This window comes from Eulemur rufifrons, chromosome 7, assembly GCF_041146395.1.
Source record: "Eulemur rufifrons isolate Redbay chromosome 7, OSU_ERuf_1, whole genome shotgun sequence".
In the NCBI taxonomy this organism is placed as follows: domain Eukaryota; kingdom Metazoa; phylum Chordata; class Mammalia; order Primates; family Lemuridae; genus Eulemur; species Eulemur rufifrons.
Window position 1 is genome coordinate 17,447,883 of NC_090989.1, and position 144,179 is coordinate 17,592,061.

General features: G+C 36.5%; 1 protein-coding gene and 1 non-coding gene across 3 annotated transcripts; both read left to right on the forward strand.

The window, feature by feature from the left end:
- The first annotated feature begins 13,912 nt into the window (after positions 1–13,912).
- On the forward strand, positions 13,913–118,101 carry CYYR1 (cysteine and tyrosine rich 1). 2 transcript variants are annotated; one of them, XM_069472413.1, is made up of 4 exons: positions 13,913–14,079; positions 19,058–19,160; positions 109,163–109,320; positions 117,944–118,101. In XM_069472413.1, exons 1-4 carry the CDS (start codon positions 14,007–14,009, stop codon positions 118,075–118,077), a joined length of 468 nt encoding a protein of 155 aa, XP_069328514.1. In that variant the 5' UTR covers positions 13,913–14,006; the 3' UTR covers positions 118,078–118,101. The 2 variants fall into 2 exon arrangements, with proteins under 2 accessions (XP_069328514.1, XP_069328515.1); XM_069472414.1 differs by having other exon boundaries at positions 117,947–118,101.
- Positions 76,619–76,726, forward strand: LOC138388633 (small nucleolar RNA U13). Its single transcript, XR_011234167.1, has one exon. It is a non-coding gene; the product is annotated as a small nucleolar RNA U13 (small nucleolar RNA).
- Positions 118,102–144,179: the final 26,078 nt, after the last annotated feature.

Genomic DNA, 144,179 nt, shown 5'->3' on the forward strand with positions numbered 1-144,179 from the left:
GGCATGTTATAGCTGCATGCTCTCTCCTCTCTCACACTTCTGCATTTTCAGCTCCCATTGTTACCTGCCTCATTATTTCAGTATTTCCTAATTTGAATTCCCAAGTATTGTAGTCGATGGACCAAACTCATCTTTTGGTTCCAAGTAGTGCTGTAAAATGCTTGTCAGTCTAAGGATTGACTACTCTAGCTTCAGATGCCCTTTCTTAATCTAATCAACAAGGCTACGAGAGGAAAGGGTCATTTGGTACCAAAATATCTGCCTGCAGTTCTGCTGAGTTTGACTGCAGTCAAGTCCATTTCCCTTTAAAGAGTGTGGGTAAGCAAGCTTCCTGACTGACATATCTCGTGAAATCACCAGCTGAATCATCCTTTGCTGCGTACTCAAGGTCACCCTACCCTTCAGCTCTGCTATCATTCATGTTTCATTTTTAATTTATCTTCCAGAGAAATCCCTGGAAGATATCAGACAAATAGACCTGCCAGTAGCAGAGGTTAAAAGCAAATAGATAAGTATATGTCTTCCTCACGACAGTGTAAGATTGAAACTAATTTTCCCCAGATGCTGAAACAAACATGTGTTTTATATTTCTTAGTTCACTTTCCCAAATTTAAATCATAAATGCATTTAATAAGCCAAAAATTATTGCACATCCATTCATGAGCCAAACTGTGTTTAAAGCTCCTGGTAAAACAGCCATGAACAGAATAGACCCAGTTCCCATCTTTGGGAGCTTCCATTGTAGTGGGCACATACAGTGGATACATGCCATGCTACCCAGCACTTTTTGAGTTTCTTTCTTGTGACTTGCAAATTTTCCGTCTATGGAGAACTGCCACCCCCAGAGAGATTCCAGAAACTCAACATCTCAGCCTTTCTTGCTATTATAGCTCAGGTATATGATTTTGGCTCTTCTTATCAAATGCATTGTTAAGACATTAAATACAGAAGAAAGAACCATCAAGATGAAAGCACATGTAGAATCTACTTTTCGAAAGGGTGGTATGGCATTGCAAAAAGCCATTCAGGCCAGAGAGGGAGCAGCAACAGGGATTCCCCTAATGGTACTTGGTGCCCAAGATGTGGAGTCCACTGTTACACAGCTTCATGGTATACTTTGGGTATTACCTGGATTTGTATTGTCCGGTGTGGTCACTACTAGTCATATGCATCTATTGGGCACTTAAAATGTGGCTAGTGCAACTGATAAGCTAAATTGTCCATTTTATTTCATTTTAAGTCATTTAAATTTTAATTAAAAATACATACTTCTTTTCAGTTACTGGAAAAATTTTAAGTTTGTTTGGAGCAACTTTGATATGTAAATTTATTCTTTCAACTGGACATTTTTTGAAATCTAAATATAGATCTGATATCTTTGATGAAAATTTAGTGCCCAAATTAAGAAAGGTTATAAGTGTAAAATGCACACACAGGATTTTGAAGACTTTGTATTAAAAATAATGTAAAGTCTGTCTTCTTGTTAGGGACCAGAGAGGTTGGGGGTGAAGATGGGATTGATGTGTGACCCAACTATTGTTGGTAAGGAGTGTGGCTGCTGAACGTTGGGCTGTGTTTCCTCATCCCACCTTCTCTTCTCATCTCTGAAACTCTTCCAGAGGGGGATTGGGTTGCTCAATATAGTAGGGGGAGGTGCAGAGAGTGTGGCTAATAGACAGCAGGGAATCCTACTGTGTCTGGCTCCTTTCTGTGTAATCTGACTATAAGACCTCAGTACTCTGGGTCTCAGGGTTGAAGGATTGGGGTGGGGGATGGTGTGAGAAGTCACTTTATTCTCTGTGGGTCTCAGTTTCCCCACATGTAAAATGAAAGAGTTTGGCCAGATGATCTCTGGTTCAACATGGGGACTCTATGAGTCTCATTTCAAGAAAAGTTCCTGGGCCTTGGTCAGTAGGCCCTAAGTCCCCTTTCTTTTTCTTGTAAAATGGGCAAGAATTATTCAATCTCAGAATGAGGGTACACATATCCATATAATATCATCCAAACCTTTCTTCCTGTCCTTTAATTATTTCTGACCTCATTAGCTCCCCCTTCCTAGTAGAGGATGGATACAGGTAGCAATGTTTGTGCTACTATTATATATTCATTAAAAATCAGGTTGGTCTCTGTTATGTACTCATTACTGTGTTAGGCTCTGGGGGATTCAACAGTACACAAGACACAGTCTTTGATCTTACAGAGAGGACCACTGAGTGCAGGGAGCAGGTAGTGTGGTCCAGGAAGCAGGACAGTCTTTGTAAGTTGGAAGAGGTGGCACCTACCAGCGAGATGGAATTCCACCAAATCACAGGAAGGCCCTGTTCCTTTTCTTTGTTGCTTTGTTTTTGAAATACCATTTTTTACTGATACCCATGATCATTTTAAAAATTGATTTCCTGGGAATAAATGTTGCCACAAGCAACATAATAAAAGTTGAATTTAACAGTCTTAATATTTCATTTGCTGACATTTTGTTGTCATTTAATGCTTTAACAGCTCCTGAAAAAAATTAAGTCAAATGATCAACTCATATTATTTTTTCATGCACATCAAAGTCACACATCTATTAAATCAGCATACAATTAATTACATTTCATTGGGAATTCATATCAACTTTATAGGTCTCGAGTAGACTATTTAAACAGCACTGCTAGCAAAGGTATTAACCCTTGCCCTTATTTAAAATATATCCAAAAAAAATTAAAAAATAAATAAAGTAAAATATATCCTGAGATAGGAAGGTAGGGAGGAGAAAGCATGTAAAATATTTCATTAATAATTATTTATATTAATTACATTTTGAAATAATATGTAATCAATTTTGGATAGATCAAAGTAAATAAAATGCATTAGTAAATTGATTGTATTTCTTTCATTTGACCTTTTTAACATGGCTATGGAAAATTTTAAATTACCTATGTGGCTCACATATTTTTATTGGACAGCAATTTTCTAGACCAATGGTTCTCAAATTTTAATATGCATCAAAATTACCTGGAAGGCATGATAAACCAGTATGATGTTTTGATTACTGAGAATAAAAAAGAATAATCAAGGAAGTGATCTCTGAGAAAGTGATAATTTAGGCGCGATCTGAAGGTGAAGATTTGGGAGAGGACTACAACAGAGAAATGGAATAGCAAGTGGCAAGGAAATGATCAGTACTTCTGAGAAACTCCAAAGAGGCTCTTTTGGTCAGATTTAGTAGGGAAAGAACTCAGAAAGGCAGATGGGGACCAAATCATGCATGACTCTTTAGGTCTTGGTAAAAAGGTTGAATTTTATTCAAAGTCCAAAGAGGATATATGAAAGAGTTTCAGTCACTGGAGGACTGGGATATGTTTTCATTTTTAAAAGATTACACAGTTAATATCTGCAAAACTATTTGGATGTGAGCAAGACAGGAAATTGAGAAAGAGGAAGGCTATTGCAACAAAAAAGAGAGTGCCAAGTAAAACATGCTAAGATAACCTTATGGAACACTTAGCACCTATTGAAAATAATAATTGTGAAGACTGTACAAATATGGAAAATACTTAGGATACAATATTAATTGTGAAAAAAGATAGAATTATATAGATATTATGCTTCAGTAATGTGAAGCTATGTATGAATACAGACAAAAACTAAATAAGAGTATAACGTACCTCCCTCAAAAAATATAGTGAGAGTATGGATGGTACTTTTCCTTTTTCACAATTTAAATTAATGTAGTATTATTTTACAACATAGAGTGGGAGCTTTGCTCTAATTAAATGGAAGATTTCTGTCATCATTCCTCTTTGGGTGAAACATTTTTTATCATCCACCAAGAAGATAAAATTGTCATAATATGAGCCACATTTATATTTGTGTTCATCACTTCATGAGTAAATCCGAGGGCTTTTTAGCATAAAGAGGCATTCCATTCATTTTTTATATCATCCTCTGTACTACAAGCACAAATAAGATATTATCCACTTGAAGAATTTCCAATTATATTAAAACTAATGCATCAGATCTCCAACTAGAAAACAATGGTAACCATCTGATTTCAAATCTCCCCACATAACTTCTCATCAACAAAACAAATATATCTTCTAAGTAGTTATGATTCATATAAGTTACACGCTACCCTACTGAATTTTGCACCTAACAACACAGAGATCTAAATGTATAAAATGAAACTATACAAGTATTATTATAGGGGGTAAATTCCTCTATAACCTGGGAGTATAAAAAGACTGTCTAACCATAACTTCAAAATCCAGATACCACAAAAAGAAAATTAATGAATTTGACCTCTTAAAAATTAAAATTATTTGCATGGAATAAACACCATAACAAAGACAAATGACAAACTGGGAGTGAGTAATCACAACATATATCTCTTTAAAAGATCTAATATCTCTAATATACAAATGTTATAATTTGTTTAATTGAGGGCAAAACATCAAAATCCTGAAGAACAATGGGCAAAGATTTGAGTAAGTAACTCACAAAAAGATCAGTAGTAATAGCCCAATGAAAAGATGTTCAGTTTCTCTCATAATAAGAGAAATGCGAGGAATGCCACCTCTCCCATCAAATTGGTGATACAGAAAAAAATCAAAGGCTTGGAAACATATTATATAGGCAAAGGTGTGGGAGATACATTATTGGTGGGAATGCAAATTGTCACAGTCCCCCTAGAGGAGAATTTGGCAATATCTAGCAAAACTACCTATGTATTACCACTTCTGAGAATTTATCCTCAAGATATAGCCCCAACAATAAGAAAATACGTAATTCTCAGAGTTATTCATTGCATCATTATTTGTATTTGCAAATACTGGAAACTATGTAAATATGGAAACATGAGAAAACAGTGGCACACATTCAATGTATCGATAAGTCTATGGAGCAATAGAAGATGACTGAGGACTTCTGGTTCCAAAATGGCAATGTAGTGACAAGCTGGCTTCATTCCTGCTCCACCACCACAGAAACCCAAAATCAAACATACAGCACAGAGATCTACACCAACAACAACCCAAAGCTCAAGTATGAGGATGAGATAGTTACCAGGGCTACAAAGAAGTAAACTCTGAGCAGACTAGGAGAATAGGAGAATGAGACTCCTGCATCGCAATGCCCTTTTCCCTCATTCTGTCAGGCACCAACAGGGGGAAATTTCTCCCTCCAACTCACAGTTTTTACACTGGAAAAGGTAAAATGGAGGTGGTCAAAAGCTCCCCCTCCTTCTTGGATTTCCTGGCAGGAGACCTGTCGTTGCCTTAACTCACACATAGCATCATGACTGTCTGAAGGGAGAAATAGCCCTGCAGACAGGCAGAGAAAAACGAGGCAGACAGGCCTTCCATCTGAAGCCCCGGAAACTCTGCTACGAAACTCAGACAAAGGAGACTGCAAATCAGAGTGGCTGCTCAGCAGCACCATGGCTATAGGAGGTAGGTTCCCCATGTGCCCTGGGCACAAACCCTTAGCCAGCCTTCCCACACTGCCAAGATGATCCTTTTGGGACCTCCCCGTTTTGGACAGGCAGCACTCCAACTTTACTAGAGCAGAAGCCAGCCTGGGCTTAAGACACCACCTAGACCCAAAAAGGAGGCAGAGACCTAGCAGTGAAGATTCACTAAGCAAATATATTAAAAAAAAAAAAAAAAAAAAAAAAAAAGCAGGACAGAGCAAACTGGAATAAATAAGATGAATGAGGATAATCTCTATGAACTGATACAGAATGATTTCTAACATGTATTGTTTAATTAAGAAAAAAAGAAAAAGAGAACCCACAGTGCCAAAGAGCATATACGTTACCCTTTGTGTAGGAAAGAAAGGGAAATAACAAAGTCTACGTGGTTAACTTTGTGCATCACCACAAGGCTCTTCCTTGCTGTTACCAATTCCACAATCCTATAATGCATCTAAAATAATTTCGGAATTGCTTGCCTATATCATTTTTAAAAACCTACCAAAAGTCTGCTTATCTTTGTTTAAAAAAGAAACACAGGAGAGAGAATCTGGACGATAATGACTCTGGTTACGTTCAGGAGTGGAGAGATGGATGGAGGCCTATGGAAAGAATCAACACTCCTCTGAATGTAGCCTTCTGTATGCTTTTGACTTTTAGAAGCTTTATAATGTATTACATATTCAAAAAACAAAATTAAATCAACAAGGATGGGAAGAGAAAACAAAGCAAACAACAACAGCAACAACAACAGCAACAACCTCAAAGAAGTAAAACTGAAAGCAAGTGGAAATAAATGAAGCCAACTGCATTTCAACTGAATTAAAGTTGGGGTTGTAGGTGTTGTGGGGAGGGGACTACTGATTTAAGTAGATTATGAACACAGTAATTGAGTACATAGCCTCAGTCTTGGGTGGAGTGGGATGAAAAAGGAAATAAAATGAAAGCACATCCTGAACTGTTTTCAGTGGTGTTTTTTTTTTTTTTTTTTTTTTTTGTATTGTTATTATCTTGGATGGCGGTATAGACAAAGCGATTTTGGAACTATTTTAGATGTATTATAGGAGTAAACATACACATAAATGTAAAAAAAAATTACAGATATGGAATGAGAAAAAGTCAGGAAGAGCCCTTATGGTGATGCGTTAGAATTGGAGGTATCTGTGTAGATTCATGGTTTCTAAGATATGCATTATATATGTATGCATATATATGTGCACACATGTGTGTGTTTGTGTGTGTACAAACATGCATATATTTCCTAGTTCTGTCCACTGGGGGGGACAAGAAACAAAGGGACTCCAATAGCAACAAGCACATCTAGTAATGAGATCTTGATTTTATCCATTAAAAGGAAAAAAGACTCCTTAGAGAAATGACTGATTTCAGGGCTGAGGCAGGGAAGATTCAATATGAACCTGGAACATCTTTTATGTCAGAAAGTTAGGAAATGACCAAAACAATTGTAGGGTTGTGTCACAAGGATGCATAGCTAGCTTAAAGGGGGTCCACTGGCCAAATATGGGACATTTTGAGATTAATGAATTAAAAACCTTTGAAAAAATAAGAATTCATAAGTCTATAATGATAATCAATCAATCAATGAGGGAGAGGACATTCTTATTTTGAATGCCAAACACTAATTAGTGAATAGAGAGAAGGAAGAAAGGGAGAAAGCTGTAATTCAAAAATTGATTATTTTGCAGCCATCACAGTATAGATTGCTTCAAGCAAAAATTATTAATACATGTGAAATCTAAAGGAGGATATTTTGCTGAAAAACAGGATATTTGCATGGCAATGTATCCCCATAGATCACATATTTTAGGAAAGGAAAAATTAGCAACCATACAGTGGAACTTTTCAACAGATTAACATGCACACTGAAGTATTTAGGGGGAAGGAGCTACAAAGTGTGCAACTTACTCTTGAATGGTTCAGAAAACCAGTAATATGGGCACATATGTAGAAAAAGGACTCATGATGAAACAAATAGGACAAAATGTTAACAATAAGTAAATCTGAGTAAAAGATACATGACTGTCTTTGTACTACTTTTGCAAATTTTCTTCTTGACATTTCCAAATAAACAGTAAAAAAAAAAAATGTATACAAATGCCATTGTTTCATCATTCTCTGAGTGAATGCAAGTGTCCTATCAGTGTCTGCTGACAAGGCTAACAGAAAAATATTCAAACAGTAAGCTTCCATGTTGTCCTTTGTCTTTGTTTGAATTAGGGACAGATTTTGGGGTGTTTGCCACAAACTTAGAAAAATGATGAAGTGTCTGATTAAAATAATTAAATAAAATAGGCTACATTACATACTTAGTAGTAATAGCTGGAGTGCAGTGGCATGATCATAGTTTGCTGCAGCCTCCAACTCCTGGGCTCAAGGGATTCTCCTGCCTCAGCCTCCCAAGTATCTAGGACTACAGGCATGTGCCACCAAGCCCAGCTCTTTTTTTTTTTTTTTTTGTAGAGATGAGAGTCTCCCTATGTTGCTGACGCTGGTCTCGAACTCCTGGCTTCAAGAGATCCTCCCATTTCAGCTTCCCAAAGTGCTGCAACTATAGGCATGAGCCACCATGACCAGCCTAAAAATGTGAAGTTCTTAAACTGCAGCCTTTAAGAGTATTTAATTCCACCAATATTAATTACAAAAAAAAATTAATTCCTTAGAGAGAGATTTTTTAATTAAATTAATATTTTAAGGCATATGGTTTGAACAAGAACTCTCTTCCAAATTTCTTTTGAAATGCTAATATGGCCATATTGGAGGGAAGAATACCCACAAACTCAAAGCCCATTTTTAATTTAGAGATGCTTATCCTAAATCCTTGTGAAGCATAAAAATGAGGACATGGAGAGGGTGATTTTGAGGGCTGCTAAGAGCCAAACCTTGGTGAAAAGACAAGGGCGAGAAACAGTTGTACACTAAAATAGACATGAAATCTAGAAAGAGAAAAATGGATTCAAAGCTTGCTTTTTCCAGTTGGAAGTAACTAGAGGCAAGGGGCAATATTCCCTAAGAATTTTCTACATCAATGGTTCTCATCACAGTACCTGGCCAGTAGCCTCTGTATTAACTGGGAACTTGTTAAAAATGCTGATTATCAGGTGCCACCCCAGACCAAATGAATCAGGATAGGGTCTAGTGGTCTCTATTTTAACACACCCTGCAGGTGAACCTGATGCACGCTAAAGCTTTCAAAACCATACTTCTAAACTATCCTGTAATAGCAACAGTAATATAACACATTTTAGAATTGTTAGGGTGATTAAATAAGATATTACACATGTGAAGATGATTTTCTAAACTATAATAAAAAATCATTGTTAATGGTAGATTATTGCATGACGTAAAATTGTAAGATGAAAACCCCTAAAATCAATAGTTACTTTGTGCTTTTATCAAACCGATCTCTGAAGAAACTTTAAATAAAATTTATTTCCTTTGCACAGAACAGGTGCTTCTGTAAAGCTTTATTGATGTTAACTGAAATAATTGCTGTTAGGAAAGGTCATTGGAAAGTATTTTATCTTCTCTTTTTGATATAGCCAGACTGAGATGTTAAATTTCACCAAAACCAAACAAGTTATTGGTCTTGAAAGACAGTTTAGATTTGCACACGCTCATGGTATCAACTGTGTGACCTTGGGCAAAGTTACTTACCCTCTCTCTGTCCTGATGCCTTTATTCATACAAATAGGGGTGATAATAATAGTATCTACCTCACTGGGATGCTGAGAATATTAATGAATGCTTCTAAGAACTTAGAAATGGTCTTGGTGTTTAAGAAGCACCAATGTTCTTTCTGCACTCTGAATGCTACACTGAAATCATGTCCCACGTTTTTTTCTACTTGTTTCTTTCTGGGTGTTTTTGCACGTGTCTGTCGAGGCACTTTCTTTTGTTGACATTCACACATCCTCTAATGGAGATGAAGAACAAACATAAGTAGAAGCCTTAAATGTACATAAAACGTTTTTGTATTTATTAATAGGTAAGCAATTGCAAGAAGTTATACTGATCTGTTTGACTACATGGTGAAATAAATTATTTGGAGATAGATGTGTGGGTCAGAAGAACTCAAAGGCACCCTTCACCGAACTCAGGCACACTCTGTCACATCATAGCAAAAGCTGATGTGTGATGTCTGAACATGGGATGTTGCCTGCCTCTAATGGACTTGGTAATTTGGCCTTAGTTTTCTCCTCTAAGAAACTGGGAAACTGACCTAGACAATTTGTGAAGTCTTATCTTATTCTAACTTTTTGGTCCTAAATAATACTATAAGTTAAAACTGTTCACCTTTCTTATTTCACCTATAGCTTTTAAATCACATTAAGCATTTAAAATGTAGGTATATACATCATCCAAAGGCAGGACTATAATGCAAATATAACACCAAATTATACATGATATACTAATAAATGCTTATTATTGAACATGTATCTTAAAATTTCAGAACTATGGCTAAAATTAAAATATCTCCAAAGGTGAAACTATTCCATCTTCAAAATGTAATAATATTTAGAGACTTTCATATAATATTAGCTATTAGAAAATATCTTCTCTAGTTGACATAATCAAGCTAAAATGGGTTTTACTTTCAAACCCATTTTTCTCATTCTAAAACAATACATGTTTATTATAAAATATTTGAAAAGCATACAAAAAGAATAAAAAATGAATATGTATTTATTCACTAAATGGGAATCTTAAAGTAAATACAGTTTTGTTTCCTCTTAGGGAGGCCATGAATATTTTCCTATACTATTTAATATTCTCCATAGACTTGGGTTGACTGATGGAATAATATTACAAAACATGGACCTATGTAAAATGCTATATTTTAAAATAGCATTAAACTGTATTACATTTTATTTTAAGAGATATGGAGCTATTGTGAAAATTTGGGACAATTGTGAATAACAATTAGGATTCTATAAGCTAAAAAAATAGCTATACAAAAATTTTTATGTGCACTCATCCCCCATGTATGTATTACCTGCCACTTTTAAAAATCAACTTCTGACATTTTTTTTACATATACAAAAACACACATATTTTCTATCAGCCCCCCAAATTTCCCTCTGCAATCAGTTTTCTAATCCCACCCCAGGCAATCACTAATCTGCTTTCTGTCACTATGGATTAATTTTACCTTTTCTAGAATTTCATATAAAGAAATTACATGGTATGAACTATTTGTGTCTAGCTTCTTTGCTCAGCATATTGTTGTAGAGATTTATCCATATCTTTGCCTATACTTCAAACTTTTATTGCAACATAGTATGTCATTGTATAGACATACTACAGTTTGTTTACCCATGGTTAATTTCCAGTTTGGGGTCATTATGATTAAAGCTGCTATGGGCATTCAGTACAACTGTGTGTGTAGGCATATGCTTTCATTTTCTTAAACACCTATGAGTGGAATGACAAATCTCTAGAATAAAAGAGGAGCCTGGGGCATCTTGAGGATGTCAACAGTTCCTTGATCTATGTATGGTCCAACCTCCTTCCATCCATGCAAAAGAGCTGATCAGTATTCAAATTTCCAAGAATGAGAATCTGATTGGCTTGGCTTGGATCACAAGACTGAAAGCCAATCAGTGGTGGGGCAGAATTTGACCAGGGGAAAAGAAATGAACCAAGGCTCATTTGGGACAGAACACACACGCACACACGCACACACACAAGGTCAGACAGTAAACAAAATCAATAAGTAAATTAAATGATAGGTTATAAGATGAAATATACTATGTAAAACTAAAAAAAAAGGAGAGCATGCATTGTGTGAGGGATCAGGTGTCGGGAGGAAGAAAGGGCTGGATGCAATATTAAAAGTGCAGTCGGAATGGCCTCCTCAAAGATGTGACATTTAAACAAAACCTTGAAGGCTGTGAATCTGTCCTGCCTACTTCGCTTTTTCCCAAGATGTTCTTTGTTCCTATAGTGTAACATCATTGGAATGATCAGATAAGATCTTGTTTGTTATACATTAATATTTTAAGATTGCAAATTAAAAATCAGCATTTATTTCTAAGGCATTTGTTTTTAAAAAAGAAAGAGGTCCCAGGAGGAAGTTTGGGAAAAAGAAATTTCAAAAAAAGAAAAAAGCATTATCAACATTTTTTCATTGTTGAGTTCATTTTGTATTCCATTTTTCTCTTTACACATTGTATCACTTTTTCCCATCATTTTAAAGTATTGGATGTTAATCCATAATATGCATGTATACTAGTTTACTTAACTTTTTTTTTTTTTTTACCTCTTTTGGATATGTAAGCTCTTTTTCATGTGTTAAAATTATAATAAACACTGTTCTAAACATCTTAATGAACTCAAACATTAATAGAATCTGATTTGGGAATAGGATTCTTGGAATGTAGCTTTTATCTTTCAGTGGTTTCGAAAAAATTTCACTCTCTTAAATTCCAGATTTGCAAATGAGAAGTCTGATGCCTATCTGATTCCCTTTTTTTTTGCAAGTAAACTTTTAAAAATTATACGTGAAAATTTATATGATTTTAAATTTACACTTTTCCAAATAGGTCTCTATGATATATGTGTGTGTGTGTCTCTTTTCAAAAAATTCTTCTTAGAATTCATTTACCATTTTAAGTCTGAAAATTCAAATTTTATTATAGCTCAGAATTTTTTAAAAAATGCTTTGATGTTTGCTTTTCACTTTTTGTTTATTCTGAAACTGCTTCTGGCCTGCATATTATTAGGCTATCTTCAGTGTGGCAAATATCTCCCTGGAGCCAGGGAGACCTGTTATAAGGGAGACTGCAAGAGTCTAGATTAGGGCAGAAATAGAGAATAAATTTGGAACACATTTGGGTAGTGCTTAGCTATACAATCAGTAGAGCTCAGTGATAGATTGGCTGTTGGGGGTGAGATAAAAAGAAGAATTGATCAGGCTTCTTTTGGACCAGGTGGATGGTTGAAACTTCATAGAGGTGTAAAGCACAGTAAGGAACTCAGGTTACGTTTATCTTGGAGGTGATGTATCCTCCTACCCTCTTACGTCCTTGCAGTGGTGCATTTATAGAAAATAACTCCTAGAGGAGGACTGACAAAATTAAGTACATATGTATTTGAATTTTGATACATATGGCCACATTGCTATCCTTAAAAGACAATTTGTTTTTTGTTTTTTCCGGGGGTGGATAGTTTGACACATAAATAGCAATACTTCACCATCAATTTTATTTCTACTTTTTTTCTTCTTTGGAAGTAAGGATGACTTGCTGTACATTTTTATGTCTACTTTTGGATTCCTTGTTCTCTTCCATTGAGCCTATCTACTGCAATGTTAACTGTTTAAATTATTGTAATGTTATATTTAATCTGTTGAGGCTAATCCCATTCATTACTCTTATTTTAAACAAATATTCTTACATGTTTATTTTTCACAGAAACTTTAGAATCAGATTGGCTTGGAAAATTTCATGGTGACGTTTTTGAGTTGAGGTTAGTTCCATTTCTAAATTTCTAAAATAATTTAGAGAACCTTGTTATATTTGTGATGCTGAATTTTCTTAGTCAAGAGCAGTATCTCCATTCACTTAGTCACATCTTTTTTTTTCCCTTCATGCATAACATTGAGAATTTTCTAACTGATTTTTATTTGCAGGAAAGAAAACTATTGTGTTTTCAGACAAGTACTTTATAGTTGATTCTCTTTGATTTTCCATCTGTACAAGAATTTCATTTGGTAATGACAATCTTGCATCTAATTTTTATAAATCTTTTTTCTTTCTCTTGTCTGATTGCTTAGGCCAGTAACTCCAAAACATTGCCAAGCAATAGTGATGACAGTGTGCATTCATGTTTTGTTTTGTTTTCCCTGACTTTACTGGAAATAATAATAAACATCTTACCGCCTTTCAGCAGAGACACCATACACTTTCTGTACTTCTCAGTTCTGCTGGATTTTTTTTTGCTGTCATTCTTTGTTCAATACCTTCAACCTTGAAAATTCTCTCCATTGGTTTAAATATAAAAAGCAAAGTTCTTCGTCATCCATTGCTTAGAAAGGAAAAATTGTAACGGAGGGCAAGGCGCTAAACTCCATAGCAATAGCCAAAGCAAAGGATTAGAAAAAGTTCCTTCAGCAGAAGGCCAAGCCCTCTAGTCCCTCTACAGAAGGAAGAACAGGAGCGTGGGGAGGAGTCAGAGCCACTCCCTCCCCCTACCCAGGGCCGATGCCACCCGCGGAGATGAAATGTGAGCCGGGTGGCCAAGGACGCTGGAGCAGCGGCCTCCCGCGCTAGAGCGCAGTGGGGCAAGACAAAGACACCTCCGTCCCCAGCGCAGCCCGGCCCGGGCCACGCGCGCCCCAGCTCCGCGGAGCTCCGCGTCCGCCACCTGGGCAATGGCCAGGGCTCCGCTCGACCCCTCTCTCTGCGGCGCTGCTCTCTCCATCTGACCACCCTGCATTCTCACCATCCCCTCCTGGTCCCGGCTCTCTCCATTCGCTCCCAGCCTCTCTCCAGTCTGTCCGTCTGTCTTGGTGCGCAACCTCCCGCCACCGGCTTGGATGGACGCGCCGACGCTGCCCGTGCATCCAAGGGTCTTGCTTTCGAAGTTGGTCCTGCTCTTTGTCTACGCAGGTCAGTGACAGAGCACGGCGGGAGAGGGTCAGGGGGCTTGGGGCTGGGCTCGGGTCACAGTCCGGGCTAAGGCGGGTTGGGCGAGATGGACCTGGACCTTCGTGGCAGGGCGGAGACTGCTTGGTCCCTGGGAAGCGACGGCAGAAACTCGCGCGCTTCAACCCTCCTGTCGACCTTCATTCATGCCGTTTTGTTTTGCTCCTTTTCCTTTGACTTTTCTTTTTTGCGTTTTTTTCTCTTTTCCTCTCTCTTGGCAATCGGCAGGTTTAGGGGATTGTACTCTCTGGGTAGGTGGCATCAAATGTATCCAATTGTATCCTCGACTCAAGAGGAATCTGAGGGTGCAGTCGGAGCTAAGGGGTGAGACTCAGGGAACATTTTAAAAAGCACCTGAAGTTTAGAGGTGTTGCTGAAATTTTAAAATAAACTAATCTGGTGACTTTTCCGTTTCTCTATAGGCTACCCAATGCCCCCTCCGCCTTTCATTTTCTGAATATTCCAGGTTTTCCCTTTTAGAAATAAAAAGACTTAGAACTTGATTTTGTTCTTTGGAAGATTCACAGTGTGGTAGACTGTCAGCTGGATGTGTTGAGTTCAAATACAAGCTATTTGAGAGACATGAATTCGCCCAGAGTCTAATCAGTTTTCATTGATTGGTTTGTTCATAGGTGGAGGGCATCTCATTTCCCTCCTTCTAATTATTGTTGGTGAGAATTGCTAATAATTAATGAAGCAAAGTGGGTTTTCTTGTTCCATGATTAATAGGGAGCCCTAAATGCCCTTTCATTGGCTTTTCAGGTATAAAGTTAATTACACATGTGTTCTTTGCAGCTGTTCATATTCACAAAACAGAGCAAGCTAAAAGCAAAGTTCTTTGTGAAATGTTTTCATGTCTTTAACTTCCTATGACAAAAATCACAGGCTTATCCGTGACCCTGCAATGATAAATGTATGTGTGGCACTGCAATTTACCTTTTGATATTCAAAAAAATACTGCAACCGGCAGGAAGATATTTTCCACATTGCTGCCTGAACATCAAAAGAATTGAATTTCTCATTCTACTTTTCCACAATGGAGTCACCATAACTCTTACAGAAATTTTCAGTCTGTTTATTGAAATGTAAATGTAAAGTAGTGCCTGTCTAGAAGTTACCATTTTAAAGATATTTTAATCTGACTTTCTAATGCAGAAATTCATAAAACTAGGATAAGTCCTTCCTATTTAGAGAGTCCACATTCTAATCTGTCTACATTTATTTATTTTACTGAAATCTGTAAGATTTTCAGTGTTTGAGGGATTAAAAGAATCAATTACATTAATATTAGTTTTACATTTAAAAAAATCTCTTTATTAGTTCTTTTAAAACAATGATGATTCTTTCCCCCACCTCTGATCATCAAAAGAAAATAAAAATAAGAAAATCGCAAAAAGCAAATGAAACTTTAATACCCTCATTCACACTTACTTAACCAGTCCATTGAACCACAACTTATTTTTGTTGTTCTTCTGTCTATTTTATTCCCTGTGGTAAACTGAAAGCTTCTACTTTACACACCTGTCCTTCTCTTCCTCCTGTTTCCCCAATGCTAGGCACCCAACACCCAGGGCTGGAGAAACTAGCAAAGCTAGCCAGCAGCAAAGGTGGTTAGTTTAAAAAGTTTTCACTCCATTCATTTCTGTGCTTCCAAATCCTTCCCTAGTAGGCTACAAAGTAGTTGCAAGCCAATACCAGGTTGACTTAGTATCTTTGATAAGAATCATGTAGCTAATAAGTTCTTTGCTGTTAATTACTGGAATTCTTATTTCAGAGGCCTTTTTTATGCTTTTCATATTCATTCAACTACTATTTATTGAGATATGTTGAGTGATACCTAGAACAGAGGTCCTGCTCTGAGTCTTCTCTGAGCAGTAAGGAGTGCCCATAAATATCTCTAACGTGTAAAAGGCTGTTTTAGAGGAGAGGTAAAATCATGTGCTGCGGGTGTTCAAAGGAGAGGACCTGATGGCTGGCTTAGGAAGGTAAGCTCTATGACAGCAACATCTACTTTGTTCAGCAAAATGGAGCTCAATAAATATTTGCCCAGGAAAACTACATTGAGGAGGACTTGAAGGAACTAGACCTTTGAAATACAGGGAAACCCTGAACAAAAGGAGATGGAGTAGGATATAGTGTGAACAAAGGCAAAAATCGTGAGATGTCCATATACAACAATGGATATTTCAGTTTGGTTGGAACTAAGAAATGTGACTGGAAGTGAGGGCTGGGGTTAGATGGTGGACTGCCACAGAAATAAAAATAGTTCAGATTCCTTGTTAAATGAATTGCTGGTTTTATGGGACAAAAACCTAAGTAGATGCACACTGTTCATAACCTGAATTATTTTCCCCACAACAAGTGCAATAAATTCACATTCCGTTTAGTTAGGCAAATGAGAGCAAGGTTTCTATACCTAAAGCATCATATTTTACTATATGATGGTTTTGGAAAGAGACCCAATGAAGTGTTGATATTATCATCCAACTCCTACTGCAGGTTACAAAGACAGGATTTGGTCAAGGTTTTACCTCCTGGGACTCGGCCAGTGACTTCTGTCCCCTCCCTTTCCTTCCTCTCTTATCTTAGCTATGGCTTGCAAGAGCCATTTCTAAGCAAGTGCTTCAAGCCAGATATTGCTTTTCCTGTTCTGCACATTCTTTAAAGGGGGGTGGGAGGGCAGCAGCAAGTTGGGAAACCTTAATCCAGACCGTGCCTTTCAGTAAAAAATCATTGAAGAAAATTTGAAGTGGCTAATTGTCAGGCTTATTAACTTGAATATTAGAAGTATCTTATGAGGACAAATTGGAATATTCTATTTTTTCTCAAGTGAGAAAAAGTTCCTGTGTGGCCCAAACACTGATCTTCATAGAATTATTCTCAAATAAGCCAGAGAAAGTAACTAACATAACAAAATAAGCATTGAGTTGTGGTGGAAACCTCAGTTTGGAAATGATGTGATTGTGAATGTATTTGCCATACTGTTAAATCTCCCCCTTTTTGGTAACTTAATTCTGGGAAGTAGACAAGAACACTGGAAAATATCCTAAAAATCATGACCAATGTGTGACATGATCTAGATATTTGCTGCAAGCGTAATCCAGCTTCTTGGTTACAAAATTTTGGGCTTGGTTTCCTGTAACATTGGCTCAAAATATTTTGATAACACCCTGTCCTTATAACAGTAGTCATTGGAATACAATAGTAGGTAACTGAATCTTTGATATTCGTGGAGAGTTTAATAAACTGTCATTGTCCTGGGCATCATTCAAAAGCCACCCATGAGGTGACTTACACATTGGCTGCCCTACTCTGACAGAATAATGGGGACATTAGCTCTCTCACAATCTAAATGGCTTTTAAGAACATGAAGCAAAACATCCCTGCTAAGCTATGAAGATAGTCTAAATGTTTGAATAAACAGCACTAAAAATGAGAGCTACAGAAATTCACTGAGAAAACTATAAAATAAGTAGCCTTAAAAAGTATGATGTATTCTTCAAAATGCATTTACTGTCAGTATATTAGTTTCTCCCTTGGATCTAAATCATTAGATTGTCTTTTTGTCTTCAAATGTTAAAAGTGGATTTAAGTAGAGTTACTAAATCTTCCAAAGTAATTATTTTCCCCTTCTTACCATGACCCAGAGGAAATCCTCAATGGTCGTGTTTATCAATCTATGATATAGAAATAAAATTGAGGCAGTAAAAATACGAACTTTGTCACTAGTTACACAAAAGCCATGCATTGTTGATAAAGGCAGATGAACTTTGCCACCTTTTAATCACCTCCCTCTGTAAAGAATCATCTTGGCAGGAAGGTGATTTAAAATCAATGTAAAATTTCCTTTCTAGATAAATCAATTACATGGACATGTTGACATAAATATCATACTTTGTACTTTTATTGTGATAATTTTGATAGGAAAGCAAAGTTTTTTATAGTTTATATAATAGTTGCTATTACCTTCAGGAATTGAGTTGGAAATAATTTATTTTGTGATTCTTAAACATGCAACTTAAATTATTAGGCTGTACTTAATATTTTCCTGATCATATCCCTAAAACTCACATATCCATAATAATTTATACTACTGATTATAGCTCGATGAGAAGCTCAACTTGTCAAACATAAATCATTTAGGTGGAATAAAGCATTTTTAAAAACTAGGGTAATTTTTTTAAACATTTTTGGTATAATTGTTCTTGCTGAAAAATATATAGAAAAAATTAGTAATTTAGTTGTTTGTTCCAACAAATCCTATAAATCAAAAAATACTCTCCTTCACATGGTGCTCTTTGATGGTTTGATTTTTCAGTCTAACATTAAACTCTTAGGTACTCACAAATTAATTACCTATGAGAACTTCTTCCTATAACTCACCCATCAACTTCCAACCCAAAAGGATGGACAGGAAGCAGACTCATTTGTGTTACTATATGTATGCCAACAGTAATTATGAAGGTAAAAAATGGTATCAAAGAAAAGCTTACAGTGCATTGTCATGGAAAGTATGCATTATCCTTATTTATTATCTATGCCAGTAACCCTTTCCATTAATTGAGGTTAATTGAAAATATAATACCTTAAAGTCAGAAGACTTTATAATTTAAAAATTATTATAAAAACTTTACTGACAAATGTAATGACTGATTATTGAATTATTCATTCATTCTCTCTTTCATTATGTCATTCAACCAACCCCAACTGCCAGTGATGGTTCTTGGTGCACAAGATTCAAGAACTGTCCTTGCCTTTACCAGCTTAAAGTGGGGAAGAGAGGCTAGTTTAGACCCTTATTTTAGAATTCTGAGTATGAAAATGAAGATCTAAATGTACTAAAGAGTGGTCATTGGCAGATTAAGATGCAAAATAGAATAATTTTTCCTGAAGCTGTGATTTTTACAGCATTAACTGCTTATGTGTGGTTTTTATTTTGTAGACAATTGCATTGCTCAATGTGGCAAAGACTGCAGATCTTACTGCTGTGATGGAACCACACCCTACTGTTGCTCCTACTATGCTTACATTGGGAACATCCTCTCGTGAGTATTAGTCAAACTTGGCAACATCGATGTTCTTTCCTTCATCCAGTTATACTTTCAAAGAGTACTAAGGCAAGAGATTTTAAGATTGGTTATTGACTTAAAACCTTTACAAGAGATATTAAACACTCATCACTATCTAATGTGCTATATTACTTGACAAAATGTGCAAATTAATATACAAAATAAATTGCCTTTATTAGAAGACAGTTAAAAAGAAGTATTCTTTTATTTAATTTTGCATATTATACTAATGTTTTAAGTAGACATCATTTGACAATATTTTAACAATGTCAATGATATTTTTTTCTGCTTTGTTGAAGGATTTGTAAGTCAAAATTTGTTATTTAATTACGGCCAGTTTATTTTGTTATTATGTATTAATTTAACGTATCCAGTGTATGTCAGGGAAAAGAGAGGTTATGAATAAAAAAAACAGTTGAGTTATGAAATGCCAGTTCTCATATAACACATATAAAACAACTTCAGGAAACAAGTTTGGAGCCTAAGAAAAGCTAGGTATGAATAATGTAAAGTGATAATAACAAAGCACATAAAGGCAATACGTACATTTAGAATGTGTTAAGCATTTCCCCATAACAAATTAAGAATGTTAGAGCTGCTTCTGGGCCAAGGGAAACGGAAAAGCAGGTCCTGCTTTCAGGGTTGTATGTCTGGAAAAGTGTTCACGTGTCAGTTCCTCCAGAGAGGAACACACAGTTGAGAAATAAAAGCTAGAGAATTAGGAACAGCAGAATTTAATGAGTCAAAAATCCCATGGCTTTCGGGTAGCAGCAGCAATCTAGCCTCTGTCCTCTTCAGTTTTTGTTTTTCAAGTGAGTATCAGGATGATTTGGGAAATGTTCTGTTCCTAAACAATTCTGTGTAACTCATGTCCTATGAAGGCTCCAGTGGAAACAGGAAATATTAGGCACTAAGTCATACGTGCCCAGCTATTTTAGGGATGTGTCCATTGAGATGGCTTATAACACATCCTCAGTTTCCTGAGAATAGAAAACTTGGCACCACATTAACTTTCTAGAATCAATGTTGAGCCTGATGTTAGAGAGTATGTCCCTCTGAATACAGACCAAAAAATCATACTTTGGGATGCTCTTGAGCACCATGATAGCCATGAAAGAAATGTCAGGCTGTACTAAAAATGATGTACGGATTTTAAGCATTCTTTGAAATGCAAATAAACTGTTCATAAAATGTTGAATTTTTCTTCATGGATGATTCAGTGGAAAAGAAATTAAGCCCACTTCCTATATTAGAAAACTGTCAGAATGATTTTTTACAGGAATTTATCAGCCCAAATATAAATATATAATGATGTTTACAGTTGTATATCCCCTTACAGTATTTAAAGTAATTTATAATAAAATACATTATTAATAAATTAAAATTTTATTTTCGAGTGGTCTCCACATACCAGATGCTGCTGTTCCAGGCAGAAGTGTGAGTGGCCCAGCAGGTGGTTTAGATTTGGGAACCATGAGGTCAAATTGATTCTGTAATTCTTTGGTCCTCTGGCTTCTGGCCCATTTCTCTGTGCACTAACTACACCATGGTGTGTGTTGTGCACCTATTTCTCACTTCATAGCTACCTCCACCCTGGTAAATGGATATAAAACACAGGATTATTTATCAGAATATTTAAAAATTTTTTGAATTTAGAGGTGTGTTTGATATGATTTGTATTTGCAATGAAGTTCACATTCTTATGTACATGTTCTAGATCTTTAATTTCACCATTGGTTAAAGTAAAGAATTAGTTGAGTTGATACATGTATCTGGGTTATTAGGAGCATGTACTTGTTATGTTTGGGAAAAAAAAGAATTGTTTTTTGGAGGGGAAAATAAACACAGATGGCATTATATTTCAGGCCATCAAAACTGAACTTTCTATTCAAAATCTAAAGCACTGAGTAAATCTCATGCTAACCAATTCTTAGCCAAAAAAAAAAGGGGACCTTAAAATATTTTCCTACTGGATAAAGGAGAATACATTTTCAGGATATCCAGTTATTGTTTAACATTTGAAAAGAATTCTTAACTCCACCCAAAGTTTTTTTTCTTTTTTTAAGTTGGAGGGGTGGTGCAGTAGGTATTAAAAAAAACTTATTCCAAGAATGCTTATAAGAGTTCTTTCATGCACATGTTTTCAAATACTGCTGTTTTGAAACTCATAAACTATGCTTCCTTTCTTTCAAGCATCCAGGCACATTCTTAGTGAAATCAATGTAAATTGTCTTAATAGAAAGTCAAATCTTTGTGGTTATCAGAAAATTAATAAGGGAGAAAGCAAATAAATACAAGGAAATGTTATGTAACATAAATGAGTAATTTTATAATTTGATTTATATTTTTCTGTTTGTGAAATAAAACTGTTGGCTCAATTTAAAATGAGCTAAAAAGAGCATAAAATGTCATTCAGGCCATTCAAGACTGTTTGTGTATTGGTAAGGTTTGGTCCACTTGACTCTTCTTAACCGAGGCCTCCCTAGTCACCCCCTAAAATAATCAGAGTTGAATAGAGATGTTTAATCCTTAATTCTGTTAACTTCAATTGCCCTTGCTGGTTTGCAAACCAACCATTAAGATTTGTTTATAAAGCAATCACAGGAGCTAATTTTCAATTTATCTCTTCATTGGAAAGTCTTATTTTACTTAGTCCCTTCCCTTTTTTGATATGTTTTCTACTCTAAATATGAGTTTTTGGCAAATAAATTCAAATTCCCTGTCTATCCTCACTTTGAATTTTTTTCTTGCTTGAATTAGGAACTGTAAGATTTATTTCTCTCTCACGAAAAACTTTAAAAATTAGTTAAAAATTATTATTAGTTAAATAATTAAATTAGTTAAATTAGTTAAAATTATTTAAAAATTAGTTAAAAATGGCATATCTATTTTGGGTCATTATGGTGACAGATACTGACTTCAATATAGGAGAACCATAGTGTTATCTTCCAGAATTTAAGAATAATTTTTACAGCATGTTCCGTTCAATCAATTAATTATTTATAAATGCACATTGAGTGCCTGTTACCGTGGCAGTGCTGGACTAGGACCTGGGATCCAAAGATGAATAACTGATATACTCTGACTTCTAAGACTTCAAAATCTGTTAAGAGAAAAGGGCACATGCAAGTGATTCAAATTGAATGAACTAATCTATGAAGTGTTATTAGAGGATTGGAAAGAGAGAATATAGCTAAGTCTTTGTGCGTGCACGTGTGTGTGTGTGTGTGTGTGTGTGTGTGGACATTCATCATAAACATGGAATTTGATCAGAATTTTAAAGGAAGAGTAGATATAAATAAATGGACAGTGAAGAAAGGGAAATGCTTCCAGACAGAGAGACTCTTGCATACAAAGGCAAAGATTTAAGAAAGGAAATGGTCCATTTGGGAAAACCCATATTCTTCATAATAGCTAGAGCAGGAAGGGTAAATTGTGGATATACTGTAGGAATAAGTAGGTAAAGCAAAACATACATCCTCTTATTGCAAAGCTAAAACAAAATAATTCAGTATTTTTCTGGAAATAAGATATCTGATTTTATATAGAAAGAACAGATTCCTAGACATCATTAAGACAGTGGACTAAGGTGAGAAGGCTCCAAATGAAGGTAGGTTTTTTTCATTCCATAGATGAAAGATTTGGAATGCACACTTTGATTTGGTTACACTCTTTGGAGCCATTTATGACAGACTATGTGACCTTGTAATTATTACTCCATTTAAGAGATTTTTGACCATGAAGGCAACTGCTTGAAGATTAGAAGCCTCAGGATGTTTAAAAATGAATATTGGGCCAATGTGAGAAATAAACAATTTACTACCAGATTGATTCTGGAACATTTCATTCAGCAACCCTGCTCCATGGAAGATAACTATTCTGTGATGAATATGGAAAGGAATATATAAATTTTGCTGCTGATGAAATTTTTTTACGTTCCCTAGAGAGTAGATCCAATGTGAAGATGTGGTTTCTTTAGAATTGGTGGAATTCAAGGGATTAGAAGGTGCAAGTGAGTGACTAATTACTTTTATCCAATGGAACAAAGCAAAAACAAGACTTTACTGAAAATGAAGGTCCTTGACTACATGAGACAGTAATTGTACAATATTGAATATGAACCAAATATTGACAAGTTTGGACATACTGAGCCAGATGACAAGATACAGAATCTAACCTCCTAACTTAGAAATAGAGTTTTGATTTTTCCACTTTGCTGTTATAAAATGCTGATCTGTCTAAGGATTCTTCAGAGCACCATCTGGCCAACATAAAATTTCCATAGGAAAAAAATTCAAGAGGAAGAACTAATAATGGAGATCCTGGTGGGATTAAATTTCTTTTCTTCTCAATGAAATGTGAAAGATGTATTACCCACAGTTTTGCAAAGACAGCTAATAAATATCACAACTGTGATTTTAGAGCCATGCTATGCATGAAAGCAAAACTGAGTTAAAAGATAAAGGTTTCATATTTTCAAATGGCATTTGAGGTCCTATGATCATTAAGTAGCTTAGTGTTCTGGATTAAACACGAGAGGCTATTCAAACACAGACAGAAATACAATGCATTTAAAAAGGCCTTTGACATTTAAAAAAACATCACTTAATTAATTAAATTAAAATAATCTCAGTATTTAGATATGAAAAAAACACCTCTAAAAAGTACATACTGAACTGTAAGGTTTGTGGGAGACTTATTTTTGTTTTAATAATGATGCAAAGATAAGTAACTAATTTGACATTAAAATCAATGTGAACCTGATTTAAAATGTAAAAACTGTAAGATATCAGGTAGGAAATCCAATAATAATATACGCATGGCATTTATGGAGTAATATAAATATATAACAATTTCAAGGGATAAAAGAGAGACCTAAAGACATTGAGATGTATCGAATTATGGATGGAAATAAGGTAAGGATGTTAATAATGGGATATGTCAGTTCTTCCTGAACTATCTGTAAATTCGATGCAATTCCAATCAAAATCCACAGAACCATTTTTTCTTAAATTTGACAGACTGGGCCTAAAATTTATGTGGGACAGTAAGGGGCCTAGAAAAGAGACGATAGTTATGAAAAAGAAAAGATGAGAAGACATGCCTTGTAGACATCAAGATTTATTATAAAGTAATAAAAAATAAATTATGTGACATTGGTTCACAGATAAACTGAAAGAATATGGAGCTTAGAAGCTGACCTATGTACTTAAGGGAACTTGATAAATAACTGACGTAGCGTTACAAACTACCGGAGGTGGATAGATTGGATAGATTATTTAATAAATGATGCTAAGACAATTAGTTATCTATATGAATGAACATGAAACTATATCAATCCATCACTCCAAAATCAAAAATCCACTCTTATCAGACTAAATACCTAAATACAAGAAGCAAAAGTTTTCAATTTTTTAAAAACAGGGAAGAATGACATTATGGCATCGGGACAGGAAAGATTTCTAAAATAAAAGATAAAAATTACAAACAGCAAAAGAAGAGATTAGTGAAGGCCAATGAACTGTACACTTTTAAATGGTGAGTTTTATGGTATGTGAATTATATCTCAATTTTTCCCAAATAACTTTTAAATCTATAGAGTAACAGGATTCCTAGATAAAAGTGTAAGGCAAATAAATCTGTCACTTGGAGACGATACTTGCAATTCATATGATTCACAAAAGATTAGTTTTCAGAACACCTCAGTAGAAAATTGGGCAATGTATGTGCACAAAAAATGTTATAAAGCAGAAAACTGGATGGACCACAAACGTGTGGAAGGTGCTTCACCTGACTAACTAAAGCAGGGGGGAAAAAATTTAAAACAATGAAATACCATCTCACACCCATCAGGCTGTCAATACTCTGTAAGTCTAATAGTACCAAGCAATGTGGGCAAAGATAAAAGGGTTCTCACATTGCCGATGGGAGAACATAAACTGTTATAAACACTTGGAGATCAATTGGATCCCATGTGGTAAAGCTGAAAATGAACATACTTTAGGGTTTAGCAATAATGCCTCTTCAAGATATCCCTAGAAAATTTACAAATATGAACAAGGAGACATTTATAATGTTGTCTGACATATAGTTAAAACAACAAAACATTGGAAACAACCAGAATTTCCATCACAAGAGAGTAGATGAATAGAGTATATTCACACCAAGGATACAGCAATTAAAATAACTCAATGCATATACCATTAGAGTAAATCTCCATACAGGAAATGCTGTGTGAAACAAAGCTAACTGAAGAAGACAGTTAGCATCTATACAACATGATACTACTTGCATAAACTTAAACACGTAAAATCTGTGTTTTATTACGAGAACATGCAAATGTGGTGAATATGTAAATATATGAGGGAAAGAAGGGTACACATGAATTTTAGGACTGCCCAGGACTGAGTGGTTTCCGGGGATGCAGGACGTTCAGTGCTGTAATCCGGATGGTCCCAGGAAAATTGGCACAATATGTCACCCTAAGGATAAGTGTGGCCTTCAACTCTAATATTTTACTACTTAACCACAGTGGTTTGCGCCTATAATCTCAGCTATTTAGGAGGCTGAAGCAGGTGGATCTCGAGCCCCAAGAATTAGAGACTAGCTTGGGCAACATAGCAAGGCTTCATCTCAAAATTTTTTTTAAAAAATTTAACATCTGAAGCAAATATTATAAATTATTAACATATAATAAATCTGGGTGGGGGTATGTGGGTGTTTTATATATCTGTAATCCTTATATGTTTGAAATCCTTAAAATTAAAAAAAAGCAATGGAAAAGTTTGATGATGGCGGGAATGGGATCCCCCAGACACCCTGTTAACGTGCAGATTCTGTTCAGTAGGTCTGGGGTAGAGCCTGAAATTCTGCACTTCTAACAAACTCTGAAGCCATGCTACCACTGCCCAGCCTTCAGCTGCACCTGGGAGTGAGTGCTGGTGCTATCTGGCAATGTCTGTGCTACAGGATGAAAGGGTAGAGGAGATTAGGATGTTAGGACTCGTGGGATGTGGGGCTAGGGACCAGGCTGAATGAGAGGAACAAGTCTGAATTAATTCTGAAGTTTCTGCTTTGGATAATTGGGTGGCTGGTGTTCTGGGAACTAATGGGGAATATTCAGGAAGGTTCACAGAGGGGAATGAACTTCATTTCTAATACCTCGAATAGGGAGAGACCTATAGGCTATGAACCAAATTCAATGATCTTTCAGTTGTGAAATATTCCAATCTGAAGCTCAGTGGAAAGCATGAAGCATCACACATAAATTTGGGAGTGAAAAACCTAGAGGTGCTGGTTGAAAAAGTGTGTTGGGATAAATGAGATGTTCTGCAGAGAGATACAAGAAAGAGAACAGCAAGCCAACAACAGAACCCCGAGCAAATGCAGGAATACATTGCTTTCTCCCTTCTCTACATTTTGGATGCTATTTCAGCCTCCTTCACCTCCATCAAAACTGTTCTGTCCTTCACTGATCAACCTCAATATACACCCTATGTTGGTGGGAACAATGAATGCCTTTATTTTCTTCTATTTGCTTTTTGTGTGTTATATTATACAAAATGTAGGATTGGTGACATTTCACTTTATTCTGAATTGAATGTTATGTAACAAAGCAGTTTATGTGAGGATCCATTTTTATTTACTTGAACTGTGCCCAAATCAGATCAACTCATTCCAGTTTCAAGAGCTACCTTAATTAGATAGAAATTGCAGTTGGGTATTATAAAAGAAAGTGTGTTAGGTGGTGGCAGAGATTGTAGAGTGACAAGAACTACCATTTAATGTGTTCTCTGTTACAAGTCCTTAAAATATGTTTGTTTATTAATCTTCAGACTAACCCTGTGACTCACAAGTGATTCTTGTCTGTCCAGATGAGGAGGTTGAGGCTCTGAGTTAAGTAATTCGTCCCAATTTCACACAACTCCTATGTAACAAGCTGGCATTTAAAATGAGATGTTCTTGACTTGTTTCTGCTACTCCCCACTGGCTCCTGAAGATCTGAGGGTTTCAATATGGGATGAATGGAAAGGATTCATTGCCATTCTTATGAAGACCTAAGCACCATATTTTGGGGAAAGCCTTTTATTACCCTTAATGTCCAGATTAAATTCCCTCCTGTATGCTGCTCTAACATTACCCTTTCCCTAACATATTATTATTTATCAGTTCATTGATGTTTCTAAATTATCTGTCTACCCTTCCACACTCTAGACTGTAGAGGACAAGAAGCTAGTTGGCCAACTCGCCATCGAAGCTACAGAGCCTAATGGATTCAATGATCCATAATGGATCACTTAAACCCAGGTCAATCTCCTGTTCAAACATGAAAAACCTGACATTTTGTGGGTCCTAAACTAATGTGCATCATCTGGATAAATATTTGCTTAGAAAAATCAGATCACCATTTGAATATGTTATTGGTTTCAGAGAATATCTTTTCATGGAATACAGATTAGGTAGCATTACAGCATAAAAGGAGTGATGGAATCAATCATCACTTTCTAATCACACTGTTTAAGATAAATTATAATCAGATGATAGGAACTATTAATAGAATTGAAATGCCAAAATGATTTAACCCCTTGTCATGTGCTCTATCAATGAGGCAATATGATCTGTTAAGACAACAGGCTCCTATGCAACTCTAGTCTCCATAATTTTTGGAAATAAAATGTTCTATTGATAAAATTGAGGAGGAAAGAATTACAGACACCCAGTGATTTTTTACTCCATTATAATGAAAGAATTCTGGTGGGCAGCTGCAGCCCCGAACACAGTATCTCCCAGCTGTCTCCCAACTACAAAATGTTGGCATGTATACACCCATAACTAATGAAAATTTCAGAGGGCATTGATCACCTCATAAAGTACAATAGGATTCCATCTGAAAATGCTATGGATGAAAGCCTTAGCTCTTTAGCCCATGATCACTCTCTGTGACTCAGAGACAGAATTTGTAGTATCTATGTTCACTGCTATAGAAAGGGAAGGAAGAAAGAAGACCTTACAAGTAATAAGAAGAATGTTCTCATGCTTTTGCACACATCTGACAAATACAGAGAAAAACATGTTGAATTGCCTTAAAAATATTTCTGTTTGAATTTGCCCTGTCCTAAAACATGAGTAGAACTGTATGCTGCATTTGCAAAAAATAAGAGCTACCTGTGGTTGCAAATAACCAACTCTATAGTGGTGATAGGATATTTTTCCTTTACAAACACTAGGAATAATGCCAAGATCAGCCTCCAAAATATCACACATAGGAAAATATTAGAATTTATCAAATAAATGCTCAAAACTCTTATTTTGAGGTTAATACCCATTCTTATATTAAGTAGCTAGACATTTTTGCCTTTGTCAGGTAGAATTAAACAGGAAACAATTCTTTGTAATTCCATTCTTAATTAACAGTAGTTTTAGTGTTAGGAAGTTGTAGAAGAAAGACCATGAATGTTTGGATTCAGAAAAATTGGGTTTGAATTCCTCGTTCTTTATGTTGTGTGAACTTAGTTCTCCTGATAGCACTGAGCCTCCATTTGTTAATGTATAAAAAGGGAATAGTGGTAACAACTTGCCTTTCTCTCATAATTGGGCCAAAGGATGTATTTGTGCATAAAAGCACTGTGAAGGACTTTACAGATTTTTCCTGTCATTAATGACAACGCTGGGCTTTGAAAACATCTGGATCTGGGGGAAAGGGGAAACTGATAGGGAGCAAAGGGACTTCTCCAAGGTCATTTGGAAAGCCCGTGACTGAGCTGCAGAGTGTGTACTTCTGGCGAGAGGCCCTCCCCCTAGCTCTCTGGACTTCATCAACAGGAGAGTACCACCTGCCTCTCCCCAGGAGCGCGCTCTCAGCCTTGAGTGAAATAAATGACCTTCTTGATCAAATGTGATTGCAGTCTGATAACTGCAAAGGCAGCTAATTAAGTACTGTGTCCTGCTGCCCAGTGGTTGCTAAAAGCATCATACAGCCTGAAAAGTCGTGTGCACTGGTATACAAACCTGCCATGTTGCCCTAGGCTGACCTGTGAGTTAGAGGGAGAAACCCACTCAGAAACCAGGAATTCAAATCTAAATGAAAATATATAAACCTGATGTATGAAAATAATCACACACATAATATCAAAAATCAGGTGGTGATGACTTACTTTACAAAGGGATTCATTATAGAGTTTCAATGAATTCCCCTTTCAAAATTTATTTTGTTCATGACTTTTCAGAAATATATATTGTGCATAAGCCTGGTTCATCTCTGTTGATAGTATGTCAGCAATGAATGCACACAACCTTGTTCTAACTGCTGGCTATTTCAGCCGAATGATCACAGTGCTCTACAGATTTGAGTGTGCCTTTGCATGTAACAGTTTAGAATTGTCCTGACTAAGCTCTTGAAAAATCTGTGTTAATCAGCTGTTCTCTCAACGTAAGTCAGTGCTTGTAAGAATTGTAAGAATAAAAAGGGCAACGACTTGTCCCTGATGATACTGTGCATAACCTACATTTACAACAACTGGCAGATTGAAAGTGTTTTCAGTGGTAGTAAATAAATGCCAGATGGCAGGCCAAATAAAAAGCCATTGATCATAGCAAGGATCAGCTGAGGTCTATCAATTCTAAAATGAGTTTCTTTTTACTCAGCCTATTGGCTTTACACAGCCAGATTATTATACATGTTATGTATTTTGCTTAGTGTTTGTGGTAAAATAGTTTTTGTCTCATTATCTTTAGTTGGAAGGGTTGGTTCCTTCTGGGTAAGATGGGGAAAGCACACTCCACCCTGTGCCTCCCACGGATGCAGCTATGGAACCAGGACAGAATGCCTGGTGCAGTTATTTCAGGACCATGGAAAGTAATAGCAGGTGGATTGGGGAACAAGACCAAAATTTGAAGCCCTGCCTAACTAGCCATGAGTTGACCAGTTTTCTTCTTCTGTTTACTCCTCTCTGCATTAAATATAGCCCAAAAGACTGAAGTGGGCTTCAGGACATGGACACAGCTGCAGGAGAAGCCATCTAGTCTTGGCAAAATAAGCAAGGTCTCTTCATGCTCAAAGACAGTGGGGAAAGTACCCTGATACTTTTTCTTTTCTCTCTTCTCTCATGCCCCAATTGCCAAGTGATCTTTTGATTGTTGCAGTAGCAGTAGTAACCATGACAGCAACAGGACCCCAAAACTCTGAAAATGGGGAATCTTCCTTTCTGACCAGAATGATGCAATACCAGGAAGATGGGGGAAATCCTCATTGTTTTTTTTTCTCTCTCTCTGTCTTCCCACTGTTCAACACTGAATATGAACCCATTTGTGGAATTAATCAAAGAGTAGGGAAAATAAAGCCCATCTTCCTGGAAAGAGAACCAAAAAGTACTAGGGAGATTGTCAAGAGGAGGAACTCAGGAAAGTGACCCCCATAGTTGCTTGTGAACTCCTAGGCTCATCTCAAGTTGCACACACATGGATCTGAAACTAAACAGCCTCCCACAGACCTTGATAACTGAATACAGAATCAACAACCACCCAAGTCCCAGACTGGCAACTGGGTAGTGTATAGTACACATAGGACAGATCAAAACATGACTACAAAGTCTCTGAAAATCGAATTTATATTGAAACCACAACCCAAAGAAGTCTTGCTGAAATTTATGGTCCAAACTGAACCTAATTGATTGCCTTCTAAAACAAGAATATCAAAATTAACCAGAGGTTTAAACAAAACCCAAAGTCTCATGATATAATATTCAAAAAGTCCAGGATACAATTCAGAATTACCCAGCATACAAAGAATCAAGGAAATCTCAACTCATATGTGAAAAGATCAACACACAACAGAGATGGTAGAATTATGTGACAGAGACTTTAAAGCAGCTATTCAAAAAAGTATCCAAAAAGTAAGGGTGAACACTATTTGAAATTAGTGAAAAGATCAAAGTTCTCAAAATATATATTTATATAAAAAAATAAAGAATGAAATGAAGATTTTAGAACAAAAAATATAGTAACTAAGGTTAAAAATTTCTCTGGATGAGATCAATAGCCAAATAGAAATATCACAGTAAAGAATAAGTGAACTTGGAGATAAATCAATGGAAATTATCCAGTCAGACAATTATGCAACAGAGGGAAAAATATTGAGGATTAAAACTAACAGAGCCTCAGTTATCTGTGGGACAATACTCAACATAAATATGGACAAGGTCTAGCATTCACATTATAAGAGGCCCAGAAGAGAGGAGAAAGAGTGTGATACTAAAAAATTTCCAGGTTTGGTGAGAGAAAGAATTTATAGATTCAAGAAGTTCAGCAAATTCCAAACAGGATAAACCCAAAGGAATCCACACTCAGACACATCATCATCAATTGCTGAAAACTAAAGAAAAAAATCTGGAAAGCAGCCAGATGAAAATAATGCATTACCTACACGGTAGGTATGATTTGAATGACTTCACATTTTTCATCAAAAACCACAGAGGTCAGACACGTAGCATCTTTTTTTAAGTTCCAAAAGATTAGAATAGTCAATATCAATTTCTATATCAAGTAAAAAATATTCTCCTGGAATAGAGATGGAATAAAGACATGCTCAGATTAAGAAAAACTGAGAAAATATTAAGCCAGCTAAATGGATTGCTAAATTTCTTCGGAAAGAAAGCAAATGATACCAAAAGAAAACTTGGAATAGCAGAAAGGAAAAGAGGGTAAGAAAATGGGTATATGTCCAGCTAAATAGTAGCCTATTTTTCTCCTCTTGAATTCATTAAAATGCATTTGACTGTTGAAGGCAAAAGCACATAACATTGCATGATAGCACTTTCAATGGTTGTAGATGTAATATTTAACATGACTATAACATAAGGGAGGAAAGGTTAAGGGGTCTATAAGATGATAAGGTTTCTATAACCCAACTAAAATGGTATAAAATTGATTTTAAGTGGTGATGAAAAGTTAAGTATATATTCTGTAATCCCTAGAGTATCCACTGAAAAACAATAATAAAAAAACTACAGAGCACCTTAATCAAAATTGCAATAAATCAATTAAAGTGAAATACTAAAAGTGTTCATATAATTGAAGAGAAGGCAGAAAAGGGGAATCAGAGGAATGAAAAACAGAGGGAACAAATAGAAGACAAATAATAAAATGATAGACCTAAATCCAAACATATCAATAATCACATTAAGAGATGTCGTATCACTGTTATTTCTTATAGCTGAGTAATACTCCATGGTATACATATACCATAATTTACTAATCCAATCATGAATTGATAGGCATTTGGGTTGTTTCCACATCTTTGCAATTGTGAATTGTGCTGCTATAAACATTCAGGTACAGGTGTCTTTGTCATAGCATGACACTATGTTTGCTAGCATTTTACCCACAGTGGGACTTCTTTCAAAATTGAAGTCAATCCTCTCAAGCCCTCCTACTGCTGTATCAACTATGTTTATGGAATATTCTAAATCCTTTGTTGTCATTTCAGTAATGTTCACAGCAGCTTCATCAGGAGTAGATTCCATCTCAAGAAACCACTCCCTTTGCTTATCCACAAGAAGCAACTCCCCATCCATTCAAATTTTATCATGAGATTGCAGAAATTTAGTCACATTTCTGGCTCCATTTACGATTCTAGTTCTCTTACTATTATCACTACTTCTGCAGTTACTTCCTCCACTGAAGTTTTGAACATCTCAAAGTCATCCATGAGGGTTGGAATCAACTTTTTCGAAACTCCTGTTAATGTTGATATTTTGACCTCCTTTCGTGAATCACGAATGTACTTAATGACATCTAGAATGGTGAATCCTTTCCAGAAAGTTTTTTATTTACCTAGTTTAGATCCATCAGAGGATTCCCTATGTATGGTAGTAATAGCTTTATGAAAATTTTTCTTAAATAATAAGACTTGAAAGTCTAAATTACTCTGTGATTCATGGGCTACAGAATGGATGTTGTGTTAGTGGGCAGGAAAACAACATTAATCTTTTTGTACATCTCCATCAGAGCTCTTGGGTGAACAAGTGCATTGTCAATGAGCAGTAATATTTTGAAGGGAATCTCTTCTGCTGAGCAGCAGGTCTCAACAGTGGGCTTCAAATATTCAGCAAACCATGCTGCAAATAGATGCACTATCATACCGGCTTTGCTGGTCCATTTATTGAGCCCAGAGTGGATTTACAATAATCCTGAAGGGCCCTAAAATTTTCAGACTGTTCAATGAGAATTGGCTTCAACTTAAAGACACCAGCTGCATTAACCCCTAATAAGAAAGCCTGTCCTTTGAAGCCAGACATTGACTCTTCCTCTCTACCTAGGAAAGTCCTAGGTGGCTCTTTCATCTATAATGAAAATCTGTTGTAAACAACAGATTAGCCACCTTCATCAATGATCTTAGTTGGATCTTCTGGAGAACTTGCTGTAGCTTCTCCATCAGCACTTGCTGCTTCATCTTGCACTTTTGTGTTCTGGAATTGGCCTAAACCTCATGAACCAACCTCTGCTAGCTTCAAAAATTTTTTGCAGCTTCTTCACCTCTCACCTCCATGGAATTAAAGACAGTTAGGGAGTTGAAGACAGTTGCTCTGGATTAGGCTTGGGCTTAAAGGAATACTGTGGCTGCTTTGATCTACCCAGACCACTAAAACAGTCTCCTATCAGCAATAGGGTGGATTCACTTTCTTATCATTTGGATGTTCACTGGAGTAGCACTTTTAATTTTCCTTAAGAGCTTTTCCTTTACATTCACAATTTGGCTGACTGGTGCAAGAGGACTAGCTTTCGGCCTATCTATCTCAGCTTTCAACATACCTTCCTCATTAGGCTTGATCATTTTTAGTTTTTGATTTAAAGTGAGAGATATGCACTATTCCTTTCACTTGAACACTAAGAGCTCATTGTAGAGTTATTACTTGACCTAATTTTAATATCATGGTATCTCAGGGAACAGGGAGGCCATGAGAGGGATAGAAACCAAGGAACGGCTGGCCCATGGAGCAGTCAAAACCCACACAGCATTTATTGATTAAGTTCACCATCATACTGGTGCAGTTGGAGGCACCCCAAAGCAATTACAATAGTAACATCAAAAATTACTGATCACAGATGACCATAAAAGATATAATAATAATGATAAAGTTTGAAATATTGTGAGAATTACCAAAATGTGATACAGAGACACAAAATAAGCACATGCTGTTGGAAAGATGGCATCAGTAGATTTGCCTGATGCAGTTGCCACAAACCTTCAATTTGTAAGTAACACAGTATCTGTGAAGCAAAATAAAATGAAGTGCTATAAAAGGAGGTATGCCTGTAATTTCTTGAAACTCACCTGACAAAGGAAAAGGAACAATACCAATATGTTGATTTACATACAGGGTTAAGTGACATTATTGACATTTTTCCTTTCTTTTTTTTTTTTAAATTTTATTTATGAGTTATGCCAGTGGATTGTAACTATTAATAATACCATGGAAGCTTAGATTTATGCTATTCTAATTCTAAACCATTTTAACACATAGCACTCCCCTACATTTTGTGTATATGTAAACACCTCAATTGGGAATTGAGATCTTTGAGGAAATAGCCCACACCATACACTTTTCAGTAGTGAACCAAAACCACTTTGCACCGGCGGTAGAAATATTAATTTAACATACTGTGTAGACAGTGTTTCCTGTAAGTGACCTGGGATAAAAACAAAGACATAAGAAACAGAAAATGAAGAACTTTGATACTTAAATTTTTGTGATGAAAATGACTAAAATAATTTTAGCTTAGGTTTATTGAGAGAAGTATACTGTTTCATGAAATGGGGGAGAGAATTTGGGAAGAGAAAAGAAAGTAATATTAAAACCAAGACTCTTTAATCACTGGCAGGCTTCCCAACTATGTTCATACATTTTTAAAAATTCATTAAATTTTTTAAAAGAATGATCCTGGCTTTTTTCTTCTAATCTAAATATTTATGAGAAGGGAGCACTCACATAGAATGGCAAGACCCCAAAATTCATTCCTTTCTGGGTTCAGGGAGAAAGTAGTACATAAGGGAAAAGACCTTATCCTGAAACGATTTATCCAAAGCCCGTAAAATCTGTTCTGCTTTTCAGATTATGCTATTAGGAAGACTAAGCCCTATATGTTTCAATTAATCAATGGTCTGATTTAAAGATCTGCAAACCCTTGTAAGGTGTTTTTTTTTTTTTTTCCTGGACTGTGTCATTTGTTTTAGGTAACACTTTTAAGCCTGTATTTGCATACAAGGAGCAAAAACATATTTATCATATTTGTTCATTTCTTAAATCACATTCAAGCTTTAAAATGTCTTTCATTTGTAAACACCAGACCTTAATTATATCTATTCAGTGGAAAGTAAAGGTAGAGATTTCACAGCATTTAAATTAGTTTAAATTAGAGGTTCTCAAACTTCAGTATGCATCAGAATCACCTGGGAGTGCTTGCTAGAAATACATTTTCCCAAGATCTAATCTAGAAATTCAGATTCAGTAGGTGCAAAATGTGGGTAGGAAATCTATATGTTTATTAACTATCCCTAACTAGGAGATTCTGGGAAAAAAATTGTCCTTGGACCACACTGGTCTAAATAAACCATACCAAAAAACATTTCATTTTGTACTCCTGTTATCAAATTATAAGATATAATCAACCATCATTTCATTAACTATAACTTCTTCACACTTGCACAGACCTACATAAAGATCTGCAAAACCTCATAGGGTTATTTTAAATTACAGTGGTAAATATATTCAGAGCTATTGAAAATAAAATGCTATGAAGATTAATTTTTGTTTGGTCATAGTAACTAAATAGAGAGGGGAAACCAATGCATTCTCAGCCCCTAAACAGTCAAATTTACAAAGCTTTTCCCTACCAAAAATAAGTGATACGAATGGTATAAATGTAATAGATGTAAAATAGTGGTAACATCAGAATCTGCCCCATAGGTTGCTCCAGGGTTTAAATGAGTTAATAATTATGAACTACTTAGAATAGCAGCTGGTGCTCAGTAATTCTTAGGTACCTTCTATTATTCTCTCATGTATGTTTCCATTACATCAATTAACTCCTCATACATGATAGGTCAATTGGGGAATGGCATTAGTATAACAGGGAAGTTGTCTTGTTTCAAACATGATTTTTCCTTGGCAAGGGGAGCCCAAAAAAAGTGGACATAGAATTACGACCTTCAGCAGGAAAGGGCAACACTCTTAGCCTAAATGCTGCTGTAGGGGCCAAGGGAAAGCTTCCCCTTTGCTCTGGGAAGGTTTGCTGAAAATCAACTGATAAAAGGCTGATTAATAGAAGAAATGGTATACAAATTTATTAATATGCACAAGGAAGAATCACAGAGTGATTACCCCACCACGCATTGGAGGTACAGATGGTTATATAACCAACGTTCTTTTTAGGGGCAAGAAAAATGGGCAAGTGTAGATAATTTTATAGGAATAGTAAATGATTTTGAGGAAAATTCAATGGGTTTCAAAAACATAGAACGGCATGGACAGAGTCTGAAGGGCCCACAGAGCAGAAAATGTTTTGTGGCAAAAGTCTGTCGAGATGTGTTGAGAGAGAGACAGAGAACTGAGAGACAGCAGTGTGGGAAGGTCAGAGAGACCTAGAGGTTTCTTGTTCAGTTCAGCATGTCAAAACGCCATATTTGGGGATATTAGTTTTTGAGCCCAAATGCTGCACAGGCTGGGCCCATTTCTGCTCTATTTTAAGAAAAATAAAAATGAATGCTTGAGCCCCATCCCAGCCCCTAACCAGAAAAATACGCCTTGCTCACTCTTGACTTCTGGCAGGTTGCATTTCCTCCTGTGCTCAAGGGCCACCTCCACCTTCATTGTCTGGATGCTGGGAAGCTGGCATTTCCACTAGATTGTCTTTGTGCCTTTTAATGTCCTCTGAAGCAGCCTGAGGCCACCTGAGCTTCTCCCTGAGCTAGGCAAGTTATTTCCTGAGGTATCTATCCCTTATTGTGGCTGTAGTACTCTAAGCAGAGTGGAGTCTATTGTGACACTAATGAAGCTTTCACTTCAGGGCTTTTGTCTTGCATGCTCCCCAACCTTGCATCTAAGAGGGTGCATTCACACAGTCCTGCATTTTTGTAGCACTTGCAAAAGTAAGATATTTTAATTGTCTTTATCAAGAGCTTTGTCTCTTTCCACTTCAATTTCCTCTCCCTCAGGGGCTTTGGATTGCCTGCACCATTTGGGGGATACAGCTGGGGGAAGCAGAACTGTGAATAAGTTTATTTTGAGTTTCATATATATTTATGTAAGTCATAGTCACTCCCGTGTATAGTTAAGTTATTGCTAGCCATTCCAATACAGGAATGATCACCCTAGTATGATCAACAGCCCACTGCACCAACTCATACCATAGTCCGATGGGAAGGGCAAAGCCAGAGGTCAAATGGCAACATGAATGTGTGATTGAAGTGTGTCCTACAACTAAGCAGAATGAAAGTTTATGAATAGTGATAAAGAAACAATATTTCAAATACAGGAGCCAAAAGAGACTCTGTAGCAAATTCTTCCAAATACAATATTACTCCTTGTATATGAAAGAAACCTAATGGAAGTTTTCTCAAATGTGATAAGAGTCCTAAATATTTACACATTACCGCTTACAAGTTGTGAGAATTTTTTAAACTAAGAATAGCCAAAACCCAATTACAATACATCATGCTAGAGGAAGTACTATATTATCTTTCTCTTCTCAGTTTTGAAAAAGATATTGCAAAGTTGTCCCATGAAGAGGAGCTCAAAAAATTTGCAACCAAAAATTGTAGTAAAACATGTAGTAATTTACTCTGCTGAGGTATGTCAGGCAGTTAATATAATGTAATATTTTCCTTAAAGAGGGTCCCCACAATTTTATAAGCCTCAGACTTCAAGAAATACAGATCCCTATTCTGTTCCATTGGTCCATGTCTCTACTTTATACCAGTACTATACTGTTTGGGCTACTATAGCCTTATAGTATAATTTGAAGTCAGGTAATGTGATGCTTCCAGATTTGTTCTTTTTCCTTAAGATTGCATTGGTTATTCAGGCTCTTTTTGGTTCCAATGAAGTGTAGAATTGTTTTTCTTAGATCTGCAAAATATGACATTGGTATTTTGATAGGGATTGTGTTGAATCTGTAAATCACTTTGGGCAGTATGGACATTTTAACAATGTTGATTCAACCAATCCATGAGCATGAGATGTTTTTTCATTTGATTGTGTCCTCTGCAATTTCTTTCATAAGTGTTTCATAGTTTTCCTTGTAGAGATCTTTCACCTTCTTGGTTAAATATATTCCTAGGTGTTTTATTTGCATGTAGCTATTGTGAATAGTATTGAGGCTTTGATTTGACTCTCAGTTTGACTGTTATTAGTATATAGAAATGCTACTGATTTGTGTACATTGATTTTGTAACCTGAGATTTTGCTGAACTTATTTATCAATTCTAGGAATCTTTTGGTGTAATGGGATTTTCTAGACATAAGATCATATCATCAGCAAAAAGTGATAGTTTGACCTCCTCTTTCCTTATTTGAGTACCCTTTATTTCTTTCTCTTGCCTGATTGTTTTGGCTGAGACTTTCAGTACTACGTTGAATAGAAGTGGTAACAGTGGGCACCCTTGTCTTGTTACAGTTCTTAGGAAGAATGCTTTCAACTTTTCCCCACTCAGTACAATGTTGTCTGTGGGAGCCCAGGAATAAAACTGTTTATCTACAACCCACTGATCTTCAACAAAGCAGACAATAACATACACTAGGAAAAGGAAGCCCTATTCAATAAATGGTGCTGGGGAAACTGGATAGATACATGCAGAAAAAAAAACAGAACCAATATCTATCACTATATACAAAAATTAATTAGAGATGATAAAAGACTTAAATGTAATGCTTGAAACCATAAAAATTCTAGAAGAAAATGGAGAAAAACTCTTCTAGACATTGGCTTAGGCAAAGAATTTATGACTAAGACCTCAAAGGCAAATATAATAAAAATATAAATAAATAAATGGGGCTTGATTAAATTAAAAGCTTCTGCACAGCTAAGGAAATAATCAACAGAGTAAACAGAAAACCTACAGAACAGGAGAAAATATTCACAAACTATACATCCAACCAAGGGCTAATATCCAGAATCTACAAAGAACTCAAATCAGCAAGAAAAGAACAAACAACCTGAAATATCACCTTACCCCAGTCCAAAGGGCATTTATTAAAAAGTCTAAAAACAATAGATTCTGGCATGCATGCAGAGAGAAAGGAATGCTTTTACACTCTTCGTGGGACTGCAAATCAGTACAACCTCTGTGGAAAACAGCATAGAGATTTCTCAAAGAATTATTAATAAAAGTAGACCTGCAATTCAATCCAGTAATCCCACTACTGAGTATCTACCCCAAAAAAAGAAGTCATTTTTTTTTTCAAAAAGACACCTGCAATTGAGTATGTATTACAGCACAAGTCATAATCACAAAATGTGGAATCAACATAAGTGCCCATCAGTTCATGAGTGAATTAGCAAAATGTGGTGCATATATACCATGGAGTACTATTCAGTCATATAAAGGAGTGAAATCATATCTTTTGGTGCAATTTGGGTGGAACTGTGGACAATTATCCTAAGTGAAATATTTCAGAAATGGAGAAACAAACACCATACCTACTCTCTAATAATTGGGAGCTAATCAGTGGACACACATGGGCACAAAAAGATGTAAAGTTCTTTGGAAATCAAGAAGGGGGCAAGAGGGGAGAATGTGAGGAGTAAAAACCTACCTCTTGGGTACAATGAACATTATTCAGGTGATGGGTACATTAAAAGCCCCGACTTAAGCATTATGAAAGGTATCCACATAACATAAACATTTGTATCCCCTTAATATTTTGAAATAAAAAAAAGAAATACAGATCCCTCACTGGCTGTGATTAGCAAGTTATATCAATTTTAACCACTCTGCCTTGAATTTGTTTTTCTCATAAGTGCTGTTAAATTTGTGAAATTGTAAAACTTGGGGGGGAGGGTTGGTTTTTATTTTGTTTTGGGGGGAATTCATGTATCATAGCAGAATCATCTATTATTATTATCATCACTACAACTATTGGATCTTGTGATGAAGAGGGAGGGATATATGTAACCAAACCAGTTTAATAATAAATTGTTTTATATAAAGGTACTACCATACTTTCCATTTTGATTTTTTAAAACTGCATTTTAAGAAAATATCAAGAGAATTAAAGCCTACAGAAATATTATCCCAATCTTTTCTGAAAATGTATAACTGAGCAGATCATAATTTTGCTGATGCATTTACTGAACTTGCATTTTGTTTTAAAAGTCACAAACTATTTCTTCCTAATTTATTTCGCTTTAGAAATCTCTGATATCTAGCCCAGATAACAAAATTTATGTCCCATCTAAGCAAACACTGAATTTATTTGCTTATTTAAATTAATTTAGATTACCTGTTTGATCTTCCCTTATTGAGAAGTGAATAATATAAGCCTGTGATCCTGAACCCCTGGGCCATGGACCAATACTGGGCCACACAGCAGGAGGTGAGCAGAAGGTGAGCAAGCGAAGCTTCATCTGTATTTACAGCCACTGCCTATCTCTCGCATCACCGCATAAGCTCCATCTCCTGTCAGATCAGCAGAGGCATTAGATTCTCTTAGGAGCATTTAACCTACTGCAAAGGATCTAGGGATGTGAGGGATCTAGGTTGTGAGCTCCTTATGAGAATCTAATGCCTGATATCTGTGGTGGAGCTGAGGCAGTGATGCTAGCACTGAGGAGTGTCTGCAAATACAGTTTATCATTAGCAGAGAGGTCTGACTGCACAATAAATGTAACACACTTGAATCATCCCAAAACCATCTCCCACCAAGTCTGTGGAAAAATCGTCTTCCATGAAACTGATCCCTGGTGCCAAAAAGGTTGCAGACCACTGATGCAAACCATCTTTAATTTTATTAAGAATAAATATCATATTAACCAAAGATAGAACTATTACACAATTCAACTGTTTGTCTGTGCCGTCACTCATTAACTTTGCCATCTTGGAATTGAAACTTTAAGTTGCTTATTAGTATCTTTCTATGAAAAAAGAAAATGAAGCTGCTTAAAAGATAGAGTAATGAGGTGCTTCTTCATGCTGGATGGTCGGGGATGAACATAGAAGAGGCCCTAGGGAGGTGACACTGAGTACAGAATAGAACGAAATGAGGAAGTCAGCCATGTGAATATTTAGGAGAATACCATTTTACCAAGTGGGAGCAAATCCTGATATTCTAAACAGAGTGTGATAAATTAGAAAATTGAACCCAAAAAATAAAATAGTACAAAGTAGCACAAAAAAATAAGTTTAACATAAAATCAAATATATTTGCCAAACTAGGAATTGAAAAGAGAACGGGATATATAGTAGAAAAATTTTGTCACTTAATGTGTTCTAAAACATTCAATATGCACAGAAATGGTTTGGGTGTTTAGGTAAATTACTCCTTATATAGGGAGCAAGGCCTCTGCCCCATAAACGTTTGCTGAAAAACCAGTGACATGAGTCAGATTGATTAACTGGAGAAAAACAATACAAACTTTACTTAACATGTATATACAGGAGCCTTCAGAATGAAGATTCAAAGATACAGGGAAAATTGTCCATTTTTATGCTTAGGTTCAACAAAGTGTGGACAGCCATGTAGAAATATATTTGGATAGAAAGGGTGTGATCTAATGCTAACAGACTGAGTGGGGAAACCTTGTAAAGAACAAGGTACCAGGCCATTATTTCTAAAGGGCTTTTTATTGGCTCTATAAAGTCAACCTTAATCCCTCAAAGCAGTTTGGACATATCTGAAAATATGCCATTCTAGTTAAAGCCCTGGTAAAATAACCAGTGTCTCTAATTGTGTCCTGTTATAAAAGAAAACAGATTCTTACTGAACTTATCAAATAACTATATTGTCATAAATTAAGTATACTCACAAATAGTTCCCAAAACCTGTAGAAATCATGTAGAGAGAAAAACAAACGCTTCAAATTTTGCTCATGTAAATATACTTTACCAATTTTTGGTAAGCTATAAATAGCTAAAAAGGGAAAAAACAGTTTTCTTGACACTGGAAAACAAAACACCAAAAAGAATTAGCAACGAAACAAGCAAAAAAATCATTAAAAAAGCAGTTCAGTTCCAAGTAATTAATTTTTGTTCTATTTGAGGTAGGGTTAGCGATCTTCATGAACACATAAGCTTTTTAATTAAAGTCTTATAAGTTTTCTCTGTCCAAATGGTATGATCTCTAAATTTATCAGAAACCTGTATTCAAGAGTACTTGTCAGTATTTTTTACAACTTTCCTTGAAGAAGCAAATTTTAGACTGTAGCCAGTTAAAAACCAATTTTCAGAAGAATCAAAGTCAAACAATAATTGTGGGCAATAAAAAAAGTGTTAGAATAGCCATAGTTAAAGAGACGATTGACACTGTTATTTTTGTGTCATACAACAATTTAACATAATATTCATAATTATTACTGATAACATATGTCAAGACATATCAGAATTTAGGAATCTCATATAATTTTGAAACACATATTAATAACACATACAAATATTAATATAACCCAAAGAAAGTTAAACACCATTTCATACTTGACAATGTTTTTAACATATCAAATAAGCCTAATATGTCTCTCTTGGGCTTTCAGTGTCTCTAATATTAATAAAGTTAGTTTGGGTCAGAAAGACTGAATTTAGAATTTTGATTTTAGAAAGCTTGTCAAATATTAGTATCAAAGATTTAAAACACTTGTCATCACAAAACAAAAACAGGATCACAGGTCAGTGTAAAATAAGTTATTTAACTACAGTGATAATTCAAAGATTTTAAAAGGCAAAAACTTTACCCTTTGATAGAGAGGAGACTCAGTTTCTCAAATAATTCTAAGACCGAATAAAGACAAACTGAAATATAAGCTAGTAAAGAGGTAAAATGCATCTCTCTTTTTCTCCCCTCTTTTTTTGTCAGTTTACTCAAAAGGTGAACAAAAGTCTTTCACTATCTTTATTACTATTACACAAAAATCTTGTTCAAAAGATAAAACCAAGTTCTACCTTTGTATTGGTGTATTATGAATGCATTTAATAATTAGTGTATTGTTAATGTTAAAGCTCATTTTAATAAAAACTTATAAATAAATAAATCCAATTTTTTTCATTTTTTTTTTGAAGTATTTCATTCACTTTTTTTTTTTTCAATTTAATTTTACAGAATCAAAGAGTCTAACAGTATATCTTGTTAGATACAGTATGTCCTCATAATGTATACATTATTTCTTGTACAATGATATGAAATAATATGGGAAATATTCATGATAAATTATTAAGTGAACAGTGCAAGTTAAAAACAATAGTTTCATATTTTTTCCCCACCCCCCCTTTCCCGAGTCAGCACCTTCAAGTGTTACCACTCCCCAAACGGTGCGCAATGCACTCATTGTGTAGGCATACCCCCATCCCCTCCCCCACCCCCCACCTCAGTCTGATGTCCAATTGGTGTCGTTTCCAGATTTGTATTTAGGTGATGATCAGGGAAACCAATTTTCTGGTGAGTATATGTGATGCTTGTTTTTCCATTCTTGGGATACTTCACTTAATATAATGGGTTCCAACTCTCTCCAGGAGAACCAAAGAGATGTCGTATCTTCATCATTCCTTATAGCTGAGTAATATTCCATGGTATACATATACCACAGTTTACTAATCCAATCATGTATTGATGGGCATTTGGGTTGTTTCCACATCTTTGCTATTGTGAATTGTGCTGCTATAAACATTTGGGTACACGTGCCTTTGTTACAGAATGACCTTTTTTCCTTTGGGTATATGCCCAGTAATGGGATTGCTGGGTCAAATGGCAGGTCTACTTGAATCTGTTTAAGATACCTCCATACTGCTTTCCACAGGGGTTGCACTAGTTTGCAGTCCCACCAGCAGTGTATTAGTGTTCCTGTCTCTCCACACCCACGCCAACATGTGTTGTTTTGGGTTTTTTTGATAAAGGCCATTCTCACTGGGGTTAAGTGATATCTCATTGTGGTTTTGATTTGCATTTCCCTGATGATTAGAGATGTTGAACACTTTTTCATATGTTTGTTAGCCATTTTTATATCTTCTTTTGAAAAATTTCTATTCATGTCCTTTGCCCACTTTTTGATAGGGTTGCTTGATTTTTTCTTGCTGATTTTCCTGAGTTCTAAATAGATTCTTGTTATCAGTCCTTTATCTGATGTGTAGTATGCAAAATAAATAAATCCAATTTTAATCAGCTTGACCACAAAGTTACAAACCTTTTATAATTTCCTTATTCTTTCTTTCCCAACTTTTTATATCCATTTAGTTTATCCATTATTTTTATGACATTAATTTAAAATAATCCTTCAAATGTCTAAACTAGGCAAAATTGCTTTTCCTTTAACAGAAACCATATTCCCATGCTTTCTTATAACCCTTTTTTAACCAAAATCCACGTCCTATTTTTCTTGTACACTTTGTATATACAGTTGTTTCTCTTATATTTAGTAGTTTTATTTATATATATTAATTACAATATATTGCAATTAATTATAACTCTTAGTAAACCTTATTTTTCAGTGAAAAACCAGGAAGTAAGCAATATTAATTATATATCAGATACAGAGCCCAGGACAAAAGACAATGTCTGGAGTATCTGATCTTTTTTAGTATGGCCAAGAGGCACAGCTGGGCCAGAAAGACAGGCCTGTGTTTTTTCCTGGACCTCAGTGTAGCCTAAAGGCTCAAATTAAAGGCATAAGCTTATAGACAAGTGAAGCATGTATTAAAAATATCACAGAAGCGACAGTTTTATGACCTGAAACCATTTAGTTGAAATAACATAAACCTGCCTACCCAGTATATTCCGGGAAAAAAAGGTCTAAATTAAATTTTGAAGATGTTTTTATTTTACCAATTTTAAAACTATCTTTGTTTACTAAAGATTACTAAAATCACATGAACTTGAAAAGCATTTCGGCTTACTTAATTTATGAGTACTCATATTTTTAAGTTAATTCGGTACCATGTGTAGACAATATATAAACATATGTATAGACATATACGTCTAAGTAGATACAGCATACGAAATTCACATATACACACAAAGACTTTGTAGTTTTGATTTTAGAATTTTAACTATGAGCTAAATAAAATTTGCTAGTATAAAAGGACAGTTGGATTCAAACTTTTTGTGATTGGAAAAGCTTCAAGCTTATCTGTCACATTTGGCCTGAAGCCCTCACTGGGTTTTAGAGAAAACAGGGTAGCAATTTACACATCAAAGCACAGAGAAAGAGAGAGTCTGAACTTTTGTTTTAAAGAAGAGGTTTAAGTATGTCAGTTAGAATAAGATTAAAAATGGATACCGAGGTAATATGAAAGAGAGCAGAGTTTTATACTTGAGAGGAATCTGTCCATGACTCTTTAGACGCCATAAGGAAAGCAGAAGACCCCAAAAGGCAGTGAGTGGCACCTTTTTCTGAGTTCCTTAAGGGGTCTGAGTCATAAGAAGTCCCCTCTAGGTTTTTTCCTGTAGTGCTGAAGAAAGCAAAGAGAAAGGAGAAGTAGGGAGAAGTAAAAGTAGATGGGGGCAGATTTTAGCCAGGACAAACAGCTGGTATTTCTGGCTTTCAAACTCTTTTCTTTTTTAAGGTACCCTTAAACCAACAAGTTTAACCAAGGTTATAACTTAACCAAGGACCTACAAGGTGTTTTGAAAGAGGTAGAAAGCAATTTTCACAAGATCCCAAAACACCACAAAAACAGCTCTGTGAAAGGAAGTTTTTGCTAGCCACAAACAGGATACAGCCCATTTTTCTGTCGGGCCATATTCTCTAGGGTCTTAGCTTCTCAGCTGACTGTCTACACAACAAAAGCTCAAAAGCCTCATGTGCCTGGCACAGGCGGAAGAAAACAGGGAACTAAGGCTGTCTCCAGAAAGGAAAAGGATCAATAAATAGCAAAAGTCACACAAATATCAAACCAAAACAGACTATTCCCTGCCTGAGACTCAAACCCAGGATGCTGGGGTAAAAGTACAAAATCTTAACCACTAGGCCACAAGGTGAACTGGCCTTTGCTATTTCCAAAGGGGCAGCCATTTCTGCAGGAGCAGCACACAAAGGATTTTTATCTTTATTTTATGCCAGACTTTCTAATTTTGTCAAGAGAATTTCTAAGGCCAGCCATGACACTATGATGTATCTTTCTTTTAATTTAATTTTTCTATCACTACAAATAAGGTAATTGTTTAGAATAAGAGAGCTCTAAAATCTTTTTTTTTTTTAATTTAGGAGTCTTTCTAATTTAAAGGTCTTCTAATTAAAAAGTCTTTCTAATTTAATCCACCTTTTGGCCATTAATTTTCAATAATGCACTTATTCCAAAGTGACTTAATCCAATAGCCACTTCAGAGAAGCAGCAATCCCAAACATCCCCTCATTCTACCAGAAATAGGCTAAGATAACAAAAGACTCTTGTGGCCACACATAGTTATGCATAGTGTCAAAGCAGGAGGCGGGGGTGCTGCCAGTCACAGACCAGTTAATCTGTGACACTGGGTAGGCCCTCCTGGGCTTGGACTTTCCCAGCACTAACCAGGGAACAAGCGTTGAGATTACAAAAGCCCATTATTGATGGGACTTCTTATGACAAACACTCCTAAGAACTTGACATGTTCTGAACAACAACAATAAAAAAATCAGGAGTTCTCAGCCATCTTCCTGCTGGCCACTTCACCCAAAAATTATGTCCCCCAGATGGTGGAGACCAAGAGAGAGTGCTCCCACGTGACAAGCCCTCAAGGACACAAAACAAGACAAGAGGGAACTTTATCCAGTACCCGTCTTTATGACAGACAACACAAAAAGACAGAACAAAGGCAAATAATATTTCTGGGAGGAAAGGGGTCAAACAGTATGAATTCTTATCACAAAATACCAAAAGTACACCAAAGATGCTGCATGAAGACTAGTCACACAAATCCTTTTTCTCTCATTAATCAAGACCCTACAAATAGTGATCTTTAAGTTCTGCTCAATCAGATTTTACAGAGAGAGAGGCCAGGAGCCAGGCTGGGGAGAAAGTCTTGCCCTTTTTGCCAGCAGATCAGGTAGGTTCCTGGGTTCTCTTCACTACAGCTTTCCAGAAAAACAGAGCGGCTTTGGAGATCCTGCCATGATTACGTCCAACTGTGGGAAGCAAGGCCCTTGGCCCCATAAAGGCTCGTTGAAAAACCACTGACAAGAGGCAGATTGATTAACTGGAGAAAAAGACATACACATTTTATTTGGTGTGTATACACAGGAGCCTTCAGAATGAAGACCCGAGGATATAGGGAAAATTGTCCATTTTTATGCATAGGTTCAAGAAAGTGTGGACAGCCGAGTAGAAACATGATTGGGTAAAAAGGATGTGATCTAATGCTAACAGACTGAGTGGGGAAACCCAGCAAGGCCTATCTAGACTCCTCTTGGCCTCTTAGCTCATACATTCCTTCCTTCTAGGTGTAAGGCAAAGTCCTCTCAGGAATGGGGGTTTTATGACCAACAGGCAAAGAAGGTAGTCACATAATCACTTTATGGCCAGTTTTTGCATAGATTAATTTTAGGTTTTATGGCTAGCTTTCAGGAAAAGGGGATCTGGCTTTTATGACCCACCCTGGGGAAGAGGGATTCTAGTGTCTATGGCTAGCCTCAGGGAAAAATGGGGCTGAGAGACAAGAGGACAGGAGAAGTTCAGGAAAAAACTTTCGCTTCTGAGGTCTTCATTTTGGGTTACTATTTGCTGAGCTCCATAATTTGTATGTCATTTTATACTCAAATAATAATTCATCTTATATTTTAAATATTTAAACCCATATCTCCATAATATAAAAATGTTATTTTTTAATTATAAGTTTATCCTTTAAAATTTATTTACATAATGTTAAATAAATTTAATAAAGTTATCTTTCCTCTGACGTTATCATTAATCAGTACCTCTGAAGTGTCACTAGGATGCATCAGTGTATACCTGGCAAAAGTATCATTAGAGATGGACCCTGACTGCAGAATTTATAAAATTTAGTTTTGTAAGCCAGAAGAGATTTATAAACATGGCATTCTTATAATAGACATTCAGCCAATAAATTCTAAATAAGTTTTGATTTATAAATCCTTTCATTGCTCTTGGGATTCAAGTGACTGATTTATGAGTCAGTATGCTAAAATCTATAATTTGATCAGGCATACATCTTATTCTCTGATTTCTGTTTTAACATAGGATTCATAAATCCTAGTCAGTGTAGGCTTTTAGTTTTCAAGTGCTCTGCCTTTAGCAGTGAGTCTCATAAATTCATATTGTAGCATTTTGATGATTAAAAGTGATTATTTACACATAATTCAGTTAAATAAAAACAGCAACTAAACAGAAATTTTTATGTATTCTGGTGGGTAGATTAGAGGCAAGTTTTAAACTCATTGATGATCTCAAAGTGTTTTCACTTTAAGAACTATAAAATGTTGCAATTAAAATTCTTCCTGGCTTTATCTGGCGGACAGTTGGAATTGGTGTGTTAGAGATGACTAATTGTTTCTGTTAGTAATATTCAATCTCTCTTATCCAATAGTAATATCAATTTAATAGAGTGTAATGGCTTTCCAGGATAAACACTACATTTCCCACCATCCATTGCAGCTGTATGTGACCATTTGACTAACTTTCAGCCAATGGTAGGTGAGCAGAGGTGATCATGTGCAACTTCAGTACATACTCTGGCTGGAATGCACAAGTAGTGCAGGGTTCAAGTACAGAAAGGAAAGAGCATAGGCCCTTGACATGAGGGTGCCATCCTTTGAGCCCTGTGCACTTAAGCCCTGATAGACAGATGAAGGAGAAAACGTCTAATTTGTAAAGACTTTAATGTAAATCTCTTTTATAGCAGACAAACATTCTTTAGCTTTTCAATAAAACTTATTAAATGTACTATTTGTCAGGCACTCTGCTAATCATTGTGGAAATAAAGATAAATGTGATTCAGTACTTGCCCTTGTTAAATTTATTTTTGAGTAGTAATTTGTTTCTTAACACTCTAATACAAAGAATTAGTATTAATTTTGTTTTCTGGTTGTTTGCTGCTGTAGTATTAAAATGTAATTGGTGTTTGTTTATTGATCATGTATACAACGTTGCTAAATTTGCTTAGTACTTCTAATAATTATTTTATACATAATGTTAGGATTTTCTATGTAAAAATGTCATTTGCAAATAGAGTTTTACTTCTTTCTAATCTGTATAACTTTTAATTCTTTTTCCATTTCCCTGGAAATAGTGAATAGAAGTTGTTAAAGTAGATATCTTTGCATTGTTCTGGAACTTAGGGGAAAATGCTCAATTAAGTATGATGCTAACTGTAATTTTTTTCATTGATCCTCTTTACCAAATTGAGGACATTTCTTTCTGTTCCTAATTTCCTGAGAGTTTTATAATGAATGAAAGTTGAATTTCATCAAATACTTTTTACATCTATTACTATGACTACATGTTTAGTTCTCTTGTAAGGTGAATTATCTTGATTGATTTTCAAATTTTAAGCCACCCTTGCATTCCTGGGGAATGCTCACACACACAGGCTCACTCCCACCTTCTTAGCTGCTTATGCTGCATGGTATTAATAGTATTAATATATCTTCCCAGCCTTTAAGTGAACCTTTGTACTCAGAGTGCATCTACTTGAATTTTTGTATTCAAAGTACTTCTCATATAGACAGCAAATAGTTCATGGTTTTTAAGTTATTCTGGCAATCTGCCTTTTAACTGGAGTACTTAATTTCCAATTAATGTAACTATTGATGTGGTAGGATTTAGGTCTATTGGTTTGCTATTTCTATTTGTCCCATTTGTTTTGTGTTCCCTTGTCATTCCTCTCCTACCATTTTTGAGTTAATTGAAATTGCTTTTAGAATTCCATTTTAATTTATCTATTGGCTTTTTATCTTACCTCTTCGTATTGTTATTTCAGAGGTACAATATATGCCCTTAATCTTCCAGTCTATTAAAAGTTAATGTTGTTCTACTTCTCATGAAATGAAATAACTTTGCAATCCTATAGGTCTTTTGCCCCCTATAATTGATGCTGTAGTTTTTATGTTTATTATATCATATACTGTACATGTCATCATTTTTATTTTTAACAGTCATAAGTATTTTAAATAAATTAATATCTGAATTTTTATCTGATGATATAATTTTTCTTTTACTTGAAGAACTTCTGTTAGCTTTTCTCATAGGGTAGGTTTCCTTGAGATGAATTATCATTGCTTTTGCTCTTCTGAAAATGCCTTTATTTCTGAAAGTTATTTTTGCTTCATATAGAATTCTACATTTGTAGATTATTGTCTTCATTTGGGCACTTTAAAGATGACATTAAACTGTATTCTGGCCCCTGTTGTTTCTGCTGAGAAGTCAGTGGTGATTTGTACTTTTGTTCCTGTATATGTCATCTGTCTTTTTTCTCTATGCTTTCAACATTCTCTTTATCTTTTGTTTTCCTCCACTTAGTTGTGATTTTTCCAAGTTTCTTTTCTCTATACTGCATAAGATATCTGAAGTTTTTGAGTCTATAAAATGTGGGAAATTTTTACCCATTCTTTCTTCAAATGTTGGGATTCTACCTGATCCTGTCTCTGATCTGCTTCTAAAACTCCACATGTATTTGACCTTTTGGTACCATCTTGCAATTACTGAGACTCATTTTTTTTCTATCTTTTTGTTCTCTCTGTTCTCCAGATTGTACAATTGAGATGTCTTCTAGTCACTGACTCTTCTTTCATCTCTAACATGCTATTAAGCCCACCCAATGAACGTTTTTTGTTCCAGATTTTTACTTCTCATTTCTACAATTTTCATTTGGTTCTTTTTTATAGTTACCATCTCTCTGCTGAGATTTCCTGTATATCCCTTCATCACAAACATATTTTCCTTTAAATTCTTGAGCATTGTTATAATAGCTGCATTAAAATCCTTATGTGCTAATTCTTAAATCTGGGTCATTTTAGGATTGGTTTCTTTAGTTGCCTTTCCTCTTGACTATGTATCTAGTAATTTGGGATTATATGCTGGACATTGCAAAAAAAAGTACATGGAAGAGATTGAATTCTGTTATGTCTCTAAGTATTGATTTCTTTGTTTGATATTTAATTGGTAGTTAAGTTGGCAGGATTCAAATCTAGTTTTTGTCATTCCTGCAGTGAGTAGCTCCTAAAAATTTCTGTTCAATTCTTTTAACCTAGGTGGGGGGCTGGGAGTTTGCCCCGTGCATGCATAGTTCAGATGCACCCTGAGATTTTCCCCAGAATTTATGTGCAAATTTTGATGCCCCACCCTCTGTAGTTTCTCCTTTCCCTGATTTCCCCTCCCATATTTTATCTGCTTCGGTAGATCTAAACTCTGTCCTCTGGTTCTTAAAACCAGTGCACTGCAGGTGTTTCTGTCCAAGATTTACCTAACTTGCTTACTCTGACTGGGGTATGCCCTTAGGAAAAAAGCCTTATCAATGGGACATTCACTCAATTCCATTTCCTCCTTCCCAGTTTTGATTCACTTTCAATTTATGCCTGCTTTTGGTTTCTCTCCAGTGATTTTAGGGAGTTGCTTTTAACTTTTGTCAAGAATTTATAGTTGTGACCTGTGGTATGGTAATACTAATAGGAGCTACTCCACTTCTAGCATTTTAGCAAAATAAAAGGAAACTCCTCACATCCTTGGTCATTGCCTTTGAAGAACTCATAGTCTAATATCCTAAACAAAAACGCTGAAAACATCTAGGGACAGTCTAAGATAAGTTCTTTTAAGAAACAATTCCTTGAAACACAAAATAGATGTCTTCCTTAATGTGGCAGTGAATATCAGCCTTGTTTTTCCACTTACTTTTATATTAAATCAGAGAGAAGGAGATATATTACTTTTATGAAGAGGAAAAAAGATGTGAATCCCAGACATAATAAAATGCTACTTATGAATGCATCAAAGCTTCTAGTTAAATAACATAGATTGAATACAAATGTCTATCTGTACTTTCTCCTGAATCTTCACAAAGCAATAACAGTAAAGGAGTTCTTTTAAAAAACTCACAAGGACAAAAGGAAGATAGCAGACAACAGAAGTAACATTTTGAAATCTGGGAAATAGTTTAACTGCTGGTCACTGCTTTAAACTAGAGAATACAGAGACCCAAATATGTTGAGGGAGAAAGCCAAATAGCTGGTCATTTCCACACAAAGCTACAGAAATCCTCAGGGATTGGAGACAATTGGTACTTTAAAGGTAGATGTACAAAAAATAGGACTGAAAACTGGAGTATGGATTAAGCATCTTTAAAAGAAAAGCTAGACTCTGAATATTCCCTTTCCAACTCTCTACATCAAGAGAAAGCCTAAGGTTTATTTTTGGAGAGGTTTTATCAGACAGACTCTGAATTTGAAGTCAGCAAGTACATTTGAGGTTGGAGGGTGAGTTACTGTGTCGAAATCAGGGGGATTATGGGAAAATCTTCCCACTGAAGAGAGATTTGTTCCCTACATGACTTATGAAAGGCTGGCAGCCAGGCTTACACACTCAAGGTTGGAGATTGTTGAACTGCTTTCTAGAGAAATCAATCTACCCAGAAGTAAAGACCTATAGCAGGAATTTTTAACCAGAGGTTCGGTGAACTTGAATGAGAGCAGTAATTCATTTTTATTTTCACTAACCTCTGAAAGTTCACATTTCTGTCATTTCTGAATATAGGCAACAAACCGTCATAGTATAATCAGTACCTGTGACTTTGTGACCAATAGAAATCACAGTTATTTTCTTATTACATTACTCATGGCAATATCTCAAAATAGCATTTATGCGCATCATTATTTCAAAATTATAGTAGTTATTAGATGCAACTCTAGAGTTTATTTTATAATACATTAATAAAAGGCATATATTACTATATTACAGATTTAATTTTTTAATATTTTGATAACCAGATTATGATATAACTGGTTTCATGCATTTAAAGACATAATTCTGAAACATGGTCCATGACTCCACCTGGTTGCCATGGCACCAAAAACATTTAAGAACATCTAAACTAAGGACTTAGGCATTTGGAGATTTCTCCAACCAAAAAAAAAAAAAAAAATGATCCCACAGTAGCAAACCTACAGTGAGATTCACAAATGGATAAGCCATGCTCATGCTTTCAAACCAGGTTCTTTGAGCCTCACTTTTAAAGATAATTTGAAAGCTAAGGAAGATTTGACCTTTGGGGAAAGCCTTTACTATGAAAGTTAGAGACAGAACAAAACAAAACCGAATCAAATAGGAAAAAAAGAGAGGAGAGAAACAAAGTGGTAGAAAAATAAACACATGAAAGAAATATCATAATTAACATCCTCAGAGAAATAAAAGACTATATTGCATCTATAAAACAAGACCAGTACACTACGTACAAAAGAACAAAGAACAAAAAGGAGCTCTTGGAAATTAAATTAAGGTAGCTTCAATAAAGAATTCAACAGATAATTAGAAAATAATATTAAGGACAACATTACTTTTTTCCTTCTTCCAGGAAGTAGAGGGCAAAGTCAAATATAACTATTTTCCACTTATAAAACTTTGTGCCTCTTAAGTAAACACCTTCTGACTTCCACTTTTGTACACTGTCACTCCACTACAATGGCCCTGCCCATGCCCATTCATCTGTGCAATGACAGATGGTTGGAAATAAGGAAAGGTTCAAAAACGTGTTGGTTGCAGGCAGAACATCAGCAATTTGCTTTTTCCATAGACTGTAATATTTGATAAAGGAAGATTTGTCTCTCTGGTGATCACTATTCTTGCTCACTGTCGTAGTCTGTTCAGGCTGTGTTAATCCATATTTGCGCCGCTATCAAAGAAATATGTGAGGCTGGGTAATCGATAAAGAAGATAAGTTTATTAGGCTCCCAGTTCTGCAGACGGTACACAAAGCATCATGCCAGCATCTGCTCCTGGTGAGGGCTTCAGGGAGCTTCCAATCCAAGCAGAAGGCAGAGCGGGAGCAGGTGTGTCACATGGCCAGAGAAGGAGCAAAGAGAGAAAGGAGGTGCTGCCAGGCTCTTTTAAACAACCAGCTCTCGCGAGAACTAGTAAAGTGAGAACTCACTCATAGGTATCAAGCCATTCATGACGGATCTTCCCTATGACACAAACACCTCCCACCAGGGCCCACATTCAACTCTGGGGACTGAATTTCAACATGGCATTTGGAGGGGCCAAACATCCAAACTATATCAACACCTCCCCTCCAGGCTGGTATATCAAAACACCATGGACTGGATAGCTTATAAACAATAGAAACTTATTTCTCATAGTTCTCTAAACTGGCAAGTCCAAGATCAAGGCATGGGCAGATTTGATCTAGGGAGGTCCTCCTTTCTCATGGATGACACCTTCTCACTTTTTCCTAACGTGGTGAAAGAGGGATAAGGAAGTTCCCTGGGGCTTACTTCATAAGGGCACTAATCCCATTCTAACATCTTCCCCAATGGCTGCCCTCCCAACACCATCACATTGGTGATTAGCTTTCAACATGTGAATTTTGGGAAGACACGAACATTCAGATTGTAGCACTCACCGAATATTTCTAGCTCCCTACTCACCAGCCTCATGGTAGGATTGTTCCACCCTGCTCTTTTCTGAGGTTAAGCATTGCCCTTGACTTGCTTTGGCCAGTAAAACATACAACACTTCTGGAGAGAAGTTTTCAGAGCTGGTTCACTATTTGGCACATGCTCATCTCTGTCACAAATAAAGCCTCTGTCAGCCTGAATTGCTGAGTGCCCGTACAGGAAAAAGTTCCCTTTCTGCTAGCACAAGTTGGACATAAAGCAAAGTAAACCTTGCTTGAACCAAGCACTGAGAACTTGAGGTTGTTTGTGCTGCAATCAAAGCCAGAATCTCTACCATCTACCTCCCTGTTTCTGCTCATTCTGTGTTCTGAGCTGTGAACTAAAGAGGATTTCTGCAAAAAAGAATAGGATAGAGACAGCAGATCTAAACTTCTTAATGACCGAAACTCAACCTTATGCAAGAGTGTGTTGGAGTACAGTGGTTTTAAGTCAGACACTGCATGTATTAAGACCTGATTTCAGCACCACACAGTCTCTGAGTCCCTGCATATGCCATTATTTCTATCTGCTAACCTTCCCTAGACCTTCTCTTGTATCCTTCAATTAATTAGCTTAGGCTCATCAATCACAGCTCTTCTCCAACATTTCCCTAGGAAACTTCTCTGAACCCACACACCAGGTAAGGTTCCTTGCCTTACATCCCTACGCTTAAACCTTCCTTAACAGAACTTACCGGTATTTACAATTACACACTCTTGGGTCCTTTGCTTGGCTGGACTCTGTGAGAGCAGCATCTCTATCTGGGCTTGGTACACAGTAGGTTCTCCATAAATTGTTTATTGAATGAATGAACAAGCAAACATAGCATCAGGAAAGCTGAGATTAAGTCTAGAGAATACAGAAGTGATGTCGTTTGGGGGGAATGCAGAAATAAAGATCAAGGCACAGATGAAAACAAACCCCATAAAGGACTGTGATATGATGGTGCCCAGGTAACATCAAGAGGCGTAGACGTTTCCATTCCAGTGTCTCGGGGCTGCTAGTGGCATAAAAATAGTGAATAAAAATCAAAGGGAAAAAGTGATCATTTTCTTTCTAACTTGGTAGTGAATTTTAAAAGCAAAGCTTCAGGCCCTTTATAATCACATTAGAGTGACTCCTGTTATGCTTTCCTAAAACGAAAACCTCTGAAGTGTGGAGGAAATGGTGTTTCAAATGGACTAAGGTGACTCACTTATACCTTCCAAAAAAAGTCTTAACGTTCCTGCCATACCTGATTTTGAAATGTTATAATTTGGCATTGCCTCTCTTTGATAGTGGGCACTGTTTCTTTCTTTCTTTTTTTTTTTTAGGATAAGATATTTTTCTTAATTCACACAGAGTATACATAGGCCCATTTGTCAAAAGCATAATAAAGTGTCTCATGGAAAAGCAGGGCTAATACCTGTGCAGCTTTCAACAATAGGTTACCTCTGCCCTCTTTTTTATACTTCTCAGGCAACTGAAAACTGAATTGGCAAAGGAGACATACTAACTCACTGATTCTTACTGGACAGGGAGGTTACAAACATCCTCCCGTGGAGGTGTCTGAGAATTCACTCTGCTCTTGAGTCTGATGGAGAAACTGAGGTAGCCCTTGGAGAGTGGGGATCTGAGAGTGGCCACTGACTCCCTGTTGCAACATGGGATAGGAGCTCTCATAATGCAGATATTTTATATAAAACAAATGAGAGAACCCCTGGATTTTAGAGGGTGCTGTAATAAAACCTGGTTTAGGACTCATTGACTTGACTCCACAGCCATTGTGCTAGATATTTATTAGTAAGAATCTCATAACCCTTCCTTCCTCCATCCAAATAAATAGAATGAGCAAAACTTTAATAGTATAGTTCTTTATAGTAGCAAAATTATTCTGAGTTAGCCTCTTCCATTCTTCTTTTTATAACTTTTATAACTTTCCCCCTCCCCCATTTGTCTTCATTCAACAAAGAGCTCTCTTAAACTGGCTTATCCTTTTATCCAACGGAGAATCTCTCTTTGGGCCAGGCTGTCTCTGTACCAACCGCACTAGCAGTCACGTATCAAGAGACAAATTTCCAGTGACTTGCGGGAAACAAAAATGAATGAATTAAATAAATAAATAATAAAATAAAAGTTCCAGATAGGAGATATTTCTATCACAGCTACTCTGTAAAATGAGAATAGTCATATTTACCTTGCAAGTGCAAGGAGTAAAATTAGTTACATGAAATCTATGCAAGCAACTATTACTGTACCTGTCTGTATCTGTCAGTCCCAGCAGGAACAAATAGCACACTCACACTGGAAAGTGAAGACAGTTTAACAAAAAAAAAAAAAAATCTCTTTTAAAGGTACAGGCAGGGATTGGAGAAACCAACAGAAAATGGTGCAGTATTCTGGGATATCAACAGCTGAGAGCCTTTACCATCCCTAAGCCTGCAAGGGGCAAGGAGGGAGCAGTTGCCAAAATCAAAGGGCATCTGTGAGAGCCAGGGCTGTCAGTAGAGCAAGGCAGCGCACTAGCAACAGCATTGATGGGGAACCTAAGGATCAAAGGTCTCATTCTCACTGTTCTCTCAACATCTGGTCTCCTGCACCAGGCCAAACCCAAACAGAAGTCAGAGAACAAGTTGGTCTCTAGATACAGTCGTTATGGGCCAGGCTTCCTGATTACTGAGCAAGATGGAGAAAGGTGGAAGGGTGGATCAGGAGGGACAAGAAGAAAATATCCAGCACATTAACACATAATAGAGGTGCAAGGTGGCCACTGCCTCAGAAGCTGAGTCTGGTGGAGTGAAAAAGCAACAACTAATTCATTAATTCACTCACTTAATAGTAACTTCATTAAGCCCTTATTATATAAGGAAACTCTCCTAGTTTCTGAGGTCATGAAGAAATAAGGCATCATTTCTTTCCTTAAAGTGTAGTAATAGAGAAACTAGACAGATAAACAAACAAATGAGAATACGTTATAGCAATATTAGTAAAATATTGACAAAGTACTTATGCAAGATCATTATGAGATTCAGGTTGACAAATTGCTTAAATGGATTTGAAATAAATGCTGAAATAGTGCTAGAAATAATGGTGAGTGCATGCCATGTGTGCTTGGAGCTCCATGTCTGCAGTACAGCTAGACTGGGATACTGAATTTGGTATTATGTGAATCAATCTTAGATATATCTGAGTCCTTAATTCTTAACCAAAGCTTCTAGGCTTTTTGCTATGAAAGAATAAGTGGCTTTGGTTAGTTTTTATGAAAACTAATATTTGCTAGCATTCACTTTTACAGTCTTTCCACTCTCAGGACCAATACCAAGCATTGAACACAAAGCACATACACACACACCACCACCACCACCACCACTACCACTAATAACAACAGCAGCAATAGCAGCAACCTAGTTGTAATGGTTATGTGCTAACTTGACTGGGCTAAAGGATACTCCGATAGATGGTAAAGCATTACTTCTGGGTGTGTCTGTGAAGGTGTTTCTGAAAGAGATTAGCATTTAAATCTATAGACTCAGTAGAAAAGTTCGCCCTCATCAACATGGGCAGACATCATCCAAACCATTGAGGGCCCAGCTGGAACAAAAAGGCAGAAAAAGGACTAATTTTCTCTCTCTAAGGTGCTTCTGGTTCTCAGACCTTCTTTCTCTGGGACTTACACAATTGGCTCCCCTGGTTCTCAGTCTTTGGACCAGACTGAATTACATCACCACCTTTCCTTGTTCTCCAGCTTATAGATGGCATATTGTGGGACTTCCCAGCCTCCATAATCCTGTGAGCCAATCCCATAATAAGTAAATATGTGTGAATGTGTGTGTGTATGTATATATGTGTGTGTGTGTGTGTGTGTGTGTATGGTTGAATATTCCTTATCTGAAACACTTGAGACCCAAAGTGTTTCAGATTTCAGGTTTTTTTTAAAAAAATTTTGGAATACTTGCATTTACATAATGAGATATCTTGGGGATGGCACCCAAGTCTAAACACAAAGTTTATTTACGTTTCACATACACCTTATACACATAGCCTGAAGGCAATTTAGTACCAGGTTTTTAATACTTTTGTACATGAAAGAAAGTTTGCATACATTGAACTATCAGAAAGCAAAGTGTCACTATCTCAGCCACCCATGGGGATAATCTGTGATTGTTTGGCATCATCGTCATTCCCAACTGAATTTATATGCTATTAATAAGCAATAATTTTCTTACCCTTATTCACACATAAATGCTTAATAGTAAAAAATGTGATGTGCCATTAATACAGTGAAAAAATGTGTTCAGGGTAACTAAGCAACACAATAGTATCACCAGATACCTGTATCAGCTGCTAAACAACAGCAACAACAAACAACAGCAGGCTTTCAGTCTTCACCTACAAGGCTATATTTTGATTAAAAGATTACTCTACACATATTTTATTTTTTTATATGAGAAGAAACACCAGAAGCAATAGAGGGACCAGAAAGTGAGTCCTCTAGGAATGAGGAGGCCTTCTGATGGATGTCTTTATAAAATGTTTCCTCCAGAGTCATCTACATTATTAACAAAAATTTTTGTCTTAGAAGTCTTCCTTTAATTTTATAAATTGACCATGGTTTCTTATCCTAAAGATGCATGCTGCTCTAGCCCTTCCATCAGCCCTTCACACATTGTCACCATGTCGTCTATAGGCACTTTTTCTGCAGTGTTAACATCATCATTGTCATTGTCACTATTCTCACGATCACCTTGAATCAGAACCATTTCTACTGTTTCACCATTGGTCAATAAATAAACAAGTGGAGCCTCAATATCAATATTAAAACATCTTTGATATCCACTTCTTCCAGCCTGGTGAGGAAGTCAGAAGGTATATAAGGTGTATTTTTTGCTTATGTAAGGAGATCAAACATCATTTTTTTTCTCACTTAACATACAGAATATATTCTACATATCTCAGCTGATACATGAAATCCTTCAAAGTTACCACTTTGTTCATCAATATCACTAAACATAATCACAGGCCAGAGGTTGTGCCAGGCATGCACAACTGTGTCTTTAGTCAGTGTGTCCCAAGTATTGCCAACAGCATATACAGTATATTTCATGCTAAACTCCTTTTGAAAACCTTCCACACTCTCACTCTTGTTCACTGCTGCTAGCATGCTGCTCAAGGAAGTGTTTTTATGTGGATCTAAGGATACCTTAGTCACATGGCTAAATTAAAAAATCACATTTGGGGAAAAGTACATGGAATAAACATCATTTTTGTTGAGAATTTCAGCTGGAGGATGAATGGAACAGTTGTCAAAGCATAACATAATCTTGCAGTTGTCATCCAGTCCAGCTTCCCTGAAGTGTGCATAAGCCACTGGTACAAAATGTTTGTGAAACCAATCAGAAAAGATGTCCCTGACAATCCATGCCTTTCTGTTACCATAATCATGGACTGACAAGAAATTCACTCCTTAAAAACAGTGAGGACACAAGATTTTGCCCAACACAGCAAGTTTACACTTATGCATGCCCGCTGCATTAGCACATCCCAGCACAATTATCCTGTGCTTGGCATCCTTAATTCCTGTAGGGGCTGTCTCGTCAGCTGTAGTTCATGTCTTTCTGGGGCAATAATACCAAAACAGTGATGTTTCATCTGTGTTATAGCCTTGTCCTGGCATCAGATTTTTGTCAGTGATGACCTTGGCAAACCCGTCAATGAATTTCTTCACTGTGATCAGCAGATGTTTTATCACCACAAATCTTTAAAAATTTAATGCCATGTCTTCTCTTAAATTTCTGTACCAAGCCCGTTGAATATTCACAGCCCTTCAATTTTCAGTTTATTGTAATAGACCTTTACTTGTTTCATGATCGACATAGCAGTAAGTGGCATGTGTTCACTGTGCTGCTGATATGCTTACATGATACTCAAAGGAAACGCTCAGTGGAGCATTTTCGATTTTGGATCTTCAGATTTGGGATGCAGAACTAGTAAGTATAATGCAATACTCCATTAAAAAAATAATTTTATTACTGGCAAAACAACCTACTTGTGAGAAGATTTAATTCTTTAAGCAGTTCCTCAACTCTGATGGTTTTCAAGACATACAAGTACAAGCTAATTGGCTGACAAAACAAAGCTAATTAGTGCATCCCAAATAATATAGCTTGGGTTTGCTCTAGACCTTGATGGAAGAATGGTTCATTTGTTTACCATGGCTGTAGAGTTCTTTACCAACACTTGTATATGACAACATATGTCAATATTCCTGTTGACATATATTAGTGTTTCAACACAGTTCATCATTGTCACTAGAAAAGATGGGATGAGTATACATAATATAACGTTTTCAAGAAAGGAGCTTTCGAAGATCAACTGTTTATTGTTACCAAAGGTCTAAGAGCTAACTCTTTAACCTCTCTGAATATACCTCTGCCCTTCAATCATTCTAGCAAACAACTAAGTGCTTAATAAGATAATAGCATTGAACTACATTGACCTTTGTCAAAAATAGTACTACCTACGGCTGATAATTTTAAATTAGATGAAATAGAGACTGATGATATCATCCTTGGCTATTGCAAACCATGCTCCCCATGCCTTCAGGATCTGCATTTGTATGTGCCGTGCTACTGGTCCAGCCGTCCTCCAAATTGTCAGCAGGGCACTTATTCCCAAACCATGCTAATGGCTGCTACTGGATGCAACAAAACTCCACTTTTCACAGATTTAACCCATTTTAGACAAAGCCAAGAGTGATCATTTGTATCTAAAATTTAAATTAAAATTGTGGCAACCTGATTACTTCATGAACTGTATACTTTACAAGTGTAATGCATGACATTTATTGAATAAGTGAGTGCCTCCAATATATGTTAATATGTGAATCAGTTGATAAATTAATTTATATCCAGTTTATCAGAAACTCAATTATTTCATAAAACTTTGTATTTCTTAAAAAGATGCTAAAGAAACACATGTAAGAGTATCTGATGTGATAGCATAAAACAAACTTTGAACTAGACATACTTCTATCCAAATTGCCACCTCTGCCACTTATTAAGTGGCCTTAAGCAAGTTATTGAACTCCTCTGAGCATTACTTTCTTTATACTTTAGGAAGCAATGACTGTGCATATCTATTGGATTGTTGTGACAAATAAGTATTATAGGTAAAGCATCTATGTAAGTTCCATCAAGAGGAAGGACTCAATAATTGTTTTAATCCCACCTATGACCCTTTGTTTGCTGCTAATAGTGGGTTACTTTTGCATTAAATACATGGTAAACCAAGAAAACTTTGCAGCGTTAGTCCACCTGCTACCGAAAAACCTATGTTGAAAAGGCTCATAAGATATTCATTTGAATGTTCCTCCTTCCCTTGTATATGTTCTTTTCTGATGGCCACATATAATAAGTAACAAAGCTGTTCAGTAGCAGTAGGTCAAATTAATTTCTGATCAGGAAATCACTTCCCTTTGAGTACATAAATAATGGTACCATCTAATACATTGAACTGAGTCTTAGATTTTACTTTCACTTATTTCCTCCATTTTAAGTTCTTTCCCAAATTGCATTAACAAATTTCTGGAAAATAATTTTTAATGGGAATTTCTGAAAGAAACAAAAAATACTTTTAAATGCGAACCTTTTGAGCTAAAGTCAGAAACTTAGTTATGAAAAAAATGATAATTTGGAAAAAAATAAATATTTCTATGTCTATTCTGTCAAAATCCTTTTTCTATGGTGATATTTGCTTCTTTTTGATTGATTGTTAACCATATTTCTACTAGAATGTCACTGGATTTTTACTCAAGTGTTGCTGAATTTTTTACTTTATTCTTTATAAAATTGTTATAGTTTATTTCTTGAAATTTCTGTGATATTTTTATGAAACAATTTATTCCTTTGTCTGAACTTTTAAAAAAACAGGTGATAATGATGCCTCAGCCTTCATTATCTCTGACTTTATAGAATATTATATTTCTAGAGACTCAACAGGTGAACAGACCCCAATCACTGAGCTATTATATTATTTGAAAAAAAATATCCTTTTGGGACCTATAAAAATTCTGATATCTCAAACCTGAATTTAGCTTTGAATTTGGCAGCAGCACTCTTTATAAAATAGCAATGTTCTGGAGGAGCTGAGCTTTCTTTATATATGATTCATCTGGACATATCCGGACAAAAGAAATGTACAAAAGCAGCAATGAAATGGAGCATATTCATGCCAACACAGGCCATTTTTACTTGGTGGTGAAAACAGATCTATTCAACAAGCAGTAATTGTCCATATAATGAAAGATTTCTAAATTCAGAACCAATATAGAAAGCTACATATTTGACATTCTGTTTTGGTTGGCTTTCTAACCTTTGAGGTCTTTACAGCATTCAATGAGTAACAATAAAAATGATTGGATTTTGTTTGGTTATATAAGTTGGATTATTTCATATAATTAAAATACATTGAGCTTACACAACTTCATTCCTGCCAAAAAAAAAAACCAACCATAATACTTTAGAAATTATAGCTGGTTAACTCCAAATTCCAAACCCTAGCTTATTGATGAGACTACTTATTTTGGTAATATTTTGGCCTATAGAGAGAAAAGAAGGAAACTAGCAGTATTTCTGGCCTTTGCTTTGGCTCTAATTTTCTCCAAATGTCCAAATGCCTTTTTATATGTTTCTTGTGCAGAACAGAGTAACATGCACCTATCTGCCCTGACCTGAGAGAAGTTAAGATTAGAAGAAACCAGCAAAAGAACTCTGGTAACATGAAAAAACAAGCTAGTTCAAAATACTAAAAGGATCACAATAGATCTACAGAAATGTACTCCAACCAAAAGGAAATTGTTGAAATGTCAGAAAATGGAATTCAGAACATGGATGGTAAATAAGATGAATGGCATTGAAGAAAAAGTTTAAAGCCAAAAAAATAATTCAGGACATGAATGAAAAGAAATGAAAAAGTTGCTAAAAAGATAGAAAGCATAAGGAAGGATATAACAGAATTTAAAGAAATGAAAGAAGCATTTAGGGAATTTCAAAATACAGCAGAAAGCTTCAACAACAGGCTAGACCTAGCAGAGGAAAGAATCTCAGAACTTGAAGACTAGGCTTCGAACTAACACAATCAGTCAAAGATGCAGAACAAAGAATAAAGAAGAATGAACAATCGCCCAGAGAAATATGGGACCATGTAGAGCCAACCAATATATGAGTTATAGGTATTGCTGATGGAGAAGAAAAAGCAAAAACCATGGAAAATTTATTTGAAGGACTTATTGAGGAAAACTTCCCTGCTATCATCAGAAATTCAGATATCCAGATACTAGATGGTCATTGACACTGGGAAGATTATAGTAAACAGGACATCTCCAAGACACACCGTCTTCAACCCAGCCAAAGTCAAAATGAAGGAGAAAATTCTACAAGCTGCCAGATGAAAGCAACAACTAACCTATGAAGGAAAACACATCAGGTTAACAGCAGGCTTCTCAGCAGCACACTTAAAGCCAAAAGGGATTGGGGCCCCATTTTTAATCTTCGTGAACACAATTGCCAGCCAAGAATTTGTATCCTGCAAAACTAAGTTTCATAAATAAAGGGAAATCAAGACTTTTTCTGACAAGCAAACACTAAGGGAATTTGTCACTACCAGACCTCCCCTACAGGAAATGCTCAAGAGTGCATTATACATGCAATAGCACAAGAGATATACACCAGTGTAAAAACACTGGAAAGTTAAAGCTCATGGCTCTTATAAAACAATAGCACAAAAGGGAAAACAAAATAGCAAGGTATCAATAGCAATGTAAAATCACTGCCCAAAGTAATTTTACAGATTCAATGTAATTCCCATCAAAATACCAACATTAGATTTCATAGATCTACAAAAAGTAATGCTAAGCTTCATTTGGAACCAAAAAAGTCCCTGAATAGCTAAAGCAATTTTAAGCAGAAAGGACAGATCTGGAGGTCTCACATTACCTGACTTCAAAATATACTACAAGTGTATATTAGTAACCAAAACAGCATGGTATTGGTACAAAAACAGAGACATAGACCAACAGAACAGAATAGAAAACCCAGAAATAAAACCAGATGGCTATGACCAACTCTTCAACAAAGCAGGCAACAACATACACTGGGGAAAAGAAGCCCCATTCAATAAAAGGTGCTTGGAAATTGGATAGCCACATGCAGAAGAATAAAATAGGACCCCTGTCTCTCGCCATATACAAAAATTAATTCAAGATGCATAGAAGACTTAAATGTAAGGCGTGAAACAATAAAAATTCTAGAAGAAAACGTAAGAAAAGCTCATCTAGACATTGGCCTAGACAAAATACATATGACTAAGACCCCAAAGGCAAATATTATGCAGCAGCAATAAAAATAAATAAATTGGATGTAAATTAAAAGGCTTCTTCACAGCAAAGGAAATAATCACAAAGTAAATAGACAACATACAGAATGAGAGAAAATAGTCTCAAACTATATATCTAACAAGGGGCTAATATCCAGAATCTACAGAGAAGTCAAACAAATCAGCAAGAAAAAAAGGAACAACTCCATCAAAAAGTGGACAAAAGACACGAACAGAAGTTTTTCAAAAGAAGAGAGACAAATGGCCAACAAGCATATGAAAAAAATGCTTAATATCACTAATAATCAGGGAAATGCAAGTTAAAACCACAATAAGATACCACCTTATCCCTGTCACAATGGTGGTTATTAAAAAGTCTGAAAACAATAGATGCTGGCATGTATGCAGAGAGAAAGGAATGCTTATACACTATTGGTGAGACTGCAAATTAGTACAACCTGTATTGAAAACAGTATGGAGATTCCTCAAAGAAATAAATGTAGACTTACCATTTGACCCAGCAATCCCACCACTGGGTATCTACCCGAAGGAAAAGAAGTCATTTTATCAAAAAGACCCTTGCACTCAAATGTTTATCACAGCACAATTCACAATTGCAAAGATACGGAATCAACCTAGGTGCCCATCAACTAACTTATGAGTGGATAAAGAAAATGTGTGTATATACATACACACCATGGAGTACTACTCAGCCATAAAATGGAATGAAATAATATCTTTTGCAGCAACTTGGATAGAACTGGAAACCGTTATCCTAAGTGACGTATCTCAGAAATGGAAAAACAAACAACACATGTTCTCACTAATAAATGGGAGCTAAACTATGGGCACATACTGGCACAAAGAGATGTAAAGTACATTGGAAACAAAAAAGAGGAGAGGGTGAGAGGCGACTGAGAGATAAAAACTTAACTATTGGGTACAATGAACACTCTTCTAGTGATGGTCACTCTAAAAGCCCTGACTTAAACATTATACAACATATCCGTGTAACAAAAACATTTGTACTTGTACCCCCTTAAAATTTTGAAGAAAATAAATATCATTTATTTATTTGTCTAATCAGCATTTTTTAAGTGTTGTTCTTCTTTTGCAGGGATGTGGCATCACAGATGCCTTAGAAGTTCTTATAAAAACTATTGGATCATTGAACAGATTTACAAGTTCACTAATAATTTTAGGGGATTTTAGGTCCACTAAAACCTACTCATGGAGTAGATCAAGACTAGGTCAAGATATTTTTTTTTTCAATAATGCATGGTAAATCTTTTCTATAATAGGAATATTGCCCATATTGCTAATTGTTATTAACCTTCTAGTGTATGAGTCTGATACTGTGATTGGTTGAAATGTGCTAAAAAATAAAGGTGAAATCTTTGTTCCAGAAGGCATATAATAGTTTTGACAGAATACTACATGGAATAATACAAAATCAATGTAAAACTGTTAGTGAATTTTCACCTCAGATAGAATTTATTTGTACAATGGTGAGTGTAAACTTTTCAATCCATACCACCCCAGGTCCTTTCCTAAAGGACAAAACAGCTAACAAGGGGACAGTGCAGCTCCAAAACAAGGAGAAAAACATTATAAATGGTACTTTTGCCTGATAAATAAATGGGTTGAATTTTATTTCAAAACATGAGAAAATACTTTATCTGTCTTTTCATGTTTTCTTATTTGAAATATGATTAATCTGCCTTGCTTTGGAGGCTGTGTCACGGATAAGCTGTGGGTATATAGATAGGAATGAACAGCATGTATTTGGAACACAATGAAACAATATTTTGCTGACCATTCTCTTTGGAATGAGATACACTCAAGAGTTCAATAGAGGTAACAGTCCATCAGGAATTATTTTAAAAAATATATGGAAATACAACTCCTTAGTGAAAATTGGAACAAGATGAAGGAGGTCATTATTTGCTATTGCTGATTCATGTTAATTTGAATGTTCCTTTTTGGATAAGTTAGTCTTGTTGGTTTTCATTGGAATTTATTATTGAATTTAGTGTCCATTCAGTGTACCACCTGTTTACAAAACATAAGAACTAAGAAAATACCTAAGCTATCTCCAGATGAAAACTGATTGGCGGTACTATTTAATTTAAACAGATTTCTTTAGTATACATATAAAGCAATTTCAGTCTGGGCTAGTTAACATGATGGGTTAATTAATGGGGGAATCAAGGTTGCTGATTTAATCTCTTAAAAATGTCTCACCTGGATTACTGCAATTTCCTTCTAATTCATCTTCCTCCTTTATTCTCACTCCAAGCAGTCTATTCTCAGCCCAGCAACCAGAGTGACTCCTTTCCAAAACCTGAGGTTGGATCATGTCATTGCTCTGTTCATAACCCTTAAGTAGCTCCCCATTTTCATACAGAGTAAGGACCAAAATCTTAAATGGCCTACAAATTTCTCCATGACCTGGCCCCTTAACCTCTGATCTCATCTCCTGCCATTTTTTTCCATGTGTATTTGTTTTCAGCCGCATTTACTTTATTGCTTGAATATGTCAGGCCTTCAGACCCCTGCTCTAGCTGAGCCATCTGCCTGGAATGCTCTTGCCCAGATGTCTACTTAGCCAACTTCTTCACCACATTGAAGTCTTTGTTTCTCAACTCACCTACAACCCTTCCCCTGATCCTCTTTATCCTACTGACTTATTCTTTTTTTCCTTATAGAATTTGATAACTTCTGACAATATTTACACTTTATTTATTTATTTATTATGTTTATTGCCTGTTCCCCAACCCCCTCCAAAATGTAATCTCTTCAAAGACAAGTATCTTACATAATGGTACATTCCAAATATCTAAAATAATACTTGGCACACAGAAGGCTCTCAATAAATACTTGTTGAGTCAAGTGAATGAATGGATTGGCTGCACAGCCTAAGAATTTCCTTTTAATTCAATCTGGGGCTATAAAAATTAATAAGAAGATTTGGTCCTATCTTCCAAAAACTAACGGACTTTACCTATAACTTTTGGGACTATATTAAAATGTTTGCAGATAATCACAAAGAGGCCTGAGTTTCCAGAAGGAGCAGGGATGGTTTACAAAAGCTATTCTAGTTTGGGAGGAAAGATGCCTGTTGCAAGGATTTCAGTGATACTTCAAAAATGTAAACTACTGTCTAATTCTTGAACTCAGGGTGACACCCTGATGCTGAGCCATGCCCCTTTCTTAAGATAGTGAATTGTTGAGAAGCTAGGATCCAAATTAATTGAACTACTTGTTAATGTGTCAAAAGGCTTAGCTTTAGGACCATACTGGTCTGGGAGCATCATAAAGTATGGAGCTACAAGGAACAAAGTAGCACAATTTCTGCATTTCACAAATGAGCAGATTAAAGCAGTAGTGTCTGCATTTTCTGCTGCCATAACAGAATACCATAGACTGGATCATTAATAAAGAAAATATTTACTTAGCTCATGACTCTGGAGTCTGTCCGGAAAGTCCAAGAGCATGGTGGATGTATCTGGTAAAGGCCATCCCAGAGTGGAAGGCAGAAGGTGAAAGCAAGCATGTGAGACACAAAGAGGAAATAGGGCTGAACTCATCCTTTTATCAGGAGCTCACTCCTGTGATAACTAACCCACTCTAGTAATAATGACATTAATCCATTCAGAAAGACAGAGCCTAATCACCTCTTAAAGGCCCACCTCCCAATACCATCGCACTGTTTTGGAGGGTACGTTCAAACCATAGCAATTAGGATTAAGAAGTTAGTGTCCTGGAAAAACATGTTGGGGGTCTAAGTTTGGAACCTCAGGTGGTCACAGATACATAGCTGTTGATTTCTGCTGTCATAACCCAGACACCATCTCAGCATTGTCTTCCCAAATGGTAAGGGGCCCCACCCATGTTGAAATAAATCCTTTCTTGTTGAACATCCAACTTCTTCAACACAGCTATACCCAGCCAGTCAAAGTAAGTGCTGAGACACAAAGGTTCATTGATGTGGTGAGCCAAGACCTCAGGGCCATCTGAGACGACACTGATAAAGCTTCAGGTCACAGACAAGTGCTGAGGTTCCCAAGAAATACTTATATGTGCCTGTGTGGAAATCTTCTGGGGTCTGAGCTGGGCTATCTCAGATTTGCAATTCACCTCTCCATGCCAAGAAGGTTTAATATGTTTGATTTCCCATCTAAGTCTTCTCCTTTTGGATAAAAGAATAAGGAGGAAAATGTTTTTATACAAACTAAATAAATCCAGGTAAGTTTTCTGCTCTATTTTTCTTTCACTTGCAAGCCACTTCTGGGAAATAATTAGGTTTATCTGACAGGGTACTTGAAAGATTAAAAGTAATACCATATTAACACTGCATACAATAACATGAAAAGTAAAAAATGGATTGTAGAAGGAACAGGCTCAGATAATCCTAGTATAGGGCTGTTCTATTTCTTCCACAGCAATTCACTTTATTGATAGGTACACTACTTTTAAACCTTGATTATAGTCAAAATTATAATTGGATAGATTATCCTAGTGAATTCTTAAATCCTGACTAAACATTGCTTTTATTATTCCCTGGGAGCCCTTCATTACTTGTTAGCTGCAGATGAATTTTAATGTTAAGCAAAGATTTTTGAAGCAAATATTCCTTAAAATACATAAGACATTCTAGAGGCCAGTATAAGTGACTTTTAAATTTTACTATTATCATACATAATATATACAGCTACTATTGCCTATTTAGACAGATAATTAAAAATTGATTATATTTTGGAAGACCTCTGTAAACGTGTCAAAACTAGGAAACTTACCATCTAGCAGAATCCTTGACTTTGATATTCTCCCATCAATATTTTTAAGGTGCTATTTTCAGAATAATGTATTTCAGATTTTTAGCTTTAGTAGCAGTGGATTTTCTTATACTCACTGAAAACTCAATTTTTTTCATAATTTAGTACCCACTGGTAATCCATTAATAAATACATTAATATTTATCAAATAAGAAGAAAAGTCTCTTTTAATATGCTTTTAAAATGTCCTAAATATGTTTTGCCCTCCAATTCAAATTAGCTTTCAAAGGGCCTTTATAACTCTCAAACTGTCACAACAATGTAAATTATGTAGTAAAAGAAATTATGCAGTGATTTAAATAGAACTTCTTGGAAGCTTGGACAAGTTGGCGGAAGGCTTTGAAGGCCAGAGATCCAAAGCAATTCCCTAGAGCAATCTGTATGTTCTTAAATTACTTCATGTGTCTGTTGGCATGTGGGGCACAGAGTATGCCTGAGTGATGAGTTGAGTGGTCCAGCGTTGGAAGAGACAAAAGCTATCTAACTTGCAAGGGAAAACTAGAGAAAACATGGGGGAAAAGATTAATACTTTCACATGTATCATATTGAACTGTAAAAATACTGTCAATTTATACTTTTCCTGTTTTCATAATTCCTTTACTGAAGAAGTGTGATATACTGGTGAGGACATGTGGGGGAATTGATTTGGGTTCTTTCAGGCCTGTCTTCAGATCTCAGCTCCACCAATTACTTAGTCTCTCTAAAGCTCAATTTTCTCATCTGTAAAATGGGGGTAATACTACTTCCTTGCAGAGCTACTCTGCATGTTGAATGAGATATTGTGAGTAAAAACCTTATCACAGGGCCTGACAAATGGTTAGTGCACAAGATAAGTTAGTTCTCCCTCACTCTGGCCCTTTCCACACTCTGCCCTGTCCCTTCCTCTGTGTCTCTTATGACTCTGTGTCTCTTGTCTTCCTTCTTTATAAGTTTCTCCACCCTGAAAACCCTAGGATTACATCTAAACCTAAGAAAGAGGAAATTAAGGTGCCCCCTGCCCCCAATATTTGGGACTCAGCTCAAGTCACCCTCTCTGTAGTAGTTTCTCTCTGAACTTAGGCATGGTTTCTTGTCTTTGGACTTCTTCCCAGTCACCTCCTTAGAGCCCTGGTCTTTCTAACACTGAGCCTCCATCATCTCCTTGCCAAACACCCCAGCCCCCACTTTATCCCCTTCTGTATTGGCTTGTGCCTTTCAAAACTCTTGTCTGTTTTTTATGGAACTAAGCCACCCTTCCCCATAGCAGCTTTGTTGGAGCACTAACTTGAGTCTTTTGCCACACCACTGGAATTTCCCCTGGACTGTGCAACTAAGGAAGTAAGTGATTGTGCACGTATTAAGGGTTGGCGTGGCTCCTGGTTCTTGTCCCACTCAGTCTACGGGGATCTGAACCAGGCCTGCCCACGTCTACAGCATTCTTGAAGGTCCCAAGATGACCAAAACCATTTCTTAGACTTAAGGATCACATGATATAATAAAGCAGGAGTCCCAAACCTGTAGTGAGTTGTATAATTATTTCATTATATATTACAATGGAATAATAATAGAAATAAAGTGCACAATAAATGTGACGCACTTGAATCATCCCAAAACCATTCCCTCCGCGCCCTCCACCCCCCCCCCCCCCCCCGATCTGTGGAAAAACTGTCTTCCGTGAAAACGGTTCCTGGTGCCAAAAAGGTTGGGGACAACTATAATAAGGGATTTGATATGTGTATATGACTAAGGACAAGGCAAGGCAAGGTTAAGTGAGTCAACAAAGTACAAAGCACTGTGTGAATTCATAAAAGCAAGGAATCACATTAGCTTGACACGTTTCTTAACTGCCATGTTGAAAGTGACATATGAACTGGGCTTTCAACATTAGGTAAGATATCAACGGACAGATAAAGGAGAGGACACAGCTAGAACAGGAAAGCAACATGAACAAAGACACAGAAGTAGTTAAATGGTACCAAGCGAAGAGAGTAAGAAGAGAGTGGGGAGACTAGAAAGAATCTGATCTGGGTCCAGATTGTGGAAAATCTTAAACTCTTGGCTAGGGGAAAAGCACTTAATATGATGGATATTTCAGAGCAGAGCTCTGTTACACAGTCACACAGGTTATGCACTGTCAATTCCCAAAGGAAATTCCAATTGCCAATCCCCCCATTAATTGCCAATTCCCAAAGCATCCCATTAATATATACTGGGGGCTGGCAAGCGTTTTCTGTTTTACCTGGCCATATAGTAAATATTTTAGGCTTTGCAAGCCATGTAGTCTATGTTACAACTACTCAACTCTGCCTTTGTAGCTCAAAAAAAGTCATAAGGCAACATGTAAACAAATAAGTGAAGATGTATCCCAACGAAATTTCATTTATGGACACTGAAATTTGAATTTCACAAAATATTACCTTTTACTTTTTTCAACCACTTAAAAATGTAAAAAACAAAAATGTTCTTAGCTAGTAAGCCACACAAAAACAGGCAGCAGGCCAGATTTGGCCCTCAGGATACAGTGTGTTGCCTCCTGATACAGACTCAATGCAAAGGACACCCCTGGAGCTGCAAGACACAGGGGCCATGGTGGAAAACTATTGATGGTGCTTATTAAAGACAAGCATGAGACTGTCTAATCTGGATAAGAAACAGACAAGTGGGAAAAGAGATGAGAGAAAAGAATTCAGTTCTGAGGCTCCTGCCATAGTTCAAGCAGCGTATGTATGTTTGTGTACTTGTGTGTATTTACAATATTTTTGACACATTTCTGAACTGCCATATAAAAAGTGACATTTGAGCTAGGCTTTCTGTTTTTATACAGCTATTTTTCTACACTTTTTACTCCAAATTGCCTACACAATGTACCATCAACTTGGCACTGAGTGTTTTTGGAAAAGACAAAGGCAGAAATGTCTAAAGAGAAGAAAAAGAGAAAAGCAATCATTCTCAAGGTTATAATCTTTGGGGGGGAAAGTAACCCAAACCCTTGAGTGGAGGCAGTAGTATAAGTTGTAAGCTAAAGAAAACAAAGGAGCATTCATTTTGCAACAACCTGCCCCTTTTTTTTTATCACAACATCATATAGAACATCTTATAAAATTCACTGTGCTTTCTGTCACTCTCCATTTTAAAGGCAAGCACCTGGCATGTTTCAGAATGTTGGTTCAGTGAACTTCTGTTGCAGAAAGCTTTATCTCATTGTTAATATGCTGTCTGCATTCCAGCACGTGGCTGCGGGTAGCTATTTGTGTCTGGCCTTTTTAGATCCATCTTCTTTTGTTCTTCACAGTAGAGCTATGTCATTCTTGCCAATGACTAGGCAGGAAAATTCCATGACTAGGTTCAAAATTAGAAAATTCTCATCTAGACTTTTATGTGTTGGTTACCATAATAGTGACGGGTTTATGGTCTCTAATATTTTAGTCTCTCAATCTGTGACTTTTAAATGACTGTAAAGATGATCCTAATATTTAGTATGTGTGTACAGTCACTAGTAGCAAGAAGCATCTTCTGATCTAGAATAACGGGTGGAGTTTCAACAGAGGCAAATATCCGCTTAATATAAAAAATACTTTTCTATTGGGTATAAATATACACAAATGAAATGAACTTTCTCACTGATAATAAATGGCATGCTATCACAAATTAATGTGAAATTCCCCAAAGGGACAATGTGTTAATTTGGTAGAGAATTGGAAGAGGTAACTTGGGCTCCTTCTACCCTAATGTTGCAGAATTTTGCTAAGTTTTCTAGAGGAACCAAAGCATATTTAATAGTGGAATCTATATATTTGAGTATTTTACATTAAATTTATTTAAAAGATTAGCTTTGCTATTTATAAGACTTTTGAATAGGGAAAATTGACAAATAGAATATCATTATTATCATTGCTAACATTAACACTTTATCATCATCAACAACTGTGAGGTGACTAACAAAATTATTATGTATAAATTCTGTATCTTTCTGAAGTCTGACAACAAATATATTCATTAATTCCCCAAATTTATAAAAACTAATGTTATTAAAAGATTTCAATATATCCTGAAATACATACTAATGAGACTTTTCAAATAGCTGATAATTTGAACATCACACCTTGTGCTTAATACCCATGAATCCTTGGAAAAATGGTTGACTGTGTTGCACAATAGCCAATCTCCTCCAGCAGCAGAACATAAGATACCACACAAGATGCCAATATTGGATTCATTCACTCCTGAATGAATTTCGCGTTTGGTAATTTTAAATATTTGTTATATATCTGAATTTCCCTGGCATTTTTTTATGCTTCACACATAGAAAATAAACCGATGCCCATACATAAACAGCTCCCTACTTCACTGCTTAGGTATCACAGCTGTTAAGCCAGCAGGTCTGGAAACGGTACCATTCTCTGTGGCTCTAACAATGAGATAACTTTATAAATATTGATATAAAATGGGAGTATAATTCATTTTATCTTATCCGGGCAGGTTTTCTATGCTCCATACTGCATTATTCATGGACAGGCATTTGAATGGTAGGCTACATTTGGAAATACTGTTTACAAACTTTTATACTTGAGATTCACAAACCTCTCTGATGTGAGCAGAATATGTATTCTTTCCCCCATTTTGTGAGTTTGAAAACTGAGTTGCAGAGCAGATATCTGACTTACTTAAAGCAACATGGGTAGTGATTGGTTCAAACAGACCTATCCCCAGTCTTGCTGAATCCTACTTCTGTGCTCTCTACATTGCATCACGCTGCATCTTAATAGATCATTTCAAATTGGCTGCTGTGGTAGACCTCAAGAATGCTCACCAATAACCAGGTGTCCTCTCCTCATAGGGCATTTAAGAGACTACACTTCCCAGTTCCCAGCCAGCCCTCTTAACAGTTAGGTGGGACCATGGAGCTAGTTCTGACCATTAAACCATGAGCAGGAATGATGTGTATCACATCTGGCCTGAGTTAGGTGAAAGCCCCGGTGGGATGCTTCAATATGCTCATTTCCCCTTTGGTGACAAGCATGGAAGCCATATGTTGAGATGGTGAAGCCATAAGATGCGAAGATCCCAGATCACTAAGTCACTGCATAGAGGAGCGCTTTCCTGGGGAGTCATCTGACTTAAGCAGACTTTGAGGAAGAAATAAACTTTTTTAATTAAGCCACTGAGATTTCTTAACTCATAGCAGCATAAGCTCTGCCTATTCTAATACAACTCATCCAGATCCTTTCTACAGATGCTATCAGCAGTAGGTCAATATTACCTCCCAATATACCATTATCTCTGGTTAAGATGTTAAAGGAAGCACAAAAATTGCTCTTTGAGAGTATGGAGGAAAAAAATGCAGAAGGTGGCAAGGAGTGGTCAATGTTTGCATGCCACTGTTTTAAATTGGTGGTCAAGGAAGAACTCACTTAAAAGGTAACATCTGATCAATGACTTAAAGCCACGCATTCTAGGCAAAAAGGAATTGTCAAGCATTTGAGGTTTAAGGAGCAGCAAATAGGCCAGTGCAGCTGGAATACAGTGACTGAGAGGGAGGAGTGGGAAGAGCATTGAGATCAGAGAGACAAGAACGAGACAACTCCTGGGAGGCCTTCTGGGCTATTGTAAGGACTTTGGTTCTTACTCTGAGTGAGACCAGAAGCCACTGGGAAGTGTGGTGCAGTGCAGTGGTGTGGTTTGATTTATATTTTTAAAGGATTGTTTTCTAAAAGCATATTTATGGCACTGAACAGTTCTTTACATTAGATGGTATTGCAATATATTGGTGGCTTTGATCATATGTTTTTTTGCTTCATGAGTAATTCTGACCCAACCAATGCCAGTAGTAATAGCTCACAGTGCACATTATATTGATGATAGTTGGGTTTCTATCTAAGATTCCTAATACCGTAAGCTGCAATCTCCTGATCTGAAACACTGTCCATAAAGCTATCAAAGAAATCTTTGCAAGAACCTTTACTCTCCAGAGTCTCCACTGTAAATCATCAAAAATAGTTGGATATAGTTTCATAGCATATGAATCCATCACTTGGAGTGTCCTAGGTAATGACAGAATGAATGCATTTCTCCCATACTGTTTACTTTGCCATTTCCACCTGCATACCCAAGACATCTTTGACTGAGCATTTCAAAAAAATAAAATCATTCTCCACCCTTACCCATCTACTCCAGAACTCATGCCCATTATATTCCTTTTCTCAGTTCAGAAAATCCCCATTACCAGAGTAGCTCAAGTCAGAAACCACAGACATTAGTAATTGTTTCTAAGGATTCTTTCTCCTACACACCTCTCAAATCCACCTTTCCCAGGACCCAATCCAACCTCAAGTCCAGCCCTCATTCCCTCTCAAGTGAATTGCTGGGACAACCCCTAACAGGTCTCTAAGGCCCCATCCTCTCACTTCACACTGCCACAAAAAGCGTCTTTCTAAAATACAATTCTGGTGTGTCACTCCTCTCCCTATGAGGAATGACCTAAACTCATTCGGCTTAATGATCACTCATGGATCACATCATAGGCATAATGATTGGCTTTTCACGCTCATGTGTGAGATGTGCCTCCCTGAAACCTTATTACAACATCAGCATATTACCTGTCTGATAGGAAAGAATACCAAAAAAAAAATTTAAAAAAGATTCCGTATGATCAATTTCCTGCCTGTGTTTTTAGCCACATCCCTTGCCTCTCCTAGTTTGCCACATTTGCTGTAGCCACACAAAGCTACTTGTTTTTCAGTCATCCTAAGCTATTTCACACATCCATGACTTTGCAAATGGCATGCCCTCTGCTGGAGTATTTTCTCACCTTGTCTAACTGGCAAATTCCTCTTGCTTTCAGCTTCTGTTTATATGTCATGTCATTTGTGAAGTCTTCCTTGACCTCACCTTCAGGACCCCTCATAGGTAACTTTATTTCAGTGATGACTTGGAGAGCTTACATCTGACACCCCCACAAGACAACTCTTTCTATGCCAAACCCCTAAAACAAAAGCAAATGCATAGCAGGTGCTCAATCTGTACTGAATAAAGTAATAACTCTAAATACCATTCTGGTTCCACTGCTTGGTGTTAATATAATTAGGAGGATGTCATATCTGTATCTCAAGACCCATCCTTTGTGATGCTCAGTGGCTGGAAAATGATGTCATTTTGTCATATCCTTCGTAAGGGAAAATGCAGTAATTTCTTTGAGCTGTTTGCTGGATAACATGAAAATGAACAGTATTTTAATTTCTAATTTGTTCTTACTCAGGGTGGGGTTTTTTGGCATTTTATTGCCCCAAATTGATTTATTTTTGTAATTCTTCTTTGGATAACAGCTGTTGTTTTTAAATGATTGCCATTCTTCTTAGGACTGACCTCATTTTCTTGTGCATCGGATGCTTTGGCTATAAAGGAGAAACTTGTTAAGAAAAATCAGCTCCTGGTTTCTTTATTCATGTGGAGATTGAATTCTAAAATTTGTGTAAGGGTAGATTTCATTTAAGAGAATAGCTACTCTAAAATTAATGATCAAATAATGGGAAACATAAAGACACCTAATGTTTCTAAAGGATTACATTTCTGCACTACAACATTGTTTAGTATTTATATTTGGCTCTTTTTTTCTTACTACGGTATAGCATATGTTCTGAGATAGGACATTGCTGTTTTTGCCTCATCAACTTGAAACCCCTCTCTCGTCAGCATAAGGCATGTTTGGTTGAATACTGCAATAATATGCTGTTCTAACTGGTGGCTGAGTCATCTGTTTTTACACGATTGGTACTGTAAGGAACTGAGACATATGTCTCATGTGTCAAAATTGAGTGTGAATTTTAAAGCCGAAAGTAAAATGAAACCTTCAGCATACTGAAGTCAAAATCACAGCAACCTATGGGCTGAGCATTTTCATAGCTACTATTTGATTGTTTTCCCAAGTAGCATTATTATACTCTTTGTATTTTCATACAGTGAGTGGAAAAATCCAAGCTCAAAGCTGTTAGTGGTTATGAGAAAAGATGATCTTAGGAATAATACTAGTCTCCCTGTGATCTGCTATAAACCTTGCTCCTTTGGTCACCAGGGACATCATTTACTTGTAGAGTTACCAGTGGTCAAATGAGGGGCCCGGGTCATTTTAGGAAGTGGGCACCCATCTAGGCTGGGTAAGAAACCTACAGAGGTTAATGCACCTTTTGAGCCTGTTTCTTCTTTTCTAAAATGGAAGGATTCACACCATGGACACCTGAGTCAGGTCTTCCTGGGAAGGTTAGGGGCACAGGAGATACTGGCAGTAAAAACACATGGAAAGCCGCTTCATGCTGAGAACACTGAGCTTATTCTGCTGTTGCATCATGACTTCACTTTGAAATTGGAACCAGAAAACCTTATTCCGGGAAGCTGAGTTTGAAAGTTTAGCTGCCTCTACAACTCACCTTCCTGTATTCTTAAAGCTCTATTTTCCAGTTCCTTACTTAGCCTTGGCCCAGGATGCTTTAAAAAACACAATAGAATGATGGTCAAAAAAATAATATTTATAGGGTTTGTGAATCAAAACCTCAGTGAAACCTCATTGACATAATAGCTGAGAGAAAGCCCCCTAAATGTCAAAAGAATGTCATAATGCAGACAAATTAGGATCAGGGACATGTGGATGATAGGATGACTGTAGGCTAGAGCCAAGGTGACCTAGAATGTAAGTAAAGTAAAATTAATGGGTGAGGATTCAAGTTTATCTAGGGAAGAGAATGAGGGCTGCAAACTTCTCAAGGGTCCTTTTCTTAGATTAGGAAGGGACTTGGAGCCTCCTACCCCAACAGAAGAGTGATTACCTTTGGGAACGGGGTGGTGGGTAGACAGTGAATGGGCACAGGAGCCCTGCTGAGAGGACGGATACTGTCTGTACGGGTGTGGTTGTGGTTCCATGGGCATATGCGTAAAACGATCAAATTCATCAAGCAGCACACTTAATATGTATATAGTCTACTGATGTAAATTGTACTTTCATAAAGGATGAACAAAGCAGAGATAAAGTAGAACTGGGCAGGACCTTGATTCTGTACATCTCCCAACATTAAAATAGTTCCTTAATGCAGTCTTTTTTTTTTTTTTTTTTTTTTGAGACAGAGTCTCACTCTGTTGCTCAGGCTAGAGTGAGTGCCGTGGCGTCAGCCTAGCTCACAGCAACCTCAAACTCCTGAGCTCAAGCGATCCTCCTGTCTCAGCCTCCCGAGTAGCTGGGACTAAAGGCATGCGCCACCATGCCCGGCTAATTTTTTCTATATATATTTTTAGCTGTCCATATAATTTCTTTCTATTTTTAGTAGAGGTGGGGTCTCGCTCATTGCTCAGGCTGGTCTCGAACTCCTGAGCTCAAACGATCCGCCCACCTCGGCCTCCCAGAGTGCTAGGATTACAGGCGTGAGCCACCGCGCCCGGCCCTTAATGCAGTCTTATCTCAATTTTTTTCTCTCACACCTATGAAAAGCATTAAAAACCTTTTTTATTTGTTTTCTCATATTAACCTAATTTCTCCAGAATGTCGTCTTTGTATGGTGTTATGTAAACAATAACTTCCTTTCATTTTCTTAAACAGCAGCTCGTGCCCTCGTAAACTTTGCCTCAGGACTTTATGATCATATTGGCTTAATTTAACTTGATAATCATGATAAGGATAATAGCTAATGTGCATTAAGCACTTAATGTTCCAGGTACTCCGGTTATATACATACTTTCATTTCATTCTCTTAACAACCTTCTAGGTACAATAAATATGTATATTCTTCTTACAAAAAAACTGAAGCTTAGCAGGGTTGAGCAGGCAACGCATAGCCATATTGTGAAATGTGGCAGAAATTTAGGTCTGTCTGTTATAAAGCTCAATCTTAAACTCTCTGGAACGTACCACCTTCCAAAAGCCTCCATATTCTCTTCAAATTCTCTTGTACAAGCATGTCATCATTGGCAACTCAGGCTTTTATTTTTTTTTCTAGAGACAGGTTCTTGCTCTGTTGCCCAGGCTGAATGCAGTGACCCAGTCGTAGCTTAATGTAACCTCGAACTCCTGGGCTCAAGGGAGCCCCTCACCTCCGCCTCCCAAAGTGCTAGAATTACAGGCAAGAGCCACTGCACCCAGCCTTTTATTGCTTTTTACACGTTTCGGGATAAAAATTTAAATTATTAATTCTAAATAATTTCCCTTACTTTGCTGACCAGGAGGCACCATATGAAAAACAAAGTGCAATTAATTGCATCAAACTATAAAAGTTTAGCAAAGAGGGGCCATGTTTTCTTTCAGATTTCACCTCTGAGGGGTGTTTTAATTGGTATAATTTTTCCAGTTTACAGAATTTTTTTCCCTTTGAGCATAAACCTTTCTAAAGTATTTTTTTGGTACAAATTATTATTTTTTATTACTTTTTTTTATTTCAGCTCATTATGGGGGTACAAAAGTTCAGTTTATAGTATTTTAACCACCTTTCAAAAAATGCAAAACATAGCCCAAATATATTCCTAACTTCTTAAACAGAGCACACCCTCCACCATGTATAAATCTGTCCTCAGTGTCTCTTATTAATGATTGTATTCTGCCAGCACACAATAAGATACTCAGACACCATTAAGATGTGCTGGACTCTTGGACCACACTCAGAGTGCCCCAAGTTGTTATGGAATTAGTATGGCTGCATTTTGTCTCCTTTATTGTTGACTTTTTTCACAGCTGTCCTTATACCATTTTATTGAATTTACTGCTTCAAAATTCCTTTGAGCTAAAGAGAACAACAGACAAATAATAGAATTAAAAGTACAGTTAATATAAGCCTTTTAGAATAGTTTTAAAACTCAGAATAAATACATAGTGTGGGAGGATCTGAAAGGTTCTCCCATAAAGAAAGTATAGATTTTATTTTTCATCCCCTCTCCATTTTGTATGGATTTGTACAATTTTCTAAAGGTACTTATTTTCTCCTTTGCAACCTATACTTTAGTTGTTAAGATTACCTCAATAGGTAATATCCACATAACCGTTTTATTGTGACTTTCTGCCAATTCCTCATTAGATGTCTTAAATCTCTAAGAGGCCAAAGAGGTGGGATGTTCTTCTAGAGTGGTCTCCAGGCAATAAGGTTTCCAGGCAGATACTGCCGTGGACACAAAAGTGAACAGAAATAAGATGAGATGGTAAATTGGAAACCAGAAGAATTCCATATATACAGGAATGTTCTAGTGTCTCAGAGAGAAGAGTTAACAGGAAAAATTTCAATCTGTAATTAGTTGCTTAAATTAGACTAGGATTTTTAGTTATTTCTTCAGGATTTGCTTAATAATATTTTAACCTTTACCAATAAAATGTAATACTCAGTAGCATATTCTTTAAATAGAATTTTGATTTAATTTTGATCACATACTTCAAATTGTTACTTTCTTTTTTACATAATGAAACAAGTGGCTAAAGAAGGTAAAACTTAAATATTTGCAAGTATGTCCCCCACTCAAGAACAGATTCCAAAGTATCTCACTAATATCCTAGATAAATGAAGCCCTCCCATATTCTCTTCTTTATAATAGTATTTCCAAGTGCTATCATGGTGTTAAAATTACTCTACTGAAATCAGAATTGTTGTCATAGAAACTGATGGTTTTGTGGACTCCAATGCAGTTCTAAAATTGAGCCTTGTGAGAAAAAGAGAAAATAACAGTAAGGCCACTATGAATTCCATTCACTTTTGTTTCCTTTTCCCACCTAGCTCCAGAATCAAGTATAAAATAGTTACTTTTGACTACAGCAAATACATACAGATCACATCTGTAGGGCAGAACACAAACATTTTGGCAAAAATAAACTAGTGCATGTGAATAAGGAATAAAAAGAAAACAATTCATCATCTACAAGAGTAGAGTACCACCTGTTTCGCATATAGTATTAAAGATAAGAGAACTTAAATGAAATGTCTTTTCTTTAACATTAGCTATATAACTCACTGGTATATTACAACACAGAGACAAACAGTATGAAATAGAAAATATACTTGCAGTTAAATATATTACAACTAGACTAACGACACCTGTTTTATGTACACAAGGAATCAGAGTCCTCTAAAAGAAGAAACAGACACTGTCATATCCCACTCTCATATGTGCACAAACCAGGGGAAATTCTAAGGGCCAAAATTTATTCTTCATTTGCTGGGGAGTTCATAGCCTGAAATAATTAGTGCATGGGAAGGAAACAGTGATTTTTTCTTTAAAATTGTTTAAATTCATAAGTAACTTATTCTGCTCTTATTGCTCTATAAATGTAACTAACCAAAGTAATTATTAGTTGCTCTTCCTGTCAAATTTGCTGTACCTGCCTGACTGTCCTAAGCAAGCAACATTCATATATCCATTTCATTTCCTTTTGCAATACCAAAAAATAAAAGCAGTTATCAAGTTTATATACAGCAAATGAATTCTGCACATGCTACATTTTGAATTGGGGTAGAGAGGATCTTTGATCTCTTTGCCTTGATTCTATTTCTGAACATCTGTCTTTAGTCCTTTGCCTTCATATATACACTATTCTAAATTTCCAAGACATACTGCTTGATTTCATTAGATTCTGGGTGCATACAGCAGTGCTTTCTTTTAAAATTTCAGGCTGAAAATTTTTAGGATGCAAAGAATAGTTCACTATTAATGTCTTGGATTGTCAGACTTTCTTATTGCTTTTATTTTTCTACTCAGATATTATCCAAATTCCTTTCTACCCTAAGGCATAGAAGCACTAGGGCAAGCAAGCCACGATCCTATGCTGCATGTTTCTATCCACATTCATTAAAATATACTTATCCTTTGACATTTTTAATAATACTCATCAGCTTACTCTCTCTCTCTCTCTCATGGTGTGCCCTTCATCTTCAGTGTGCTTTGCAGGCTGCCATTAATTCCTACAGCACTTCAGAGAGGTAGATAAGTGGGTATTACTGGTCAGATTTTCATTCAGCCTAACTGTGGGAATCCTTCCATCAAGATAACATAAAATGAAATTGGGACCCATTATCTCTACTGTACAGATGAAGAAAATGAGACGGAAAGATTAAGTGGTGAACCAAGGGGAAAAAGAGAGTCCTTGTGAAGAGAGTGGAAAAGGCTTGTCAGGTCCAGTTCTCAATTCTGGGTCTTTTGTATTTACTTTGTTACAGGCCTCTCTTAGTTTGGGAAAACAAATGGAATCTGTATGTGGTGCTCTAAAAAGTTCTGTATAAAACTTTCTCTAAGAATTAGAAGTGATAGAACTAACCAAATACATTGCACATGATTTGTGCATCCTAAGTTTAGCACTAGGGAATTGGAAAAGCATCTATGCAGAACAAGCCTTTGCCATCTTCTTGATTTTGTTCCAAGAAAAAATGTAGCACGCTAGGATTTCTTAGAGGAAATGTCCACCCTTTTCTTTGAATGTCTGAACGGTACATGGAACAAACATGACACTTGACAAATAAGCAAAACACAACTCTACCCCACGACCTTTTCACAGGAAGCTTTCCCTTCTGATGGCTGGAAATTGACGCATCTAATTTTTCTGCTCACTTTTAGTCTTCAAGTCTTCTAGGTCTCAAAACACTCTCATTCAGAAATGTCTAATCTAAAATGTCAGTAAACGTTTCAGACTTTATCCAAGGCTTCTCCCCATCTTCCAGCTGAGGCCAGCAGTCAGTGGGTCACCTGCCTTTGGGGAGAAGGGTGTGGCCAAGTACTCTCTTTTCCCACCCATTTCCCACCCAGCAGTTCCTCCCTGCCAGTGCTGGCCAACCAGTGTGAGAACTGCAGGAGGAAAGAGAGAAATAGAGGCAGAGGAAAGTTCTTGCTCAGTGCCCAATAATTACTGTCCTAAGTTGCTGGGCCACTCTGATAGCACTTCCCAGGACTTAGAGCCTCTCCTCTGCTGGCCTGGAAGCCTTGCAAGCATCTACTACAAGTGGCTGCTGTCCCTTCCTCCCTGCGCCACTTCCTGGCCTTCCCTCATCCACTCTACACAGACTCAAGATGCTCCTCTTGCAGCCCATTGCCCTTCCAGTTGGTTCTCTCAGGATCAGCAGAGCTCCAGGCTGACTCTCTATCCCACAGTGCCCACACCTAGTGCATGAATAGTTAAATTCCTTGCCTGTGATGGACTGAATGTTTGTGTCCCCACAAAATCATATATTGAATCCCTAATCCCCAACATGATTGTCTTGGAATAGTATTAGAATGGCGAGGCCTCTGAGAGAGAATTAGGTTGATGAGGTCAGGAGGGTGGAAACCCCATGACGGGATTGAAGTTTTTCATTTGTTTCATTGGCCAGACTTGTGTCACAGACCAACACATACCTGTGAATGAAGCTGCCAAAGCAAATATTTAACTGGACATATTACTGTCCCAACATAATAAGGATTATGACCACATAATAAAGGGGTGAGTAAATATCTGGTGGCAATTTCAGTGACTTCCACAGGAGATTTAAAGGAAAATGACCTCAGCATTGTTGTATGCTGTAATGTTCATTACAAACTCTGGATTTTCCGGAGACAGAGTAATTAGATTTTAGATTAACTGGTTAAAATAAAGTATATTTGTGAAAATAAATTTATTTTTAATTAGTAAAAGTATCTCCATACTGAAAGACCTCTACAATTTGAACTGACATAATAATACGCAAAGGCCACACTGTCTACTGCAATATGGGACTGCCTCTCGTTTAGCAAATGAGACATATAAGCAGACCAGAAGCCTCACTTCCTTCTGACAACAGCTCTTCTGGGGACACAGCATAGCAAAGCCAAATGCAGGACTTTGGCTGTGGATTCCAACGTAATTTTAGAGGCAGAATTGTGAGGTTAAAAAAAATAAGTAAGCAAAGGGGACGGTGAGAATAAAGGAGAAAGAAAGAGGGAGAGAGAAAGAGAGAGATGACTAAGGAAAATGGCAGACGCTTGACTCTCTTCCCAACTCTTGTTCTGTTCTTGTATTCAGAAAAAGGCTGGAAAGAACAAAAAGATATTATTTAAACTAGTAGTAATTTAGGGGCCACTTTCCAAGTTAATTAATACGTGATCCTAGTGAAAACTGTCTTTTGGATTTATTTGGTTGTCAGAATGCCTTGGATGAAAATAAGCAAGAGTTATGGAGACAGAAGTCAGATTATGGCAAGTTAAGAAGTAACTTGTCAAGGTAGGGGATTGAAACTACTCTTTATGATCTTGGCGTGGTGGAAAAAGGAAGGTAGAGAATGATGAAATGTTGAAAGATATCTCTTTTTACTTTGGTTTTTTTTTCAAAATGGGAGCAAATTCATCAAGTTAATAGACTTAGAGAAATAGATTAAAGATCTAACAGAGAAGATGTAGTTAAAAGAGGGGAGACTGAGTTAATCTTCAGGCAGGATGATTTGATAGAAAATGAAAAAACCAGACAAAATAATGTATTAATAGTTCACTAGATGTTAGTACTTCTAGATCATTTAGCTGTCATTCATCAATAATCTTTTGCTATTTGTTTTCTGATATTGGGCTTTCAAAATCATAGAAATTACAAAAGTATTGTAGGTTTGATTTTAAAATGGTTAAATGGTCCACAGAAAATGGATTTTTAAGATTTATATCACTGCTACCATTGCTTTTGCCAGTTTGACTATGTTCGTTGTATTTCAGAATTATCTGTAACTTAAAATACTTGTCTTTAGGCAGATAAACATAAGAAAATGTGATCTAGTTTACTGGCTGGAAATAAAAATAAAAAAATAATTAGATACCATTTTTTCATACATCAACATTGAGCACTTATCACCCATCAGGCACTGTGCGAGAATGAGGAATGTGCAATGGAGTAGGGAAGCCTGACAAGTCAATGGTCTGGAACATGCACCCCTGGGTAGCCATAGGGTTTCAGGCAAGAGTCAGTTTTTATCATGCACCGTGTTTCCTCACTTGCCTGTCTTGAAACCACTCTTTCTGGAGTATTTTTCTGCCTAATTCTTCAACATCTTGGAAACTCCTACTGATTATTACTAAACTCAGCTTAAATGTCACTTGTTCCAGGGAACCATGTTTCATTTCTTCAAGCAATGCTAAGGGCTTCCTTGTTTTTCTAGCTTAGTGCTTTGTATATATCTTTTATCACCTGATTATTCTTAATTATATTGTCCTGATTATTTGTTAATCTCTGTTAACTCTAAGTAATGAAGATTTCTAGAGAATGGGAATATTGTTCTATTTACTTTTATTTATTTATTTATTTATTTATTTTTATTTCAGCATATTACAGGGGTACAAATGTTACATATATTGCCTTTGCCCCACCAGAGTCAGAGCTTCAAGCGTATTTACTTTTAATTCACAGGGCTTACTACACTTCTTGGGATAAAGTAGTCTCCCATTAATACTTGTTGATTGGCTATATGAATTAGCAAGAAAAACTTCTGTATTTGCCTCTCATATCCTTGTAAATCTAAAACAAATGATAAATTAGATGTATAGATTAATTTTTAAAAGATCTATCTGTACCCTTACAAAAATTAAGTCAGTGATAGAAGCTTTACTTAATCTAGATGGAGTGGGCACTGTGATATATGGGAGCTCTTCTTACCAAGATTCTTTTAGTAAAAGAAATCAATGTTGTCTTTATCTTCTATAGTTTTATGATCCAGGACCTAATCCTGTATTTAAATAATGATATTAGCTTTATTTGTAAATGAGGGTATAAATTTATAGAAGCAGGTATAAAATCATTCAGAACTCTTTTTCTTTCTTCCTTCCTTTCTTTCTTTCCCTAACTGCTTTCATTTCTTATATTGGAGTAAAGTTATTTTAGTAATGCTTTCCAGTTTTTAAAGCAACTTTTTCACATTAAACTTCTACCATGGAAACTTTTTAAAAAATGATTTTGGAACCCCATCTACAAGATGTTTCTAAAACTACCACTTTTTTGAGTTTCACAAGGAATAGAAGCATATCAAAAGCTCTGACAACTCTAAAATAATAAAACAAAATAAACTACTCAATTGAGAAGCTTGATAAGCAAGCTGTCTTTTAAAAACTGACATGTTCCAAATTTGTTTGACTTGGAGTTACTTTTTTAACACCACATCTGTAAACATCCTGTGGAATGAGTGTTCTATCTAACAAGCTTTGGAAGTGTTTTTTTGTTTGTTTGTTTGTTTGTTTTTACAATGCAAGGAAAAAAACTTTCAGGCAATTTTGACTGTTTAATGAAGAACTTCAAAATCTTTATGCCATTTTAAACTTGTTTATTTTAATGTTGCTTGTGATTTAATTATGCTTTTTTGAATTAAATCAAATAATTTTGTTCTAATCAGTGATTCCCATACAATAAGCCCTTGATACATTGTTAAAAGGTTTTTTGTTGTTGTTTTAAGACTGTCTGAGTTCTATAGATTTTTCTTCCCCCACATGACTCTTCTATGTCCGCATAAGTAAGACATTTCCAAGGAATGGTTTTGGATGTGGGTTTAACATCCAAATGAGTGCCAAATGTGGTTTGGTCAGAAATAATATAAGAAGAAAACAAAGCTTCCTCTCTGCCATGTGAGGACACAGCAAGAAGGCAGTGCCTGCAAGCCAGAAAGTGTCTCCTCACCAAGAGCTAACTCTTCTGGCACCTTGATCTTGGAGTTCTCAGTCTCCATAAATGTGAGAAATAAATATCTTACTGTTTAAGCCATGCAAGCTAAGACATTGCCATATTTTGGGCAGGGTGTTAAATTTCCCCACCCCAGCCCTCTCCTCCTCTCTCCCTATACTGCCATAGACCCCTCCTCTGCCATGACGATATTGTGTTCTGTTCATTTTTCCTCCCTTTCCAGTTTTTCCTTTCCAAGGCTCAAAAACATACTCCTCCTCCCACCAGTCTGATCTACTCACTGATCTTTTGGCGTTCCATGTGCATTCAGACCCAGCAGCCTTTCACACACACAACCTCCCGTTTATCTGTCCAACCTCGTTTCCAGCTTCTCACTCAAGAGTACTGTTAGATCTCGCCCTACAGGACTTGTGCAGTGACCCGAATGCACCATGTTCTCTCCTTCCTCCTATGTCTGTCTCTTACTTTGCTGTGTTAGTTACTTGTGGCTGCTGTAACAAATTACCAAAAACTCTAGCTTAAAACAACAGAAATTTGTTCTCTTGAAGATCTGAGGACCAGAAGTCTGAAAGCAAGGTGTTGGCAGGGCCGTGCTCCACCTGGAATCCCTAGAGGAGAAACTTTCCTTGCCTCTTCCAGTTTCTGCTGCTGACGCCATTCCTTAGCTCATGCTGAAACCTCTGCCTCCATGGTCATGTGGCCTTCCCCTTTTCTGTCTGTCACATCTCCCTTGTGTGTTTCTTATAAGGATACCTGTCATTGGATTTAGGGCCCAGGTAATCCAGGATGAACTCTATACCTCAGGATCCTTAATTTTATTACATCTGCAAAGACCCTTTCCAAATACAGTAACATACACAGGTTCTGAGAATTAGGAGGTGGACATATCTTTTTGGTGACCATTCAACCACTATGCTCACCAATGCCTTTCCTCACCTCAGTTACTATAGCAGCCTCCCAACTGGTGTCCCTTGTCTCCACTCTTGCCTCTGGGATTCTATTTTTTGTTCTGACACCCTCCTGAAACAAAACTCTATTCCTGCCACCAATCCTTGTGTTCCAACCCCCATGTTACCATAGCTCACAAGGCCTTTCATGAGCAAGTCTCATCTGCAACCAACAGTCAGACACCTTCCTACCATCAAAACTGTACCCAGAACTTGCTATATTGAACTTTTCTCTCTTAAAATAGGTCTGTACTATCTCGCCTTCCTGCAGTTTGTTTCCTCTCCCTAAATACTCTTTCTTTTCTTCCTTGACTAATTCATCTTTCAAATCTCATTTTAATTACTTCCTTGACACCTTAACATCTTAAATATCAAATACATCTGTTTTCTATCTGCCTTTTTTCCCCAGTGGAGGTCAAATGTGACACCTTCTAGATCACCATTGTATCCACAGCTCCTAGAAAAACACCTTGACTGGGTGCTTTATCTATGAAGGTGAATATATGAAGAGATGTGTCCTCCACTCTTTTTGAAGAAGTTACCACATGTAAAAGGTAGACATCTTGGAAAGCTGACACCAAATTTAGCTTCTTGAAATTTCAAATCAAGTAAAAATATATGATATAAATGAAATATGTGGCCTCAATTAAAGAGTCAGTTCAGACTTAATTTAATTCAATAGAGGGCATAAGATAAATTTTTACACATGAGTCTGCTGAAGGGAAATGCTCACATGTCTTTCGATGTAGAAAAGAATGTGCATTCCTTAGGCATTTTGCAACATAACAGGGGCCTTGATTCTAAATTGATTGGTCCCCCATAAAAGCAATGATTAGTTTTACATCATTATGATATCATTGTAGGAGGCAGTGTGTATGACTCCTTTTAAGGTGGGTCTATGGACATGAGCTACACTTCACTGAGTCCATGGCATTTTAATAACTTGAATTTAAAATGGCAAAAGACAAAATTACATTTCTTAGCCCCATATGATACTAGAACTTCCCTTATGGAGCTATATAAGAAACAAACTATCTGCTAGTAGCAGAAGGGAAAAATAAAGGTCAAGATTTATGGAACAGAGCTGAAGCCTCCATGACCATTTTTCTTTGTAGGCATGCTTCTCATAGAACTCTCCCTGGCTGATCTGCTTTTTAAAAATGACCTTGTGTTTCTTATAGAATCAAATCCAAATTCTTGTTAAAGGGCTTATTTTATGTTCTATGACTTGAGTAACATAGGACTGATGAAACAATCTTTGAAATCATGGACTGGTGAATTGATTGGCATAATCCAAAACTGTTTCTATAAAACAAGTCATTGGTGGTGTGCCCTGGAATTTTTATGATCTGGATTTCCTGCTGAAGGCATGTTGGTGGGAAAGGGCCCCTTTGCAAATTAAATCTGATCAAATGTGAGAATGTTTTAAGGGCTAGTCAAAATTATTAAGGAAGCTGACTTTGATTTCAAGTAAAGAAAAATAAAAAGCTCTGGAACCAGTACAACTTAGTTATGTGGTTAAGTTATTTCTAAATAACTTTCTAAAGTGTCAAAACCAAATAATTAATAAGGTACTGTCCAACAAGTATCTTTCATTACTAGCAGATATTTTCAAGTTTGTCATTCCACTAGACCTTAGTGGTCCAAAAACAGGGAAATTTTATGAGTAACAGTTATAAATTACTAAAGGAAATTAAGGTATACCCTTCCATTAAGAGTCACTAACTTCTGGTGGGAAATTGATCTTCCCTGCTGAATGTGGGTTAGGTCAGCAATGGACTAAGATATTGGATAAATAATGGGACTGAACCAATGTAGAAATTTCTAGGTTGCTAAACTAAACTTCCTTCTCATTTTCCCCATTTGAGATGTACTTACCTGCCTATTTTCATATAGTCAAACATATCTTTTAATGGCTACATATAAACAGAAAACATTGCCAGCAATTGTTCAGTGTCCCTATTTCTGTAACATTTTGTAATGTTTTCTTAGTTTCACATATTTACCAATCATAAAAGGTTTCTATGTTGGATATTCATTTTTGTACACCTGTGATTTCTTCCCGTATTTTAAATGCATTTAGTAGACTGAGAATATGAAACAGAATGAGGCCCGAAAAAATAATAGTAATACTCATAATGATATTTCTTTTATGTAATCTCTATCAATGGAAATGTTTTGACTTAAGTCACTATCTCTTTTTTCACTGAGAAATTGATGCTATTAAATAAAATCATCTTTTCTAGTCCCGCATGTCTGAGTCCAGCTGATGTTTCTTCCCCTTGGGCTCTGTCCGTCACCCCCTGAACCAATTTCTATTGAGACAGAAAGCTCTTCAGTGATTTTAAACTCCTTTGTGTAATAGAAATCTTTGCCTTTAGTTACACCAACTCAGTGATTCCCAACTCTGGCTATATATTAGCACTACCAGGTTAACTTCAAAAATATAACAATATTTGGATCTCATCCCCAGAGATTCTGATTTAACTGATTTGGCTTTGGGCTCAGGCATCAAAGCATTTTTGTGATTTAATTTAAATCTAACTTGTAGCAGAGACAAAATGGGACCGACTCTTATTCTTTACCAAATCAGGTGCCCTGCGTAGCCCCATTCAGCTAAATAAGTGAAATTATTAGGGGGAGCCTAATAGCCAAACCTGAGTCCTTGGAAGTTTTATCTGTCTTAGAATTTAGTGTTTCCAGGGACTCGTCACAGTATGCACTTACATTTCATTTCATTTCCTGAGGTTAAAACCCTTTCTATGTCCCATTCTTTTTTTTTTTCCTCCTTTTTTTTCAGACAGAGTCTTGCTCTGTGCTGGGGCTGGAGTGCAGTGGCATCATCATAGCTCCTGGGCTCAAGTGATTCTCCTGCCTCAGCCTCCTGAGTAGCTCAGAACACAGGCATGCCCCACCGCACCTGGCTAATTTCTCTATTTTTTTGTATCAGTGGGGTGTCGCTATGTTGCTCAGGCTGGTCTGGAACTCCTAACCTCAAGTGATCCTCCCACCTTGGCCTCCCAAAGTGCTGGGATTACAGTTGTGAGCCATTGTGCCCCGTACCAAGCCCCATTCTGATAACAAGATTCTCATCCCCAAAAGTGAATCTCAGAGGGGTCAAACCACACAGCTTAATAGTAGTGGAAACTGGATTTAAACATTGGTATGCTGAATCCACATCCTGTTCTCTTAACCATGAAGTTAATCATGCTGCAGAAACAAATAAGCCCTAAAATCTCCAGGGCTTAGCCCAACACACTTTCATTTCTTGATCACATCAGCAGCTCAACTGGGTGGCCTCCCTCAAGCCATGCCTCAGTGACTCAGTCTCTTTCCATTTTGTGGGCGCCATCCCAGAACCCTTTGCTTCCAGTCAGGCGGCAGGCTGGGCAGTGCAGGGCCTGAAGAGGAAACACTGACGCTGGCTGATGGTGACAGGAAGTGACACATCACTTCTGTTAATAGTCTGAGGGGAAAATTAGCTACACGGTCCCTCCAAGAGGCCTTGGAAGCTGTGAATTGCAGAGAATGTGTGGACATTTGGCCTTAACTGCCTCTGCCTCAGGTCTGCTGCAGCACTCGCGTGATTTAGATGGATCTATGAAACTAAAGATTATTTCCCCCCTAATCCCCAGTTGCTATTTCCTCTTCTTGGATCTGCCTCTCTCTGCCCAATCTGCATTAATTTGATCAGAAGAATCTTTAATCTGTGGTGATTGCCTAGACTGTAATTTGCCTTATTCTGTGTGTCTACACAGGCTGTGTAAGTTACTTGACTATTTGTAGTTTGCCTTATTCTGCCAGTCTACACAGTTTATCATGACTAATTTTTTTCTCCCCTGGTAGAAAAACAGTCATTTCTCAGGCTACTCCTCCGTTTTGCCTGTCCTAATACATGAAACAGGATGAAGTCTGCCCGACTTCTGGGACTTACAAAAGAGACAAAGCTGTGGTATAAGAACCATCAATCACATGGTTCAAACCTGGCATAAATTTCGCCCTGTAAATTGTGTGGCTGTCTGAGTGAGTAACCCCCTGGCCTATGAGAAATACAAAGAATACAGTGAAACATTCAAACACATTATAATAGCTGCTCCTAAAAATGCAAAGCATCCACCTGATTTTTTAATCATTTATTCTTTTCTTAATTGACAAATAATATATATATTTATGAGGTACAATGTGATGTTTTGATACATGTATTCATAGTGCAATGAGTAAATCAAGCTAATTAACATTTCTTGAATTTTTAATTCTCTTAAGGAAAAAAAACATGTAAGATATCTTTCCCACCAACTAGTATGTCATGGTATAGCCATTTTTTGCCAAGATCTTTGAGCCTGAACTATTATCTTTCCAAAGAAGAAATAAGTAATTAAGAGCTAGCTAGATATTATCATATGAATGAGTACATGCAATTATAATTATGTAAACTATTGAATGGTACCTTGATTATTATATCTCCACAGACTGGAGATTGTTGCTTATCTTGACAATAAATGAGATAGGAATTACTGAAAAGAAATATTCTCTTTTCTTCCTCAGAATTGGAGGTGATGTTGGGGGAGAGAATTGTATGAATAAATATAGGCTAAATTACAACTATTCAATATTCATAGAATTTTGTTCTTGTTGGACTGTAATTAATTATCACACTGAAATTTAACTTACTTCTAATCTTTTTTCAATGTTCATTAGGCTATGATTTCCACCTCTGCTTTGCTTTCTTTCCTTGACCTACAGTAACTGCATTATTAAAGTAGAATTTCTGCTAATTAGTTGTGGTACTGGGGAGCTGGAGGGAACCTCAGGCATTATCTGATCCAATTAGATTCCAACTGTACAAAGATCTGGATGGGAAGATCAAACTGCATGAAGCAATCTGAGAATAACTCAAAGACTATTATTTTTAATTTATGTTTTACAGAAGTTTAAGAGCATTAGTTTCAGAGAAGGACAATTAAGGGTCCATTGATTATATAAATAAACCAAACCTATCTATGCATGCTCATTATACTAAAAGTTTGTGTTATGTACTATTAAGGAGTAGATATGCCTTTTATAAACAAATTCATCTTTGGAAAACACACTTGGTTAAAGTTAGACCAGTAGGCATGGAGAGTAAGCAGAATTTATCTCCTGCCCGCTTTATGATACCTTCCTGGGCCTGACCTGTTCCTTTTTTCCTATAAGGAGTCAGAGGTTTCCCTCTGCAGAGGCCACTTCTTTGGGAGTGATAAGAGATCTGGTAGACTAAATTCATCCTAAAATGTCACACACATTACGGGTATTGTTCCATAATGGAATAAGCTGTCACCAGACTTAGTGACTTTTAAATACTAGGAGTGTCCAAAAGCTTTGGGTGGCTGGAGATAACATAGAGTTATAATAGTTCTTTAGGTATTTGAACTTGATGACTTGATGAGTTGGTTACTAGCTTTACCTTCTTTGTTGTTGGACACCCTCCTCCCAAACTTCTTTCCTATCCCACTACATTGTCAAGTTGAATCTTTCACTATCTTTTGTACAGATAATCACAACAATCTCTTAATAAGAGTGCCTGACTACAGTCTGGTACCCATCAAATCCACTCTCCATGTTACTCTTAGACTGATCCATGCTTAGAGCTTTTCACTTGTTTCCCATGAACTCCAAAAGTTCAAGTTCTTTACAGTGTCGTTGAAGACTTTCCTAATCTGCCCCCAAACCTCTGCTTACTCCCCAGCCTTACTGCCTTCTTTTCTATTCCAGCAACTCTCAACTTTTCATGGTCCCTTAAACACATCATGATATATTACATTCCTAAGCATTTCTATGTTTTTCTTATGCTCTGAAATGTGCTTCTGCTCCAATCCTTTCAATTCTCTTGGATTAATTCCCACTCTTCCTTTAAGATTCAGAGAGGGTTACTTCCCTCATGTACCCCCCCAAAATACATGCATACACACATGACCTCTTTCACTCACACACACCCAATCTCTACTCATCCACATGCTCACACATGTCCACACACACTAAAACATTTGAATTAGGTGCTGTCCTCTCTGCTGTTATAGAACCTAGTCTGCACTTCACCCTTTGCATTTAATGCCATACATTATAATTACATGCATGTGTATGTGTTTTCCCCAGGCTCTGTCTTCCCTGAATTTCCAACATCATACCTAGGCCAGAAGAGATGCTCAAAAATGTTTGGTGTGAACATGTACTCACCATTAAATTGACACTAACCAATGAGCACACATGTGCATAGAGGGAAGTATAACTCAGTGGGAATCAATCAGGGGGAGAGGGGGGAGGAGGGGAAGGGAATGGGCAAAAACCTACCTAAGGGGTACAATGAACATTATCTGGGTGACAGGCGCACTGAAAACCCTGACTCAATCATTACAAAAGTGATCCTTATAACCAAAAATATTTGTATCCCTATAATATTTTGAATAAAAATAAATGTTTGGTGTGGCATAATTTATGGTTCTCACCAACCTTGAGATTAAATTACTTTCTTAAAATAAGGTCTGCCAGACAGATGGTCATTAGAAATCTCATATTCTCACACCTGCAAACACGCCCAAAATTACTTTTCTGACTTTGTGATACTACTTATATGTTTAGGTAAAGAGCAAATGGAATGGAGATTTGGGGACATTTGTCTCTATGTGTCCTTTATTCTTTATAATTTTAGCTCACATCTGTAGACTAAATTCATACTTGGATTTGAAGTTATAGTGTGTGTGAATGTTTATGTTTCTATTTGCCAGCCCCCCCGCCCCGCCTTGCTCCTGAATCTACTCCCTCTATTTCCTTCATGTCTTTTTTCATTGGTTACAAATGGCAGGTCAAGGGACAGGCATCTAATCCAAATTGGGGCAATTGTATTATCCTTGGCCTTGGCCATATGAATTGCTTTAGAGTTGGATCCCCAGCCCTAGCTAGGCTAATCACATTCCTTCTCTGGGATTGAATCTACTAGAATGAGACAAGATTGAAATCTAGGGGATAATGGTAAGACATAAAACTCAAAATATTTGGAGGTGGGTAGCAGCAGCCATCTATAGTGAAAAAGAATGGTGCTGTCATGAGAATGGATTGCTTGTGGATGACTTTAAAAAGCATGAGGCTAGATTCTAAGAGGAAGCCAAATTATGACACCTGCAATCAATCACATCAGGCTGGCACAGGTGAGGTTGTGAGCAAGACCCTTTGGAGAGGTGTTACTAGGCAGCAGCTGTCAGGTCTGGGCAGCCCCAGGCTCATAAAAGTTGTGTGCAGATATGTCAGAATGAGGCAAATCATTGGCAGGGCTAGAACAGGAGATCCCCCCAGCAGAGAGTAATCAATCACAGGCTTGTCTTGGTAGAGGATGGGGACTTGTGAGGGTCCAGGCAGAGGACTGGGTGGGCAGGCCAGCTAGTAATTCACAGTCAAGCAGCCGGCAGAGCCACAGGAGAACACACTTGGTTAAGCACGCGGGCTCATTGCCAGGGCTCCATTATGCCATCAAGGTCTGTTTGTTACCTGCTTCAGCAGTTATTTTGAAAAGGTTTACAACCACCAACATCAACCCCAGTCCTATAAGAACCTTACTAAATCTTTAAATTTCCGGACCCTGAAAGGTAGCTTCTATTCTGCCATGTCAATGACTGTGTGAGCCTCCAAGTTTATTTGAAACTCTCCATCCTAAAGTCAATGGAAAGGAAAGCGGATTAGCTCTTAATTTTCATAATCACATTCAATCTCTTAAATCTTATATGCTCTTAGGATTTAAATCTCAACAAATGGACTTTCAACAGAGATCCTTGTAGTGACTGTTGAAAAACTGGTTTATGATTTCTTTTTTCCCCTCAAAGCATGATAAAAAGGTACAGAAAGAAAAAGAAGAAAGTCCTGTCTAAAGTAATCATCATAAGCAAGTTAAGGTAATTAGCTCAGTGGGAAGTTTCAGCAAAGGTTACTTCTCAAGGGTGAACTATGCCAATGCATTATAAATGAGAATATTATACCTAGAAGTAATTGAGAATTTTTTTAGGTTTGAGAGGGAGAAGGCAGAGGAACTTGTGTGCAGAGGCTGTATCTATTTAAATCTAGCATGTCTCATATTTTTCATTTCAACGCATTTTTATTGACTGCATGGTGCACCAGGAGGCAATCACCCATATGTAAGGCATTCTACACTCCTGCCTCTCCCCTATTCCCCTCCAATGAATCAGTTATCAGATCTCAGAGCTCCAATTTCTCAAACATTCCAAGAATCTTTCCTCTCTTCTTTCTCTCTGCTTCCCAACTAGACTTTTTTCATCTCTATAGGCCTAGTGTTTAGTAGAGTATCTGGCACAGTGAAGAGCCTCCGTAAGTGCTTGTTGAGTGGATGAGAGAACGGGAGGAAGGCAGCCCATTGCTATCTAAACAGCTCTGTGGTGGAAATTAGCACCACCGATGTGTGTTCTTAACTCTACCATGAAATTCGCTAGAAGACCTTGGATAACCGTTTTATTTTAGCCTCTCACAGGTTTGGTTTCCTCACCTGTAAAACACATGGGTTGGATTCAATTTCACATAAGCACCCTCTGGGTCAAAAAACTGTTATATGTAATGAAGAGAAAGTGTTAAAAAATCATTAATATTCTTTTTAGTTTATTATATTCATACATAAAAAAATCCCTGTTTTCCTGCATATGATCAAATTCTTTCACTGTTTTCTTGTCTTAATGTTCTATGCCTAGAGACAGTTGACCTCCAAAATCTCTCTTTGTTTACTCTGGCTCTAACATCCTTGAAGGAGAGTATTGTGTATCATTCAACTTTGTACTCCAGTACCCAGCATAGTGCTAGCACATAGTAGATGCTCAGTATATATTTCATGAATGAGGTACTGGATGTTGCTATCTAGTGGCAGACATTTATTATAGAATTGTAGGCACAATGACTGAAAGATAAATCACACACCTTGAGGGCATAACTGGAAAATTAAAACTATTTGTGAGTCAATACTACTTTTCCAAATATTGCTGTTAAATAAGCAGTTAAATGAATCACTTTAATGTATATATCATGAAATGTTCTAGAAACTTCTGTAACTATAAATTACCACATTTAAATTTTGATATACAATATGTTATGTTGTGGTTTCTCAAAGCTATACTGACAGTTAATCGAATAATGACATCTGGTAGCCACACAGTAATATATATGAGAGGAATAGATTGGATATTTGATTTGGGGGGGAAAGATAGGAATATGAGTGAAGATTCCCTGAACTATATATCAATTCTCTCTTCCCCTCTCTCTCTCTTTCTCTCTCCATAAAACCTCATAGCAAACTGCAAAACAATGTTTAATTGATATTTTTAAATTATATTATGTAATCATATGTACTTTATCTTTACTGAACCTATATCAGCACAAAATCAGGTAGGAATTAGGCACTTGTTCAGAAAATTCTAACAGTAGAGATAAGGGTAAACCAACCAATTCTCAAAAAGTAGTTTTTCTTCATCAATCAAAGCATTTAGAATTGAACTCCAATGATAAAGTATTATTAGGTAGATCACCCTACAGTTCACGACACATTCAAGGCCATTTTTTATTCTCATTTTGTTTACTTATGTGACATCTAAGCAAGACAGATATTTCCTGAAAGTCTCTCTCTGAGTTATAAAATTTAACTCCACATAAAATATAAGAAGAATGATCCCAATTTAATGGAAGTTAAATAGTCTCTTGCTTTCTTGGTCCTGGTATGCTTCTTTGGAACCTTTGTACAGTGTTCCAGAGTACCTGTAAATTCATTAAAACTTTTGTTTCCACATTAAATATTTGTGTTTGTTTGCACTGTATAATAATCTTGGCAAAGGAGTTGTATTAGGTAATATTAGGTCAGGCAGCGTATCTCAAATCCATGTGCACACACACATGCACTCAAACTAAAATAAGAAAAGTTTTAATGAAATTTTTGAAAAAAAGAAAAGAAAAACTAGTTCATTTCACTCCCATGCAAGGGAAATCCAGAGAAAGGCAACTGGGATCTAATGCAGGTTAAGAATCCCAAATCTGAAAATCCAAAATCCAAAATGCCCCCAAATCTGAAACTTTTTCAGTGCTTACATGATGCTCAAAGGAAATGCTCATTGGAGCATTTTAGATTTTGGATTTTCAGATTTGGGATGCTGAACCAATAAGTATAATGCAATACTCCAAAAACTTAAAAAAAAAAAAAATCTGAAACACTTCAGGTACCAAGTATTTTGGATAAGGATACTCAATCTGCATCACAACTCCCTGTACCCATTAGGGATGCGAACTCCATCAAACTCAGACCTCCTCTATCCCTAGGATATGGCCCTAGTCTTCATGGTCCAGCATGAAGAATAGAGCTTAGCCATTATACCCATATTTCAGAAAGTACAATGGAGGGTAAGATAAAGAAGATGAGACAAAAAAGCCCATTCCAGCCATCTTTTAAGGAGGTTTCCTGAAAGATGACACAACATATTTTACTTATAATTATTTTCTAAAACTTTTAATATAAAAAAAGACTAGCTTTAAGGGGATCTAGAAGATGTGGTATTTATTTCAGGTAGCTATATATCAAGTGAATCTTCAAGTCTTATCAAGGAAAATGTAGAGAACAGATACTGAAGTAGACAATTGACTCAAACGTAGAGCTTGAATCAATAAATCATTTAAATTTATTCATTCAGAGAGACATTAGTTTCTAGTTTTATTATTCTGAGGATGACAGAAAGAAGTTACCTATAAAACTCCCCCCCAAAAAAGATCTGTTGAGCAAAGTTATAAAGGGAAGCCACTAAAATGAAAAAAGGCAAAGTAAACATTTTTGGCAAATTTGGATTTTACAGGACTTTTTGCAAGTTATATAGACATTGGGAAAATCATATGGATTGTTTTCCTTACCCTCCATAAGTATTTTATATATGGAATAATAACAATATTTAGCAATAATTTAGCCACTTGAAATTACAGCCTTTTTATTTGATATATATAGATGTATATGTAGCCAGATACAGACATTAAGATAGGAATAGAAATAGAGAAAGATAGTTCTGAGGTCCTTTAATTATTAATGGAAGTTACAGAAGTAAATACTCTTAATATTGAAAATGATACTCCATTGAGTATGTGTCTATTTTTACCATTCTGCGATGATTTATTAAAGCAACAGAGAACAAAATGCATTATTTTTAAGTTAAGCAAGTCAAAGTTTCACTAAAATATATACCTTATAAATTGCCAATAAGTTGATAATAAAATATTGGTTTTGAAGGGCATTACATTGGCCAAAAGAATGATTGTTGAGTAAATGGAATAGTCTGATGGAGAATTTTGCCAAGTTTTGCTCTCCTCACGTGTGTATTTTATTAATATTTTCATCCCTGTAATTAAAATAGGATTTTTTTCATTGCTTTATTCATCACATATGTATTATCATAAATAAATAGGACTACTAAATATTCCCTTCTTTAATAAAAAGATAAAAATGTTTTTGCTTTGCTTATAATTTATTTTTTCATTGTAATAAGAAATAAACTCATTTTAAGTTTATTCTTTTGAAAATATGGTCTTTTTTTAGAAATCTCTTCTAAAATTTTTAGCTCTTGCTTATATGCTTCTTAAAAACTTTTATGTCAATATGAAAGTTTCTCTTAACAAAAATATTCTGTACTTTTGCCTACTTCTTATATGGATATCAAATATCCCCATGGCCTTTTTTAATTTTCTTATTTTATTGGAACTGATGTCATTAAATTACATATAGAATATTCATAAGTCCTTTGTATTATACTGTTTTGCAAAATGCATTTGTAAATTGGGTCATATCAGAAAAGAAGAGAAATATTACACTGGTATTCTTTTTATATCTATTATTTTCCTTAAATATTATTTCATAGTAAAACCGTGTCAAGATATCTGTATTAACTTGTTACATAGTAGTGCTGAGCCTAAAAGTGTGTTGTAAATATTATTTTCACAATTGTGACATAATCAGAATCATTTTTACTTATCAAAGCTATTTATGGAAGACAGTTTCATATTATTATTAGAGCCACAACAGATACATTTAACATCTTGATTATAAAATTTCATTTTGTTATAAATTTTCAACCCATGATTTTATTCAAAATTTTTTCATTATCAGTAAGTGATCAATATCTACCTATGGAACTAAACAATAACAGCTTTTACTTACATGCATCTACCAAAAAAAAAAAATCTACAAAGATTTTTGTATAACAGAAAAGTAAGCATGTGAGTTTTTTTTTTTCTCCTGACGCCAAACAATTCTGACATCAACTGAGTGTCTTGCCTACAATTTAGTTGAATTCTAACCCTACCCAGAGTTAGACTCCATAGACTCAAGGGCTCAGTCCCATTAAGACTGCCCTTACATCAGACACCAGTCACATTGGGTCCTCACATTACCCACACCTCCATCTGACTTGGCTACAAAGTCAGGGGTGCCCACAAACCCCTCCTTGAAGTTTGATAATTTGCAAGACTCAGTACAACAACACATTGCTTACAGCTCTGAAACAGCCAAATGGAAGAGATGCATAGGACAAGGTATGGGGGAAGGGGCGTGGAAATTCTAGAAGTTCCATGCCCTTTCCAGGCATGCCACCATCCTAGCACCTTGATGTGTTCATCATCCATTTCGGGTTCATCAGTTCATCTGGAGTTTTTAACTGAAATTTCATGACATAGGCATATTTGATAAAATCATTGGCTGTTGGATAAACTCAGTCTCCAGCCCTTTTCCCCTTCCTGGAAGTCGGGTGGTAGGGCTGAAAGTTCCAATGGCTCTAACCATGCCTTGCTCTTTCTAGCAACCAGCCCCTATCTTGAAACTATCTAGGGACCCCCCAGCCACCAGGCATATTATTAGCATGCAAAAGACACTCATTAGTCCAGAGATTCCAAGGGTTTTCGGAGCTATGTGCCAGGAACCAAAGACAAAGACCAAATATTTTTTATTATCCCACAAAACATTAGTGATTTTTGTGTTGAGGTAGCATCAGAAATGTACTGTAGTGAATAAATAATATTAATAGGGTTAATCAAAAAGAATCTTCAAACCTTGCAACTCTTGAGAGTTTCTAATTAATGGAATTAAAAGGGCTTCCAAATACCATAGAATGTTAGATTTTTAGTACAAATTGCCCTGCCTATGTTACCACTTGCTTTTTACAGTGTCATTGGTGGCATAACTTTTTAGAAAAAGTCATCTAGGGAAAGGCAACATTAATTTACTCATGGGTCAATTAAGTGAGGGATCAGTATATTTTTCCTATGAAGGGCTAGATAGTAAACATTTAGGCTTTGTATGCCACGTAGTCTCTGTCACGACTATTTAACTTTGATATTGTAGCACCAAAGTAGTCAGACAACATGTTAACAAATGGATGTGGCTCCATTCCAATAAAACTTTATTTACAAAAACAACTAATGGGCCTCATTTTGCCCATGGCTTTAGTTTGCTTATTCCTGGACTAAATTGACTAAAAAAGCATGCACTATGAAGAATAATTATAATGAACAATTTAAAAGAACAATTTGTTTATACTGCCTTGGTTTTTTCTGTTGATTGTTGTAGGTAACCATGAAAGCTGAATGTTTTTGTTTAGTACTAAACCCACACAGAATTATTAAATATCATGAGAAGATAATTACTTCTGAAATTCTGTAGAATTCTTGAAAGGTGTTACAGTAGCATTTTGAAAACAGAATGTTTTCTTTCCATGTATACTTATCCAGATTGTACCTAGCTATCCAGATAATCAGCAGTTAAAATAAAAATAATTAACAGCATCAAAAAGAAGTTATATTTATTTCTTCTCCCTCCAAAAAATGCCATTTCGGATTTGATTTGTGTTAAAAATTGACAAATCTCTTTAAGGAGGGGTATAGAGGAAGAGTTTGTAGGTGATAGTTTCACAATAGTTTAATAAATGTGGTTGAAGTAGCTTAATTTGCGTGCATATCAAAGCTTTTTTGAGCACCTTCAATATGCATAGGAAAAGGTCCAGAATCGTAGGATATATGTAGGTCAATGACACATTGTTTTTGCCCTAAAAACCTAAGCAGTATTAAAAGCTATGTGTTTAAAAATATTGATCACCTTTTTTTAATCTATTATATAAAGGTGTTTATATGTTACTTGTACTTTAAAAAAAATCCCTTTACAATTTTAAACAATGTCTCTTATTACAGTATTTTATTGCACAAAAATATATTGCTGGAGTAGAATATTTTTGCCTATTCCTCCTTCTAAGTACAACTTAAAATCCCCAGATGTTATATATAAAACAAGCATATACGAAGATTCTGAAAGGTGAAGAAAAGAAGGCAGAACAGCTAGGAACCTCATGGCCTGAAGAACAATGTAACTGTAAGTTCCATGGGTTTTCTTTTTGCCTCAATCATCCCAAACCTCGAGATGAAGAAGCTGCCAACCTGGAAACACCAAAGGGCTCAGACAATAAAAGCCCCAACAAAAGCTTTCTCTCTGTGTCCAAAAGAGCCAGAAAAGAAGCAGCCTAGCAAGACAGAAAACTTTTAGACAATAATCATTTGACTACAAACACCACAGGAAAAAAAAATACAGCCAGACCCCAATGCCCACTGGCAAAGGTCAACAAAAGAGCTTCAAAATATGTGAAGCAAAAACTGATAGAACTGAAAAGATACACAAACAAATCCTCAATTATAGTTGGAGGCATTAACACCCCTCTCTCAATAATTGATAGAACAATTAGAAACAGACTCAGCAAGGATATAGAAGAACTGAACAACTTCACCAACCAATAGAATCCAATTAACATTTATAAAACACCTTATGCAGCAAGAGCAAAATATACAAAACCTAGAGACAGTCCCACACAAGCACGACCACCTGATTTTTGACAAAGGTACAAGAGCAATGCAATGGACGAAGGACAGTGTTTTTAATAAATGGTACTGGAGTAATGAGGGTGTTCACAGGCAAAAAGAAAACAAAAAGAACCCCAACCTAAACCTGACACTTTATACAAAAATTAAAACAAAATAGATCATAGGTTTAAATATCAAATGTAAAACTATATATCTTTTAGAAGGAAACATAAAAAAAAATCTTTAGGATCTAGGGCTTGGTGAAGAGTTCCTGGATGTGATACCAAAAGCACCATCTATAAAAGAAAAAAAATGATAAATTGGACTTCATTAAAAGTTTTGTTCTGTGAAAAACCCAACTGAGAGTATGAAAAAACAAGCTGCAGACTGGGAAAAAATATTTGCAAACTACATATTTGATAAATGACTCATATCTAGAATTTATTAAGAAATCTCAAAAGTTCAACCATTAAAAAACCAAACAATCCAATTAGAACATGGGCAAAAGACTTGGAGAGACATTTCACTGAAGAAAATGAATGACAAACAAGCTCATGAAAAGATGTTCAACCTCACGAACCATTAGGGGAATGCAAAATAAGACCATGGTGAGATACCGCTATGCATCTGTTAAGACAGCTAAAATAAAAAATAATGAAGCCACTCTATATTTTATTTGGCAATTGTTCTACATGCAAATTTTCAGGAGGATTGTGGAAAAGGTATTTGTGTCAATTATGAGACAGATCTTTGCCTAGAAAAAAAAAGACCAAGTAGAAGTAGTGGCATAAATCAAAATATAAGCACAAGTCAATTTAAATCATTTGTTGTTAAATAAGGCTTTCTGATTAATGTTCTAACCTTTAAAAATTGTTTTCTGAACCATATTCCCTGTTGTGAAATTTAATTTTTATAGCAAAAATCATAATTTTCAAAAAAAATATAATACTAATGAAAACACCAAATACAAAGATGCAGAGAAACTGGATCTCTCACACATTGCTTGTGAGGATTTAAAATGGTGCAGCTACTCTGGAAAATACTTCGGCAGTTTCTTTAAAAATCAAGCATCTATTTTATCATACAGTCCAGAAGTTGCATTTCTGGGCATTTATCACAAATAAATGAATTCTTTTCTCCACACAAAAACCTGCATATGATATTTTATAGCAGCTTTATTTGTAAAAGCCGATAACCAAAATATCCTGCCATAAGTAATAGTTAAACAAACTGTGTTATAGCCATATCATGAAATACTATTCATCTAGGAATGAACTATTGATGCACACAAAAACTAGGATGGATTCCAAGGGCACTATGCTGAGAGGAAAAGACATTATCTTAAAAGGGCTCATACTGTATGATTTCATTTGCATAACATTCTTGAAATGACAAAATTACAGAAATGGAGAACAAATTAGTGGTGCCAGGAGTTACTGATGGTTGGGAGAAAAAGGGGGTGGGTAAGACCATAAAGCATAGTAGCACCAGGGAAATATTTTGTGATGGTGGAATAGTTTTGTACCTTATTTGCTAGTGGTTACATGATTCTGTGCATGTGTTAAAATGACACAGAACTATACACACACTTTATAACAATGCCAATTTCCTGGTTTTGACGTTGTGCTATATTTACCTAAGATATAACCATCAGGGAAAATCGGGTGTAGGGAACTCTCTGTTCTATTTTACAACTTCCTGTGAATTTATAATTATTTTAACATAAAAGTTTAAAAGAGGGGGGAGAATATGCAAACTTTACAAAGCATTGTTTCAAAACAAAATATATTCCTTAAAATTTTGTCAGGGTTTTAATCATACCAAATTTCTCAAATAAATAAATAGTTTCTCTATTTCCAACAGTTGACTAAAGCAAATTATTTATATATAAGAAGGTTACTATTTGTTTATTGTTTCTTTTAATTAATAACAGAGTAAATAATGCTATAAATTTTATACTTGCCATGTCTTAAATAACTAATTTACAATTGCTAGTGAATATCAAAGAATCAAGGACACCAAAATCATGATTTAAGCAAAAATCCTAATTTAATACATTGGTTGAAAGTTCATTATTGACTTCAAGAGCAGGCACTTTTGCTAGAGCTGCCAACCAGGAAACAAAATGTGACTAATTTTCTACTTTCCTCTATTTAAAAAAGGAATTAATGAACATAAATATGCCCTAATTTGATATCTTAACAGCTTCCATAACACGTACTTTGGAAACTCCATTTCTGAGTAATTGGGCCATTGATTATTCCTGGAACATAAATTAAGCCCTCCAATTTAATCTTATTTGGACTTGAAAATTACAATAAAAAGGAGGTTTCCAGATTACTTTTAGTTTTCTTACTTCAAATTATCTCTTTTGATAAATCTTTTTTTCTGAAAAGATTTATAATATTAAATAAACTACTAGATTCTGCCATTCTTTAATTACTAATAGCAGCATATCCAAATATGTCTCACATTCTGCCTTCTTAATTTAATAACAAAGTAAAAATGCCTATAGAAATATTTTAAAGGAGTTTATAGAAATTTTCAATGGAAATTCTCAATGGTATTCCATTTTTTAATGTGAGTGGGAAAAAGTCTTAGAAAAATATCTTCGGAAAGTACAAATACAGATTCGCAGTCCCTTACCTGCACTTTCACTTTTCAAAGTTTTTTGAGGATTTCATAATTGCAGATTCTGAAATTGCAAGACTGGACCTGAACAAACCTGTGGCTTTTGTGTAGTCTCTATATAATCTAAGAGTGTTAATATTTTCACCTTTACTGTAAATGTCTTCAGGAGGCTTCCCTAGCTACCCCTGGGGGTATCACACAATATACAGCACATACACCGTATTCCCTTTTCAAAATCTGAAAATTCCTGACTATAAGACATGTCTGGCCCCAGAGGTTTGGGTGAGAAATTATAGGCCTGTCCTAGCAAAGTATAGAATAGATGTTCAGATGGTGCTAAAAACAAGAACTTATTTATCCTGCAAATAAGTCCATAAGCACAAGACTCATTGTAAGACATTTGAGAGGAGAGTCAGGAAAGCATCAATCTGATCTTCATTTTATAAATGAGGAAACTGAGGCACAGAGAGGTTGAGCAACTTGCCCCAAGATCCCCTAGCTACAGTTGGAGCATAGGTGGTCTGGCTTCAGAGATCATGGTTTTAAACCACAAAGATTTGTTTCCGAAGACATAAACCTATAAGCCTCCACAATTAAACCTAAGAGACAGTGGTCACAGCAGAGCCAGAGACCGGGTCTCTGAGCTGAAATTGTGAAGATTTTGTGAAAGTTCGTACCCTCACCAGTCAAACTCCAAGCTCCAGGATACTGGCAGTCAGGCTGATATCTCAAAAGTATAAAATTGGAGAATCCTCTTATGGAGAAAAACGAACAGCTCCAAGGAAAAGATCTATGAGAACTGACCTCAAATGGTCCTCTTCTGTGCAGTTCACCTGTCAAATTCTAGCCTCACACATTGAACTTCCAAGCATATACTTAGAGCCTCTTTTTTTCATTGCTGTTTTAAATAGGAGGGGATTCAGTGATCTCCAGACATTTGAGGAAAACATCAAACATGAAAGAGATCAAAATAAACAATCAATAAAATAGAACTTAGATAGGACAGAGGAAATACAAAGACCAGAGAAAGTTTCAAAGAATATATCATTGGTATCTTCAGTGATTGACAGGAGAGACTGCACCCGTGAAAGCAAAACAGGACACTATAAAAGGAGGGGGGTGTGCAATAGAAGATAAGATAGAACATCTGCAAATTAAAAATATGATAGCTGAAATTTAAAAGTTCAATAAAATTTTGGAAGATAAAGTCAATGAAAGTCCCCAGAAGGTAGTTAAAAAAAAAAAAAAAAAAGGATATTTTAAAAGAATTAGAGGCCGGGCGCGGTGGCTCACGCCTGTAATCCTAGCACTCTGGGAGGCCGAGGTGGGCGGATCGTTTGAGCTCAGGAGTTCGAGACCAGCCTGAGTAAGAGTGAGACCCCACCTCTACTAAAAATAGAAAGAAATTATATGGACAGCTAAAAATATATATCGAAAAAATTAGCCGGGCATGGTGGCGCATGCCTGTAGTCCCAGCTACTCGGGAGGCTGAGACAGGAGGATCGCTTGAGCTCAGGAGTTTGAGGTTGCTGTGAGCTAGGCTGACGCCACGGTACTCAGTCTAGCCTGGGCAACAGAGTGAGACTCTGTCTCAAAAAAAAAAAAAAAGAATTAGAGAAGCCATCCAGAAAATTCAGAAGCTTATTTCAGACTAGATTTCCAGAAAAGAAACAGAAAATGGTGCAGAGGAAATTTTCAATTTATGAAACAGCTTCAAGAACTGAAGAATATGAGTCTCCAAGCATGAAGAATCCTAAGGGTCTGACAAAATAGATTTTTTTTTAAATCCAGGCACATTATGAAAATTTTCTTTATTTTCACATATTTACAAGATAATCACTATATATTAATATATAGAAAATTTTGATATATAAAAATACAGTTTTACCCTATTGCAATGATTCTGTTAATACTGATATTATCCTGTTAGCACTTGCTTCTCCATTCATTAAGTTAACCATGTATTATAAACATTTCACCTCAATCCTTGTGGATCTCTTCACCCTTTTTAATCATTATATAAGATTCATTTTCTTATGTACCATTTTTTTTCTGTCAATCTCTCTTTATGGACATTTAAGATGTTTCTCATACTTCGCTATTAGCAACAACACTTTGATGAACATCCTTGTTATTTATGCATACATGTGCTATATTTCCTTAGGAGGCATTGCCAGAAATGATACTGCCTGGTCAAAACTTACATTTTTGACAAATATTTCCTCATTACTTTTCAAAATGGTGGATGAATGGATTTGCACCTGCAAATTGTATTATCCACAAATAGTGATAATGTTTACTCTTTTGTGTAAGTTTTTTCTATTTATGGTTTTGTTGCATGATCTAAAACTTTTTGGAAAAAACCATTAACATTAATAGACATAGAATTTTTGCTTACATTGTTCCTGAATTTAATGGGAATACTTGTTTGTCATAACTGTTCCCTGGATAATTAAAAATTGTGATGTTTGGTTTGAGTTTTCTTATTGTTTTGTTAAGAAAAAAAATTATTCTTGTTCTACAAAGAATTTTAGTCAGGCATAAATGTTAAATTTTATTTAAGATTTTGACATTTACCAAGTTGCATTTATTAAACATATATGCTATATGTCCGATTGACAAATTCTTTGCTGTTTAGGTATACAGCAGAATGGTTTTTAAATTATTATTTTAGAGAGCATATCTAGAGAATTGTGCTTTGCATAAATATACAAATTTTAAGAACAAGACTGAATGATGAGTTGGTCAACTGTGCTGAAAGAAGATGCCCTAAAGGTTTATAACTTTTTCTTATCTATTGAAATACAGAAGAGTATTTGCTTGGTCAATTTAGGGCATTCTTTTTTCAACATTATCCCTAAGAACATTTGTAAAGAATCACTTGTCATCAAAGTCAGCGAGCTGTGTTCCAAAGACTGCAGAATCCTTATGAGCCTTTTCAATAAACATACTTTTGTTCTTCCTGTTTAGGGGCACTGCAATTGCTGGCATCGTGTTTGGAATTGTATTTATCATGGGGGTCATTGCTGGAATTGCCATCTGCATCTGCATGTGCATAAAAAACAATCGGGGCACCCGGGTGGGTGTCATCAGAACTACCCACATCAACACCATCGCTTCCTATCCTGGTAAGCAAACTGTTTACTCCCCAAGGAGAAGTCAGATTTGTGAGTTATGCTCTACTCCTCAGAGAGAGAAGGAAACATTACAGACTGTCACTGAAGTAATATCCCATTTTATAGTATATTTTTAAGTATTTGAAGATTGACATTCTAGCTTTGAACAGAGATTAGATCCAAGTAATAAAGTTCATCTCATATTTGAAGAGATTCATATTTTCAATGGCTGTCTCATCGACTACAATTGCCAGTCAGCCGGAATTAAGATAAATAGACAATTCACACCCACTGTGTCTACCTGCTGGTGAGTTCTGACAATTTATTATAGAGAAAGTTATATGTCTCAATAAACTGGCATCCAATTGAATAGATATTGATGTCTTGTGAAAAAGTATTGAAGAAAGTTTTTATATGTCCTCATTATTCAAAGAGAATAACTTTAATCTAATAAAATTCTCAACAAACAGCAAAAGTAATATATTAATAATTTGACAAGTATTTGTTGAGACTATGCTAAATTTCCACATATAAATATATTGAGCACATGTGAATCCATAAACAAAATATTTCATTTTGCATTAGGTGATTTCAATAGTGCTTTCTAGGTCAATCTGTGCATGTACAATGTGACGTATAAAAGGCAAGCAAGTTCTAAATTTCATACACCCTTAGGAAGATAATTTCCTATCTACACTCATGTCCCCTCTCTGTCAGTCCCTATAGAAAAAGAACAGGTCACCCTCTACATGCAGTCTGCCTTGTGCATTAATTCCCTAATCCTTCCTTCCTCCTTTAATCTTTTCCCTATCATCTTCAGCTTGAGGGAGCAAATTTCAGATGAATCATAGGAATGGTAGTTTCTCCCATTTTTCTTTTGTCCATGTGTCCTCTTCTCCATCATCTTCACATCCTCATGTCCTGCAATGCTTCAGGGCTCAGTCTTATGTCTTGTTCCACACTGTGTCTACACTTACTTCTTTGGTTGTGTCATTGGGCCTTGAGCTATTAAGTATCATTTATATGCTAATGCCTCCCAAAGTTATATGTCTCCATTCCAAATCTCTCTGCTGAATTTCAGATCCATTTTATCCCAGTGCCTACTGGACATAGTCAATTGAATGTCTAATAAATATCCCAAATTTAACCTGTATTTAGCTATATCTTCCCCCAAAATTCCCTTCCACCCAAAGCCTTCACCATTTCAGTTGATGACATCTCTAGCCTTCCAGATACTCAGGCCAAAAACCCTGAAGTCATCGTTGATTTCTCTCTTTCCTTCAAACCTACCTGAAGTCTACCAGGAAAACTTCTTGGCTCTGTCGTCAAAATACATCCAGTATCTGACTACTTCTCACAGTGAGAAATAAACACTGTTACTACCTTGGTCTTATTCCTCCTCCATTACTGTGATCACATCCTCCTCCATTACTGTCATAACTGGTCTTTCAGCATCCACCTTTGGCACCTGGGGTGTATTCTCAAGCCAGTAGCCGGAGTGAACCTTTTAAAGTAGATATCAGATCATATCACTCCTGTGCTCAACACCTTCCAGTGGCTCTTTGTTTGCCCCAGAGGAAGAGCCAAAGCCAGTGGTTTCTCATTTTATCCAAAGTAAAAGTCAAATGCTTTACCAGGGCCTTCAAGGTGCCACATTAATTGGTTCCTCTTTTTATTTCTCCAACCGTTCTCCTCTGTCTCCACTAGTCTGGCTCTAGTCACACTTTTCCCCTTGCTGTTCCATGAACACACAGGCCACATTCCTACCGTAGGGCTTTGCCAAGAACACTGACTCCCTCGCTTCACTCAAGTCTCTGATCACAGGTCACCTCCTGAATGAAGCCTGCCCCGCTCACCCTATTTAAGATCGTGATGTGTCCCTCCCCACAGCACCCCAATCCTCCTATACCATTCTGCTTTTTCTCAGGGTGCTTTAAATCTTCTAAGATATCATATAGTTTACCTGATCATTATGTTTATTATTTATTGCCCATCTCCTTCCTCTAGAATGTTAACTCTATTTTGTTCTAGTTTGCTCACTACTCTAACCCAAGCAGGTAAGACCAGGCCTGGAAGATGGTGGGCACTCAGCTGAATGAATGACAAACACAGCTCTTGACAAGACCTGCTTTAGTAACACATCAATACCTGTGGAATTGACCTAAAATTCCACCCTGGAATATGTAGCTTTTACTCACTACAAAAGCAATTTGCCATTTCAAATCTTCCCAACTTGCAAGAATATTGTTGGGGATGGTGTCAATATGTTGGGATATAAGGGAAAAAAAAAATAGATGGAATTATTTTTTATTCTTCACATTTCTCCATTGTTCCCGGGTCAATCCATAACCCAAGAGAAGAACAGAGGAAGGTCAAGCAGAGACAATTGGAGAGAAGACAGGGAGAATTGCTTCATAGAAACAGTCTAGATACTTGCTTGCTCAAAAATATTCTTTAAAAACATTTTTAAATACTTTAATAAAATATATTTTATTTTACCTTTCTGTAGGTCCAAACTCTGAATAAAATTACAAGATACAAAATGGGGCTCACTATTTTAAAGTGATGTTACATGTTTTCTTGGGTTTGAGGTTTCTATTTTGTGCATGGAAATATGTTCTTAAAGCTTTATAGTGGCATCGTTCATACTGGCAGATCACAACAGCATGTTGCATTTTCAGTAAATGCATTGTTCTAAAAACTGAATAATGCAAGAAACATAATGAACCTTTTGCTGGAAGCATTTTTACTGCAAAAAGACTTGGTCTTCAAAAACATAATGTACACGATTACTTCTCATTTCCTTCTCAAAGTCACTAATTAAGCTTTTACTTAAAGGATCAGCAAACAACATATAATAGTGTTGAATGCTTTTCAAAATCTTTCATCTGTGGAAATACAGAATGCTTTTACCCACATTAATTAATTAACCCTGTGATAATTGAGATAATAGCCCAACTTATTGTGTAGTCCTATAGCCTAGAGGCCAGAAAAAATGAGAAGAACATTATATAGTGAAGGTTATCATATCCCTCGGTGAAAGTCCTCAGTGGGGAACCTTACAGTGAACATTATTACTCTGCACTAGGGAGGAAAAAAATGTCCTTCGGGTGCCATCCTTGACCCTTTGTTGGACAGTGACCTTCCAAAGTAGTCAAGGGACTGAGAGGCAGAGTTATGTGGATGTTGAAATCTGGGAGAATAATAGAAGTTGTGGTGGAAAGAATATGGGCCAGATGCTAAACCTTCAGTGAATGAGGGTGTGGGGCAGGGTGGGCCCCAGATATTGATTACAAGAAGAGTGGAAGGTAGTAGCACATGTGCTACAAAAACGTTCAGGTGCTTTGCTTTTTGTTTGGGGCTTTTTTTTTTTTTTTTTTGGTTTTGTTTTTTTGTTTTGTTTTGTTTTGTTTTTGAGACAGAGTCTCGCTCTGTCCCCCAGGCTAGAATGTAATGGCATCATTACCTCTCACTGAAACCTCAAAATCCTGGGCTCAACCTATCCTCCTGTCTCAGCCTCCCAAGTAGCTTGGGACTACAGGCATGCACCACTGAGCCTGGCTAAGTTTTCTATTTTTACTAGAGACGGGGTCTCACTCTTGCTCAGGCTGGTCTCAAACTCAGAGCTCAGGTTTTTCAAGAGTGTTTGGAAGATAATGGTTTGAAAAGTGGTTATGAATATCACACACACCCTGAGCACCCACTAGCCCCGTAGTTTGTAGGATGGGGGAGAAAAAAAAAAAAACAGCTCTGATTTGGTAGTGCTGCCCAGGAAGCTGTTCTCTCATGAAAATCAGATTTTAATTAGAGTAAAATGGTGAAGTGGATGTTACCTTCCATTCCAAGGTAACTATCACGCATTCTTCTCTTTTCTCAAAACTCAAAAATCCCCTCAGCCTTTCTTACTCTCGGCTGATGATTTTTCAACAGATCTTATTTCTTTGAGAAAACAGGCATGACCAGAAGAGAGCTTCCTCATGTTCTGAGCCACAGTAATGTGGTAGAGCAATAAAACGAGGGAGAGGATGATAGACTGTTTCCCACTGAGCACAGAGAAATGGAGTGGAGAAAGTTGGGAAAAGCAATCAGATTAGATGTGCAAAGCCTCCCAGGGTTAGAGGTCTACAATAAGGATGTTCTAGGAGCTTGTCCCTCTCATGGTGACAGAGGGATATAAAACTTGATGGGAATTGTCTTGACATTGTCTGACGAGAACAGGAATGATGGATTCAAATATATCTTGGCAACTTAGGCCTTTGTAGAGGAGAAATAGGCAGTATTGAGATTACGTGGCTCAGGTAGGGATAGTAAAAGTCTTGCCAGGAGCTTTGTGGGCCTTTATGGAAACTCTCTGCTCTGGGAGGGTGAATTGCAAGTAGTGGGGTTCGGAGGAGAGCAGAGGAGAAGGTTGGCACCTAGCAAAAATATTAGAAATTGTCTTTAAAAATAAGTCACTAGATTCACCAGTTCTACCAGGTACTAAAACCATTTAAAATCAGTAAGAATTAAATCACGGCGTTTCTGGCATAAAAAGATATGCCTTGGTCATTGGAATACAACAGATGGATTAGAATTTTACATAGTCGAAAGGAGATATAAGAAAACTGTAAAAAGTGAGGATTATTTAATAGGCTGCATTCAAATAATTTGGCTTAACTGACATTAAAAATTTAGAAAGAATAAATTCTGAGGCAAAAATGTACCAAGTAAAATAACAGATGTCAAAATTTATCCACTTAAATATACAAATTCAAGTGGATAAATTCATAAATAGGATGGTTATGTATCAAATATGTGAAAAATAAGACTAATTTTTATACTTGTAAACAACACAAAACATCAAAAAAATGAAAAACCATATATTTTGTTATATACAAGTTTCAAACTTCAGTATGTCAATAAGGTTAAAAATTATATAATAAGCCATTTTAACAGAATCATTCTTAAAAGTTATATAATTTTATATACTTTTCTATATCTTGATTATATCTTAATTCTCATTAAGATCCTTATTTATAGATTATCAGTGCAGAACAAAATGACTTATTCAATATGAATTACAGTGGACAAGATGTAGAACAATGTAAAAACTAAATATTATCAAAGCAATTATAAATAAAGTAAAATAAATAGTTGTATTTTTTCACCTATTAAATTACCAAAATATTAAATGATAGTGTCCCTGTATGCCTTGCTGGTACTACCCTTATAAAATGAAACAATTCTTTCTGAAAACAGTTTTGAAATGTTCTCTAAGCAATAAAATTTACATGTTATTTAAGCCAGTTAATCAATTTCTGAAATTTTATTCTAAAGTTAATAATCAAAATAATTTTTAAAAGTCTATGTGTAAGAGGATATTCATCATTCCATTATTTATGACAAAAAAATTTAACCTTCAAGTAAGTGAATGGCCAGTGGAATAATATGCAGCCACTAACAATAAAGTTTATGAAAAATATGTAGCAGAATGAAAAAAGCATGTCATAATACAAAGTGAAAAAGTATCTACCATATTCCATGACTGCAAGGACATGAATACACATGTCTAGAAAATAGTATGCAAAGATATTATTTGTTATTTAGGCTGACAAAATTACAGATGATTTTCTTCTGTTCCAAATTTTCTAAAATAATCTTGAATAGTTTCAATAACACCATGCATCTTCCCACCACACCAGCTTCAGAAAAACTGGACTGAATGGGTTGAAAACATAACATTTCTTCTCTGAATTTCATAGCATCCTAAATTTTTTAGCATTGTGGGTAACCATATTGGACATTGAAGACAAACGGCATATTTACCCTATTTAAATCAGAAAATTAGAATATCGATTATGAAAGAATTTCAAAAACACCCTATGTCCAACTGCATCCATACATCTTTTAAAGATGATTAGACCTGTAAAAAAAAAAAAAAAAAAAACTTCTTTTGTTTTGTTCTAAAATTGATACCTCGAAAAGCTCTGTCCTAGTGAAATCCCATCTGCAAGAAAGAAAGAGCACACATCCACAATTATACAAGTATTATTTCAAATGTCCTCCAGGGGCTGATGTTATAAAAGATGTTCCACTTTTATTTCATGATGCGTAGTCCTCAAAATACTGCTCTTTAACATTATATTATCACTTTATCAAAGTTCAAAGGATATATGAATGAAAGAATGCTGTTTTATATCTCAGATTCTCATATTGAACATGCAGCTGAATAAACCATAGGAATTCTTGTTGAAATGCCCTCCAGCAGTTTTTATGCAGATGGCAGAATATAAATGCTTTGTTACAAACACATAAACCCATGCCGTGGCTTCACGACAGTGAATGATGTAGAATCAATCAGTAGTATCAGTTGGTGTGTGCTCCTCAAGTGGGAGGCAGGGAAAAGCTTTGGCATAAAACCACCATAGAACCACATGCTTGTAATAAACAATTCAATGGGTATCCAGCTGAACTTCCTATTTTCCACAGAGGCTGCAGTGTTTCCATCTTAGCTTGGATGAAGTTTATTATAAATCTCTTTGTCTCAGTCCTAGATATAATGAAGCCAAGGAGTCGGTGTAATGCAGAGAAAACGTGTGTTCATACTCCACAGGAGTTATTCCATTTTGTTGTAGAGAATAGATTGGAGAATCCCAGCCTATGAGGGTCTGAGGAGCGTTGGAGAAGCTGTGTGCATCCTCTCTGATTTCTTTGCAGAACTGTGTCCTCTGCTGAGTGCCGTCAGCCTGCTCAGCCCACTGCAGACTTGCAAAGGCTTTGCTCAGTGAAGCAATACTCTGGGACATCTCACCCAATTCGGTGACTCTGTCTTCCTCTTTTCTCCAGTGGTTCAATTCTGCTTCCTCACATCCTCCAAGTATAGGGAGAACAGTAAACGAGTCAAATCATCAAGCTCTTGGTAAAGAGAGGCAAACTAAAGGGATCCTGAAGATAACATAGCTTGTGTCTCTGTATCTGTTGAGGCCCTGTGTTTGTATATGCCTGTTTAATCAGAACACTATCAAATTCTTGCTGGGAAGAGTGCAATTCACAAGACATTTAGTAATGTTTATTGAAGTGTTGCTTGCTCTTTTCTGCCATTTTAATGTTAAAAACTTGGCCATTTATTTGCATTATTATGACACTAGCCTTGTGATTTAGGCTATATTCATGGTAGGCAGTTAAGACACGTCAATTTCCAAACATAATCAGGATCACGATAATGATTCAACTACTGGCAAATCATCAGATTTGGTTGCGGGAGCGTTACTCAGATGTTGCAGAATGATTCAGTTATTGAAGGTACGGATGAATTTCAGTTCAAGGAGTATCTTTCTTTCAACCCTGGAGACGGGATTGAGATCACTACAAAATAGACATCCACATATAGTCATTATAATGTGTATTAAATGTGATTTAACAGCATCCTGACATATAGTACAGTAAAAAATTAATTGAAGAAAATGTTTCAGATAAGATTCAGAAAATTAAATTCTTCATCCTCATTCCCAAACTTGCTTGTCCTCCTTTTTTTTTTTTTTTTCTTTTTTTTCTTATTTCTGTAATGGCTCCACCATCCTCCAAGTTACAGGGGCATCCCAGATTGGACACCTTATGCCTCAACCCTTCTTTTACTCTCTCACCACTTTTTCCACACAACTCTTATCACCTAAGCATTCAGCTGCTCAAGGGCTCTATAATTTTCCCCTTCACCGTCATGAGTCCCTTATGATCTTTCAAGTATGCTATTACATCATTGCACATTTTCCTAGGTCTTCCTCTATCCATACTATGGAGAGAGAGTTGTCTTCCCAAAGCCTATTGACTAGCATAGTCAAAAAATCGCTGTTGGCCGGGCGCGGTGGCTCACGCCTATAATCCTAGCACTCTGGGAGGCCGAGGCAGGTGGATAGCTCGAGGTCAGGAGTTCGAGATCAGCCTGAGCAAGAGCGAGACCCCATCTCTACTAAAATTAGAAAGAAATTATCCAAACAACTAAAATATATATAGAAAAAATTAGCCGGGCATGATGGCGCATGCCTGTAGTACCAGCTACTCGGGAGGCTGAGGCAGGAGGATTGCTTAAGCCCAGGAGTTTGAGGTTGCTGTGAGCTAGGCTGACGCCACGGCACTCACTCTAGCCAGGGCAACAAAGCTACACTCTGTCTCAAAAATAAAAAAATAAATAAAAATAAATAAATAAAAATAAAATTAAAAAAAAATCTCTGTTAACTCCACATCATGCACTACTTACATGAAGATGATACAAGCAGACCCCTCCGTGTCTTTTCCCGTTTCTCCCCTCCATGTAATTTTTGCTTCAACCAAAGGCCTCTCCTGCTTCTACCAAAGGCCTCTCCTGCTTCTATGCTTTTGCTGAAACTTGAATTGTGCTTCAGCTGCTTCTCTCTCTGCCCCTTCAGCATCCTATTTCTAAGAAACTTCCCCTAAACCACCACCTCTAAACACTTTGACCCATGGCCCCACATTTGAGAGCATTCGCCCCTTCATACATACGTGTCCTTAATCTTACAAAGCTAAGATTTTTGCAGCTGAAAATTATGCCGTCTCCCAAGTATTCAGTCCAGTGGCTTCAACACAGTAGACACTCAAATATTTGCTAAAAGCCTAATGCTCTTTTCCCTTTCTTTTTCAGCAGCGCCACCCCCCTACAGTTACGACCACGAGATGGAATACCACGCAGACTTGCCTCCCCCCTACTCCCCGACCCCACAGGCTTCAGCACAGCGATCTCCACCCCCTCCTTATCCCGGAAATTCAAGGAAATAATCCTTCCCCCAGCACAGAACATGTACCAACCAGTGATCTTGCCTGGAATGAAATGCTTCTACTCAGAAACAGGCAGGAAAGGATTACTCTAAGGAATACTTTTTCAGATGGCCTGTCTGTGCTAAGAGATACAGGGTTCCTACTCAGTTCAAAGCTGACCTCATCTCGAATATTATGTCTGATTCTACGAGACCACATTTTAAGAGATCTACTGATCCACTTAAGCACAAAGAGGAGTAATGAGATGGGTAAAACATCTGATAATCATGTTGTTTAAGGACTAGATGAAGGAAATTTTGATATCGATGCTAGAAGAGAGAAGACTTAAGGCAGGACAGGAGAATGGCTTGGGCTGCATGAGGAAGCACCTTTATTCTATGTAGCTTTACAAACCAGAACTAGAATTGTTCATTCTTTCATTCATCAGTAAATGTCTATCGAGTGCCTGAAAGCCTACTATGTGCCTGGCACTGTTTGAGGCACTGGATGGAAGTTATAGAAAGGGAACTTTGGTTTTAGTATAAGAAATAGCAATTGGAGCTTTCTGAGTCACTAGATTATTTTTATGAAGCTCTCTGTTGCCAAGATTTTAAACACAACTTGGCTATCAGCTAGAGATATGCTCTCGAAGGGATATTTAAGTCAAATGGCAGATGGGTCCATTGGGCCGCACAAGTTCTGCTTATGTTTTAGATAGGCGTGAAGTGAATTTATGTGCATTCAGGAATGAAAACAACAGGAATAGTTGAATCTTATTTGTTCAGTTAGAAAGTTAAAACAGGATCAAAGGGATTAAACAGCTGCTTAAAGCCAAGAGCTCTTCAACGCTAGCTACTGCCACCTAAAAATCGTCTGGTTTTATTTAGTGGATCAGGTAAAGGTTATTCCGACTGTGAAGGGAAAAAAATGTATCAAGTTCTACAGGCAGGACATACTTCATTTCAGAGTAAAAGAGAAGCCAAATATTCCCACAGGATTTTAGATTAGGGAGTGAAATCTCAGAACTTGACCATAAAGATATACAGCAGGCTATAAAAAGAAATAAGAGGGGGAAATGAAGTCTGGATTCCCTTCTGCAAAAGTCTTAGACAAATTTCAGGGGCTTTTTTTGTAAAATTTTGATAATATATTCTCTTGAAAAAGTTATAGAGTTCATAGAAAAGTTAAGATATTGACATCAAATTGCTACCTTTTACCAGAATACAAATTTTATGAAGTGCCTACCTTTAGATACAAAAACATTTAATAAATAATTCTAATGTGCCATATTTTGCTGCAAGTGACCTTAACACTTCTACAATTTTTATGTGAGTCCTTTCATGTATTTAAAAATTGTATCTTGAACATCGGGAATCAGATTTTTTGTGTCACTTTAGATGTTTAAATCTAAAATGTTTAATCCAACATCGTCATCATAATTCAGTGAAATTTCAAAGTGATGTCAAAAATTTTGCTGAATAAAACAATCAAAAGAAATGTCTTAAGGTATAGATTATGTTAAGAAACTTACTACATAGTTGATATAAGTAGAATATTTTACTTTCAAATAACCATACTAGAAATACACTGGTCTGACTAAAATAAAGTCTAACTGCCAATAAGGTCTAAAGGCTAGATTTGCTTTGGATGACTTGCTTGATTTTTAGGCACTGATGATTTTCTTTGAAGGTGCAAAGCATTCAAGAGTTCCAACTTATTCTAGTCAGGGGCTCCCTGACCTCCGTGAAGTTTTTAGCACAATTTTAATAGTACGTATGTTTTAATTTATTTCTCTTCTGTGTATGATCAGACTCAACTATACTGCAGCTATGACACTCAAAGTGCCGGGGTCTGTGTGATTTGAGAATGTTGGGTGCAAGTATACCATATATTCCTTAAGAAAAATGGAGAGAAAAGACTAGCAGAAATAGAATTTTCATCATCCTCACCATCAATAAACATTTATTGCATACCTCCTATGTTCTGCAAATATTCCCCGCATAGAAGCCATTTCAGTCCACACTATTTCTCTTCTTTGAGTTGTTTATGGCCTCCCGTAAGGCGTATCACAAACCCATAGACCTACAATAGATGAGTATTTTTACTGTTTGTATTTAGTGTCACAATAGCATAAATGTGCACATTATCATTATAGACTTTTGGAGTTCACTGATTGTTTTTCATAGATGATGTTTCTTGGGGGAAAATAGTATATGATGTGAAAGCTTTGAATTATGGTTATTTAAAAACTAACATATTTGCTGTGGCCAAAGTGTTTACAATAAGCAATAAAATGAAAGAATCTATTATAACAAGGATTATATTTTCATTGTCTTGTGTCCATTTCTTTTCACCCTCTATTCCTGCTGATTTAGCCTTGTTGTTCTGTACAGGAAACACAGGACTGGAGCCAGGCAGACTATTTTGAATCCTCTCTCCTGCCTATGTGATTTGATGCAGGACACTTCATCTCTGAAAGATTCAACTTTCTACTCTGAGAAATGTAAATAGTATAATCAGCCTCATCAGATTTTGCAAAACTTGGATGAATATATGCAAAATTCTAAGTATAGTGTCTGGCACGTAGAAAATGTTCTATAAATATTAGTCAAAAATAAATTAGCAAAAGAACAATATAATGAGAACAGCCTCTAGACCTGTGCTATCCAACACAGTAGTCACCAGCTACATATGATCACTTAAGTTTAAATGAATTGAAATTAAATTACATGAAAAATTCAATTTCTCTAACCCCATTTCACATACTGCATAGCCTCATGTGTGGCTAGTGGCTACCTTACCGGGTAGTGCTGCTCTTTAGAAAAATCTTCCATGCAAAATGCAATGAGATAGGAAATAGTTGAAGAAAGAACCACTCCAATCGCCTCCCCCAGGAGAAACTATGGATTTAGTCAGTTAATTGTGATGTCCTTCACTTGTATGCATGAAGAGGCCATGGCTATGGAAGCAAATTATAACTTGCATGAGAACCCATGAGCAATGAGAGCCTTTCTCCACGGCCAGGGAGGGGAAAGCTACTGCAGGAATTGAAGGGCTGATGATAGAAGAGAGACCTTGGACCTGGTGTTGCAGCTGGCAAAACACAGCCACAGCCTGTTCTCAGAATCTAATCAGTTCTGCAGCTGCCTGCTCAGCTCCAGGAGCATCCAGAGTGCAGTGCTATGGTGTACCCTTCTGTTTTTCATAATCTCGTTCCCACCACCAATGAAAGCAGCACCCTCCACACACCCACTCTACTCCTAAGTTGTCCTTATTTAGCTGAATCCACTTTGCCAACTTTGGGTTGTAGGCAAGGCAGGGTCTGGCACGCATCAGGCTATATATGGAGTGTATCAAATAGTGGAGCTCTGGGTGCTACTATTTTATTTTTCCCTTAACCAAAACAACCTAACACCAGAATGCCAAAATCACATGATCACCTTGCCAATCACCAAGGAGGCTTCTAAGAACTACCAGATCCTCAAATAGAACCTGCTTGCAATGTGTAATTTTTATTCTCTGATGACAAGCCCAAGGTGTATAGGACACGGCTGAACCTGTATAAGTGCAATACTCTTCTGGTGCAACCCTACTGTGTGGTATGGTTCAGTTTAAACAGTGTCAGGACCTCCAGGAAAGGAAAGTGACATGACTAACTTTAAGCAGATCCACAGGTGATTTTGATTTCCACCCTACTCAACCCCACCCATGCCTCCTCTCTAATGCAGAGGAAAGAGCCAAGGCTCCAGAGTAAGAGAGACTTTGGATTCTCTCTCTCTCCTCTGTCATCTTCTAACTATATGTTCTGAGCCAAGTAACAGAATTTCCGTAACCTCAGTTTCATCTGAAATATGTGAATAGCACCATCCTTGCCAGGTTGTTGTAATGATTATAAACAGTGTATGTAGAACATCTGTCACAAAGAACCCATCCGGGTGGCAACTCAGACAGACACAAATGTATAATATATACATAATCTCTTTCCAACGTTTATGCCCCAGGCCCAAGCCTTACCACGTCTATCATCAAATGTGTGTGTTATCCATTGCTGTGTAACAAATTAGCTCAAAACTTAGTGACTTGAAACAACAGTTATTATCTCCGTTTCTATAGATCAGGAATCTGAGCGTGACTTAGCTGGGTCCTCTGGCTCAGGGACTCTCACAGGGTGCAGTCACCTGAATGTGCAGCTGAGGAAGGATCTGCTCTCAGGCTCACTCCCATGCATGGTCATTGATAGGATTTATTTCCTTGAAGGCTTTGGGAAGGACCTCATTTACTCACTGGCTATTGGCCAGAAGCCATCCTAAATTTTTTGCCATTCGAGCCTCTCCATAGGGCAATTTGAAATATGTCAACTTGCTTCCCCAGAGCATGCAAGCAAACCCTGTAGAGTGAGAGTGCTAGCAAAAGGCAGAGGGCTAGCAAGACAGGAGTCACGACTTCTGAAACCTAATCTTGGAAGTGATACCCCATCCCTTTTACCATATTCTGTTCCTTAGAATCATGGCACTAAGTTCATCCCACACAAAAGGGAAGGGGATGACACAAGGACGTGGACACCAAGAGGCAGAGAGCATTAAGGGCCATCTTAATAGTCAATGCAGTGTAGCAAGGATATTTTACCTCATTCTCCTTAAGTCAATTATTTAGAGTTCAGGCAGTGCAAGAAATAATACCTTCCCTCTAACAAGAATGTACCAACTCAACAGCTGAAGGAATCCCAGGGCCATGCTTGGCTGTGATCACATTGCTTTTATTGAACTGACAAGAGTAGGATGGAGCTGGTAATATTCAAGACTCATGTTAGCTAGATATGCGCTACATTCCGAAGGAAGATTGAAAAGAGACACACCAGGTTTGTGTTTCTCATAAACTACTTTTCCAAACTATACTAAAGCACATGGCATTTGGCAGGGAATGAAATACACCACAAACCACATACCTCTATGGACAAGTCTTAACGTAGTCCCAATTCTAACCTTTGTTTCAACTTTGTTCCAAGATATTTAATCTTCATCAAGAAAAGAATTCTAAGACAAGTTTCCAGATGAGTATTCGGTGGATCAAGTTGCTACCTAAACTACTTCTGAATGACTTTGCTAAAAATAGAGAAACAACAAATCCAAGGACACATTTGAAACTATAGAAACGTGTGTTGGGAATATTTACTTTCGCTGGATGCGTGAAGGAGAAATTGGTTAAAGAAAATTATTCACAGTTAGACTCTGCTTTCTACTTCTCCTCTGCCTTCTTTTTTCTAACCTAGTCATGAACAGCTTTTGAGTTTGTGCCACCTGCCAGTTCCAAGTGTGAGGAGGAGGCAGAAGAATCATTTTCTGAATCACGGTAGGTCGTGGGTGATAACTGAGTAAGAGATCTTGTATTGTTTCCACAGCCTGAAAGATGGATAATTTAATTTTTTTCTGACTAGAATCCAAACAGAACCAATAAATCTGATTCCCCATTTTTGTATCTTATCATTTAATATCTTAATTATCCCACATCTTGTGTATCATCTTCCCTGCTGACTAGAAAACAGTCAGGAGGATTAAGGAGTCAGAGTTCTACTTCTTCTTTGCCTGTGAAAATGCATTTGGAGACCACCCTCTGGGTCCCTTGCCGCCATCTAACACACAGGACTAATTCCCTTACCTTCTTGCCTGAGGATACATATGCTGTGGAAACCCTCCTCATCTTTCCAGATCTAGGTAAAGGGCTGATACTCTGAGGAGAGGACCTTGGTAATTTTTCCAGTCAGAATTAATTGTTTTCCAACTCTGCCCTTTTCATACCTATTCTGTACCGCTCTTATAGCCTTGTCACAGATTGGATTAAATGCCTGTCACCCCCATACGACACTAAGCTCTTTGAGAGCCAGGACTGTCCCTTAAATATTTGTAGTTTCCAAAGGACCCTACGTGATATTTGGAACATAAAACAAATGATTGAATATATTAAGTCAGCAAATAATATTTGACATTAAAGAATATTAAAACAACTTTAAGAATTAGAGGAAGTGAGTTTATAGTGAGTAACATATTCTAAGAGGGGTCCATAATCTAAGGTGTGGGTCAGAGAACTGGACAAAAGGCTGTAGTTTCATGGTTTTTAATTGATGATACATGTCAATTCAGATACAATTGGGTTGTGTTTTTGAGCACAGAACCAGCACATGTCCATTCATGAAAAGGAACATGCTCATCTTGAATGACTCACGTAGTGAGAAGAAGACAACATGCCAGTTTGGGAGAGGCACTTTTATCATTCTTCAAATTAAAATTAAGCTTCTCCCTTTTTACATAATAAAAAGGAGACCAACCAAATACCAGCAAATAAGTGCCTCATGAGTCATATTTCCATAGAATAAATTCTGATGAAATTTAGACTTCAGAAGCCATATCCAAAGAATTCACTAAAGGCATTTTCACTAAGATGCCATAGTTTTCGCATTACCATTTCTCCAGAGCATATTGAAAAATGACTGAATATTCTGAAAAGAAACTAAAACACTAAACCTGGTTATAAAATCACAATGAGTTTTTGCGCTACTGTTATTTAATATGTATGGAAATCAATACATATTATCCAAATTCAGTAAAGCAGTAATACCCCTGTAAAAAGCTTGATTCTTAATGGAATCATCCCTAGAAATATGTTACCTTGTTACCTTAAATAATAACAATAAAAATAGTTTGGGGGGGTGTGTACACACCAAGCACTGTTCTAAGCACTTTACTTTTAATTTGCATTTAATCTTCCCAAACCCCATGGTGTAGGTACTATGATTATCCCCATTTTGCAGGTTTAGAAACTGTAAATGTATCACTTCATAGTCTTTAGGGCAAATTCTAGTGTGTTTTTATTACATAAAAAAAAAAAATTCTACTCCCTTCTGAAGACTAGGAAATTTTTATGAGAACATAATTCTGTCTTTCCTTCTTTAGGATGGACCTTGCCCAAGAGACTTCTTACTCTCTCATGCAAATAAAATCTTGGGGGATCTGTTCCCCTGCTCAGTACTTCGGACATGCCTGAATGCTGAGAGTGAACAGTTTAAGCACAGCATATGCACCTGCCTCTGTACTACAAAATACAGTGATTTCAATGACTAACCCATTTCTCCTAGTCTAGACTAAATAACAATAAAGTACTTACATAAAATTATTGTTTTGCAAATTCAAGTGAATTAATAGAATAATTTTATCAGACTATTTAGATGAACTCATTATTTATTTCAGTTTTTTTATGTGACTTGACCATGATTTTGGCAATCTGTAGATAAGTTCTTAACAATATGTCTGCAGAAACCAAAATGAGGGTCCAACATCACTTCATCATATAATGATTTTTGAGCAAATATATGAAATGACATAAGGTGCCTAAAAGCGTTGGATGAACAAAGTGTTGAATAGAAATAAAAAGTAAAAGGATGCTTTGCATGAAATTTTTTGTACTGTGTACCTTCCTCCTGGCCCCTCCAAGTCCACTCTCCTCCTCTCTTCCCTCCATCTCTGCCCTAGGAGTCTACACTGCACAGACTACACCAATGGGTTCCATTGCAGTTGGAATTCTGGTTGAGTTTAGCCAATTGGGAGCCCACCCAGGAGAACAGGAAGAAGAAAGAAAGTAAAGATGGGATATTTATTAATACTTGAGGTATTTATTTGAATGGTGCCTCTCAAACAAAATTTGCAGTTCCCATGGGATGCCTCTCCAAACAGCTATTTCTCTTTCTCCTTGCCCAGTCAGACCTACGGCTGGGAAACCTTCCCCACTGATACTAGTCCTGGGGTACTGTACTACCCCCTGCAGTTTTCCTCCACCTTACCCACATGTTCATAAACTCTCTTCAAATTACTCTGTTTGAGTGGCCATCTATTTCTCACCAGGGCCCTGATTGAGACATTGTCATTCTTAAAAAAAAAAAAATTGCAAGTCAGTTAATGTATTAAAATAGACCAGTGTTTCTTCTCAACTGCTCTGAGTTCACATTACATAGTTACTTGAGAAAGCAAGCAGGAGACCTAGGTTCTAGTCTCAACTCTACCACTTAACCAGATTTCAGACAGTGAAGAATTCTGCAAGGTCATTCTTTTCTTAGTAACAAAATGAGTATGTTGGGCTAAATGATCTCTAAGATCATTTCTAGCTCTGTGATCCTATGAGAGACTAATAAGTGACTACATGGCAGCTTTCAAGAATAATCAAGCCCATAAAAAGAAGCACATAGACTCTTAGAGCTGTAAGCACTATAGAAATATTTTTATATAACACCTATATTTCTTAGGTGAGGAAACAGACACAGAAGAGATGAGAGACTTGTTCAAAGCCACTGCTAACGAGACAGCTTGTTGGTGGCAGCCTTCAGACAGAGACTCAAGTCATTTGGCTCTTCTTTCTACTATACTCCTTATTTTCTTTCTGTTTAACACACACATGGTACTTCATGTGTACCAAGCACTATTTAAAGCTCTTCACAATTATTACCTCATTCAATTACAATACTATCTGCCTTTAATGGGTGAGAAAACTGATTTGCAGAGAGGTGAAGTACCTTCTCCAACGTCATATGGCGAGTAGTGGCAGAGGAGACCAGGGAAAGCACAGCATCCTCGCTATCATCCACCGTACTATTGCATTATGCCACTTATCTACACTGTTGGTTCACGTTGTTATTGCCACACTCGTTCCAAACTCAGGGCCTTTGCATATGCTCAGCCCTGTCTGGAACATAACTGATTATTTTTCGTTCTTCAGGTCTCACTTTAAATACCAAACCATAAGATAAGGCTTCCCTGACAACCCAATCTGAGCAGGTCTCCAACAACCCCTTGTCATTCATTATGCAGTGTCACTACTTCCTGTGTGCTGTTTTCATAGCACTTATCCCAAGATCTAATTAAATATATGTTGGTTGACTTGTTTCTGTTTTGTGCCCCTCTCCACTAGACTGCAAACTCCCTGAGGGCAGGGGCATGTCTGTTTCATGCACAACTCTGGACCCAGCACCCAGTATAGACACTCAATAAAAAGTATATGTTGAATTAATTTCTGAATGTGTTTTAGAAAACTATAAACCAGGATATAGGATGTAGTTGTACAAATGCTCTAATAAGGGCAAAGTTGGATTTAAGCCTAAAGTTCTTAAAATTCAAAGTGATAATCACAAGAAGATAGATCCCTCCCCTTCTACCTCTTTTCCATGCTGTCTTTCCTAATGTGCACGATTCACGATGAGGGCTGGTATCACAGTGTCAGCATTCCAGGTGACACAATGCTCAGGGAGATGCTATTGGTATTTCTTGCACCGCAAAAGACAATGTGTAAAACAAGGAATTGTCCTGCCCCAAATGCCACAGAGGCCAGCATTTCTCTCAAGATTTTGCTTCCTCGAGTATACCTTAGAATCAATCCAAAAAATAAAAATCTATGATTACATAAGGTATCATTACTTTTGAAACATTTCTGATATTTAATGACCCTAACGTATGCCATTAGCGACAAACTGCTCAGTTGACCGGGTTGATCTGAGGAACAAGGGGGTATTAAGTAGTGTTCTACCTCCATCCTCTTCTTCAAACTTCAGAGACTGGTGGTTAAATAGTAAGAATATCTCAAGTAGTGCTTTGGCCTCTCTCAGGGCAGTTTTGCTTTGACAGCTGTGTTTCACCCAAGTAATGGCCACGTGTCACTGCCTCATAGGGATGGGTGCAAATATGCATTGTTAAAGTCATGATATATTTTTACCTGACAGCACCCTGCATTCTGTTCAGGGGAAAGCTGCATTTTATTGTTGGCGAAGAGGAGAGTTGTAACTTGTGAATGCACGAGTTGTTGGAGTATGAATAATTGATATTGGACATAAGTCCTTTTTATGGTCTCCATTCGTTAGGGGAAAATCCAATCAGGCAGCACTGTTTTCATGTCACCAGGTTTGAAGTATGTCTCTGGAAATAAAAACATTGGCTTTCTACATGTGCTGGGCATGGATTTAAGTGAGTTAGGCCCTACAACTGTTAAGATAGCATTGAAACTAAAATATTAAAGGCAACGTTTCAACTTATATTAAGGAGAACAAAGCATAAAACTACTAAAATGAGTCAATTGATACAATGACATCTCAAGCCTTAAGTTTAAAAATAAAATAAGGTTAGCAGATTTCACCAGCAGATGATAACCTCTTCCTGCAGGTTACCAAAAAGTAAGCATGGCTCATTTGTGGGCACCCCTTTTAGAATCAGTTTCACTCACTTATTTCATTCATGGGAGCATTTATTCAATTGACAGATTTTTATTAAGAATCTATTTTGTGTCAGGCACTAAATGCTGGAGCTATAGCAATGAAGAAAGTAAGCATAATCCCTTGACTTGTAGTTACTATAGCAATGTCTGTGTATTCTGCAGGAAAAAAAGTCACTACAAAATTAACTCGTCAAATTCAACTGTAGGAAGTGCTGTAAAGACTCATTAGTCCAAGATGCAACCTTAGAGGTCATTAAGCTTGAACCCGTGATCTCAAAGGTGGGAATGCTGAAATTGTGGAAAGTGAAGTGACTTAGATGTGTATAAACAGAGGAAGCAGCAGGCCTGGTGCTCACACCAGTCACCATGGATGAACTCGATGGGATATTCTCTAGGCGTAAGGCTGACTGGACCACTATAAAGCAATATTGGGTTGTATATTTGCTTCAGCTAAAGCCATGCTCAGAGCTAATATCATCTAAATATTCGTCCTTAAAAACATATATCTTCTGAGTCTGAGAGCTTTTAATGTGACCAGTACTGACTGTTTTCATTTGGTTTTGTTTATTAAACCTATTAGTTATACATCTAGTGTTTACTGCTTGTTTATTGGCTGGTTGGTTGGTTGGCCGGTTGGTTGTGGCAAGGCTCAACTATTTCATAGTTATACAAAACCCTTTATAAAGACACAGATCATTAGTTCAGTAAACAAAGAGGAGACGAGTAGTTTTACAAAGGCCTAACTTTACTAATATTCCTTCATTCACTCAACAAATATTAGCTGACCATCTACTATGCATCAGTCATGGTTCTAGGTGGTGGGGATTTTCCAGGAGACAAAAACTCTCTAGAGCTTCATTCTAATAGGAGAGAAGAACAAAAAATAAACAAACAAATAAATAGTGCATCAATTGTTAAAAAGCTCTGAGAAAAATAATGAAAGTCAAAGCAAAGAGAATAACAGGATTGGGGGGAAAAAAGGCTATTTTTTTGATAGGAAGGGCAGGGGATTCTTGATACAGTGCCATTCAAGCAGGGACCTTAAAGAAGTAAGGGAGCAAGGCTTGCAGAAATCTAGGACAAGAATATACCAGGAAGAGGGAACAGTGAAAGCTAAGAGTCTGCAGTGGGGGAACACTCGGGCTGTTTGAGGAATAGCAAGGAGGCCATTGTGGCTGGAGCAGAGTGAATGAAAGAGAGAGAAGATGGAGATAAGGTCACCTAAGTATCAGAACACAAGTCCTGTAAAGCCTTGTAAGCCATGGTAAGGATTTTGGATTTTATTCTGAGCTAAATGAGAGGTCACTGGATGAAGCTGAGTCATAATAGTGATATATACATATAGATACATACATACATACTCACAGATGCTCCTCAACTCATGATGGGGTTACATTAAGATAAACCCATTATTATATTGAAAATATTGTAAGTTGAAAATGCATTTTACTACACCTAACCTATCAAACATCATAGCTTAGCCTATCCTACCTTAAACATGCCAAGAATCCTTACATTAGCCTACAGTTGGGCAAAAATTTGTCTAACACAAAGCCTATTTTGTAATAAAATGTTGAATATCTTATGTAATTTATTGAATAATGTACTGAAAGTGAAAAACAAAATGATTTTCTGGGTACTCAGTACACTTTCTACTGAGTGGTACCACTTTTACCTTACTGTAAATTTGAAAAATTGTAAGGTTATACCACATTTTATTAATGTGATGTATGTATACCATGGATTACTATTCAGCCACAAAAAATAATAATCTAGTATCTTTTGTAACAACCTGGATGGGACTGAAGACCACTCTTCTAAGTGAAGTATCATAAGAATGGAAAAACAAACACCACATGTACTCAATACTAAATTGGAACTAATCGATCAACACTTATGTGCACATATGGAAGTAAAACTCAATGGAAATCAAGCAGGTGGGAGGGGGAAGGAGGGGATGGGTAAATTCACACCTAATGGGTGCAGTGTACACTATCTGCGTGAAGGGCACACCTATAACTCTAACTCAAACTGCACAAAAGCAAATTATGTAAGCAAAATGTATGTACCCCTATAATATTCTGAAATAAAAAAAGAAAGAAAAATTGTAAGCCTAACCATCATTAAGTTGGGGACTATGCATATATATATTTATGTATATATGTATACCTATATATACATACATACACAGAGAGAGTTGCAATGTGTTCAAATGGCAAAATTATGTAATATATATCCTCTTGCTGTAATATATAACACTTGTATGTTGCTCTTAAGATTCCAAAATGCTTTCATTTATATAACTGTATTTTTATCCTAATGGGGTGATTCATGGTGGAGCATGAGAGAGAGAGAGAGAGAGAGAGAGAACTGTAAAGTGAAGATATAGGGTTAAGGCAAATTTGCAAATATGCAGCCTGATAGCATTTCAAATTAAGCCATGGTTATTTATCCCATCATAACATACATTAACTTATCAGTATACTGCTTCATCTAGCACGTCCCTGATAGATATTTATAGACTATACTAAAGACAAAAAAGAAAATTTTGGAAATTGGGTCACCACCACGAATCTTGAAGGATTTGGAGGCATAGTTGGGTTGTTGCATAGCACTTGGGAATGTCTGGTAGAGAGGTGGTACTGGAATAAAATTAGGAGCACTTCCAAGTGGTTCCCTGAAGATTGTTTTTTTTTTACTTCAAAACATCCTCTAGTGCCTGGAGAATACTGGCAAAGCTCTAACCAGTCCTTCATAGACTTCCCACCAGAGCACACCCAGAAATGAAGGTTCCCAGGATAAGATTAAGTCTCAAAAATTTATTTTCAAGGCGGTACATGGGCAACGTATGTAACCTGAACTTTTGTACCCCCATAGTAAGCTGAAATAAAAAAAAAATTAAAAAAAAAATAAAAATTAAAAAATTTATTTTCATTTTTAAAAAGTCCTTAGGTCTTCTCTTTGAAATTTCCGACCAGCCTGTTTGCTGTTTCCTGGACTGCAGGATCAGGTTCTGTGTATGTTTCTGTCTGTGCTTCTGAATGTTTATGATCTATGTGATGCTATACAAAGTACACAGCTGATTTCATTCACTTTAGGGATAGTGGAGAGAGACAAGAAGAGCTGTGTCAGATAACATAAAAGCGGGGGCTGATAAGTCCTTGGTTCTTATGAATGTTCTTGTGGAATGTTTTACTAGTTTTCTGCCAGAACTGAAATATCACATAGCACATGGGGCCTTTCACTTCCTAAAGGTATTGCAATTTGTGGAATATTTAGTATCTTTTGTACATAACTTTGGGCAGACCTAGAGGAAAAATGGAAAATATCATTTTTCTGTGTGAAGCAAGTTCACTGTGCACTAGTTCCCATCATCTCTGAGTCCAGTGAGACAGAACACACTCGTGTGCAACAGGTTACACGAAGCAGATTTATTTCTTATAGAGAGGCAGCAGAGTACAACAGAAGCCTGAGGTTCATTTCTAGTCAGTCCCCTGCAAGGTGTAGGAAAGCTGCTTGGGGCAGATGGTGTCTTAACTGCGCATGTTCCACTTGTGTTGTAGCTAAGGGACCCTGAAAAGCAACCTGCCCTGGGTTTTATACCCCAGGGTAACATGATTCACTGGGTTAAAGCATTGAAAGACACCCTGTTTCTAGTATGAGACTGGAACAGAACACCCTGGGCCATTACATTCTCAGAATGTTACATTCCCAACACATTCTACAGTTATTAAGAACTATAAGTGAGAAAATGGGGAGAACTTGGTCAGTCCAAAGCCACCCAAAAAACTGTCCTGCATACTGTTCTTCTCCTTTAAAATGAATATAAGGAGTGTCTGCACTTCCAAAGTTAGAAATTTTTAGTCAGTGGCCATGGATTTTTAGAAGTTTCTGTATTTCCAATGATACTATGTGTGTCTAATGCTCATGTAAGCATTCATAATAGGAGATGGATGTGGAGGTGATATCAAAATCTAGAGAATCCACATAAATATAAATCATTGTTCATTCCCAAATTAGTCAACTACAAAAGAAAAAAATTCCAAACCAATCAAATGTCTCCTATGTCAGATACTAGATTTTAATCTCTGCCCCCAATATGCTAATCGGAGGAAGAGCTCCAATCTAAAAATAGCTATAGTGTTTTTCATTATAAGATTAGCATTTTCCTTGAGTCAATAGTTCATGGCATTTTCCAGCTTTTTCTAAAAGCTATTCCTGTAAGATCAGTCAAAGAAAAGAAGATGAATGTGGAAATTTTTTTTTTTTTTTTTTTTTTTGTTGTTGAGACAGAGTCTCACTTTGTTGCCCAGGCTAGAGTGAGTGCCGTGGCGTCAGCTTAGCTCACAGCAACCTCAGACTCCTCGGCTTAAGCGATCCTACTGCCTCAGCCTCCCGAGTATCTGGGACTACAGGCATGCGCCACTATGCCCGGCTAATTTTTTCTATATAGATTTTTAGTTGTCCATATAATGTCTTTCTATTTTTAGTAGAGACGGGGTCTCGCTCAGGCTGGTCTCGAACTCCTGACCTTGAGCAATCCACCCGCCTCGGCCTCCCAGAGTGCTAGGATTACAGGTGTGAGCCACCGCGCCCGGCCAATGTGGAAATTTTAAAGAAAATTGTTATCTCTACAGTCAAGCTTCTTTTTTTTCTGAAATAACAATGTTGCCTTCTAACTCTGAGCCAAAACAGGATGAGTTAGGAGTTGAATGATTATATTCTAATTAAGTAATGCTATTTTGATCTTGTTTTTGAATTTCCCATTTTATATTTCTGAGTGGCATAAAGGAACACACCAGATCTTCAATACATGCAGAATGAAAATTAATTGAACCCAATATTGAAATTACCAAACCATCCAATTTCCTAAAATATAGCCAATGAAAAGCAAAATATTCTCATTTCCTTGAAAAGAGGTAAGGGGAAGAGAATGCAGCTTATAAAGCTCTAACATACTTGAGAGAGATGTAGACCACTGCTTCTAAATATATATTTTGAAATAGCTCAATTTGGCATGGTTAATAATTTTTCTCTTAAGCTCTGTGCATGTAGGACTGGGATTCAACTACAGATCTTTGAACAATTTTCATTTGCCTAAATCCAGTGGAATTTTTTTTTAAATATGGCCCAAACAAAATTTTGAGATTTCGATTTGTTATCTGTGACAGCTGCCTTCTTTCTGATTCAATTTCCTCCTACCCTGTGGTATATCCTCCCTCCTTAGATGCCAATGATAATAAAAGATGGATTGGTTATTTTTCTTCTTCTATGACATGAAGTTCCTAGAGATTGGTCTAAACAGTGTAAGAGATGTTAGCATGAGAGACAGAGAGAGAGAGAAATGGATATATGTAGACTTTGGAGTCAGAAGTGGATTTGGAGTTTCACTGATTACAAGTTGCAGGACCTTGTTGAAGTTATATAATTTCTCTGAGCCTCAGTTTCTTTACCTACAAATTGTAAGCCATGTAGTGGGAGGTAGTTATTGCTTTGACTACACTTCAAAGAACTGTCTGTGATGGTTAATTTCATGTGTCAACCTGGCTAGACTATGGTGCCCAATTGTTTGGTCAAACACTAGTCTAGATGTTGCCGTAAAGGTTATTGGTGGATGTGATTAACATTTACAGTTAGTTGACTTTAAATAAAGGAGATTATACTCTACAGTATTGGTGGGCCTCATCCAATTAGTTGAAAGTCTTAAGAAAAAAGACTAAGGATTTCTGAGGAATATGCAATTCTGCCTGAAGACTGCAACATAGAAACTTTGCTGGCCTGCATTACTACAGATTATGGAGTTCCCCAAGATCACATAATTTAATTCCTTAAAATAAATCAATCTCATGTACTGCTTGAGACAAAGTTATATGAGTACTGATCACCCAGAGAGTGTACACTGTACCCATTAGGTATGATTTCACCCATCCACTTTTCCTCCCTCCCACCTGCATGATTTCTGTTGAGTTTTACTTCCATCTGTGCACACGAGTTCTGTTCAGTTAGTTCCAACTTAATAGTGAGTACATGTGGTGTTTGTTTTTCCATTCTTGTGATACTTCATTTTTCATTCTTGTGATGGTCTCTAGTTCCATCCAGATTGTTGCAAAAGGAATTAATTCATTTTTTATGGCTGAATAGAGCTCCATGGTATACCTATACCACGTTTTATTAATCCACTCATGAATTGATGGGCACTTGGGTTGATTTCACATCTTTGAGATTGTGAATCGTGCTGCTATAAATATTCACATGCAAGTGTCTTTTGGATAAAATGACTTTTTTTCCTTTGAGTAAATACCTAGTAGTGGGATTGTTGGATCAAATGGTAGGTCTACTTTTAGTTCTTTGAGGAAGCTCCACGCTATTTTCCGTAGAGGTTGTACTAGTTTGCAGTCTCACCAGCAGTGTATAAATGTTCCTTTCTCTTCACGTCCACACCAGCATCTATTGTTTTGGGACCTTTTAATAAAAGCCATTCTCACTGGGGTTAGGAGATACCTCATTGTGGTTTTGATTTGCATTTCCCTGATGGTCAGTGATATTGAGCATTTTTTCATATGTTTATTGGCCATTAGTCTATCTTCTTTTGAAAATCTTCTGTTCATGTTTGTTGCCCACTTTTTAATGGGGTTGTTTGATTTTTGCTTGCTGATTTGTTTGAGTTCTTTGTAGATTCTGGTTATTATCTCTTTATCAGGTATATAGCATGTGAATATTTTCTCCCATTCTTTAGGTTGTCTATTCACTGTAATGATAGTTTCCTTGGAAGGGCACAAGCTTTTTAATTTAATCAAGTCCCATATATTTATTTTTGTGATTGCTGTGATTGCCATTGGGGTCTTCTTCATAAATTCTTTACCTAGGCCTGTATCTAGAAGAGTTTTTCAATATTTTCTTCTAGAATTCTTGTGGTTTTATGTCATAGGTTAACTCTGTACCTCTGTAATATTCTGAATAAATTTTTTTTAAAACCTGCACATAATTAATGTATACAATTTGGTAACTTTAGACATATATAATATACTCACATTACTATCACAATTCAGGTAATAAATGTATTTATCTCCTAAAGTTTCCTTATGTCACTTTTTTATTGTTCATTTTTATTTGGTTGGTTATTTTTTTAATTTTTGATTTTTAGTTTTGTGGTAAAAACACTTAATACAAGACCTTCTCTCTTAATAAATTTTTAACCACACAGTACCTTATTGTAAACTATAGGCACTATGTTGTGTAGCAGATCTATGTAACATAACTATCTGAATATAACTGTAACTTTATACTCATTGAATAACAATGCCTCACATTCCACTTCCTACATCCCATTGTAACTATCATTTTCTTCTCTACTTCTATAACTTTGGGTATTTTAGATGCCTCGTATAAAAGAAACCATGTAGCATTTGTCTTTCTGTTAGTGACTTATTCCACATACCAAAATTTCTTCCAAGTCCATCGATGTTTTCACAAACTGTAGGATTCCCTTTTCTTTTTAGGCTGAATAATATTCCATTGTGTGTGTGTGCATGTATGCATGCATATCACATTTTCTTTATCCATTCATCTGTCAATAAATATTTGTGTTGTTTCCAAAAATATAAATCTATCTCTCCCTCTCTCGCTCTCCCTCCCTCTATCTCTTTCTCTCTCTCTCTTTATATATATAGATACACACACACACACACACACACACACACATGCATCCTATTGGTTCTGTTTTCTGAAGAACCCTGACTAATATATTAATTCATATTGTAGTCATAAGGATGAAAGGAGAAGTTCCATATGGTGCTAGAATATCCTAAGTGTGCAATTAATTTTGGTTTCTTATCCTGTTATCACCCTCCTGCAAATGTTACAGGGAGTTCACTCATAAGGCTAGCTCTAAAAGCAAATTGTCCTTGTCCTTTGGGCTTTGCAAGAGAGTCAGGGAAGAGAGTAGAAGAAGAGGAAGTCACAAGAAATAGACTCTCTCAGGAGGAAATAGCTATGGTTATTGATCTGTCCTTTGCCACAATTTACTCACAGGAGCTACCTAGGACAGAAAAAAGTTAAAATCCAGTGTGTCATTTGGTCCAGATCCAGCCCTAGGCTGAATTTCACTCCACCAGGGAAGAGGGTCAGATGCCAGGCTGGAGTCACCATATTTTAAATGACAACTATCAGCTCAGTTTCTGGAAACAATTTCACATCAAACTCAGAACCAAACTGTGCTTCACCTGGGCTCTGGCTTCTAAAAAGTAAGTGGAGAAAAAGGATTCAAAAATAACGCCATCACAAGAAACATGACAAAGTGAGGATAAGGTTTTCCTTTGTCACTGAATGTGATAAAAATAATGCAATATGTTAAACACAACCACTGCTCTTTATCAGAATTTCTAAGGGAGAAACTTTAAAGTCAGTTCAGTTATAGCTTTGACACTATTCTCATAAGGCAAATTGATACAGTCCGATTTCTTAATAACCAGACATACAGTTCACTTTCTCATCTCTCCCTGACTCTCTGACAACTTTCTATTATGGAATAAATGCATTTCACCTGGGAAAACATTGAATTTTATGATCACTGCTTAAGAAAACAATCACAAGCTTCCACAAACTAAATCAATTCAAGACTTCAAAATTTTCATAGCCATCTTAATGAATTGAAATCCTATTTCAAAATATATATCTAGTGAGAAATAGGTATGCTCAGACCACTGTAGAATGTAAATTGGGCAGATCTTTCTGGAGAACAGTTTGGCAACATACACCAAATATCAAAATGTGCATAATCTTTTATTAATAACTTCATGTGCCCACTTAGAGGAAATTATCTAAAAGAAATAATAGGAAAAATATGCAAATATGTGTGCAGGGTAATTGTAATTTCAATGTTAAATATAACATATAACAAAATCAATATAATTATGTATCAATAAGGCTCATTCATCAGGTATCAGGCAGATGGGAAGAGAAGGAGCGGATGGGTATAATCACTCTTATTGGGTGCGGTGCACACCGTCTGGCGGATGGACCCGCTTGAAGCTCTGACTTGGCTGGGGCAAAGGCAATATATGTAACCTAAACATTTGTACCCCCCTAATATGCTGAAATTAAAAAAAGAAATACTGTACAACTGCCACAAGTGAACCATGCAAAACTATTTTATGTCCACATTATATTAAGCAGAAAAAAGAGTATTTGTAGTATACTACCATTTTACTTTTAACAAAAATTCTATCTGTATATAAAATCTAGAAAAATATATTTTAAAAAATTAAAATTTTCATTTCTGGATTGTTGGATGAAAGGGCATTTCTTTTTTTCAAATGTTATAATTTTCTGGATAAATAGTCCATGCTTTTTATAATCAAGAAACAATAGTTATTTAAAATTCTAACTCAAGATAATATAAAATACTTTTTCACATATTTTAAGAGGAAAATTTAATTTGGGGAGTTTCAGAAAATTTATCAATAATTCTTAATGAAAGGCATAAGCAGAAATGGATTATTTTTAGACTCAAACAAAACAGAGTTTTCTGAAATCCAGGGAAACCACAAGAAAATATTCAAATGCTAAATAACCCTGCAGATAAGAATGTAGGCTGAGATCGATGGTACTATGGAATATATTTGTCAATATCTCTAAATCTGAGCAGTTTGTCATGAGCATGAGCAGTCTGTCAATAAATGACTTAAGCACCACAAGGACCCATTTCAAGCACTGTCTATCATTGACTCTATTATGTGCAATTTGACAAAGCTTTTGTTACCATCTCAGCTGGAGCTATTTTTACATTGTAAGTTTGCATAGCAATTTCTCTCTGGGTATTTTTCCATTGATTCTCAAAACAAGCCCTTCTGAAAATTAAACTCATGCCAGATATGTTTTAACATGTGTTCAGTGGTAAAGAGTGCTCAGTCATTTTAGAAAAGGGATGGGATGATGTATAGAACAGGGAAACACCTCACTATTTGTCTACCAAGACAGCAAACTAAAATAGAAAAGTAATCTGACTTTCTGCTCAAGGAAGAAAGAGAGGTGCAATGTGAATAGAGAGGTGCAATGAGTACAGTTTCTCCTAAGTTATATGAAGTGGTAATAATAAAATAAATATAAATAAAATTAAGAGGTAACAAGATGATAACATTTAATAGCAGATCATTTAACAGATCTTGGAGGCCCCTTGCTATGTCAGACTTAGTCCTTGAGTTTCTGCATAGTTGGGAGGTAGGGGTTCTGGGGAACAGTCAGGGCAGAGAAGAAGTTGGACGACTCAGTAAAGCACCTATTTAGTAAATGGTATAAAGTTATCTCCATATTTTAACAATAGCACAACCCTTCGTTCCTACCATATATCCTCGATTTTTTAGCTGCTATTGAGACCAGCTCTGGAAACAATGCCTTAGATCAATATTTCTTCATGTATAGTCCCTTAAGCCAGTGGTTCTAAAATGTGTATTTTTTGTCTCCCAGAGGGCATGTGGCAATATCTGGAGGTCATTTTTGGTTGTCCCAGCTTGGGGAGGGGGCTCCTGACATCCAGAGGGTAGACACAAGAATCCTGCTAAACATCCTATAGCTCCTGCAATAAAGAATTATCTGACCCAAAATGTCAGGAGTGCCAAAGTTAACAAACACTGCCTTAATCATTGTATATAAAAGTTATAATAAAGTCTTCTAACAATTTTTCCTGACTGAATTAATTGATAATTTCCTGATTGAATTAATTGGTATTTCAATGGCCAAAATAAAGATTTTAATCCAACAAGACATAATGCAGAAATAACTTGGCAGCTGCTAATATCTGTTACAATGTGAATCATATTTTTCTTGCTCTTTGATAAAACATAGACAACCTCAGACACAGTAACATCCTCAGATTAATTCAGACATGCCACCGAACAATTATACTTATTTTCTAGTAGTAAATTCAAAAATGCCTTGCACAGTTGCTTTAAGAAAGTCCTCATGTTCACAAAACATAGTAGAAAGTCATTTCCCCCAGAGATCTCAGGAGATGAGACTATAAACACGAACATGTGATTTTGTTACATATAAATTAAATTTTGTCACATATAAATTCCTGAGACACGATGCTTTGGAAACCTTGACCAAAAGGTCACTGGTCTTCGTGGTTTGAGAAAGACAAAGTGTGTGTCTGTGTGTGTGTGTGTGTGTGTGTGTGTGTGTCTACCCAAAATCACAGATGTGATGTTGCTGAAACATGTTTGCAAATGTACAATGTGGCACCGTTATAGAGGAGTTTCCATCTATACTAAGAAGAGAAGGCTCAAATGCTTCTTGAGAGGAAAATGCTTTTTAGTCTTAGAATTTAGTATTCTAGCATTTAGTATTCATGCCATTAGAAATAGCTGATTATCAGGAGCTAGGTATTTTTCCAAAGCATGTTTTAAGGAATAGTGAATTTAAGGAGGAAAAAAAAACCAATATCCTTACCAACCAGAGCACAAATTTATTAAAAGGTAGAAAGATATGCATTTTTCTAAGGATTATACCATCAAAGACACATCCCATCTGTATTAATTATCATTAATTTGTCATCAATATGATCTGAAGCTGGAGCAGTACTCTGCAAAGAGCTCATCCAAAGCCGATTCTTACTGTGGATCAACCAGTCATTCTTCTTCCTTAGGAGAAAGATCTTTGCACAATTTGGTGTCGTCCAAGTTATCAACAGTACCAATAATGCATGTCCAGATACTCCAAAAATTGACACTTCTCAAAACAATGAGTAAAATAATGAACATTTTAAATTAGTTTTGTTCCTGGTATTTTTCAGCCATTTCTAGAGTTCTAGAATTCCAGACATAATACTATCTTTTAGTGATTTTCATGACAAGGGAAGGCAAACTCACAAAAAGACTTCAAAGTCATACATTGTTTGATACATCAGGATCTAAGTGAAAAAATAAAGTATAAAACAGCAACTTTCAACATGAGCAAAAATTTGAAAATTTCTACCATGTTTTTCTTCTACGAAAGCCTACTAGGTTACATAACAATGTGAATGTACTTAATGCCGCTGAACTTGTACACATAAAAATGATTTAAATGATAAATTCTATGTTATGCATATTTTTCCACCATGAAAAACAGATCCTAGTAGCAACTACTTGGAAAAATCAGTCCACGGAGTGAAAATTCTCAAGATGAGTCTCTTTCTAAAATCATAGGAATTTATGAAAATTCGAATCTGTGCTAGAATTTCAGTATCAACAACTTTTTCCTGCCCCCTCTTTAACTTTCATGGGGCTGTGCATACTCATAGCAAAATGGTCCATGTGTTGGATATCTCTTGGGCCTTTCCTCATGCTCCTTGGGCTCAATTGTTTTTTACTCCAGCTGTTGATCGCCAGCCACCTTATCCAGGTGTAGACACAGTACCTGTCCTCGGCTATCCCACCCCCTACCACCTACCACCTTCCTGCTCTCGAGCTTCCCTGCTGCTATTGCCTGGTAGACCTGTAGAAACTGCTCAGCCGTTCTGAAAGGTGTACAATACTGGAAGCATGAGGGAGTTACCACCACATGGGAAAGCAGTCAACTCTGAGACACATTCTACACAGCTTATCAGAGAGTCCCCAGCATACAACATATCTACCTATCTACCTACCTATACTTGTGTGTATGTAGCATAGTCTATTGTGGGAAGGGTACCCAAGGAACAAGTGACATTGTTTTTCCAGAAAATAAAGCCAGGTGGCTGGAAGATGGGGCTGAAGGGAGAATTTTTCATGAATATTCTTTTATGACTTTTAAAAATTTTAATGTGAATGTATTGTGTATTTAAAAGTTAAATAAAATTAAAGTTAAAAGAAATAAAATACCCTTCATTAATGTTAGAACATCTTATTTGATTTGAGAAGACCTAAATATTGAGGCTGATTCCAGTCACATAAATTGATTTTAATAGAAAAAAACTTAAAATTAGATACGGCAGGGTTGTCACTTTGAGAAATTACCTAAGAAAGTCAAGCTTGTCACAAATTATCTGCCCATAAAGGATGCTTTTTATAGAGAAAATAGCATGAGTATTTCAGAAAGCAATCATCATATTATCTTGGTTACATTTTAGACATTACATGTTGAAAATGCTGGAGGATAAAATCATTGGTTAGAAGCTATTTTTGGTGCCCTCAATTCGATTATACCTCAAAAGTGGTGGAAAGATGTGTTTCATACATGAGACTACTAAACTAACTGAAAAAGACATTTTATTTTTCTCTGCAATTTTATGCAGAAGCCTTGTACAGGAGAACATTCCAGACAGATTTGTGTGGTCATTTCCGAGGAAGAATTCCTTGCTTTTTGTAGAATTCTCTTCAAAATTAGTCCCATGTGCTTCTAGTACCATATTGGACTTTGGCTACAAAACTCAGAATTAGTTAGTTATTGGTAAGATTTTTATTGCCTGGAATTATTTTTGATTTTGAGCTTCTTTTTCTTTTTTTGGAATTTTAGAATTTAAAGATAGGAAATTTACCAGAGCTACTGATATCATCCCATACAAGCAATGAAATAGGCTGAAAAGTGTGTGTCAGTCTCTAAAGACGACCTTATAGGAAAATTTAAAGACTTGGACCAACAAGACTACCCAGATTTTTCATTCTTCCACATGCATATTTCATGACCAAGAATGAAAGTCAGTCCTGCTAAACCGTTACTGAAGCAATGACGCGAAAATTTCAGCCATCTCCGTTCAGTTCAGACTGGAAATTCCAAGCGTCGTTTTATTTCTAGGAGACATAAAGCTGAAACAACATGCCTTTCCAACATTTTGTTTAAGTCTTGATTTTCTGTTAAGTGCTTTGTTCAACACAATATCACTCTCCATAAGAATTGGATCTACCCCATTGTATCTTATGCTGTGTAACAAATTATCCCAAATTTAGCAGATTAACATCACATCTACTTATTAGCCCACAGTACTATAGATCAGAAGTCCTGGTGGCTCAACTGGGTTCTCTGCTTAGGATCTCACAAGGCTGAAATCAAGGTGTTGATGTGCCTGTCTCTTATCTGGAGTGCCTGTCTCTTATCTGGAGGCTTTAGAAGAGAATCCACTTGTTCGGGTGGTTGAAAGACTCTGGTTCCATGGTGACCACAGAGTGGAGGTCCCATTTCCTTGTTGGCTGTCAGTTGATGATCATTCTCAGCTCCTAGAGGTTGCTCTCTGGTTCTTGCATGTGGCGCCCTCCATCTTCAAAGACAGCAGTGGCAATATTGAATCCTTCGTACACTCCACATCCCTCTGACATCCCCTTCTGCCACCAGCCAGAGAAAATCCTGCTTTTCGAGGACTCATGATTACATTAGGCTCACTCTGATAAGCTACATTTTTCCACATAAGATATTACAATAGTGGGACCAATACCAGAGGCAAAGGTCATGGGGACCATCTTGATTTTTGCCCACCACACCTACTAATGTCCTCTTCTGCACTTGCCACATGAGTGAGCCTAAGATGTCTCTCCTTTGGAGCTAGATTGCCAGCTTAAATGATCCAGCCCAAAATTGTGATTTAATTGAACACGGTCTTTAGGCCTTCTCATTTATGTTTAATTACCAAGTTCACAATAATAATTCTGCCTCTCATTAGATTTGAATCAAATCAATTTTTTGTAAGTTCCATAAAATATCAATACCATATTCTGTTCACTCGTATGAGTTAGTGTATGAAAAAAATCTACCATAGTTTTAGGTACAATAGTTCGTACTGAACAAAGGTTGATTCTCTTCTCCCTTGCCCACATATATGTCACATTTTTTGTTTTGTTTTGTTTTTTGGGGGGATAAATAGCATATTTATGTAATCATAGTCTAAAATTTTTTACAGTCTGGTGATTAAAGTGTACCAGGATTATAGGTACTACAATATTCTGGAATTCTATAGGGCATAACATAATACAATGTATTCTGGTAAGTTCTCTATGAGTCAGGGTAGTTGAGCTATCCTGCAGGAAATGACAAGACATGCCTCTGCCAAGGCTAGATCAACAGTCAGAATGATCAATTTGGATCGCAGAGCTTGGACTTGAAGGAACTGGCAACTTACTAGCCCAAGGGGCGAGTCTCCTCCCAATCTCCAGCCTCATGTTTCATTGGCAAACTGTGTTCATCTAAGATGCAGAACAACTTGAACAGTAAACTATGGAAGCTATATACTCTCATTAATTCTATTATGAATACAGTGGCTTCCTTTATTGATAGTCTCTGCTATGCTTTAAGCAAGCATGAGACATGAAAATACGTTTTATAGGGAGATTAATCAATGAAGTTTCAAATAAGCAGTCCCCTTAGTGAATTTAATTTTCTATTCACAAAATCTAGATTTACAATCAAAACTTTCAGGAATCTTTTTGTGCATAAAATATGGATATAATATTTTATATTATGCTAGGCAGTTTTTTTGATTTTTTTTTTTTGCAGTATCCTTCGAGAAGTAGTATTAACTACAATTTTCCCATTTTTACACATGGGAAAACTGAAACTAGTAGTGGGTTTGACCTGTCTGTCTCACACAGAGTGACAGTGCAAGAAAATATGTAAAGATTTTTAACTTCTTTCATGTTCACAGAAAGAAGGCCCTGCTCATTTACACACGACCAAATCATAGGATGTGTTTTTCTTATTTTCTTTCTGTGTTTGACTGATTAGATAGAAATTTTTCCTTGATAAAATTATAAAATCAATTATGATTGGATCGAATTAAAGAAAATGATAACACCAGGCATTCTTCAGCACAGCATAAAAGCAAAGAACTATAACACAATGCAACTACTCTAAAAATTACACTATTGGTTGTTCTCCCAAGTGTTTGCCCACAGTATTCCAAGGGAAATGTTACCACATGCTAGAAGAATGCA

Excerpts from the sequence above, each read along its gene's own strand:
- CYYR1 (XM_069472413.1), top strand. The coding sequence starts at position 14,007 with ATGGACGCGCCGACGCTGCCCGTGCATCCAAGGGTCTTGCTTTCGAAG. Across the intron at positions 14,080-19,057 it reads CCTGCTCTTTGTCTACGCAG|ACAATTGCATTGCTCAATGT; the intron begins GTCAGTGACAGA and ends TTTATTTTGTAG. Across the intron at positions 109,321-117,943 it reads CACCATCGCTTCCTATCCTG|CAGCGCCACCCCCCTACAGT; the intron begins GTAAGCAAACTG and ends TTTCTTTTTCAG.